The 144179-nt window shown below is 40.4% G+C and overlaps 1 protein-coding gene across 1 annotated transcript; it reads right to left on the bottom strand.

The window, feature by feature from the left end:
- Nucleotides 1-41569: 41569 nt before the first annotated feature.
- LOC115629319 (optomotor-blind protein) lies at nt 41570-130962 on the bottom strand. The gene is made up of 9 exons (XM_030525768.1): nt 130643-130962; nt 130367-130462; nt 129729-130159; nt 93114-93227; nt 92822-92984; nt 49421-49567; nt 49241-49317; nt 43070-43317; nt 41570-42588 (listed from the first exon to the last, which is right to left on the bottom strand). Exons 1-9 carry the CDS (start codon nt 130910-130912, stop codon nt 41570-41572), a joined length of 2565 nt encoding a protein of 854 aa, XP_030381628.1. The 5' UTR covers nt 130913-130962.
- Between the last annotated feature and the right edge of the window lie 13217 nt (nt 130963-144179).

Below are 144179 nucleotides of genomic sequence, written 5' to 3'. Positions count from 1 at the left end.
AGCGACGACGTCGGCGGCCGGGAAACTCACCACACGAAGGCAGCGCCGCTCAGTTCGGTTCAGAGAGTGTGTTTGTTGTGTGTGTGCGTATGTGTGTGTGTGGTAAGAGACACCACTTTGTCTTCATCGTTGTCTTCCATGGCAAAACAACCCTCAACGTATAATTTTCAGCAAGTGGTGTGCGTGTTTCTGTTCTGTGTCTGTGTGTGTGTGTGTGTGTGTGTGTCTATATGTGTGTATGTGTATAAGTTATAAGCTGCTGCTGCTGCTCTTCTTCCTGGTGATGTTGTTGTTGTTGCGTGTCATTGTCTTAGCCACCACTTGGCCAATTGCTGACACATGGTCACATGCTCAACGCTTTAGTCAGCATCATACTAAGCTGTATATTTGCTTAATACTTATGCATGCTGGCCTCCTAGGGTGGCTCGCCGGATGCTTCCCTTAAAAACATTATCAATAAATTGGAGTGGAAGTTGCAAATAACAACGCACAAATCCTGGTAAGTGGCGAGTTCTGAGAGAGATTAGGCTCGTTATTGGAAATTTGCAATTTGAAAACAGAGCACGATCATTATTTATTTATTTATTAATACACATTTATATTAAAAATCTTGTGATTCAGTGTGTCAACCATTAATTATGTTATACCTTAATAGCAAGGTTCTAAATATAGATTGAATTAATTATATTTCAATGAAATTATAAATAAATACTGTTAGCCCACACTTTCGAAATTCAATTAAAAAATCAGCCATTTTAGTCATCTTTAATGAGCTGTGTTCTGATTAAAAAAATGATTATAACAAATTTGTTTATTTAATACAAAAATATGTTTATTTCTATGAATATCCCTTCTAGAAATGTATTGCTTTGCAGATAATACTACTTGTAATAATAATAAAATACTAAAAATAAATAATAATAAAAGTTTATAAAAAAAAATCGATTCGACGAATGCTTTCAGAAAGTTTCGCGTGTCTTTCATTCTTTATTTGGAAAATCAAGACGATCATAAAATCGGTCAGTTCTATGAAGATATTAAATGTGAAATATTTCCTTTTCCACTACTATTTAGCCTACACTTTTCAGAAGTGAAGATCAACTACTATATAAGCCAGATCCTCCCCCTCTTGAACTCTACAGACATATATAGGCAGTTGAGGAGAAATTTGTCGAGCGGCATAACAACCCTGTCTTTGCTCTGTGTAAATAAAACCTCCCCTATAACTGATGCTTTGAAGACAAGGCACAAGAGTCAATTCCTTTCGTTTTAAAAGCATGGCAAAGAAATGTGCGTGGCAAGGCGCGTTGCCGGCCTTCGCCCACAGATGGCGTCTTCAGAATATTATGCTCGTGGATGTGTGTGAGTGAGTGTAGTGCTGGCAGCTAGTGTCGGGGTCTGTGGGTAGATGGCGCCATCGTCTCTTTTAATTTTTTTGTGCATCTTATGGCGCTAATGGCCTAAGAAATCAATTAAGGAGACTTCTTAGCTTATTTCCCAGTTGAATTTGATAAAGCATATGTATGTATATACATATGTACATACATATATATATGAGGTTTCTCTGTGACTCCGATTTAAGGGACAATCTACAATAAACTATCCACTGAAGCTGCAAAAGGGACGAAAAACTAGCCCACGTCTACATGTTGATTTGTTTGGAGAAAAGCGAGCAGGAAAAACCAAATATAAAAACTGTGATACAAATGTGGTTAGCTTTTGTGGGCAGCACTGCTAGTGCATGAATTGTTCGGTCTACATATCTGTGCGGACTGTTAGGAGTACTATACGAGTACAAGTATGTGCGTGTGTTTGTGAGTAATATAGCACAACAAACAGCTGACGTTCATATTTAGTAGTCAGCAAGGCAACAACAAACAAGGCGCGAAGGTAGCCCACACAGATCTCATTCGCCCCAATGCCAACCTCATATTTCACGTGACCGCCCAGCCTTGCTCTCCCCACTGCTGGCTTTTAAGCAGAAATCCACACAACCCATGAAATGCTACACATTCATTTAGTTTCCCACATATCTACACACAAGCCTGTGAATTCTTTAGTCCTTGCTCCATGTAGGTAACTCACACAAGTGTGCCAGTGGACCTGCTGTCCAATAGCAGATGTCGGTTGTTGGCTGTTGGCTTTGAATTCGTTATAATTATAACTATGATCAAAGGCTCGTTTTACTTATTTACTCTACAAATACTATAGCATTCTCATTATGCTATCTAGCAATTATCGCATAATGGAGAACAGGCAAGAAATGAGACAAAATGAAAAATAAAATATACAAACGTCCTAACGACCTATATATTTGTCTATCTGTTAAACATTGATTTATCAAAGTGCTATCAAAATCGAGCACATCAGTATCTATGTATGAAATAAATACATACATATAACATTCATCGAAACGAGCTGTATCTCTTCTCTTAACCATCTATTCATCTTAATGAACTTACTATATGTATTTAAAATAATATTTATACATGACTCATCGAAGTATACATATATACTTATTCATAAAGGCTATCATGGTGTAGTCAATCATTAAATGTATTGTGAAATCAACAAGACATCCAAGACTGTTGCGATTAAGTGTTGAAGTTCGAATAAAATGAAATGAATAGAAAATTGGTTGTTCGATACTTTTAATTGACTTTATCTTTTAGTTCTATTTTGTCAGAGGTATAAACGCTAAAGTGTGCCTATTTAGAAAATGTACGATACGAATTTAGAACTGCTTTGCTTACAGATATGGGTAAAATTTAAGGGTATGCCAATGTCATTGTAAAGGCAACCTAAACAAAAGCGGAAGGATTGAAAAACAACACCATCTTGCCCAATTTTCAGTTTTAATATGTACTTGTATGTGGAAATCTACAAATATTTCGCAAAAAGAGATTTTCATTGAAATATTAGTATCTAATAGTTTCCCTTAAATGATAGATTTCTACCACAATACTCAAAGCCCAAAGCACCACATTCTGAACACTAGAACTCGCTAGTTCGAACACTATTTCAACTGGCAATCCAGAAAGGCCTGTAAAAGGTAAAGAGACGATAAAGAGCAGAAGTAACCATTTCGAAATACGCCTGCAGTCTACAAAAAATTATACACAGATTCTCTGAACCTCAATCCAATCCCCATTCCATGCCACGCAGCCATGATCTGTGTTTCGAAATAGGGGGGTTCTTTAACTCTCACTTCCCAAGACTGTGGAGTTATTTTAATGTAAAATGAGTTTTTCTAAGCTGCGAATTGTCTGCCAATCGAATGAAAAATTCATTTGTTAGAGTGTGTGTGAGAACAATATCACAGAAGAGTAAAGTTCCAATCATTTACGCCATGCAGTTGGTCAATCAGTCTGAATACTGTTCAGCTCGTTAATATATAGATGTTTCCAATTGCGTCTTTGTTCATTAATGTGCTCATTACCATATTTGTCGGCTTAGATATGATACCATGTCGGTGGAAGCTCCATGCTTTGCTTTTTCCTGCTTCTTCCATACATTTCTGAATATGCTTGCCGAATATGCCTGTGGGCGGTGGAGGAAAGGGACGCAGTCACACACAATTTTTGCAGGCGGCACACAAACATAAATGCTATACATATATATACGTATGTATGTATGTGTGTATGTGTGTGTGCAGTGATATTATAGGGGATGTGGTTGTGTGCGCTCAGTTCATAGCCAAAAGTTATGGATTCAACTTTTGGCCAATTTAATTTTCTCGCCTGAAACGGCTACAGAACAGCAGCCGCAAACGTTGACCAACCCCCAAAGCCCCCCTCCCGTTAATGCATGTGTGTGGATGAATATGTGTGTGTGTGTGTGTGTGTGCATTATGGGAATGTGAATGTGAACTACGATGCTGACACATACACACATATGCATGCATGTATGTATGTGTGTGTGTATCCACGCACACACATCGGGTGGCCATGAGCCCGCATTTACAAATGATTGAGCTCATGTTTAAGGCTCCATCCAGCCAGGTCCTGGGACCTGGCACATGGGCAAGGGCATGAGCCAGGGCCAGAGCCAGGGCCAGGGCCAGAGCTGTGTGGTGTTGTGTTGTGTTGTGTTATGCTGTGCTATGCGACGGTATATTGCGTGCGTCCTGCCTGCGCCATTGTGGACACATTTTGCTCCATTAGTTTCTACGCCAGGAGCAGAAGCCGAAGCCGAAGCTGAAACTGAGGCTGCAAAAGGAGCAGGAGCAGGAGCTGGAGCAGAAACCAACGCAAAATTTGCATGATTTTGCATGGGGATGTTGTGTACAGCTGTTGTTGTTGTTGTAATAAGCAATGTTTGATGCACGCACTCGGAAGGACGACAACCACACCCACCCCCATCCCCATCCCCATAGCTTCCCCTCCTCTAACTACCATCATAGCACTTTGCTGACCAAACTGAATGAAGGCATTGGCAGTACGTGGCGTGGCCAGACGAGGCGTGGCGTGGCGTGGCGTGGCGAGGCGAGACGTGACGAGACGCTGCCAGTGACCAGTTTTCCAGTCCATTTAATTTTTGGCCAAAGCCCGCAGCCTTTTTTTCTGCACTTCACTCTTTTGGGTTTTGGGTTTTCTTGTTGATGGCCCTAAATGGGGGATGGCTGCTTAATCTTCAAACAAAGTCGACGACACACTCGTGTACAGATATCTCAATCATATAGCCGTGCATATGTAAATATCTCATGTTGCAGGAAAGCTGGTAAAATGGTTAGCTCTGATCGATCAATACCTGTGGCAGCAGTCTTAAATATTTTCATCTAATCTGGAATTTGCAATTTACAGTTATGTGTTCGAAGACAGCAAAGAGGGAGAAATTAAAAACTGAGCCACTTCACATGCAATTGCCAAAAATATAATTGAAAACGAATTCGATTCCGAATTTTGTGAATTTAGACAAGATGTGATTTCGCAAATGTGTTGCAGTTTTAGCAAGAATTAGGCTTTATTGCACATTTTAGCATAGTTAGATCTAGTTGCTATATAACTTTTAATTTTATCCATTAAGGCTGATGCACAGAGTAGATGTGGATTGTTGCTTACATTTTGGAACTAAATTCGTATACTTAGTTTAGCCACACACAGTTCAATAGTTCAAGTAATTAAATGTAACGCTAGTCCAAAAGAATTCTTCGAAGAAGAATTGATTTTTACAACCTTATACTTGTAAAATCTAAAAAATCGTAGCATTAAATGCATTCAGTTTTATAAAAAAATAACAAATTTAGTTCAAAACTAATTACATTTTGTTTATTTCACAAATATACAAAAATTCATTGCTAGGTAAAATTATTCTTGAATATGTTTTCTTTAATTTGCTAAAGTAGAATGAATTAAAGTTGAAATTGGATTTTAAATTAAATATATATAAAAACATAAAAATATATTATACATAAGCGTATAACTACATTTTAAAACTTCCTGTTGGTTTTCCCTTAAAAATCAATTTTTGAATAAATGCATTCCGTTCAGAAGTGTAGTTGGCTATAACTTATGTCTGCTATCACCATGGTAGGAAAAGTTGACCTAAATATTGATCACTAACTATTGTACATTATTAACAAAAATATACATTTTCCTTTACAATCTTTCCTGAGCTAAATAACTACACATTCAGTTATTTTTTTTGCTATATTTGTCTGAGCACTACTTTTATTTTGATAGCGCAAAAATAAGCATAATTGTTAAATAATAAAAAAAAAACACAGCAATAGGTGCACAAAAAGTGGAAGGCTTAGACAATTTTATTGTCCCCTCGTTGTAGATTTCATGCGTGGACAAAAAAATTATAAAAATAAAAGCAATGTGAATCATATGGATGATCAAACTTAGTGAAAAGTATCGTTTCAATTATTTTGCATTTAAAACGGTTATTAAGAGGAGTGCTCTAATAAAAAAGTGTCCATTAGCAGATTTTTTACTATATATGTATATATAAATATATATGTATTGGTGGCAAAAGTGTCATCGCTAAGGTACTTTGCAGGAGAAGCGCGGAGGAGAGCTATTTTGTCATGTTTTCGCTTAAATTAGTTATAATAATTAACATGAAATCAGGGCTTTCGTTAATTAACTTGTATGTGAGAAGCGCGGAGGAGGGCGTCTTCTTTGTTCAATCCGAAGAGTTGAAACTAAATATATTAAATCAGCTAACGGTGCTTCGATCAGTCTCGGCTTATGTAGCATGATTTTCTGCTAAAATGTTCCTGATGTATTGGCACATACACACATATGTACATTCGTTATTTATGAACAAAAAAATCTAAAAAGTTGTCTACTATATCAACTCGTAGTTATTCCGCTTGGTGTTTAAAATCTTGACATTACTTGCATGTAAATAGCAATTGAAGCTATCTAATAGCGAACAGGAGCAGCAACAGCAACAGTGACAACACAGAAACAGGACAACAAGAGCAACAACAACAACAACAACAATAACAAGAAGAGCAGCAGCAACATGTAAAGCTTATGGCACTCAAGTGCCCTCTCAACTCTCTCGTATATGGCATAATGTTTCACACCTGCGGGCTCCCGAGAACTACCTGCCCGAGCAAAGAAGTGGCTCTCGGCAAATGCGTTGAAGCACCAGCTAGCAGATTACCACAAAAAGGCGCAAGGCAGGAAAAAGCATCCTTAAGGAAATTATATAAATGCCATTTGCCTTCCCTACTCCAACCTATAGTAAACGAGTATAAGCCAGCACTCCACGCCACCACCTCTGCATCCTTGCATCCCAGCATCCCAGCATTCAGTCGTCAAACAGTCCGTCTGCCAAGCAGCCGACACATCAAAGCAAGTGCACAAATTAAGCTAAACAAAACAACAACAACAACAACAACAACAGCAACAAAAACAAAAACAGCACACATACACATACAAGTACAAGTATATTCTCGTATTTGTGTTTGTGAAGAAAGAGAGAGAGGTTTGCCTTCGCATTTGATATTTCCACTTTTTGTTTTTTGTTTGTTGTTGTTTTCATTTTTTTCCATCAAGTTGGGACAGTGTTGCGGGCATCGTCGCCAACATCGTTGTCGGCATTCTTTCAAAGCTTTCTACTTGGCTTTCTTTTGCTTTGGAAGTTTGTGCTTCAAGTTGCAGCGGCAGATGAAGTTGCCCCACTTGAGCGCACATACTTGGGGCATGCTTGGTTACACATGTGTGGGTGTGCTACATACTCGTATATGCGTATGCGTATGTGTATGTGTGTGTGTGTGTGAGTGTGTGTGTGTGTGTGTGTGTGTGTGCTGCATGTGGCATCTAAAAGTTCAACTTAAAAGTAGCTATGCTCTTTTTGCTTCTTTAACTTTGCCGCCCCTGTCTTGTATGTCTTATGTTTGTAGTTGCTGTTTTTGTTGTTGTTGTTGTTGCTTAGATAGACAGGCACAGACACAGAAACAGAAACAGACACCGACACCGACATGGCATAACGAAGGGACATTCATTGGCGAAAAAGGGTTAAGAAAATTAAACATGATGCTACAAATACACACGCACACACAAATAGATACTATATATAGTGTGTGGGCTGTTTTCAGTTTACCAGCTAGGACGAGGCGAAGGACGAAGTTCAATACACACATACACACGAAAAAGCAACTGCGGGTCCTTGTAAACAGTCTATTTACAATGAACTTGTGAGAAACCCAACCTAAGCCCAACAACAAATACATACATCATCCGAAGACTAAACCAAAATCACTTTATAAAACGGTAAAATATCTATAATACTTATAATAAGAAACAAAATTTTAATTTTAGAACGCTCTTAACTCAAGTGTAGGAAACACAAGTATATGCAAATATTTTTGAGAATCAATATTCATTCTGTCATCCTAAAACTAGGGAACTCCTCTCTATAAGCCAGCATTAAATGATCAATAATTTGTAAATTTTTTCTGCTTACTCACAAGCTCTCAAATAATAATTAAAAACAAGAAATTCTGTATTTAAAATCACAATCTCAAAAAATAATTAAAAAAAAGAAATTCTGTATTTAAAATATTTCAAATTCTTGAAATATCTATCCTTGAAGCAATGAAACGTTCTTTTGTTTTTAGCATTACATACCTCTTAATTGCTATCTAAGGAAGTAAATAACAATTTATCTTCAAATCAGTACTACATTTTAAAACTTTACTGTTTATTTAGAAAGTCTCAGATAATACTACCATACTAGACAGGTCTTACACAAAATCCTTTCCTCACAATCCATCATGTGTAGAACGTTCGTGTTATATCGTTTAACATTTTATTTCCTATTTAGAAACACGCAAAATTTTTGAGAATATAAGGGGATATTCAATTATATTCAGTCTCCAATATTACTTTCATCATAGATCTGCTTTATAAAAGAGTCTTGTACTACCTGAAAGCATACCTATAGTATATGGAATGAAAGAATAACAATCCTTTATCTTCCATTCATTAGGAATGGAAAAGAAAACGTTGCTCATTTCTTCTTTAATTAAATCAGAAATGTATTTAGCTAACATTAGAAATTATGTATTGTTTAGGAATGTTAATATCGATCTAAATACTTAATGACTAGCGTACTAATTTGAAAGTCCGGTAATACTTGTAACTTTAGGATAGAGATTATAAAATAAATATATAAAATATTATATCTAGTATGTACATAGAGAGATAGATGTATATATAGATGGATATATTTATGTTATTATGTTATTATACAATTACATATGTATAATGCCCAAAACCAATTGTCTAGAAACTTATGAATGTGTCTCGAACGCACAGCTGATTGTTCAGAATTCATTTCCTTTTGGAGTGTCGCGCCGTCTCGTGTGGTTGGATTTCTCGGAATTGTAACGGTGCACAACTTTTACCCAAACTAGGCGCGTTCGTTGAGGCCAATTACACTTGTTGTCACGATCTCGACGGATCACTTGGCGTCGCGACACGACACGACGCGACGCGACGCGACACGGCGCGACTCGTCGGAGTGCGCATGTGCGCGTGTCAGCTTTGGGGCCTGGTCGATCGGGGTCTGATGTCGAAGGTGTAATGCGGTCTACGTGTGACGTGAAAGCAACAACAATAATGTGCCGAAGCAGCAGCATTATCACTGATGATAACATCTCCTGCTCGCTCACATTGTTAGCCATCCAGTAATGGTCCCCCCTTCCCTGCCCTTCACTTCCCTTCCCAACCCATTCTCAATCAGAGTTATTAGGAAGTAGCACGGGGCGCAGTCGCTGCGATGATTTCATTCACAAAATAAAACTTCTGTGTGACTGACTGACAGACTGGCTGACTGGCTGACTGACAGACTGGCTGACTGACAGACTAGCTGTTTAACATGCAACCTTTGTCGTCATTGTCGTTGACGATGTCGCGCTTCTCTTTTGGTTTTTTTGGGCTCTTCTTCCAATTTTTCAGTCGCACTTGAAATGCAATTTTGTAATTTTCTTTGCTGCTAAATTGCCAGGCTACCGAAAACTGTCCACTTTGTCTGCCACAGCAGCAGCAGAAACAGCACGCCAGGCTCCACTTTATGAAGTGTCACATGAAATTTTGTAATTTTCTTATCCGAATTTTATTGCAGTCGCGCATGTCTGCCATCATTGTGTCACATGGGCCCCTGACAAGCGTTTAAAGTGTCAAGAGCTGCTTTGCTTTGTGGCTCTGCTCAGCAGCAGAAGCAGGGCTTGATGGCCAGTGGACAAACGGTCTAAGCTTATTGGAAATTTGTCAGTTGGCTTGGCATTTGGTAATTGGTGGGCGAGTGAAAGGATCAGGGCTGAAGGGGAGGGGGAGACGGCGTTGGCCTCTGCTACCATTATGGAAATTGCAGTACTGCCAGCTGGATTTCTCTGTCATTTTATTCGAATGCATAAAATATGGCATAACTGTTCAATAAGGCAAACCAATAATCGTTGTTACACTCAGAGAAAAAACAAGCAAAGCTTCCTTCCTTTCCAAATACGAATGTTGTCAAGAGTACGTTTGAGTAGAATTTTTAAATAAGCAATTACTTAATAAAATACCCATTTTTAGTAAATTACTAATTATAAAGGTATATTTTACACTATGTACTATACATAGTCCTCCTCCTTTTATTTATATTGTTTTTGTTGTCTTATTTTGCAACACTCAGTTGAAATAATGGGAGGCCATCGGTTTGTTTGCTTCAATCACTACTCCACCTGCAGTTTTCGACTTATCGCATTCTTTTTGGTATCAGATATCATATACCTGATATAGTAAAAATATAATATCATAGAAATATATAATGGTTTCTCTATTAAAAATGTGTGTATTTCTAAAAAATGGGAACTATATTGTACAAGTATATTGAGAATATGCCAAGCTTCCAGTAATATTGCCTTAAAAAGGTCTTTTTGGATAAATCCTTCTATCAGCTTGAGTTACGTTTAAAAATGTATCGCCTTGAATATAATTATACTTTTTTTAATACTATTTATCGGAATTGTAAATATTTATTTTTTGAAACAGATAATATATTTATTTCTATACTAGAAATGTTAAATTTATGAAAGGCGATTTGTATTATTATTAATCAGATCAACTATTTGTTACTTTTGCAAGTAAATTTTGGCATAAATTCAACAGAGTTATAGTTGGAACTGATTTAATGGTTTATGCTAATACTTAGCTCTAGTCTTATGCTCCTTATAGTTGGTTGTTTCGCATAAATCTGTTAGTGTCTAACAAACTACTCTTTTATAAATACATATAAGTGTATCGATTCGTTAAGCTAATAATTAATAGTCAACAATTCTTTTGAACCAGCACAGTTTGAAGATAGTAAGGTGCGCCAAATAATTTTGGACTTTTTTTCTACAAATATTTGTAACCATCATCTCTCTTGCTTATAGAAACAATTTGCCCAAAAGTAGAGGGGAAAAAAGCTGGGACTAATAACAAAAAATATATTTTTTTTATTAATCTAAATATTCTTAAATAAAAAACCGGTTATATATAGTTCATATAATCGAGCGGTCATTATTATTTATAAGATTAATTATACGGGACTATATTGGAACTATTTTGGTCCCAGAGACGCGATATGGAACACGGTTCAGACAACCAAGAACATACATGTCTCTATACTTGTATTATATTTTATTTATTTATTTATTTAATCGACAATAATGAAATTACAAAAATATCTAATAGCGAATCCAACTAGGCGAAGGAATTTTATTTATCCCTAGCAGTTTGTCTGCAGGATGTCCCATAGTCGCATGAGCTCGACTTCAGCTCCTTCTTGATCTTCTTCTTCCTGCTAGTTACTGTTACGAATATTATTGTCGGCTGCTGGCAATGTCGAAACAATTTATGCAGCCACACACTTGAGGTCCAGCTTATGGTGTATAAATTTTGGAGGGCTTGTGAACATGATTAATTTCAATTGACTTAACTATACAATGGCTGCGGCAGCGGCAGTGGCGGTGGCAGTTGGAGTAGCAACAACAACAATAACAAAAACCGCATATGCAAAACTTGGCCAGATTTGTGCCTTGTTATTTCGACAATATGTTTGATAAAACTTTGCACAGATATACAGACATTCAAACATACATACATACATATGTATATAACTATATTTATGTACAAGTTCAAGCGAGAACTTTAAATATCTGTCCGGAGAATGCAAAGCGGCGCATCCAAAACTTTATGGCTGCTGTTGTTATTGTTGTGGATGTGGGCATAAGCTCTTAGAAGTATGTGTGTGTGTGTGTGGGTAGATGAGGGGGTGGGGCAGTGGGTCGTTACGTTAGCTGTAACTGACCCGCCAACATTGTGTAAAACGAAGATTTATGAGAGTTTGCCCCAAAAACTTGCGACTGTTGCAGCATACACACACACATACATGTACATACGAGTATGTGTGCATATCTGAGCGTGTCTGTGCGAGTCTATGTGTGTGCACGACTGTACTTCCATAGCGCGCGATGGCGATGGTGATGGCGTTAACAAAACCGTACCTTTTGGTCCGTTTTGGTCTCGCTCTGGCTGCGCGGCCTCCAACAGAATGCGGGTGTGGATCCATTTCTATGCGCCCGTGTGTGTCTGTATGTGTGCATGTTTCGGGCCGTTGAAATTTGCATAAAAAGTGTCGTCGCAACAACATGCACGCATACACACACACATGAACTATAACGTGGCCATATGGTCCACATACTGGTATCCGTATATGACATGGGCGTTGCAGCTTAGTTGATGGTCCAACCTTTTCTTAATTTGCTGTGAAACTATTGTCAACTAAGCGTGGCAGCAGCAGCCACAACAACAACAACATGAACTATAAACTACTCCTACCACAATAACAATAACAACAGCAACAGCAACACCACTGCCATTGCCATGAAGCGTTAAAAAGCTTGAAAATTGTTCAACTTCCGGGCGCTGCACAAAAGTTTCTGGACTCTGCCCATAGACGTTGTTAGACAAGGAGTGTTGCATTAATTATAGCAGCAGCTTCAGGTTTAATTGCCAGTAGGAGTAGTATAATGAAAGAAAATACACAAAGAAATGTTCAGGGCTAAAAGAATCCTAAGTGCAAAAAAGTAGCAGAAAGGATTACAAGCAAAGCAGGCACTAAAGAAAAATTGAACAGGTATTTATTTTAACAACTTGCTTAATTCTCTTAGCTGTAACGGTATACTGCCGACATATAAATTGGAATTTTGGAATTATAATATGTAGATTAGAAACAACTATGTTGACAACCAAAAATGCTTTACTACTAAAGAATAAGCTGTAATAATATCCAGATGGTTTGAAAACGTTAATGGATAAGGGATTATCAAGAGGATTTCTGTATTTTAGGCAAATAAGATTAATTAGATATTCTTAGGCTTTTCTAGCTTTTAAGAGGTTTTTTAATATTTTTATAAATTTTCCTCCTATTTCGACAGTCAATGTTTCATCATAATTAATTCCTAATACATATACTAAAGTAATTTTATACCAAAGTTTTTCCATAATCGATATTCCATGTGCGTGGTCTGGCTAAGTAGTTATAGTATTCAGTTGAAGCTGGTGTGCTATCTGTTATTTGTACAAATTATCCAGGTCTTAATTCTTTGACTTTTACTTGCATCAACTTATGGAAAGACTGAATGCCCTTCTTCCTGTACATATACTAGTACAACAGATCAAGCGATATGGGGCGATGTCCTCACTCAGGCGGCTTTAAATTAAGCAAAATGCTTATCTGTTTATTCAAGTAACAGTCTGTGTATAAAAGCTATCATTCTGTAATTTGCTAGGCCGCCATTTTGTCAATAACATAACCTCAAAAAGAAGAAGCAGAGAACAAAAAAAAAAAGGAAATATAAAGCCGCTCAAGCCTTTCGTGCTGCCTGGCAAAAAGAAACTTAAACTTAAACACTTAATCTTTTCATTTAATGTTAATTTGTTTGTTTTTATCGACGTATTTTGCTTCACCGCCCCTATCCTGACCCCTCCCACAACCACAACCACATCCCCATCCACACCCTCCCCCGCACCCGCACCCGCACCCACACCCATTGGCGCCCTCAGTTTTAGTCAAACTGGCAAAATGTCGTTAAACGCGCCGCTCTTGTTACGACAACAAACTCATTTCACGTTATGACAAATTGCTGGCAATCAACATAATTTTCCGTCAGCCTGCCAAAGAAAGTGGTAAGCAGTGCGGTAAACTTGTATAAGCCCTGCTAAAAGAAATAATAACAACAACAAGAAAAGAAAAACCAAAAAAAAAAAAGAATTGTGAATATATAGAGAAGTTTAGCTTGCGCCCCCGCTGTCTGATTAAAACTCAACGAAAAAGTTGCATAGTTAGGCGCCGGTAACTGAAAGACAGCAGCTACTTACTTGCCAGGAGAACAGTGTGGGGGATGAGATGGGGGGGGGAGGGGGGAAAGAAACGGGCAGGAAGGACATATTGTGGGTGGCACAGACTTTGACAAATGTCATGCCTCGCTGCCGCTGCTCACTTTAACGCTTATTGCCATTGCCACGCCCATCCATCAGTGTTTGGCTAAATAAGCGCAGCTTTTTGAGCGCCCCCCACCGCCACTCCTGCCTCTGTTTCTGTTTCTGCCATTGCTTCTGCCACTGATGTTGTTGGCATCGTTGCCGTTGCCGCCATAACAAATTGTTAGGGTATGACCTCGAAAACTTTTGCAGTTGTCTTGTCGACGAGGACGTCACGTGTCATCGTTGTTAGCGGTGCCTGGCCTGGCACCACATCCTTTCCCCCCTCCATCCTCCACCCTCCTCACTGCTCATTGCTCAGAGCTCGCTGCTCGTTGGTCGCTGCCCCTCTGTTGGCCATATTGCCAACTTCAACTTCAAACTTCAAGCCCGCTTCGTCATAACTTTTAGCCAATTCCTGTCGCTTTTTCTCTTCTCCTTTTCTCCTTTTTTTTGGCCTTTCATGTGATAATTGCGGCACATGAATTACAATTAATTCGTGACAATTCGTGCAAGAGCCTTTCCAACTGCAGCCTTTCTACGGGCACGGACCCGGACCCGAACCCGTCTGCGCGCCGCGTGTCGTTAGCAGCGCCTGTTTATTATTCCGTTAATTTTCTGAAGCCCCAACCATAATCGCATAAACGAAGAAACTCTAAGAACTTCGTGACGATGCACGGCGATGTCACCAGCCAACAAAATCCAAACACGCATACCTAGTTCTGATTTTTTTTGTTTTTCACAAATCGGGTGGGGGGTAACGCTCTTAGTTGTAAACACTGTGCCTGGCAAGTGATCAAAATTGAATATGCCAGCGCCAGAGTGAAGTGCTCTCCCCTCTTATTGGGGTTATCCACTAAAATGCCTCTAAACTATGAAACTAACTTTGTGATGGAGGTGGAGAAAATCATAAAATGATGTGGCAGACATTTTTTTTATGTGTACGTAATATATATGATGCTATAGTCGGTATTATAGTGAGGATATGTTATTTCTTTTCAATTTGATTTCAATAAATTAAGAAACTGTGCTGTGGCTAAAGTAATATATTATATTACAATACAGATAATATTATGTTATAATTTCAACTTAAAAATTAAGAAAGCCTTAAAAATAACTATACAATAATGTCTTTCACTGACTCCGACATTTTATTTTATTTGCCATTTGGCCAGCTATGCCCTGATTCACATCCATATGTGATCATATATATAGCCATTTGGCTTTTCTAAGACTCTTCTGACGACATCTATGCCATTAATATTGGAGTCCACTTTAAAAGTTCATTTAAAGCTTTGTCTGGAAACACAAGAGTTTCAGATATGTAAAAAACTCTCCCTGTCATATCTGGCTAATCCGGAACCTGGTTAACTTTTTATTTGATCGATATAAGGACAGATAAGATAATCATATCAATCGAGGATTTAAAGCCAAAAGAGTAAAGAGTTTACATTCAAAAATGTTTCTTTGCTTACTAGTGTATTTATTTATTTATAAATTCTTTGATAGATATAACCATTATATATACATCATAATAATAAAGAAGTTAAAATTATTAAATGTTCTCAACGCTGCTTTGGAATTTGGAAAAATGCAAAGATTATATAGAAGATAGATATATTGTAGCTCCAACAAGATTTTAGCTCTACTTAAGGGAAGGGAACTTAAACACAGAGTCTTGAAGATGAAGTTTATATTTTGAAGATCATATTTTTAATAATGTCTTCTGATCATTGATGTGGAAGATTATCTTTTCCTGAATGTTGCTGAAGTTCGTAGATTTGGTTTTCATAAACAAAAGTTTTTCAGCTTTCTCTAATAATTATTCTTAATTTGTAAGTCTACTTCCAAAGGCACTTTAGAAGAATCACATTCAAGATTGCTTTAATAAAAACAATATGGTTAGTCATATACAAATGATTATTGATGATATATGATATACCTTTAATTGGATTCCTATCTTTTGTGTCTACGCATATAGATCAAAATCAACATTTAAAACAAATAAAAAAGTGTTAACCGAAAGAATAATTTACCCTTCGTAAACTCAATTATTTTACAATGTATGAGCGAAATTTGAAAGTTTCTATTTGATGTAGTTCTACACATTATATTTGAAGGGTATTTGATTTGGTTACACTGAAATAAGCTAGTGTATTTAAATTATGATCACTTTTGGCGGCAATTTTGTGATTTGTGGGATGCAAGCCAATTAGAGGATCTGTATTCAGTTTTTTCAATATATAAAGTACAAATAAAACTAATATACATTTCGTATACAAAATTTCAAAAAACCGATAAACACGTATATTTTTGTTGTGCACTTTCTAATCTAATAGAAAAAACCGCATTGAAATCGGACAAAATGCCATGCTAATGGTTAAAAAATTAAAAAAAGATAAAAATAAAACAAATTGATGGAAATAAAGAAATAGTAGGAAGGCTGAAATTTCTTCAGTATTAGCACTTTTGGTGTTGCTGCTCCTGCTCCCATCAAGTCCCATTCCATGCAACTGGGTGTGCTCCGAATTTTTATTGCTGTTGTCATTGCGCCGGAGTATTTGTTCGTTCGGTTCGGCTTGGCTTGGCTTGGTTTGGCTTGGTTTGGTTTGATCGCGCCAGACGCCAACCCGCTGTGATTTTATGAGCCGCAATTGCACAAAATATTTCTATTGAGTCAGCGTAAAAAACAAGAAGCTGCTGAAGCAGTCGGTGGGGTGCTGACTGCCCGAATTGCTGGCCTGAAATTTAGGCAGACAGGCAAGAAGGCAAGCAGGCGGGCAGGCGGACAGGCAGGCAGGCAGGCAGCAGGCTTCATAAGCAACCCTCGCGGGTTTGCTGTGGCTGCTGGCTTATGATTACTGTGATTATGCCACCGCTCACTGACAGCATCGAAGTGCGTGTGGACGGACGCACAGACACACAGACGGACGGATGGACGTCACCCGGAACGGACGCTGGGACGGACGTTTGTATCGTTTACGCTTAACAATAATAACAACTGATTTTCGGATGTATTATTACATTTCCCGTGGTGACTGCCACGGCGCAGTGCACCCAAATTATCACAGCCACCCCACACAGTCGGGGCTCGTCTCGCATCGCATCGCATCGTATCGCATCGTGTATTGGATGAAGGGCTTGGGCTTGGGCTTGGGCTTGGGAAGGGGGTAGCGATTGCGGTTGAGACGCAAAAACCGCAGGGTTTTTATTTTAACAGCTTCCTTAGCATCGTTCGCTTCATGCGGCTCTGTCAAGACGCCAAGACGCCGATGTCATCATTGGCATCGGCATTGGATAATGAAGTTAAACCCAAGTCAAGGCAGCTAGGACAAAAGACATTGATTGTATGAGGCTATGGCTGTGTGATGGGTCGCTTACAACAATTACCGTTGCGTTTTGTCACCCACAGACTAAAGAGCGGGGCACGAATTGTGAGATGATGGAGCACCTGCTGTGCTTAATGTGATGAAGCATTGCTCTTTTTCCTATGAAAAGAGACGCGTTGTGTATGTGGTATGGAAAAGAATTGATCAAATGGAAAAAATTGAATAGTTTAGAATGGGAAATATATAGATAATAGTGAAGGACTTAGGAAGCACAAGCGAAGCATGCAGAAAATGTTCGTGTCATTCAAGAAGCATTATAAAACATCAGTGCCTATTTATGGAAGTGGAAAATAGAAAGGGCGAGAAACAACAAAAAGCACGGTGTCGGTTTTTTTTTTAAATTTTATTATGTTGCGAATCAGTCTGCAGATTTGGTCAGACCACTCTTATAGAATTTTAAGACTGTAAGTCATTTTTAAAATCATGTTCTATACGATAATGGTAGCGCCGTGATTGTGGGATTCCTTCAAGCTCATTAAGCTATGCCAGACCCCGGGGTCGGTTTGGTGAAGAAAGATTCCAGAAATGATGTTTACTGAAGAGATGTGGAAATAAAAATAAAAGCGAGGACTATGACAAACATAAAAATACAAGCTGAGAAAAATTCTTATGAAAAGGGTAAATACTAGAAAGATATACATATGATAAATGGAGTACGTAAAAGTAAAAGGTATTTAGAAAGAAAACTGTAGAAGGAACAACATTTCAAATAAAAACAGGAAAAAACAGGAATAAAATTACAGTTCTTACACAACTATTTAAAAATGTTGACAAGAGAATATAATGATTGGATTAAAACACTAAGAACACAAAAAAAGAATTAGAAGAGATCATAATGATAAGCTACAAATCAAAATAATACATAAATTTTGACGAAACAATAGGTACAAAGATAAATGTGAGAAAACCACCGAAGTTTTTAAATAGATTTAGAACTTTGTAAATTAAAAATAATAATCAGAGAAGGTTTATAAAGGAAAAACTTTTAAAAGTTGACATTTATAGGGAGCCTAATAAGAACCGAATATTAAGTAAAGATAAAATGCAGATGGATATGTTGTTGAGAGTTAATAAGTTGCTAAAATAGAATAAAGTTCTAAAGCGCAGAATACAAACTAGGATGCTTAGATAAAACGATCATCTGATCCGATCAACTGATTCAATTCTTTCAGATACAAATGCTCTTAAATAGAACGACATACTCGGCTATCCTTCAATGCAGATGCCTAAAATTTGCATGACACCCACACACACTCACGCATTGGTTAGTGGCTTCGTGCCTGGCGCTCAATGCGTTAGTTAAGGAGCACGTAAACCATTTGTTGTTTGCATGCCCCAGCAGCCCTAGCTAGCCCTTTCAATTTCCCCCGGGCCCCTCTCTGCCTCTTCTGCATCTCATGCATGGGGCACAACACAATTGCCCCAATTGGGGGTGTGTGTGTGTGTGCTGTGTGTGTCCTGCTCTCGGCCCCTTAGCCAACATTGTTGCCACATTTCACATAGCTGCGTTGTTAATGATGACCGGCCACGAAAAAGTTAACTTCAATGTTGCCAAATTTTGTATGTGTGTGTGTGTGTGCGTGTGGAACTGTGTGTGTGTTTGTGTGTGTATTTGTGTGCAACTGACGCACATGTTAGAGGCTTTTGGCACATGATATGATGCTGGCAGCAACATCAACAACAACAGCAACAACAACAATGATGCTGCTGCTGCTGTTGCTTCTGCTGTTGGCGATGTTCTGGGTGTGGGTGTGTGTGTGCGAGAGAGACTGTGCCTTGTAGGAGTGGCTGACCACATTTCCGTTGCAATTGCCCACGAGGTTGTCGACGACGACGACGACGACGATGGCGATGGCGATGACGACGATGACGAGATATTTGAGAACGGCTTGCAATTTCAGCGCTCGCATGGCATATTAATGGGGTTGGCTGACCAACTGGCTAGGATGCCTGACTGCCGGTTTGCCTGCCACGGCGACTGCCACTGCCAGCCAAGCAGCCGGACCGATGGAAGCGGACAAGACGAGCGAGGCAGACATCATTCGCATGCGTGCGGGCAACTGAACTGAGCCTGGAACTGGACTCGACTGGACTTGACTGTTGCCACTGCCACTGCCATCGTCACCGCCTTCATAGCCATTTAGTTCATTAGAGCAAAAATTTTGCGCTGCTGCACGTAGCAGGCCAAAAGGCTCAACATTTGTATCTACGGACCGTGGCTGACTACTCTACGCAATTTACGTGATTAATCAGCTGCCCACGTGTGAGTGTGACTGTGACTGTGTGTGTGTGTGTTTCTGTGTCTGTGTGTGTGTGGCCATATGCTTTTAAGTCATGCAAAACGAACGTTTTAATTGCTCAGTGGCAAGTGGTTAGCATTGATGCATCCAACCATTTGCGTGACATCTTAAGTGAGTGCCACATATGGAATGATCACAAATAGAAAATATACTTATAATAGATATAGTATATGATATGATGACAATAAAGTGTCATAACGATTTCAATTGGGAATGATCCCAAGTAGAAAATATACTTATAATAGATATAGTATATGATATGATGACAATAAAGTCTCATATAGATGATTTCAATTGAAGAATTGGAAATGATCCCAAATAGAAAATATACTTATAATACATACTTGTATAGTATGTGATGATATGATGACAATAAAGTATCATATCGAAGATTTCAATTGAAGAATTGGAAATGATCCCAAATAGAAAATATACTTATAATAGGTATAGTATGATTTGATGACAATAAAGTGTCATATCGAATATTTTAATTGGAGATAGTATAAATAGTTACCTTTATAGATACACCTATAATATATATGATATGATGACAATAAAGTGCCATATCGGAGATTTCAATTGGAGACATTTAGTATGAAGAGTGTTCCTCGGAAGATATACAATATAGTGAGATATGGGGAATGATAAATTAATAAATATCTGTATAGTATAAATAAAAATACAATAACATATGTTAAAGATATGTATATACTTTTGAAAATAAGGGCCCATATACAAACCTATGTAGATTCATTCACAACCAGTCTATAAACTACTGGCTGATACTTTTTACTGAGTTTAATAAAAATGCAGAAAAGCTTCTAAAAATTAATAAGACCATAAAAAAGCAATTTATGCTAATCAAACAAAAATTAGAGAAAGGCATCAACAATGGGATTGCAAAAGAATTGGCAGATTTCAACTAACAGAAAAAGGATTCCAAGTGCCAAATTTTATATTTCTAACTTCAATATTATATAATTATTACAATAATTAATTATATATATTATGTTTCAAAACAAATAGAAAATCCTGCTCAACTGGTGTTGCAGAAACATAGTTTTCTACTTAAAAAAGTAGGACTGATTTGCCTAAACACTACGCTTGTCTGTTTGTCATTGACACAAGGATAATTACAAAAGGTACTCCCAGTACTCCAAAAGTAAATCAGCAAATAATGCAAGCAAGTCCAAAAAATATAATTGCAGACTGAATATACATACATGCCGACTCTATTATTAAAGGAAATATTTATGACTCTGAAAAAACGAAGACGATCCTTTAAGCACAACAATTGTATTCCTTTAACGCAATTTTCGAAAATTAAAAATATTGGTTGGTGCGAAAGTTGTTAACGTGTTTAATGTCATTATTGTGCAAACATGAAGTATTCCTATACATATATCGCAAATGCTTAAAATCAATTAAAGCATTTCTTCAGAGAGGCCTCTACAAAAATGTACACGCTCGCAGCTTTGTTCGTTTAATCAACTGGTTAAATATTTAAACAAGATTTTCATCATGTATAGGCGAAGATAAACCAATTTGCTCGATCCAGATTCTTGTTTGAATAATTATATTCAGGGCCAACAAAGCCTCAGCAGCTAACTGAAATTCTATTTAACAATAATATTCGTTATTTTCACTTTTCGGACTCAATTTATAGTTAACTTACTGTGTTACTTCGATTCGCTTCTGATATATGTATGTATGTATGTATATATTTTATGTACTTGGACTATTAGCCGGCAGTCACAAGAAGTTTCGGGCTCTGAGCCGACGACGACATTGGAACGCATTGTTCTGGCCCAAAAATATTTTGTCGCTGGCTGGCGGCAAACCAACTTATCAAACTGACACCAAACAACTGCAAGAAATTCCAAGCAATTCCAATTCAATTTCAATGCCACCAGCAACAACAAAAACAATAACAACAACAACAACAACAACAAGAACAAACAGACAGTTGGTGCTGCAGTTGCTGGGAATTTGGTTGGCGGTACGTGCGACTGGCCGCTGGCCGATCTGTTCTTGTTCTTGTTGTTGCTATTGCAGTTGTTGTTGTTTTCGTTGTTGTTGGATGCCTGACTGGCCAACAACTTGGCCTTGTTATTTGCTGATTAAAACGCCCAAAATTCAAAGACTTTGACAGTTGAATACAAACGCTGCCTGACTTTGCCGCATTTTGCAAAAAGAAATAATAATAAAAACAAAGCAATATATGTAGAAAGAATAAAAATAAAATGAAATGAAAAATTCGTGCTAAAAATTATAGGCAGGCCAACTGACATAACCGCAAGACGACAAAGGCGACTGGGCTGCTGTCGGGCAGCGTGTGAAAGGGCCGTCAGGTGCGGCGACCAAGATAAGGCCCGATAGTTGCGAGTATTCGTATATGAACTCTGACACGACCAGCGATTGTGGAGAGCCAGAGCCAGTGCCAGAGCCAGAGCCATCGAAGCATTTAACCAAAGTAATTTTCCCATTACGTCCAACACTTTCGCATGTGCGTTGAAGCGATCGACACAGAAGCGAACTTGTGATCGGCCCATAAAAAACACGTCAATGAATACCGCAAATGCCAGGTCCAGACACAGACCCAGACCCAGACCTAGATCCATACCCGGTAGCAGTAGATCGAGACCCAGACTATGTGGTAGTCGAAGTCGCAGTCCCAGTCCCATTCCCATTCCCAGTCATAAAACGCAACGATCGAGTGCAACATTTGCCTAGGCAGTTAGTTGTTGTTGCCTGCTCCTCGGCTACGAGCAACCCCAGCAGCATACTATATTGGTTGGCGTTGTTGTTGTTGTTGCTGTTGCTGTTATTGTTGCATTAAGCTAATTGATCGGTTCCAAATGGTCGATCGTACGTAACGGCCGCATGTTAGTCCGCGCGAAATAGAGACGACATTCGGCTATGCGATCGTATCACGCGATAAGCCTGTCCAAAAGGCATTTCAACTAACCCCGGCAAGGGTTCGCATTTGGATCATTCAAGCGGCACATGTTCAACGTTCATACTAGCTGGTGTGCACTTTAATGTGTGAGTGTGTGTGTGTGTGTGTGTGTGTGCGATTGTGCGATCAATTGATCAAAGCGCGAACGATGATGCCTATGAATTAGTGATCATTTCAGTAGTTCCGAGCAGAAGAGTGATTTAATGACTGTGGCTGCAAAAAATTAGCAACACATCGAGTACAGATCGATCGAGTTTAAATTTAAAATTGATGGAAAGGCGTCTCATTTCAAGCCTATTATCATAGCCCTAAATAAATTAAGAATGCTCCATCTTTTTTGTGTTTTTCAAATTTTTCGATTTGATTTGATTACTGATTGCCATATATATTTAATACCTTGCAATATGGTTGCTTATTTGCGCAATGTTATTTATTTCAATTCCGATTTCTAAGACATATTTTATATTCAGTTTAACTTCCTACACTCAATCTAATAAAAAGGCTCTTTACTTTTCCCTAAAATGAAAAGTTAATAATTTAATAGAAGCAAATTACTCATATTTGTGTTATAATTAAATTCTGTGGTCTATTTACCTCAAAGGGACTGTGCAGCCATATATAGTATTTTTCAGTATCATAAGACAAGTCGAATTAACAATGCCCATCCAAGGAGGTCTGAGAGCTAAAATGAACAAACTGGATGCCACGATCTCCAAAGTAGGAGCAAGTTTAAGTTTAGTGTTGTTTAAAAAACGTTCAGCTAATTATTGCTTATTTTTTTTTTGTCTGCATCATGATATGTGATTGTTGAAAAGCCATGGGAGGCACAATTTAGCAAACCATTAAGGGAATACAAAGGATGGATGACAAATAAAATTGATACAACTACTATAGTTCGCGGCATTATTAGATATTAATGTAAACTTGTAAAGTAATTTTGTGAAAGGAATTCGCTCTACATGAAAATCTGGTCAATTGGTATAATGCGAAATTAATCGAAATAAATAATGTTCATATTATCAATTGGTATATTGTTGTACATATGTAAAATTGTAACTTTGTTGGATTATTTTGTATTATAACTTGCTTCTTATTTTTACTTACAGGCAATACATAAAGCTGGGCTAATTACAAAAGTGAATGGTAAGCAGTTTTTTAAAAAATCTTTTCCCTTCATTGTTACCCACATGCGGGTCAAATTTACCATTAATTGAGTGCTCGCATTAATCAGTTAAGCAAAAATTTGCTATGCATTCGTTTTAGGTATTGCCTTAATAGAGAAATAAGTGTATTGGTCAGATTTTCTGCTTGCTCTAAAGCATGTAGAAATTATTAATTGGATCAAGTGTTTTACTTTCAAATGTAAAAGGTTAGCATCTCTTCGGCTTGTTGTTGTTTTTTTTTTCTGGCTTCTTGACTGAATATAGATAGATTATCCCACTCACTCCCAGTTGGTGTGGGGACTGCTCTCAGTGCCCAGTTCATTAGAAAATTGCTTTGCGAATATTGAAAACGCATTAGTCTGATGGCTTAATAGCACGAGACGAGAGCGGGCAGCAACCCTCGAGCGGTCCCACGGCCCACAACCCACAACCCGCAACCCTCAATGCGATACTGCGATTAATAAGACACGACGTTAAACAAATGCTGAAATGCTGAAATTTGGAAATGCTGTCTGGTATGGTCGGCAATTGTCCAGCGTCTTGTGCCTTTGGTAAGTCGTTGTAATTTACGAAATTGACACTCAAAAGAGTCGCTGCCAGGCGCAACCCTGACAATTAAACTCGCAGACACATATGTATATATCTCTGTGGCAATCGGCATCGCCATCGCCTTCGCCCACGCACAAGTTGAAGCGGGAGGCAGCAGATGCCGTGGCCATGGCCTAGTGCTGTGGGCGGAAGGGGGAAGGGGGGAAGAGAGAGGCGGGGCAGATCAATTTGTCACACGAAAAACATAAAAAGTGCCAATTGCAGTGAATGCACAACTGGTGAGCTGGTCAGCGGGGTCAGCGGGGTCGGAATGGTCACTGCTGCTGTTGGTGCTGTCGTGCAAATTAAATAAAGTCTAATGACTTTAATTTGTTTGAGTTGTTGACTCTGTGGAGCGCGCAATTGTATCTTGAATCTATTCCTATTCCAAACGCACTAGACAAATTCCTAGTGCCGACCTCCTCCCCCCCGCTGTCGGCATTGTTGCTGGCCAATGAAGTGTGCAGCAAAGTCAAGGCAAAGTCGCTGATGCCTTCTCAGTCAGTCAGTCAGTCAGTCAGTGAGTAAGTCAGTCATTCAGTCCCATGTCGTCGCTGACCCTGGCCATAAATTTCGTATTAAATTGAGTGTTAAATACTGGACGCGGCCCTCTGTTGAACGGCCGCTCGGTCTCTGTTTCGCGTCCCCTGATCCAACAAATGCGCCCAGACCCAGAACCAGAACCAGACCCAAGCCCAAATGTGCAATCGTGCGAGCAGTTCTCTTTCTGGCTGCTGCTGCTTCTTCTTCTTCTTGCCACAATTCGTCAGTTGTAGCCAATTTATTATTCCCAATTCTTCGTCGATGTGTCGTTCGCTTTATTGCTTGCGCTTTTCGGTGAAGTCGTTACAGTTGTTATTATTATTTTTTCTCTTCTGTCTGTGCGAGCCGCGCCAAATCAATAGTTCATATATATATATATATATATATATATATATATATATATATATATATATATATATATATATATATATATATATATATATATATATATATATATATATATATATATATCTATATCTATAAGTATACATTTATGTATAGGAATTTTGCAAAAAAAATAAATTTAAATTTAAATTGATTAACGAAGTGAATTTGTTTTTGATATCGATTAATTCTTAACTTACCATAGTCTTTGATTTACAAAATCTGACTTTTCTGAAGCACAAACTCACTATTGGTAAATAAATTCTTTTCTAAATTTCGAAAAAATTATTTAACAAATTTAATGATTGTCTACGATGGACAGTTTTACATAAAAACACTCTGCTAATACAAAAAAAAAATTATTTTCTACTTTCAAAATCTTACATAATTCTTAATAAGAGTTATTATAATATGTTGGTTATTATCTCTCTTTTTTAGCATTCCAATGGATCCAATCGGCGTAATGGAACCTTTATAAATAATAATAGTGATTCTAATTAATTTGCATGTTAGTGAGGTATAGGTCTCATGCTTTCTTACCGTCTAGGTGTGTCATGCAGATGGGACAAGGTCCTTTTCCAAATAGGTAACGAGCCATTGAAAATGTCCTTTCACTGCTACTTATCTCTCTTAATATTTGCACATCTATACGTTATTATTATTTATTTATAAATCATATTAATCGTATATACACCTAAGCAGGTCGGAATAATATTTCTTTGGTATGCAAAATACAACAATTTCGACATAGTTATGTATTATTGGCATAAAGACTACACTTTGTATTTATTTAGAATATATTAAATATTTCATTGAATATATTTGTATAATCGTAAGCTACTTGCAAATATTTTCTATAGCTGACGTGTGCTTAAAATAAATTTTTGGCTTAAGTCTTAAATGGCGGAAAACCAGTTACACTCCGTGGTCCAATAGGTTTACCAAATTAAAGAAAATATTTTCAACCTCTTGCTGGTAAACAAAAATCTACACTTGATGTTAAAGCTGTATTTACTCGTAACTCAAAAGTGGAACAGAACTTCTTTGAAATGTTATAAAGTAAACAAATATCCAACAATAGTTCAACGCTATGTTGACCTTTTCGGACCGAAAAGTCTCGTTGGTTTTGTTTGAAAGGTTCAATTTTGAAGTGAAAAATTGAAAAATTGCTCCAAAAATTATTTACCTCTTACCACCCATGGCCTCCTCGCCCATCACAGTTCCAAGCTCCTCTGGCATGACTCACAGGCAAATGCGCCCAAGTGACGCCACAATTGTATAAAGACATCTTATTGCCGATGCTGATGCTGATGCTGATGGCGATGCACTATTCCTCCAATTGCGCTGTAACAAGCCATCACTGTCCAACTGGCTGGCCTCTGTCGCCTCTGTAGCCAACTGCGACTTTGTTGCGGCCTTTTGGTGACGACACCCAATAAACACTAGCCAATTATATAGTTATATAGTTAAGCTCTGACGAAATACCGCAGACGTGGGCCACGCGGACGTTCATTCAGAGACGGAGCGCAAACCTCAGCGAGGACGACCATGACAATGACGATGACAACGACGATGACGACAACGACGACGACGACGACAACAGCGACAACGATGTTGGCTATGGGCAGAGATCGCGTAATTTCCCACAAAAGTATTTGAATGTCGTGTAAAGTGTTAAATTGTTTTAAATTTTTTCGCTGTTGTTGTGGCTACTGTTTTGGGTCGCTTGGGTCATACCTGCACATAAATCGCAGCCAGTCGCGAACACGTCGTTGGGGTAATTTGAATAAAATATGCACGAATTCAGCAGCCGGCCGATCGGACAAGGCGCTCATCTCAGCACACAATCGCCTTCAAAAGCAGCCGCCCTGGTGTCGATTGGAATTTTAAACGGAGCACCAGATAAAGTTCTCCACTGATTTTTCCCAGTTGTTCGCAGTCCCCAGTCCCCATTCCTCAGTTCCCAGTTCGCAGTTCGCGGTTCGTTGTAGCGATTGTATTTGTTCTTGTCGCGCTGCTTTTAAAGTGCAATTTCTTTTGTTCAATGTGTTGGCAGGTAGCATCAAATTTAAGGTCTTATCTCATACTCGTATTTGTAAAATCATCTGCTGCTCGACGGACCAGTAAAGACCGTGAACCAAGCCCTCGTTCGTACCCATGCCCAATTGACACCCAAATCGCTGTGAAAAGAGCAAATCAATCAAACTGACGATGACGCTGACGCTGACGGTGTCGGTGACGACGATATCTCGGCGACAATATAGACGTCGTTCGCGAAATTGCTGTGGATCGGCAGGAGGTATGGACTGTCTAAAATCAGCCGCAAAATGTCCCCATCAAATGCCTTTGCATATGAAAATTGGATAATGGCCGTACCGTGCGTCCAAGCACAACAATTTGTGCTAACTAGTGAATACAAATTGCATACTATGGCTATCATTTACATGGGTTAACTTCCATCGAGCGCTTAAATATGACGTGGATATAAGTGTTAATCAGCTTTTAATTCAAAATTTAAAGAAAAGCGATGCACAATCAGGGAAGCAGTGCACCTTTATTCAGTGAAAACCATTTCATTGCTTGATAAGGCGTTTATACTCAGAAATAATAGCATTTTAAGCCACTAGTTACAATTTTGAATTAATTCAATTATTAATTTTTTAACAAATTTTTTTTGAACAAAAGAAAAGTTTACTAAAATGATCAGCAATAAATTAAATAAGCAGTGATGCTCATCATGAACAAAAACTAATTCAAATAAACAAATACTAGTACTTAGTACTAGATTTAAGGCCATAGATGTAGACATTAATTTTAATCTTGTCTGAAATAAATAATAATGCTTTTGATAAATGAAAAATGGAAACTTTTGGAAACCTGTCAAACTCTTGTGTTTTTCCCCTCTTTTTTCTTGTAATTTAATTTTTAATACATATTTAGTTTCTTTTTAGTTTTAAGCATTGTTAATTGTAAATTTTTAAATACTTTTGATAAATGAAAAATGTGTGTTGAATTAATTAACTCTTTTCAGCTTCTACTCTTGGATAAAAGGGCTGTTTGCTGGTCTGGTTCTCAAACTGTTGTGTTTTTTTTTGGCCTGTAATTTAATTTGATGTACGCATTTCCGTTCTATTTATTTTTAAGTATTCTAAATTGTATATTTTCAAAAACAAATTGAAATTGAAACAAAAATGCTAGCTGCGAAATATTTGTTGTCTCATCATTTGATTTGGCCGTTTGGACAAGAAATAAATGATAAAGGCTACCGATTTTTTTTAGAATAAATTTAAGAATATTTAAAAATATATATACAATGAAGGCCGATTCTGGACTCTACATTTCTTTAATGACAGTTGAGTAAAGATTGCGGCAAGCGCTAGACTTGACTATAAAAACATATCATACCAGTTCCATTGCGTCTCTCTTATCTCTCTAATCCATATAACAATACTACTTATAGTATATACATAATAAATATACTACAAATAAATGTTCAAATTCACAATTATCATAGAGATATAAGTATTTCCTATCTATCCTAATAATGTTAAATATGCAGACAGTGGCCTTTCGAAATGAAACTTCAAGCTGTACTCCAGGGATAGAGATATTATGCTGTTCGTATCCATTTAGCTGTACAGCACTGTGATGGCTGAGGACGGCTTAGTTGCTTTTATCGGAACAATTCTGTTGGCCAGTTAGTGACTGTTCGTCAGCAGCAGCAGCAGTAGCAGCGTTGTCGTTGGCCAGCTGCCGTTGACGATAATGTGTCGTGGTCCAAGTTTTAATAAGTAAATGGCAAAGCGAGTTGTTGTTGTGCCCCCTAATGTCCACGGGCCGATGCCTAGCATCCAATGGATGCATTCACACACACACACACACACACACACACACACACATATGAACACACACATGGAAATTGTGCACAATGCCACACCATGAACACCACATTATTTTGGTTTTTTGTAGCAAGCCACTAAATTGACCGCTAACTGATTTTCAAATTTGCGCCCAACGCAAACAAAAATCGACGCTTTACATCCGTATATATAACAGATATGTAGTATACATATACGAGTATAGTGGAGTGGAATCGGCGCACCTATGGAGGGCAGGCAGTGCGTTACAGCTCAATGCATTGTCGTTGTTGTTAGTACTGTTGTTGTTGTTGTTGTTGCTCTTGTTGGGTCTCTGCATGCTCTTTTGGTTAACTTAACTTCCGGCAAAGCTACAACAACATTTGCGGCGACTGCAAAACAAAAGCAATTTAATCGAGCATGACTTTTGGTTAAACTTGTAGAGCGGCCAGGCAACGCCTACGCCTACGCAGCAGCAGTGGCAGTGGCAGCAGTGGCAGTGGCAGCATAGGCAGTGGCAGCATAGGCAGTGGCAGCAGCAGCAGCATTCGATGTTAGCAGCGATGCCGCCGGATGTAGGGAATTTTAATTTGTCGCTTCGTCTAAACGAGCACAGTCAGCAATTGAGGCTGACGATGTTGACAGCGGCAAGCCGCAACCCTTTAACGCACTGCCGTTGGCTGTTAAGCAACAACAACAACAACAACTACTACAACAACGCCAATGCTGACAATGTTGCCACCAACAACGCCACTCTTGCTGCATCCATTGAAGCGTTGCGTTTCGCGTTCGATTTTGGCCGCGCGCGTTTTAAATCGCTGGGTGGTTTTTATTAGGCCTTTCGCTCGCTGGCTGTCTGCGACTCACATTATTTATGGCCGCGCATTTGCATTTTGATGGTTGCACAACCCTCGGTATGGCCTTACCTCGCCTTTGCTCCTCCAACCACCCCACACACGCAGAGACACGAACACACAGCGAATACCCAACTGTTAACCCTTTTAGACCTGGGCGCGCGCTTTTACAGGTGTGCGTGCGCGCACTGTCGTTTTTATGACCATTGTAACCAAAAATTGAAAACAAATTTCCACGTATTGATGTGGTTGTTGGTGTTGTTGTTGTTGTTGGCTATTTGGTTCGATTCGGTTTGGCTTGGTTTGGTTGCGCATGAGAAGATAATCGTAAAAAGGAAATTGCGCTTATAAAATGATCAAAGCGCACACGGTCCCATGCAGAGTTACGGGAAGCGGGCAATAAGGAGGGAATTGAGGAGTGGGATAAGGCATGGAAACTTGGTTGGTCCTGCCGCTTAGCTTGATTAGCTTACAATTAGTTTTAGGTGCTGATTGGCAGCGCAGCTTGATTTGTTTTTCATGCTCTTCAATTTTTATGACGCCACAACTTTGTAAAATTGTCATAAAAAGAACGTTGGCAAATCAAATTTCAGCAGCCGATATCATAAAGAGATTTTATTCTGGATTCATTCAGATGATAACCGGGCCCTTTGCCAAAATGTGTTTGTAATGTGGGATGATAAAAGTACAAGTAAGAAAGAAATAAGTAAAGCATAGAAGGCAGATGGGTGGAAAGCTTTGTATATTTCCTGATCTTGGCATAATTAACTAACGTTTAATTTGCATATTGATCTTTTCATTTACAAAACCTTGCAAGTTTTTGAGCTAAAGACTTCAATAATTGCTACTCCTCGCTTGTTTTTTTCATTTACGGACTCTTTGTTTGAGAGCATTTCGTCATTTATCGTAAAACCGTCATTCTAGATTACTTTTTTTTAATATTTAATATTTTGAGCTAAAGAGTTCAATAATTCCTACTCTTCGCTTGTTTGTTTCATTGCAGTCAGCTGGTTTCGAAGCAGCTCATAGTTTTCACGTTTCACCGTCATTCTAGACTACTTTGTTTTTAATATTTAATATTTTGAGCCAAAGAGTTCAATAACTCCTACTCTTCGCTTATTTGATTTCATTTACGTTCCGAAGCCGTTTATAGTTTTCATGTTTCGTCATTTATCGTAGAACCGTCATTCTAGACTAGTTAGTTCTTTTGACTCTGAATTTAATTTCTGTTAGAACTTATGGGAATGTTAGGTCTGAACATGTCCTGTGCGTCCTAAGTTTTTTTGCCCGATTGCAAACAATTTGCAATTCTACTCTTTTTTTGGTGACCTGGCTAGAAACAGCTAATAAATAGGTATATAGAAGTATCAACATGAAGGCAGAAAATTTTACAAAATAATAAACAATTGTTACTTGAAAAATGAGTTGAAAAGTGACTTAAATACTTATAGATACAATATATTTCTTTCTGGTCACCCCGAGCTAGCACCAAGCCTACACATTCATGCGAAATGTGTAGGGTTGGACCTTATATTGGTTTAAAAGCAATTAATGTATTGAAAATCAACACCACAAATACGTTCATATGTACTTGTATATCAAACTGTGAGTACACCACATAATGCGGTAAGTAGGTAAAAGCATATGACAAATACTGTACGAGTATTTCTTGCAAGACATTTGGCAATGCCAGTCAAATGATCTCATAATTCTACAGCTCCCCCCTAACCGCATTTATGGGGCCAAATGTGTCTTCACGCTACCTGTATACGAGTATACGGGTATGTAAGTAAGTACGAGTATATATGTATATATTTGTCGCCCCTGCGTGTCGCTTACCATGTTCCTTTTATGGATGATGCTCTCATCCAAAAGTTCTGTGCATACCCATATTATAAAGCCCAACGCAATTCATTAGCATTATTAGCATTCAGAAGTATTTGACAGTATTCATGCATAATCATCTCACACACACATATATCATATACTCGTACATATGTTTGTCTGTATGTAAATACCATTTGTTCATTGTATATAAATCCTCATTTTGGTTGCTTGTTGTTCACAAATCAAAGTTGCCACTGTCACGCGCGTGTCGATGTCGCCAGGAGGGGTGGTGGAGTGGGAATTGGTGTGGGTGTGGGAGTGGTTGTGGTTGTGAGTTGTGCGTTGTACGTTGACAACTTGAGCATTTTAATTGTCGTCGTTCAGGCGCTTACGATAAATGTCAACAACAACAACAACAACAACAACAGTAACTGCAACAACAAAATAAACAGCTATGACAGAGCTCTTCAACCCTTTCGGGCCACGTTGCACGCAAAAAGTCAACTTCCTGTGCGTATCCACAAAATGCGCTAATAAAATATGCATAACAAACTTCAGCACCCGCAACTGAAAGGAAAGGCACCCCCTGCACCGCCCTGCACCCCCCTGCAATCCTTGCTCCTCCTTCCACTTCCAGAACTGGTGAGCACGCAATGCGCTACGCACCACAGAAGGGGTTAAAAATCGAAAGTATGAAAACAATTTCGTCTATTTAACCCAAAGTTGTTTCGCTAAATTACAGTTAGTAGTCGTTTGTTGTCGTTCTGTCGCTCTGACTGTGACTTCTCTAACCCATGCACCTATTATTATGATCATTACAACTATGATTGGTCGGGGGTCCTTCGCCTCGTCCTCGTTCTCTTCCTCCTACCCTTCGTCTTGCAGAGCCCGCCACTCGGTGTCTTTTGCTACACATACACGTACTATATCGGATTGATGGTCGGCATAAACATAAGAACTTTCAACACGCACTTTTTATAATGTTTTGCCAATAAAAAGCTAGTTGGTGGGAATACTATACTATACACATATACGGCGGATAGAGTTCATATTTTAACGTGTTTGAAAGCTATGTTTAGACTCGCTCGATGACAGGCGGGAGTTGCAATTGAAGTGTGTGGTATTTGCTTTATTTACATTCACACATACAAGTACACTCACACATGCTCGTATGTGATTATAGTTTTCTTTCACTAGTTTTCTCGCTGATTTGTAATCCCCGCCAATCAGTTTGCTCTTTTTGTTGTTTTATATAAAAAATATTTCGTATAATTGTCAATGAGTTACACGTTTTCAGCACTTTTCAGTCGAATAATTATTTGCTTTTTACCATTTTTTATGATTAATGGAAGCGCTGACATTAATAAAGAAATTAGTCATTAGATAAGTGTTAAACTGATATATATATATATATTTCATTTATTATACGTTGTAAGTCTAAGCACCAAATATCTGCAGGACGAGTCGAATCCATGAATCCATGTCTGTCTGTATGAACGCCGAGCACCGTTGATTCATAACAGCTAGAAACACTAAACTTACTATATAGACATTTCCTAACCATACGCAGAGTAAGTTTATTACAAACTATGTAAAGTTTCATTATTTTATATAGCTGCCATAGGCACTGATTGGTGCTAAGTATCTTATCATATCTTGTTTATAAAGATATCCTAACTTAATGGGGTATTCATTAAGTCTGTAAAGTGCTTTATCATATTCTGATGTCTTATTAAAAAGGGCTCAGTATACCGCATAGTTGCCGTAGAAATGATCGGCGTAGATATTAATATTATAGCCGGTTTGGTATTTATTAATTTTTTATAGTGCCTCAGAACCGCTATCGGAATGGTTGGTATAACAAGGTTTATTTCAGTTGAAAGCCAGTTTGCCGTAGCAGATAAAAGGTTGGGCACAGTGTCTTCTATAGATTTTGATATTATCTCACAAACACATATTAACTTAACAGAAACGTCCTTTAACTTTATATTTTGTGTCTTTCTGATTAACAAATTTTTCCTGTAAGATTGTTATGCTCGCTACTGAATGCTTTCATATTTATATTCACTATAAATTATGTAAGAGACGGAATATAGGAATGGTTGGTACAACAGATTTTCTTAGTTGAATTGCAGTTCTCGAATTTGAAAAAAAATTGGGCCCAGGATATTCAATAGTTTTTATTAGTATTTATTGTTTGACAGATTTTCGCTCAATTCTCTCAGATTTATATATGTTGTAAATTCTGTACAAGACGGTCCCTTTGCGTGATGTAAAATTATACAAGGTAAGGATTTAGAAATGTTGGATAAGGTGTTAAGACTTTTTATTTGTTATTTCAATTTCTACTACTCGTCAGAATTTTAGAAAAAATCTCCTTATTCACATAGCTGTTGGTATATAAGTATAGTATAGGTTATATACTATAAATATTATCCTTGTATTTTCTATAATATATTTGCATTGCCGTTCTTTTCGCTTACTCTTACTCGTTACTCGGGCATCTTACTCGTTACTTAACTAAATTTGAGATTCATTTAAGAGTATTGCGATATTTGTGCTCATTACTTATACCATTAGATAATGTGAAATTTTAAGCATTCAGCTGTGGGTAATAGACTCAACTTCTGTACTCTTTCTTTTCTATAATGCGTCAGTTTATTGACGGCTTTACTCACAACTACTTATTAATGCAGTTTGTATGCATTTCATATGAAGCGCGACCAACTACAAATGACGCCCACATTAAATGCCATTAAAGGTTAGGGTGGGGCGTCACCGTCGCCGTCACCGTCACTGCCACTACTGCCACTGGCACTGTCATCGAGACCCAAACCATTGATACATGGTCGTCATCAGAACCCCTTTCATTGTTATTTACGCTGCCACAGTTGCTGGCCTGGCGGTGGCACAGCCTGTGGCACTGGCGGCAATTAATTATACGTAATTTATGTTCCACATTTTATTTGACTTTTGATTCCATTTCTATGAAAAAGGCCAAAACACTCAGACTTATTGACAGCTTTTCACGGCCGCAAACGCTGCGTGTGGGTCATTGAAAGGGTTAGAGAGCAGTTCCCGTTGCCTTCACTGTCTGTCTCTACGGCCGTACTTAGTCTTTATACGCTTCGCTATTGAAGCGTTCAAATTTATAACCAAAGGGCAGTCATGTGTGACCAACTAAATATTTGCCTTTTTTTGTATTTATTTTGTTAATGTTTGTTGAGAGAGAGGGGAGGGGGTCGGGTATTCGTTTCAATGCGGGCCAGCAGTCGCCACTTTCAATTACTCGGCTGAAAATGAAGTCGCGATTTTAATCGCCTAGTTGGCAGTTTAGCCGTTCACTAATCCTCCATAGCTTTCATGCATTCGTGCCGAATTCTATTAAGTCGATAGTCGACCAAACATTACAAAGGGTTTAACACCCGCGATAATCGCAGAGCTGCTCAGCGGTTCTGGAACGACTGTTAATCCCGAGTGCGTTGAAGCAGCACTCCACTGCCCGAGAAATGGCGAACTCATACTCGTAATTTGATTAAAATATTTACCCCTTTACATCATGTAGATTTCAAACTTTAAAGTTATTAAATTAAAAGTTACACCCAGCTGGGTAATGAAGAAAGGATTAGACTTGTTGGCCACACTTTTGCTTTCTCGCCAAATTTAGTTATCAATGATATACAAGGGCCAGTCTTGCATGTGAATGTGAGCTGTAAATATTTGTTGAGCTGATATGGATAAGCTTTTCTTAATACTTGAGGCAAAGGTCAGACTAAACAGCAATTACTCCGATTCTAAAAGTACGCCAAATATATATTTGTTGTAGAAGGTACTTGTGAATGGAGGTTGCTTTAGGAGAAAAAGGTTTCGTTCAGGCTATAATCAATGAGACATATATATGTGTAAATACTGAAGCATTGCCCAACGCCAGATTAACAGTCCCCATAGATATTTTCTTTTTTTGGTTGTGAATAAAGATATGTTCAAGTATTCTGAGGAACAAACACTTTGCAATTATACATAAACTTTGGTTGATCTTTGGTTTTAAAAGATTTTAACAAACTCTTCAGATATCTTTCTTCACTTAGTGCCCATCTCTATTGAATTACATGGAAACTGTAAAATTGCATAATTTTTTGTGTAAAACAAAAATAATTCTGTAATAATCATCTTGCATATCCTTTTAAGGCCTGTTATTTTTACGAATTTGGAACAAATCTTGCAAGCTGTTTATAGACAGTTCAAATAGTTCGAAGAAGTGCGAAAACCTTTATCGCTAAATAACAATTTTCATATGAAAAGCCTCTTCACAAATCTGAAAACCTAAAATGTTTTATGATTGGTACAATTAAGTTGATTTTAGTTGAAAAGCTATAGCGGAGAAAGGCAGATTACTTATTTTTATCGACATAAAACAAAATGTTTCTCATTTTTCTTCACGTAACTGAAATATATCAGAGATCTAGAATATTTAATGGAGAATTTTTGTAGCCCTGTAAACTTTCAATAACTCGAGTATTATAAGCCCCAATTGTGGATAGCGCGAGGAATTCAACTTTGGCACGTGGTTTGGGGCGCCTGCATGTTGCAATGGTCGATTGGTTTATTCGTTGTTGGTTTGTTGTTATTTATTTTATCAATTGTTAATTCTCTTTTTTCCTGTTTTTGTACGATTTGTATTTCTTTTCAACGGCTTTGATGCGTCTGACAACGTCATACTCGTACAAGTACTCGCATGCCCATAGGTGGTTGAGCATTTGTATTTATTTGCATATTCGTATTTGTGCCTGTATATATTTGTATATATGTATCTTTATATCTCTGTCTATATTTGCACGCGGCGACTTAATTATTACACTTGTTATTTGCTCGGCTTTATTCATGCATTTTATTTGTGTTCATATTATGTTGATGTTGTTTATTGTGCGGCTTTGCCATTGATACAAAATTATGTCTTTTATTAAAAACCTTGCTCATTTGTATAAATAAATGCTCGCATCAACAAATGCATGCACAGATATCCTTATACATATACTTATGCACAAACAAATATACGAGTATGTCGATAAATGCACATGGCTTTATATGTATTTTAATGTTTTTTATTTTATTTTATTTTTTCAATATTTTCAGCTCATTTGCAGCCTGCCAGCAAAATAACAAACATAGCACTGCATGAAAAATTTACTGAAGCTTGAATGCTCTTTTTCATCAGAATATCTTGAAATGAATATTTATCTTAAAGCAAACAACAGTTGCTGTTATCAGTTTTTAATATGAAAACTTTTAAAGTGTGCCATTTATTTATTATTATTTTATCAACAAAATATAGGCATTATAGTACTACGGATTAAAATTTACAATACGTTACAGTTTCAGCTTAAAAGATAAGAAAGTTTTAAAAATAATCTGTATACCACTACAAAGGAGAATTACCATTTTGTTCTGGGACGTTGAAGGGCTTTTTAATCGATTACTGGGACTGTACTGCACGACGTACAGAGTCCTTTCATTTGCACTATTTGGAAAGGTTTTTAGATAGGCTTTTTAATGACTGAAAGGTTCATATACCTATTGTTTTGCTTTAGCTTGCTATAGCGAGTTATCGACCTCCAGGATCAAATTAGTCGATGGACGTTTTATTTAAATTTCAATATTGTGTAGCCTAGAGTTTTACTTCGATTTTTTTTCAACGCTTTGACCATACTTCTACGAAAAATAATCAAAATTTGCAATTACGTGCAAAGTAAATTCGCAATAATCTCTGCACATTGAAAATAAAATACCATCTGACTGTTATATTCCTTGTAAGTCATAAATCCTTTCGACATAAAATTGATAACAGATATTTAATGAGCAGTAGTGTTGTTTATCTTTTGGTGCAAATGGATATTAGAAATGTCTTACTTTACACCTTTAAGATTTTTACCACTCTAGGAATTTTATATTAACAGTAATATTTATTGCATTTCTCAATAGGAAATGCAAGTAGAGTCAATCTCTTTTATTCAGAATTTAAATTCAATAAGTATTTAAAATAATGCAAATAATTTGATTCACATTTAAGAATACTGCTATTTATTTCGATGTAAAAAAGAAAAAAAATAAAGCAATAGAGAACTTAAGCTAAATAAAACTAAATCATAATAATCCTATAGAAATTTAAAAAATATAGGAATAACAATTTTGTTTATTTTTGATTTGGAGTGCTTATCTTATCGACATAAGTTTTTTAGAAAACGCTAACTAGTTAGCTGAATAGTAGCAATAGCCTGGTTTGCTACTTGAACTATGCTTGCTTGTATGTTGCCTTTTCAACAATTTTAAATATGTACTTTGATCTAGAAATAATAACTATTAAGAGCAAGGGAATTCTTCAAAGCCGTTCCAGAACTGCAGGCAGAAATAAATACCTGCTCAGCAATCTTATTATTAATTTAATTAAACATAAACGGATGCTTTTCATGATTACTGAAATATAGATTTACTAGCTTTAAGTAAGTCTAACCATTTGTACCTCTAGTAGTGGAATATTGTGGCACATATGAGATAAATCCAATTAAAATTGACTGCAACTTTGACGAATATTTACTCGCCAAAAATTTAAAAAACAAAGTGTGTTAGGCTCAACCACAAATACTAGATGGTTGCTTACTTTATAGCTTTCTCGGTATATATACAAAACTCGAGAAATTATCGGCAATCGCGAAGCTTCAGTGTAGTGCTGCGGTATTTATTTGAGAGGTTTAGGAAACGAATCAAGCTATATAAAATGTTATTGCCAGCATAAATGAAAAGACAAAAATTGTTTGCATGTTTTTTTAGTAATAATTTTTATTTAATTTCTTTTGTTTTTGTTGTTTAATTAATTGTAATATAATTGCAGTGACATGAGGTGTTGTTGCTTCATCATTAATTTTATATTTATATATATAATATATATATATATATCTTTTATATATATTTATATATTTTTGTTGTTTTTATTTTTGTTGTTTTTTTGTTGTATTTTTGCTTGCATTTCTTTAAATTTAATTAACTATAATTAATATTGCTTTTGCGTATATAATTCATTCAAAAAACAGCTAAACAAACAAAAAAAAGTTGATACAAGAAAAACATACGAGTACGGCTACAACTTGATGATGATGCTCTTCATATCATTTTTCATTTCATTTGCGTATTTTTTAAAATATTTTTCTGTTCGTTTTTTGTTTCACGGGACATTGTGTCTCTCTATGTACGTATCTGTATCTGTGTCTGTATCTTTATGTGTCTCTGTGTGTGTGTGTGTGTGTGTTTGTGTGAGTGTGCGTGTTGTGGCTCTTAAACAGGAAAGGGGGGCGGCTAGACACCTCAAAAAACATAAAGCAGTTGCTATCTGCGTCTTTGTCGCTCTAAACTTATGCGAGGAACATGCGTTGAATTCAACATGAATGCTTTTTCACTTACATAAAAAAGTTTAACTACTAAAAAAAAATATTAATGTTATTGTTAAGAAATAACTCGCACCCAGCAAGCATTTAAGTAATTCGTATTTTGTTTTTAGCATGCTTGGGGCTTGAGAGACACTATTCGGTCGAGTTCGAGTTATCGTCTTCGTCTGGAGCTGAATAACATTTGGGTCTTAAAAAAAAGCTCATGAAAATATTTATAATTATACAAAAAAAAGTGTCTTGTTCTTTGGTTTAGAACTTAAATATAAGCACAAAAAAAATAAAAATAAAAATAAAATAAAGGTTGCATTAAGTTTTGTGGTTGTTGTTCTTGTTGTTGTTGCTATGATTATTGTTGTAGTGTGTGTGTACCAAACGTGCGCCTAGCTCGTAAGTCTAAAATTACTGGGGATTATTGTGTCTGAGGGGTGAATGTGTGGGTGAGTGTGTGTGTGGGTGTGTGGGTGTGTGGGTGAGTGTGTATATTGAAGTGAGTTGCATACATATATAGCTGCTACTAATCGTCTAAAATACCAGCATACAATAGAGTCCAGTTAAGGTGGATAAGTGAGCTGGACCGGAGGCATTTTGAATCGATCAATAGATCGACTCTACGAGAGGTCTGGTATTGTGACTGTTTCTGAGAGACGTTGACTGAAATGCTTTAAAGTTCCAGATTCATATTCCAAATGCCCTTCCAGTCTTGCCTCCTTCCCCTCCGATTTGTTATAGCCCAGTTGCCAATATCCAATCCAATTACTACAGTTGCGCTCATGCTACTATATGTATATATACGTGTATATAACTGGTTTGCATTTAGTACAAGGAAACCCACAACTTACATATCTTATGTATGTTATACTTGTATAGCTACCGATCTGTGTCTGATTTGCATTATCCAAAGAGACAAAAATGATCATAAATTATATTCATATACTGTGGGGTGGATAGGGAAAACGGTATTGTAACGGTACTGTACTTAAAAACTACATAAATTATTTGTTAAATATAGGTAATGCTCCCGCTGCTTTTGCTCTCGGCATCTCTCTCTTTAAGATTATTTTAAAAAAAATGTCTCACTATGACTAAGAAAAAAAATTTGCTTTTGCTTTTGTTTTGCTTTTGTTTTTTTTAGGTTTAAGGTTACATCATACAATATATATGTATATATATATATAATTATTCATATATTTATATATATATATATAGATATAGGCGCCATCTTTGATGTTGCTATTTGTTTCAATCGTACAGTATTAATATATATATACTATATATAAATTTATTTGTTATGCCTTTTGCTTGGGCTGTCTGTCAACCTGATCCACTACTCTGCTCTCTTTTCCGCCATGTCTCTAATCTGTTTCATATACATATACATATAAATGTCGTGAATTTATATAGAAGTTTGAGTGTGTGTGTGTTATATTTATATATGTATATATAAATCTTTATATATCGGTCCGTTGTTGGCCACTTATGTGCTAAATTTGCGGCTGCAATTGAAAAGTTACATTTTATTTATTTTCTTTCAATTGCAGCTCGTGAAAAAGGAAACTAATTTCAAGCACTGGGGGTACAGTTGCGCACAAAACATCTGCAGGCAATGCAATGGCCACGCTCGCACTATCGCTCTCTCTCTCTCTCTCTCTCTCTCTTTCTCATCGTTTTCTGTCTGCTTTTGAATTGCTTCGATTACACTAGGGTTTTGTTTTAAAAGCTGACGGAGCGCGCGCCAAGCGACAATATCACAAGAACTACGATCTAGGCGTTGCTTATAAAAACAAAAAAAAAAAAAAAACTCCTTGGTGACAGTGTGCAGGACGCGCGCCCCACTTCGTCTAGGTTATATAGGTTACATACATACATACATGCATATACATACATACATACGGATAAGTATATATGTATATACAACAATATCTATACAATATACTTTATAGATCGCTTCCACTATGTACAATCGAGCGTGGCCATTGATTTCTTATCTCCGGGGTTCGTCTAAATTCGAAACAATTCTCTAACCCATAATCGACAGCCCGCACCATCAGCTGCCCGTCGCAGTCGCAGTCGTCGTGATCGTCGGGGTCGTCGTCGCCGTTATCATCGTGGTCGGCAGCAGAGTGAGGCTTAGGCTGCTGCCCCAGCTGGGTTGGGGCGCAGGCTAAAGCTGCTGCAGCTCAACCGTTTGCGGTCAGACATCGACATCCAGATCGATGACAGAGGAGCGATCGTGTTCATCATCATCATCGCCGCCCCCATCATCGTCATCGCAGTCCGACCGACCATCCATTAATTGTCACTGATCCGTTGCGGCTGTTGCATGGTGATGCTGTTGTTGTTGTCCGGCCGCGGCCGCTGCCGCTGCGGCCGCAGCCAATGCGTGCGGATGGGCGTGCGGATGATGCGCCGCCGCATGATGCAGTTGCTCCTCCGTGAGGAGAGCGGCGCTCCCATTGTGCTGCACCTCCAACCCATTCACCATTTTCTCCATGCTCTTTAGCTCCGATGGCGAGTGCTGCGGCTGACGCTTCAGCAGTGACGGTGGCGTTGTGGGCGACATTGATATGGGTCTGGTCGGTGGTGAGTGCGAGGTGGCACGTGGACGCGGACTGGAGCTCAGGCTGCGCGGTCCGTTCTCCAGTAGGCCGCCACCACCGCCACTAGCTTGGCCGCTAAGCAGTCCGGGTGGTGGACCGTCGGCACTGCCATTACCACTATTCCGATTCGCATTCGAGCCAGGCGTTACGGCATCGAAGGCAGAGCCCAGGCTGCCGGGTAAGCTATACGGCGAGAAGCGATGACTTTTTAGACCCTGCAGTGGAGACACGGGCGTGTGACCAGCGGCGGCATAGGCATGTCCAAATAACGCCGGATGTTGGGCGGCCAACGCCAGCTGTGCATTGAACAGCAGGCCCGGATTGAGGCCGGCAGGATTCATGGCAGCTGCGGCGGCCGGATTGTGCAACAGCCCCAAATGCGGTGGCGGATAGAGTCCGTGCGGATAGAGGTAAGGCAACAGATGCGGCGACGGGTGTATCGGTGGTCCCACAGAGATGTTTGGCGAGGGGTAGCTGCCCGAGGCATTCAGACCGGCGGCAGCCGCAGCGCCTGCACCGACACCCTCCTTGGGACTGCCCGTTGAGGTGGGACGAAAGGCACCGCCAGTGCTGCCACCGACGCTTTCCGAGCAACTCGAATCGCTGCCGTCCCGCTCCACATCATCTGCCTGCAGGCGACGCCGTAACGCATCCTCCGCATTAGCGGCCGCTGCATGCTCCCCAGCGCCAGCCAGATGATTGAACCAGGCGGCAAGTGCTGCAAACGAAAGGAACAAAAAGGGGAGAACATACGATATAGATGAGTAAAGAGCCTGCACAGTTAAGGATAGACTAATTCTAAATAAAACGTTTAACTAAAGAACATCAGGAATGAAAGGATATATTTATAAGTACATCGAAAATCTTGAAGAACTTTGAACTCATTTGATCACAAGTGGGTTCCAAAAAGAAACGAAGTAAGTTATATGAAAATTTATAGATGAATGTATGTATATTTTTATGAAAAATCTTGAAGAACTTTAAACTCAATTTATCACAAGTGGGTTTAATAAAGAAACAAAGTTAAGCCACATTATTTTCAATGCCAGAGCTCGTGAATCTAATCTTTCATCGTTTTAATCTTTCCAAAGAATTGTGAATACGTGATAAGATTGGGAACAAGATTGAGTTCAGATGAGTTCAGCAACGCTATTAATTTAGGGATCACAAAAAAATAAATGAGTGTTTCAATTACTTACCCGAATGCTGGTGCGCATGCATTTGCTGCAGCGAGTGACTCAAAGGCAATAAGGGACTTTGTGGCGGACCAACCACATCCAGCAGCTTATCCTCGTCGTCCTGCTGATTGTCCAACAGTGCCGCCGCATGCGGATGCAGATGCGGTGGTCGTCCAGCATGGCCCAAATGCAGGGGCGCTCGTGAGCTGCTCACATGCGTAGGATTCAATTTGTCCGAATCGGACCCTCGGTTCGACATCAGCGCCTGCCTGTAACAACAGTTGTACGAGAGACAAGGACACAAATTAGAACATCCCATGATCAGATGGTTAGCGGTTGCTATAAAACCTCTTTCAATCGAATCTAAAGTATGCAATTCTTAGAGATACTCAACAAAGTCTTTTTTCTATGAACTTGAAAACAGATAATCGTTATCATGGCCGTCTAATAATAATTATAATAATAATATTTTTACTGCCTGCGAGTCGTGCTATTTTACCGGCATAAATCTAAAATTCCTGTCAACGCTCTCATGGAATTTTGAAGGCCTGTGATGGGCGGATGACACTTTTGTATATCTTTGAGATTTTATTTGCGCGTGGCGCGTAAATATTTTCGCACAGCATTTTCGGTGTTATAGCGATGAGATAATATTTTTGTCGCAAATGCCGTCGCTTAAATGATAAAAATACGCTTGGGGCGCACTGAAGTAAACAACGGCGTACAGCGCCTAAAATTATGCAGTCGAAATTGCTGCGCTGTGGCGTACGGCGAGGCCGGAACCCTAATTGAAATGTAACAAACGCCAGCCGGAAACGGCCTGCCAGCATGTGTATGTGTGTGTATATATATGTGTGTGTATATATATGTGTGTGTATATATGTGTGTGTGTATATATATGTGTGTGTGCGTGTGTGTGTGTTTCGTGCCCGACAATGAAATTGAAAAATAATTCAAAACACGTTAGTGTAATTTAGTGTCTGTCGAGCCACTGAACCACCCAACCACCCAAACGCCCATCAAATGCCTGTCTCTGGCATTATATTTTTTGTTGTTTCTTTCTTCTTTTTTTTTGTTCCAGCTCTGTTCTGTTGTTCACACATCAAAGCAACGGCGTGCTCGAAATTGGGCAATTTAGTTGCCCGCCACATACGCGTATATGTATGTACGTGTATGTGGGTGTATCATTATCACAGCACCACCCATCCCCCTCCCTGCCCATCCGCCACATGTCTCCTGCCTAACAAAGGCCACTGCCATTTCTGGTATTGTGCCACAGGCGTCTTCTTTTACACTTAACTGTTTTTCCATGTACGTGTATTTTTGGGTTCACAGTGCCGGCCATGCACCTGGCCATATGGCCCATATGGGCGCCCGGGTGAGTGTGTGTGAGTGCGCCTAATTTAATAGCAAATCAATTTGTGTTAATCCAGGCAGCGCATCTGACCCACCCACTTAACAACAAAAGACAACAACAGCAGTAACAGCAACAGCAACAGCAACATCAACTGCCAACAAGCAGGCAGCAAATCAAACACGACACGACACGCACGCCAGGCCACGCCAGCCATGCCAGCACTCACTAGTATGAGTATTGTGGTTTTGGCTATTTAGGTAATGCTCCAACAGGGTCGTAACTAAACGCGCCCAAAATGGGGCGCACGTAATATTTGTAATCGGCCTATGCGAGTGTGCATTACGCAAAAATTGTGGCAGAACCTGAAATCGACTGGTATTTGATTTTTTCAAAGCTTGAATGGGTAGAGGCATATTTGATGGAATGGTGCCCAACGTGGGGCCCACCATACTCCTACGTCTAAGCAGCCAATGTGACTTCGAAAGCAAGCTCAAAGTGTTTAAATATTTGTCAGTTAGGGTCATATTTCAAGAGATATAAATATATAGCTATGCATTTTCATTGCTCCAAATAAACGGGTCCAAGCTTGAGCGCAGAAATGAATTCAATTTATCCATAAGAATTGGAGGAGGCCATTTAGTTAGAATCTGGAGAGTAGCGCCCAAAATGGGGCACATTTGATGTAACGCCACCTAAATGCGTTACATGCAAGTCAACCATAAACTTCAGCAATACTAAACGAAGACGTTTATCTCGCCCATTGCTGTATATTGTTGCTGTTGTTGTTGCTGTTATTGTTGTTGTTGGGTGAACGCCCCATGCAGCTATTTTTCAAGGTGCGCACTTGCCGAGGGCCGAGGCCTAAGCCCAAGCCCAAGCCCAAAATTGTCTTATCCAACTTGTGAGAACTGACGTGCTTTGCTCTGTAATTTTTGAATTACGTCTAAATTTTAGGCTTAAACAGCCAATACACGCCCATTCGAACACCCAACACAGACGGGCAGACAGACACAGACACAAACACATAGAGAGAGCGAGCTCTAAATGCAAGGCCTGAAGACCCAGCCCTTGCCAATTTGCGAAAAGAATGGAAAGCGTCTGCTAGCTGGCAAATTAACAGTTCAAAAAGCGCGCCTATTGTCAACTAACGCCTGCAGCTATTTGGCTAAGGGGTCGCTTCTATGTTTCTGGTGAGTGTGTTTGAGGTGCAGAATCAGGGTGCGATGCTGCCGAGCTGCCCGGCTGAGCAGCATGAGCGGGGGGTTGGACGCATTTCAATTGCTCTTTGTGCGTTGCGGTGGCTGCTGCTGATGCTGTTGCTAAAACGTTTTCACTTTAGATTTCCGTTTCGGTTTCGCATGCCAGGGGCTATGCTCTTTGGCAGGCAGGCAGGCCCCCAACCCCTTCCTTGCCCAGCCCAGTCAAGCTAACGACTACTAAGCAAGCAAGCAGTTAGAGTTTTGTTATATAAATATAATTCCGGCGGATGTTGCGCACTGGCATAGTTGCCACCAATTAGCGGCGCTTGCCAGCTGTGAAAGGGTTTTTCAATTGACACCCAACGCCCAGGCAACGAAAACGCAAAACGAAAAACGATGCTTTGACATTTTGTTGCTATCGTTGTTGTTATTATTCCGATTGCTGCTAATGAAGCGCAAGGGTTGATAATTTTGCAACCGCAAACATATACAAATACAAATATAAATGAAAATGGAAATTCAAATAGAAATAAATATACAAATGTACAAACGTCACAAAACATTCAACTCACTTCATTTTATTTCATTTGAACACTGAAAAGTCCGGGGCAAGTTGGGAAACACTTTTTTTTTCGGACTACTTAAATGTTTTGTCAGTTGGAATTGTGGCCAGAAATTAATTTGCAAGCGACAGAAAAAGAGTTGACTAAGTCACACTAATTGCCAAGGATTTGTTGGCTTCAAGCTGTTGTCCAATTGAGTTGTTGCCTTTGGCTTAGTCTGCTTAAGCGGCTTAGCGGTTTACGACAGGACTCGATTATGTTTGTACGAGTGCGAGTACGAGCACGGGTACGGGTATGTAGCATACCTTTCAGCGTTTGCATTGGCAATTCCATTAATAATGAGAGAAGTTTGCCAGTTTAGTTTCCTAGTTGACTTTTTGGGGGCGTCATCCGCTAAGTGACGCACTCCTGTCACATCAATGACAATGCGTTTTGTGATTTCGATTTTGATTTGGATTTCTAGGCAAATTGCGTGCCAGTTCAAAGAAATAAAAGGAAAATATTATTGTGGGGTTGCTTGCGACTGACTGCACCCTGTATAACCATTTTGTGGTTTAGTTTTGTGGCACGCTGCCGCTGACAGATGGATAGACAGGGGGGCGGATGGGTGTCGGACGAACAGACAGACAGACAGACAGACAGTCAGACAGGCAGGCACACACGCTAATGCCAATCAATGCAGTAATCAGTTTTACAACGACGATTCGGCTTGAGTGAATTGTTTGTGTCAGTATAGGACGACGCGCAGTTCAATCAAACAAAATGCCAATGCAGGACAACATGACTTTCCAGCTTTGTTGATGGACTTGTTTCCTTCACATTGTCGTTGAAGTCCTTCAAGCTCATCATCGTGCTCATCATCATGGACTTGTCGTCGTTGTCAGTTGCCAGTTACCAGTTGCCAGTTGTAGAGCGAAAATTGATTTGTAACGTTTAACGTGCGTTCATTTGTTGTACACCCCGCCCCCAACCCCCAGCCTCTAGCCTGTAGCCTGCGCCCCAGCCCCAACCCCAGCTCTAGCTCCGGGTCAGAGTCAGAATCCATGATGCCACGAGTCCGACCAACTATTAAATGTCATTCATCATTATGCTAAGTCATGGCGCGCCCCCGGGCTTCGGGTTGCCCCAGCTTCCAAAACAGCCTGAACTGTGGCCGGAAACCGGAACCACTCCAAGCACTGGGCCAAACGACTCGATGGACTCGATGCCAAACGATGTTGATGTTGATGGTGATGTCGATGTGGATGTCGATGATTCGGCCCCCTGTTGTTTGTCTGTTTGCCACTGTGTTTACTTTTGGTTATCCTTCAAAAAACAATTACAAAATCCCAGCTAAAAAGTCAATCCAAAGCCATTTGACCAAAGAGCTTGTGTTCTTGTGTTTGTTGTTCTCCTGCTTCTCCTGCTATGTTTATTGTTGTTGTAACGGACTGGCTGGCTGGCTGTCTGGCTGGCTGGCTGGCTGGCTGACTCGATTCGTTGGTTGGGCCTGGGGGTCCGGAATACGTGCGCATCATTGTCAAGGCAGTCAGCACAGGAAATTGAAATCAATCCATCAATATGGATTACATGCTGACATTGCGGGGACCGTTGTCCATGCTGAGGTGCCAGTCATCATCAGCATCAGCATCATCATCTTCAACCTCATGCTCATCCCCATCCTCATCCCCATCCCCATCCTCATCCCCATCCCTAGCCACATCATTATCATCATCTGCACTCTCTTGTTGACTTTTGCTCCACTGGCGCTTTGTGTGACTTGCAATTTGACAAGCTGCAAGCTAATTAGTTCCGCAATAGATTTGACAAAAATTAATGTCTGTACTAATCATCAGACAGCTATAGATACAGATCAAGAGATAGACAAATGATTTCTGTCCGCCACCCTCCCACCCACAATCTCTGCAAAATGTGGCGCGACCACAAAGGCTGTGATTTCGTATCGAGCTCTCTTGGTTCAAGTGCTGATTAGTTTGCCTTTGTGAGGTTGCGTTTGCGTTTGAGTTTGAGTTTCAGTTTCAAACACATAATAGCTTGTTCATGAGTAGTCATGTGCATGCCATTATGATATGAGCCCGGTTTGTGCAGCTCTATTTAGAGCTGTACATAATACGCCAGCAATTGTTCAGTTAAGTCCTATAATTAGCTACGAAATGGTTATATTTGAAGAAGAACTCACAGAAGGTATATTTAGAACTCATAGAAGACAATTGGAATGTGCCTCTCAGCTTAGAACTTTCGTTTCAAACTTTTCTTTCTATATTCATAAAAATGTAATTTTGAAATATTTTATGTATGCTCTGGATTGCTTTTATCCTTTCTTTTCGGACTATAACACCCTAAGAATCGTCTTAAATCATTATAAACCATAAATTCAACTTATGAAAGTATTAGTGAATTAAGATTGTTGGCTTATAAGTTACTGATTCCATTTCTATTTTAAACGGTTAAACGGTTGCCCAACAATTCTATAACTGTTCACATAGCTTATAAGACAACTTGTCTAAGATAAATAATGTTTTATTATTTGCAAGAAATTTCAAAACAATCAATTAAATTATAAGCCTAGCACGCAGCTATTTAGTGCCGCACATTATGCGCCAACAATTGTTCAGTTAAGTCATATATGACTGGAGGTATATTCATTATGTTAAGAAGACTATTTTAATGTGCTTTATAAGACTCTCTTCTGTTCAACTCTATGCTCCTAAAAATGTATTTTGCAATTATTTTATTATCCCTTCATTTCGGACTATTGCGTTAATCGTCTTAAGTCAGTCGTACAGTGAAGTATAATTTTGGCTTATAACTAACTGACTAATGCATTATATTCCTCCTAGTTTTTAAGTAAACGGCTTATAAGATAACTTGTCTAAGATAAATAAACGCTTTATTAGTTGCCAGAAATGGCAAAACAATCAATTGAACTGCGTCTTTAGTGCTCACACTTTTTCAAAGAGGCCGGATTAAGACTAATAATAGTAGCTTAATTATTCATTGAAAATAGTCATACATATGTATGGGGAGGCATTCATTTATTTAAATTCGTAAAGGAAACTTTTAAGATACTCACTTCTTTTCCCGTTTGCCAGCACCAGTATCACGAAATCCCTTTGCAAAAGGATTATTATCAATTTTTAATTGAGTAATCTGCAAGGAAGGCAAGATGTTAAATATGTATTGTTAAAGCAATCTTATGTATATATGTACGAGCTACATTTTGTGATTACTCATGACAATTTATGGCACTTACCTTCTCATTTTGATATGCAGTTACGGCTATGAACTCCGTCTCCTTGAACACGTACGTGCGAAACGTTGAATATGGTAGCTTCAAGATATCGTTGGCGCGCACCAAATGAAAGCGCGGCTGATATTTATGCATTGAGTTCAGTATGGTCTATAGCCCAAAAGAGAGAGAGGGGGAGAGATAGAAAGAGACGCAAAGAATTTGATTAGTTATTGGTTCGAGCAGCACACAAAAACGAGGCAAAGTATTCCAACTGGCGGGCAGTAACTTGACAAAGCTTGACACGGCAACAACAAAGACGAGAAAACAAAAAAAAAAACAGGAGAGAAAAGTCGAAACCACAACCGAAACCAAACCCAAACCCAAACCCAAGCCAAAACTAAAAGTACAAGATACGAACAATAAACAAAGCTAAGCCCAAACGTAACGAAAAACGGCGACATTGTTGACGCTTGTAGTCGCCGCTCACTTACACGACGACAAGTTGCCGAGTGTGGATAGTGTGGGGGGAGGGGGGATGGAGCATGGGGGGAGCAGTGGCAAGTGTCTTGGTGGCGACCATAGCTATGGGTAATGGGCGATATGACCACCCACCAAAATGCACGAGACGCGAAAGCGAATGCGCCAAGTTTTGTCATAAAATATGAATTTGTCTGTCGGACCTCCCAGGCGACAGGCAGCAGCAAGAGCAGCAGCAGCAACAACAACAACAACAACAACAACAACAGTAACAGCAACAACGATGGCGATGACGACGGCAACTGTTGCAAAAGGAACACCTTTTTAATTACAATAACTTGCCGCCATCGTGGTCGTCGATTCGAGCGACAGGCGACGACTCCGAACTATCAGTATGTATGTACGAGCATGTACGACTAAGACTTGGCCTAGACCAGACTATTTTCTTGTTGTTGCGCTTGTTGTTGTTGTTGCTGTTGCTGGCTGCGCCTGCGTGTGGACCTCACAAGCTGCCTGCTGCCGCTGTCGCCGCCGCCATTTTGTTCGTGTAATTTTGAGCTGCAACAGCAACAAGAATAACAAAAACTTGTTGGGCGTTTTACCAGCCACAGACATTGCTTGGCTTTTTCCTTCTTTTTTCCCCTCTTCTTTTTCTCTTGTTGTTGTTGTTGTTGTTGCTGTTGATGGCGTTGCTCTTGACGGCTTCAATGACGATGACGACGACGTTGCCTGCTTAACCCTATAGTTTTTTAACTGGAGAATGTGTGTGGTTGTTGTTGCTGTTGTTGCTGTGGTGTTTAGGCAACGACATAGCTTTAGCTTTAGCATCGACTTCGCCTTGACTTACACGCCTCTTTGTCTCTCGGCGCATCGGACCACCAATGGCGTGGCAAGGTGTGACTAATAAGCTGAGCATGCGTTCAATGGCCCAAATGATTCAATGAATGCGAAATTTAAATAATTATGCCTTGCTTAAGACAAAGTATGTAGCAGATGAAGTTAAAGAAACTGACTAAATGAGTAGCAGTTGCAGCAAAAAATCCATTTGTGAACATTTCCAAAACATTTCAAAAATATAAACTGTTTACTCCTTAATGCAGTCGCCGATTCATTCAATCAATATCTATGAAAGCTATTACTACTTGGCTACTTCGTTTTAGATTAATGTAAGCCGTTCCACAAATTGCAAATTCTTTCCTCAAACTTGATCTAATAAATTTTTATAGTTTTAGGCTAAATTATGAGACCAATTGATATTATTTTTCAATCTATTTTTGGATATAAAAATAATGATGCTGTTTGATATTTAAAATGTCTGTAAAATCTGATCAGCTGTTATTAGCCTCTTTGTAGGTTTATTGCAATCTTAAGGAATATACTTGCAACTCTACAGATTTGTATTGGATATACTCGTAGCATATATCGGAGTAAAATTTAAAATGATTAAAAGGCTATTATTTATCGATATGTTTATGGATGCTAAAATGTTGACGCTGTTTTACATTAAAATCTATCATCTGATGGCATTTTTGTAGATTTCTTGCAGTGTTAAGGGATATACTCGTAGTATATATCCGATTAATATTTGAAATGAATACGCAGCGAATGATTGAGTGTTTGAGTGAGTTAATGAACGAGTATGTGACAAGATTTCAAAATAAATTCACTACGAATTGCTAATTATATGCCTTCAAGATGCTCTAAGTCTTAATGCCTGATGACAAACGTGCAAGTGTTGAAGTGAGTTAATGATTTGCTTTGCCATCCATCATTGCATAAACTTGCAAATGCATTCAAAGTCACTTTGTATTGCTAACTTGTATTAGGAATTGAATTGGTTTAAGAGGCACTCAGCTGTTTCGTCACCATAAAATGCTTTGCTTAAGAGTTGAGCTTCAAATATGATTAATAGATCCGCCATTTTCTACTTAGCCAGCGCTAAATGGCGCTGAGCGTCTCCGCTGAGCTGTTTCGAGTGCTTAGCTGCCTTTAAAGGCAACACTTCATTACCGAACAGATTTTACGCCGCTGTTGCGCCCATCAATCAACCACAGGCAACAGGCTAACTAGCCACAGCAACGAACCAACTAACCAACCAGTCTGTCAGTCTGTCAGTCTTTCAGTCTGTCTGTCTGTCTGTCAGTTGGTCAGTTAGTCAGTTAGTCCAGTCCAGTCCCGTCCAGTCAGAGTCTCGGTCTGTCAGTGCCAGCATTGCGTTAGTCCATAAATCGCCAGTAAAACGCGTCTCTGTCGTCGTCGTCATCTACTTAAAACGTCATTTGCTAATTTGCTTTAAATTTATTGACACATAAATTCATTTGCTCGTAACAGCAACAACTACAGCAACAACAACAACAACAACAACAACAAATGCAACAACAGCAACACGCAAATAATCATCATAATTACGTTGCTCGATGCGTTTGCATGTGTCTAGAATTTATTGATAAAACAATTTGCATTATTACGTTAATTTTTCAACGACGATGACGACGACGACGACAACAAAACATTTTTTCATGCACCCGAGCAGTCTTACTGGGGGAGCTGGATGGGTGGGTAGTAGAGGGGGGAGGGGAGAGTGGGCTTTTGACTAATAGGGAGGCGGTACAGAGGCACTGGGTTTGTCAGCAGCACGCACAAAATGAATTGCAAAAGGCGCAAAATTGTCATTTAAAATGTCATTCAGTTGTCGTTTGTCGACGACAACGTTTGCCGAGTTTGAATTGCGATTTAAATGAAAATAACCGTGAAGATAGCCATAAAAAAAACATTGTACATACATGCACAATAATGTGGTTGTTGTTATTGTTGTTGTTGTGGTTGCTACTGCTGCTGTAGCTTTTCATTTTTCCAAATGGGCATAAACAAGTCTAATTAGACATGAAGTGCGATTACACGGCCGCCACGCAATCGTCACTCAGACAACCAGCAACAAATCAGTAGTGGAAGCAGCAGCGGCAACTAGCACAGTGGTTGCACTAGTTGTTGTTGCTGTTGCTGTGCTTTTTAAGACACGCAGTCAGTCAGCAAGACAAAAGGCATGCCACAGTTTGTTGCTGTCCATTGCAGCAACATGTGGCTGCTGCTGCTGCTGCCGCTGCATTCGTCTTGTTATTGCAGTGACTTGTTTGTTTGTTGTTGTGATTTTATTGATTGAAAAGATAATGCAATTATGCGACATATATGGCGCTCGTTCCCTCTCTCCCTACACTGGCATGCACAAATATGCGCGTTTTGCACGCGTTTTTCTAGCGTTTTTGTTTCAAGCCTATTTTTCCGTTGCATGTATTCCCAAAATTGTGGCAACGTGTGCGGTCTTTGTCTCCCATTCTAACTAGCTATATACAAGTAGTTTGCCAAAGTCTGGTCAGTATACTATAGCTGCGCCCAACAAACTCGCATTCCAAGCGCGTCTTAACAAAATCAGCAACAACAACGACAACAACAACAGCAACGGTAAGAACAACACCCTGATGCTGAATCTATGCATTGTTGCACGTTTATAGGTTGTTGCGCCTGCGCAAATGAAACTTTTTGATTGCTGCTGCTGTTGTTGCTGATTCTGTGCGACACTTAATCACTCTATATCGCTTGGAGTTTTGTTTCGGACTGTATGTGTGCTGTTGGCGACTGATTGAGCGGCACGACCGCAGACCAAAAAAGGTGCGTCAATTTTCGTTGACGACAACTTTGGTGCTGTTGCTGTTGTTGCTGCTGTTGTTGCTGCTGCTTCTGTTGGTGTTGCTGCTACGTGCAACTACTTAAACGATCTTACACGCCTCTTCCTCCTGCTGCCCTCACGCCCACCGCTAGCAACAACTACAACAGCAATAACAACAGCAACACCACAATAGCAACAATCATCGACACGTTTGTGTGGACTTTTGCGTGTTGATTGCTGCGGCTCTTGTTGTTGTTGCTGTTGTTGCGATTGTTGTCGCTTGTTCTTGCACATTCATTGCTGGCATATTATCACATAATTTAACTGATGGAACTGCAGTTTGCTCCCTGCTACTGCTACTGCTACTGCTGATGTTCACTACCGATGTCTGTCGCACTTAGTTGACGCTTGTCTGCCCAGTTTTGTGATTATTGTCGCTTGTTGTTGCTCGATTCGATCGCGCTGTCGCCTTGTTGGCGTGCCTAATTGAATGATCACTCACACTTTGATTTGGCATGCCTGCTGATTTCTGCCCGCTAGTCTTAGTTAACGGTTTGTCTAGTTATACGCTCGCCAGTGGCTGCAAGCTGAACACAAGTTCGATCGGCACTTGCAGCCACTTCGAGCACACGAGTTACTGAACTCTCTGGCCTGATCAATTTGCGGGCAGTGATTATTTATTATGAAGGAAGCAATACAAGTACTTGAAGAAAACTAGCAATATTTTAATGATATTGTTGATCTTCAATAATCTTGGGCTTAACGCAGTTAAGCTGAGTGATCGTAAGTCTTTCAGACATAGAAATCTGATATGCGATTGCTTGTCATATTTAAGTAATGAAAAGCAAGATAAGCACTTAATCAAATGCAAGAAACTATTATTAAATAAATAGTGATTTATTAAAAAAAAAACGAAAAGTTTGAGTTTAGAAGAATTGCAGAATTGAGATTAAGAATAATTATAACTGAACTTTACAGCGATCTTATATTTTAAAATTGTAAAAATATTGCTTGATTGGAGGGTGAAAATATAGATTGAAAAGAATTAAGCAAACAAAAAATAGAAAACATAGAAAAATAATGATATATTGCTTGATTGTCGCTGAATCTTGAAAAAATCAAGCAGCAATCAGAAGTTAAAACATTTTCCAGATAACTGTATGCGACACCAACCAGCTTACATTCTGTGCGATCAGTTCAGCTTAGCCGTCTTAGGCTGCAGCTCAATTAGGCACAGGCACTGGCACTGGCAATCGGACAGCGTGTCCAACGTTTTCGGCTACCTGTTGACCAATTATGGACATAATTGAAGCGCCGTTGCCAACGTTGCAGCATCTGGGCGATCAAAATTAGTGGTCTAGTGTTTCGTCTAGGCGACGGTGGTGGCGGTGGCGATGGCGGCATTGCTGCTGACTAAGCGTTTAGTTTTTATTAAGCTGTATTTTAAGCTGCTTTTGAAAGTTAAATCGATATGCATATTGAGCGTTTCGTACCATAAATATCAACACGAGAAATTCTGAATTGCCGAAGGCAGCGAAACATGTCTTAATTAAGACAGCGAGCGCAGACAGGCTGAGTTAAAGAAACATGCCTCGAACCGGGGGCTACAGCCTCACCTGGGCAGGTAGCACCACACACACACATACACTGACACACATATATAGAGGCCTACCACACAGCGACTTTTATATTAATCTGTAAATTATGCATAATTTTATGCCACAAAGAAACAGAAAAGAAACAAAAGTCAGTTTTTTTTTTTTTTTTTTTTTTTTGGGCAGCTGAGAAAAGATTGTTGCCACCCAGGCGGCTGCCAGTGTTGCCGAGTTGTCGCACGCTTGTGGGCAAAACTCATTGATTTTTGTTTCCTTTCCTTTATTTTTGTTTTGAACATTTTAGTTCTGCTCTCTGCCTTGAGTGTTTGCCGTCGGCCCAGACACGAAGCCTGGCGCAATGTCCAAAAATCTCACGCTGACCCAAAAGCAACAACAGCAACAACGACAACAACAACAACGAAAACAACAGCAATGAGCACTTGCCCATTGGCCAGCTCTAGCAACATTTAAATACTGTCAAAATTTATATACAATTTATAGCAATTCTCTGGCCTCTTATCTTTTGAGGTGGTCGTATTCAGTAACTGGCAAACAAATGTTGGAAAAATGTTAATTAAATGGATTTACATTTTAATGACAACACGAAGCTAAAACAGCAGCAGCAGCGGCAGCGGCAGCGGCTGCAAAGCACAGATTGAGATACAGGCCAAAACAAAGTTGTAGCTGCGCTTGTTGTGCGGCTAAAAGGTACAACAAAATAAATACAAAAAAAAAAAAACACAACAACAAAAAAATACAATCACGGCTCTGGCTGGCCGGTTGGTTGCTCGACTCTGTTGGCGACTCAGAGTCGGCCAACTCAACCAATTGCAAATTTGCTCAACAAAATGGGCGGCGTTTTGGCAGCCCCCCCAACTGTATAGCTAATGATGAGGAGTCTGAGTCTGAGACTGAGACTGAGCCTGAGCTCGAAATCGAAATCGAGCTGGAGTCCGGGTCCAGTCCGGTCCAGTACGGTCCTGGCCCCAGCTACTGTCCATGTCCATATCTGTGACTGTACATACTTGGCTGTGGCCAGCGCCTGCGCCTGCGCAACTTTTGCAGCACAACTCTGTGTGTTCTGTATGCAAATTGCTTGCCGTTTGCTCAAGTCACAGTCGCAGTCACAGTCGATTGGCCAAGGCACAGGGGAAAATAAATGAAATAACTAACAAACAAAAATTGGGCGCCCAGCTTTGAACATGATTTTTTGCACTCGCCAGTTGTGGCTGCATTTTGTAGACGTATTGTGTGTTGCGGTTCGCTGAAGCGTGCAGCAAATGAGGCAAGTAATAAAATCGACAGATCAATACTTGTAGAACACAGCAGCGATCAGCTGTTATCGATGATTGTCAAGCATGATTGGCATTTGGAGAGCAACATTTTAAAAGCCATATTCAACAAGCAATAAATACAAGTATTTTCAAGTTTTCCCAAGAAACAATTGTTGGTCTAAAATGTAACTGATATTAATTGTATGGACAATTTTTCGATAATGTTTGAATTATTTCAGAGCCTAAAAAAAAAATGGATTCTTCCAAAAAGAGACAAAATTTTGTAAATTGTATTTCTTTGAAATCTGTTTCAGGTTTGAGTTCTGGTAAACTATCAGTGCGGCGATGTATAAAATTTTGTTAATGAATTACGCATATAGAAAAATGATTTCCAAATCAAAAGCAAAGAGTCTGGTTATTCATTTCATGCTGAACTAATTGCAGGCAGTTGAATAGAGAGAGCTTCATTAAAAAATTGAAAGTAATTTGCGTGACATTCAAAAGCTTTTTGGGCGAACAAGTGACACATTTTCAGCACATCACATGCCTATCTGTCAGAGATCTGCTTAACTTCAACAACCAGTTGTAAATATCACTTAAGAATCCATCCATTTTTCTAAAATATTTTGCCAGGCTTTACTTAATATTGAATACATTTAAACAGAGCCTCGGTGGAACTGCAGGTGCTATTTGGCATGGTACACCTGCATGATATATATATACATTTATACCGATTTATATGTTATTTGATTGCAATGTTTATGTGTCAACTCTCACCCACAAATTCACTCTTTTCCTTTATTTTACACCGCTTTATAACTTATCGGATTTAAATCCAGAAATTTTTAGGAACTATCTACATACACGTACATATATGCCATACCCGATAGAAATTAGATAGATAGATAGATTTTCGAGCGATACAGATTTCATCGGGTTTCGAAGAACCCTTATAGTAAGTTCTCCTAACTAATATACTTTCTAATCTGCAAATCCAGAGGAAACAATAAAAGAGGCACAATAACAAGCCAGAGTTCAGATAAATAACAAACTGAAGTTAATTAAGGAATTAGACATCTTTCGTTTGATATCCAATGGAGACCCAAAATGTGCATACATTTATGAACATCAAAATACTATTCATTTATACGAGTGGTATTATGCTTAGATGACATTAATTTTGAGAAAATCTAAATTTATTAATTACAAAAGAGAGGTAAATACTTGACGAGATCAGCAAGACTCAATAGAATTTTTGTGCTTTCAGCATGTCCAGTAAATTCGAGCAGTTTCTCTAGAGAAAGATATACTTCTTACAGCAGTCTGTTTGCTTGTCTTGGCGAAAATATCCCAGCTCGATTGTTCTGTAGAAAGTGCTGGACTTAAAGAGCTCCATATACATTAACTTTCATCGGTATTTCAAGTTACGAGTATTTCTCAAATAGCGCGTTATTTCAAAAAAATATTCGCTGTCCATATTGTGGTATCTACGAGTATTTATCACTTTTGCTGGCGAGCCTTTGGCATTAGATAGCTCATCGTTTAGTTCAGCAAAAGTGGCAACAAGGAGTGTCCACTTAGAATGTCCCATGCAGACTGCAGCCAGCCACGGGTATAGATAGAGGAGGGGCTCCTCCGAATGCCAACCATTAGCGCGGTTGCCGCCTATCAACAAATGACAAATATTTCAAATAATTTCAACACTTTGCCGCTTGGTGGCAACAAGTTGGTGGCAAATGGACAGATGAAGGGACCAGAAGACCAGGTAACCAGGGGACGAGGGGACGGGGGATGTGGGGAGGTGGGCATCGGCCATGCCAATGATTTGCGTTTTATTGCAGGTAATAAATTGAATGGCGACCCACCACCATGCGAACGGGCGGCTCAACTATGTATGTACGAGTATGTATGTATGTTTGTATGCATGTATGTATGTATGTATGTATGTATATTTTTTGCGCTGGACTGCCTGGCTATGCATGCCTAGTAATACGTTTTCATGTTGTTTTTCTCTTTTTATATTTTTTTTTTGCTTTTGTTCTTGGTGGTGTTTTTGTTGTTGTTTTTGTTTTGCGATAAGCACGATGAGTAGCTGCGGACCCGTTTGGTTGTCGCATGCAACATGCAACTTGGCGGCGCGCATGCGTGTGTGCATTTCAATGCAACACTGATAAAGGTGTTCAACGCTCGATGACATTAGCACCATCAAAATGCCGCAATCGAGCGACCAACTACTTGGCTCTGTCGATGCTCCGTTTGGCTCTGGCTCTGGCTTTGGCTTTGGCATCGACTGTGACTCTGTGGCTCTGGCTGTGGCTGTAGCTGTGGCTATGGCTTTGGCTTACCTTTTGTCGTTTTGCCATATTTGTCGGCGTCTTTTGTTCTTCTTTATTAAAAAGGCGAATAATCATAATAAAGAACCAACAACAACAACAACAGTAGTGGTGGTAGCAGTTGCTGCTTTTGTTGTTGTTGTTGTTGTCGTCCATTTAGCCACTGAGTTTTGGATGAGCAGCAGCAACCGCCAAGTAAGCCGACGGGCTTGTTTTTGTTGCTGTTGCTGTTCGACTTGGAATTGGACTTGGCTGTGGCTTGGAATTGGACTTGGCTGGGCTTGGGGTGAGCCGCTCGTTCGGTAGCTGCTAGACTTGGACATTAATCGATAACACTTGAGTATTTTTTCATGTTTTGTAGGGGAGCCATTAAGCGATTGTCCACCAAAGTTGTCGTTGTAGTTGTTGTTGCTTTTTTCGAATGTATGTATATTTAGGCAAATAACGTGTGTTTGCTGCCGTTGTTTTAGTTGCTGCTCTTCTTCTTCTTCATCATCTTCTTGCTCTTCTTCTTCTTCTTGACGTTATTTGTATTTTTCTTGTACCTGAGCCGTCTTTTATTAACCAGCAATACGCTACAGACACAAAGCCTAGGTGTAAGAGTCCACACTTTCCAACCTAATGTTATTTATGAAGCCGAAAGCGTAAAAAGAGAAAAGGTGAAGCAAAGATGCACTATATAAGAATATATATATAGGCTAGGAATGACAAATCTGATTCTTTAAAGACTGCTCCACTGAATGCGCTCTAAAAACGAATACTCGTAGTTACTACAAAAAGATGATGATGGCTAACGAGTCTACAGATAAGACTTCAATTGAATTAGAATTGATAGCAAGTTCCACTTTTTATTTGCAAAGAGGCGACTAGGCTTTAATCTGAGCAAATAAAATTGTAGTTTGTACCATAATTTTGCTAAATTGCTGTTGGAATTACTTTAAAATATACTCTTCCAATTTGACATTGAAGAACAAAACACAAGCTGTATATGTGAAGCAAAGATGACCTATATATAGGGTTAGATGATCTATATATATTCGTTAGAGACTGCTCTACTGAATGCGCTCTAACAAGGAGTAGTTATGACAAAGAGGTTATGATGGTTAAAGCTACAAGCAAATTAGAATTGGCAGCAGGTTCCACTTTTTATTTGCAAAGAGGAGACTAGGCTTTAATCTGAGCAAATCAAACTGTTTGTTCAATAATGTTGTTAAATTCCTATTGGCATTACTTCAAAATCAACTCTTCCAATTGGACATTGAAAACCAACAACAATACACGTGTGGCTCTTAAAAGATTTGGCTTAAATGTAAATGCTATGCTATTTGCTTAACCTTCCAAAGCTTAGTAGTGGTTAAGGATTCGGTAACAACTCAGCTGCACTTAGGCAGATAAACGAGGGGGGAGATCAAAGAAAAAAATTTCGCAATCTGAAGTCAACCACGCATTCAATATTATGTGGCATAATTTTTCCTTAAAATGGAACTAAGTTCGGATTTCTTGAAGTTCTGTTTCTGTTGATCGTATGCATAAATTATTATTTTAACGCACCGTGCATTATTTAACCAAAAAAAAATTTTGTTTCCCCCTAACCAATTTAATTTGGGCTTAAATCAGAATTTATAGATTGCATTCGATTCATGACCGATTAATTCCTTTCCAAATTGTACAATTTGTTGAAAATTGTTTTGAGCTGTCTGCTGATGGATCGTTGTACTTAGCAGCGCACCCATTGCTCCTGCCTGGCCGATCCCCAATAGCTTGCTCGTGCGCTTTTGGCAAGTCGGAGCGGAGCTTTGGCGGTGAGTGTCGGCGTTGTCACATTTGAACGCTGAGCGTCTTTTATATAAATTTGCTGTTGGATTTAAGTCGTGTTTTGCAGCCGTCTGCCTGCTCGACTGCTCGACTGGTCAAAAGCCTGACTGCCTGTTTGTCTGCCCGCTGCCTGGCTGCCTGCCTGCCTGCTTAATGAAATTCAACTTAAAACGTTAATGATGATACCAACGGCGACTGTGTTGGCCACTTCGCCAGCTCGACTGCCTGTTTATAGTCAACACTCAGCAATTACTAAAAGACAAATTTATTTGCACGCATGCATATGATGCGGGTTCAAAGAGGCGACTCGGACGTGCCCGGGCTACTGTGCGCTGTTCTCGAACTGTTCTCCAACGACATGGACAAGTGTTAAGCATAATGCAGACACACACACACACACACTCATACACACACACGCACTCATACACACACACGCACATAAGCGCATATACACGCGCTATGACTGCGACAATTGGCAGGCTCGGACGTTGAGCGGCAAAGGAGGAAATTTAATTGAAGTGCGGCATCATTGGCATTAAGTGTCGATAAATTAAGCATACGCCGTGTGGGCAGCGCAAACGCATGCGCGAGCAAGCGAGACAGCACTGGCCAGTTCCCATCATCGCCACCACCAACAACAATAACTACAGCTGGTTATGGAAACACTTCCCTACGCGTCTTTTTTTTTTCTTCTCATTTATGAATGGGTGGAAGCATTCGTTGAAAAATGTGAAAGGTTGTTCTTTCTTCTTCTTCTTCACTTCTTTTTCATTTTGTACCGCATAAATTGCTGATAATTTACTGTAAATAAAAATCAACACAAAACATTTTATGTAAATGAAAATAAAAGTGGAGCTTCAGCCCGCCATCGCCATCGCCACCATGTACAGTGAAAGCCGAACGGATGGCCGCCTATGCCGGCCAGTCTACAGTCCACAAGTCGAAAGAAAGACGAAAATACAGTAGCCGCCACTGGAGCAACATCGAAATCAATAAATGAGCATAAAGGCGCAGATACGAGTAGCTAGGCGGGCATGTTGGCTGGCAAGCAGGCACACACACACTCAGTCAGATGGTCAGAAAGTCAGGCTGGCAGGCAATTAATGAGCAGGGCGATGCGGCTAATGAGCGCGGCAGCAGCATTTCATACAGGTTCTGACTTCTACTTCTTGTCTCTGCTTAATTCCAACATTTTTCGTGTTGAGAACCAGCAAAAATTGTTGTTGACCCAAAAAAAAAGAATTGTCAACGGGTTTTTTTTTCATTCTTTCTCAAGATGTGTGGGGTGCTGCACTAAGAAATTGAGTTCGAAAATATGGCCCAAGTTCAAAGTGCCAATAGTTTAAGCTTAAATTTCGGCATACAAGTCGGTTTTGAGCTCAAAAAGTTTGATTAGGAAAGCTCAACAATGACAAACTGATGGAAAGACTATAGGAACAATATTTGAATTTTGATTTAAAAAATATCACAAATTGTTATTTCCATAAAAATTAATAACAATTCCCAATTCATTTTCTAACAATGGACAAATCTCTAAATATATTGGTTTATTATTTAGGGAGAGACTATAGGAAACATATTTGAATTTTGATTTAAAAAATATCTCAATTTGTTATTTCCACAAAAATTAATAACAATTCCCGATTCATTTTCTAACAATGGACAAGTCTTTAAATATTTTGGCTAATATTGATGAAAAGACTACAGGAAACACATTGAGTTTTTGATTTGAAGAATATCACAAATTGTTATCCCCACAAATTTGTAATTTGTACCCCTTTAACCCATTCTCTGCTGCTGTGAACTTTTAAGCATTGCTTGCTCAAGATTTCTTGCATTTTAGGCCGCAGAGATTTTCAATTTATGATGTGCTTATCAAAATAAAAACAAAAAACAAAGAAGAGTCTTTTGAGCAATGCCGACAAAATGTCTTGATCAACTTCATTGATGGCTCTCGTCTAATGATGAGCTTAGCTTTAAGTAGCTGCCGCTATCTTATCAGTCAAGCGTTGTATGATTTGCCTAAGTGGCCCACACCATTACCATTTGCCTTTTTATAACTTAATTTTCGACCATCAGTCAAATATAGAGTTGCAGTCGTCAAATTGTTGACCCGTCCGTCCTACGTTATCTATCCATCCATTTGGCGTTTCCATAAAAATCGTTTGTAATAGCACCGCACGCAGTCACAGACAAAGCGACACAAAACAAATCGACACTTGTTTAATATTTAAATTTTGATTACGCATCTATTTGGATTGTCTTTTGTCTTTCACTCCGCTTCTGTCTCTCCCCCTCTCTCTGTCTCTGTGGCTCTGTCTCGCTCTTGCTGTTTTAATGAATGAAATGTGTGCCGACTGTGTGTGTGGGCACATAAATTGAGAAAATATGTCGGAACACCACACGCTGTGCGGCGACGACGACGACTACCGCTTTTTTATAGCACTAGCACTAAAGGCAAACTAGCTTTACCAGAGAGATCAAAGAACGACAATAACAGCAGCTAACTATTTTAGTTCTTTCCTTAATTAACAAACAGAACTAATTCGGAGGGAAGAGGAGAAGGGGACCTTAATTAGCAGCCTCCCAAAGATTTGCTCTAGACAATGACAATGTCTAGATTTTGATCCTTGGAATGTAAGACTTAAACCTCAGCATAGATTTAGAAATTGTTCCATTTTAAGCCTAAAGTTTTCTTATTGCTGAAAAGCTTACGTTTTCTATATACTAGTAGTGGACTGACGATTTTGATTCTTGAAATGTAAGACTTATAACCTTTGGCATTTGTCCAAGTTTTAAGCCAAAAGTTATAGATTTCTTATTGCTGAAAAGCTGACGTTTTCTATATAGATATAGAGATTGTTCCAATATTAAGCCAAAAGTTGTAGATTTCTTATTGCTGAAAAGCCCACCCTTTTCTATATACTTAGCTAGTTGAGTTCGTTATTGTGGTGTGGAAAATGTGAATTCGAATTCGTAGGAAATGCATAATGCGGCGCCCAACGCGTCGGGCCCACTCTAATCAATCCCTACTATGTAAGCGGCTTTGTAATTAAATTATGTAGCGCTTGTCGTTTCTTATGCTGCTTATAATTAAGTGTAAAATTATGTAAATATCGATACGAGCCGGTTGTGTCTCAGCCCCCACCCTTTATCTTACACTCATTCATGGACTACCTGCTTTGAAAATTTTTGGTCTGTTGATTGCTTTTCGTTGATTGAGGAAATTGTCGTCGTATTTGGTCTAAATTGGCAGCTAATCAGTGGGCTAAATGCAACGGAAATCCCAAATGTGTGCCAGCTAGCCAGCTTACATATATAGAGAGCCAGAAGAAGCCCGGATTTCGTGCCACCAACACCAAGACCAGCATGAGCTGAGCTGACCTGAGCTGAGCTGCCTACAATTTCCGTGATCCCACAGTCAACGACATTGAACTATGTATGCTAATGCTAATGACAACGATCGCTGGTCAGTGATTTTTTTCAGCTTCTAATTTTTTGTTTTTGTTTTGTTTTTGTTGGTTTTTGATTTTTGGTGCTGGCTGGAAAGAAAGTCAATGCGCGTTTGAAAAATTAAAACTACGAGCATTAATTTATAACGCAGCAGCGACGATGGCGGCAACATTGGTAACGACAATGACGATGACGATGGCGTTGACTACGGTGGCGATTGTGTGGCGACTGAGCAGCAGCCTCATCAAAAGCTGCTGAAGCGCCATAAAAATGTGCGTTAATAACTTTGCCGCCAAAGTGAAGTTGGCAATAAAATGGCAGATTCATGTGACGATGTTTGCGTTGATCGCGCTACGGCGACGGCAACAGCAACAGCAACGGCAATGATGATGATGCCAATGACGATGGACGGCGGCCGCGGCGGCGCTGCTGTCGACGCGTTTGGTGGGAAATATCAGCAACTACTGCCGCTGCAAGTTGCAAGGCATAAAAATTTACGTGCCATAAATTTTCGCACAAGGCTGCTGTTGCTGCTGCTGTTGCTCTTGACTGTCGACTGCTTCGACTGTTGCAGCGGCGTTTGTAGATTCGCATTTATGCGTTTAATGATAAAAAAGAACGAGAGCTGTGACTGGCGAGGACGACGACCGGAATGAGAACGAAACCAAACTCGACTGCGTAGCGTGCTGCAAGCGGTAGCCAAGTGGCCAGCTTAAGTGCTACATTGCGTTTTTGCGTGCGCACTGTCGTTTTCGTCATCATAGCTTGGGGTGAGTGTGTGAGTGTGTGTGTGTGTGGCGCTACCCTTGCCACTGTTGACCACACAGGCATTACAGACCTCAACGGTGGTCCAAAATAAATGAAGCTGATAAAATTGCTCTGATAGCGCGCACCTATACGAAAACCTACTCGTAGTTACTTAAAGAAGCCAGCTTGGCGCCCAACGTGGGGCACACTTAGGGTAGGTAAGCAATTTGTAAGCCAAAATAAGTAGCAGTCTTTCAATAAAGTAGGTCCAGCAATAAGCGCATAAAGTAAAGGAAACCTACTCGTAGCTGCTTTACGAGGCCAACTTGGCGCCCAACGTGGGGCACACTTAAGGTAGGTAAGCAATTTGTAAGCTGAAATGTTGTAGGTCCAGCAAGGGGCGCATAAAGCTATCGAACAATCAGCACAGCTTTATTAATTAAATAACCTTAAGTAATCAATCAATGGTAGGCGGTTGGTTATCCTAACCACAGTAATGGTCACAAATAAGGCTTCCAGCAGAGGTCAGATAGCATGCCGAAAATACGTAAAAGTCACACTCTTCCCACGCATTCAACTGCACGGCCTTGTCGTGGCCTCTTGTCGCTGCCCTTGTGCACCTAATTAAAAAGATCTCGGGGTACTATGCAAAATGCGTCAAGAGCGCACGCGCAACAGCAACGGAAACAATTGCAACAAGATCTGGAACAATAACAACAACAGCAACAACAACAAGAGAAGACGTGCTTGCTGCCACACAATTGGCGTCGATTTGGTCGCAAGATGCCATGTAAGCGGCAACACACACAGAGAGTGGCGCTTGTGGCGGCTACAAGCGGTGGCGATGGTGCCGATGGTGGCGACGGTCGCCTTGGTGATGACTGTGGTGCAGCACGCACTTCATGCAAAGCAGCCCAGCTCTACAAACTTTAAATGGCGCTTAAAAAGCTTGTTACAGCCGGTACAGGGGCAGGGCGGCAGGACGCTCGTTTGTTTGCGACTAAGCCGGCGCCTATATCGTCGTCGTCGCCGTCGTCGTCGTTGTCGTCGAGGAGCCGAAATTGTCAGCACAGCGCGCGGCTCTGTTTAAGATGAATGTGTGTCGTCGTCCCCGTCTTTCGACCAACATTACCAATGTAGCCGCCGCCGCCGTCATCGTTGTTGTTCTTTTTGTTGTTGCTGTTGTTGTTGTTGTTGTTGTTGGCGCACTCGTTGCTTGTCAGCCCCTTGTATTTTGTATGTAATTGGCTTGGCTTAAATAGATGAGAGCGCTCTAGTAGCTGCCGCCTCTGCAAGAAGCGACGCATCACCTGTCGAGCAAACTGGCAACTCGCAACTGGCAACTGGCAACTGGCAACTGGGCGGCAGTGGCACTGCCCACTGAAGTCATAGTGTCCAAGGCATTGGCATAGTTTAGTTGGCAGTTTTGGGTGTCCTCTGGCGTTGGGCGCCCAAGTGACGACGACAATAAGAAAAAGAAGTGGTAGTAGTAGTAGTCAAAGAAAAAGAGGAAGAGCAACTACAGGAATAACAAGAAAACAATCAGCTTGTTGCCTGAGCGGCGGCAGCTTCGTCGGCTTGTTGTCCAAAAAGCTAAAGACATTTGCAAATCTTTTGTTTCTCATGTCTGATCATTTCTCATATACGCGAGCGAGCATGCGACGACAAGAAGACGACTACGGCGACGACGGCGGCGACGACGACGATGGCGACGACAAAGGCATACCGCAGGCGCCAGCCCCAAAAACAAAAAGCCAGGCTAAGCAGACGACTAAATGGATGACGACTACGACGACGATGCCGACGATGCCGACGACGACGACGGCGACGAGGCAGGCCACCGAAAACGAGCTTAAAAACGAGCTCCAAGTTGGACAACCGGACCGACTACTGTCCAGCCGAACGATTTAAAGCGCACGAGTAGTGTGGCTGTGCGCCACAATGCAGGACAACGGCGCAGACGGCAACGGCGAAGGCGAAGGCAGCGGCGACTACGTCGTGGCATTGTCTTGGACCGGCATTCAAATCTTAACTTGAAATCAACTCGGCGGCAGAAGAGACTCGACGCCAGCGCCAAACAAATTCGAGCTGCCAAAATAATAAGCGGCAGCTACGAGACGTCGCCGTCTTCGACCAGGGTACTGAATTTTTATGGCAAGCAGACGCAGACCCTCCAGTGGGCAGCCTAAGACAAATGCGAATGCGAATGCGAATGCGTCGCCTTCGTCGTCGTCGTCGTCGTCGTCGCTGAGGTTGAGGTTGTCGTCGTCTTTGTCGTCTTCTTACTCGTGAAGGTCGCCAGCTAACGCCAGTCGGTGGTCGCGTTGGTTGCCTCTTCGCCAGCCTGCCATAAAATTTTTGAAACAAACGACGACTGCGACGGCGACGGCGGCGGCGACGACGACGACGACGACGACGAGGCTGTAGATAAGAAATTTTTGCTGAAAACTCGTGCGCGCGCAAAAAGGAAGCGACGACCATGCAACCGACCGGTTTCATATAGTATTGATGACGATGGCAAAAGACAACTGCGACGATTTTGGAGCCGGCGACAAGCAAGCGACCGCCTGCTTGCATAAAATTTGTTTGCCAAGCGAGAAGGGTAGAAGGCCCAGACCAAGACCCAGACCCAGACCCAGAGCCAGAGCCATACCCGGGCCCAGAGCACAAGACTCAGACCCATTGCATACAAAGACCCGTTCTGTCCCGGCCGGCATACAAATTGGCTTAGGCAATGGCCCAGTCGTCAGCAGCAGCAGCAGCAGCTTGGCAGTTCGGCAGCAGCGGTAGCCGGGCATTTTAGATGGCTATCAGTAAATAGAACACAAATGAAATTCATCGATAGAAATCGAAATCGCATCGACAAAGGCAACAGTAACAGTAACAACAGCAACGGGGGCGGTTTGCCAAATCAAAGGGTATCGGTTAGAGGATGGGACAGACAGGCAGACAGACAGACAGACAGACAGACAGAGTTGTTGTCTTTGTCGTTGTTGCTGTCGCAGTCGCTGTTACTGTTGCAGTTGTGGTTGTTGTTGTTGTTGCTGGCAACCATGTGATGGAGTACATATGTCGCCGTGCACTTCTTGCAAGCGACACAACAACAGCAACAATAACAGCCAAGAGCCCACAGCCAACAGCCAACAGCAACGACACGCTTGCACGACAGCAACAGCAACAGCAGCAGCAGCAGCTCTGGAGTAATACGAAAAATTATTTGTAACAAACATCACAGCGGGTTGGCGTCAGTGGGCGGCCCAGCTTCATAACAACGGGCTGACCTTTTTGGCCAAATCGGCGGTTAGGCGACTGCAAACTGCCAACCGCTAATCGCCAGAGACAGCAACAGCAGCAGCAGCCGTAGCAGCAAAATGGCTCGAAAGTACAAGCAATGCAACACTTAGGAGGCTACAGCACAGTAGTAAAAAGTCTCCACCTACCCAGAGGCTAGCTCGATGTCCCCTGTCCGATGTCTGCGTCCACGCTGTCGTGCACGCTGGAAGCTTGAAATGTTGCAGCTATGAGCAGCGGGTGGTGCAATGGCCGCCGAGTGGTTAGTAATTCGCAAATCGCAATTCGATCAAATGTTTGGATTTTAAGGGGGTAGCCGGATTGTGGAGAACTCCAGAGAAGCGTTGAGCAGCTCGCATGCTATCGAAGAGGCGGATATTTGGAACTGTTTTAATAATTCTTAGTTCATCTCACTTAATTATCTATTGATTTTCTAAACGTTTTGCGAACATCTTCAGATAACATACGTAGAAGGCTGACTCACCTGACCTTTCAAAGACCTCATTGTAGTGTTCTTCTATAGCACTAAGTGTTTTGTACCAGTAGCTGGCGTTAGCGGGGCTTTCCCCTTAACATAGAAAAATACAAAAAACAAAAAAAAAAAAAAAACACAGAACCATAGAAGAAGATACAAGGCACGATTTTGTTGCCGTCTGTGCGAGCCAATTAATCAATAAGAAATCTCAGCCGATGGCGACAATCGTACAAAACAACAACGGGGGCATATAATCTTTCTAATGATGATGATGATGACAAAAAGGCCAACAATATACGAGCGAGTATGTATGCCAACAGCAGCCTAAAGTGGCATACTGGCGGTCTGCGGGCGCTTCACCTAATACAGAGGTACAGGCAAGTGAGAGAGACAGGCTCACAGGCACCCTACTGTCGACAACTCTTGAACAAAAAAATAAAAGGTCAAGTTGAGTTGAGGTTGAAACTGGTGGTGGTGCTGCTGCTGCTGCTGCTGCTGCTGTCCACAGCTCATTCTCACATCATTAATTACAAAATTATTGGCTCTGTGCGCTCTGAGCGGGAGCGCAGGAGGGGCGAGCAGGTGCAGGTGCGCTGGGATGTCCATATAGCCGCAGGAATTGTAACAAGGCACAAGAGATGCGCGATGATGCGAGAGGTGTAGCCAAAAACCTGAAGCTGACAAACGGCGAACGCTGACCGCGCAGCAAAGCCCAACAAAAAAAAAAACAAAACAAAACACAAATGTTAATTTTCAAATCTTCGTGGGAACTGAAATTAGTAGTTAATATACAAATACACGCACACCACACACACACACACACAAACAATTATATAGCATAACGTCGTCTCAGCTGATTGTGTTGATCGTTCGTTGAGCTGCTTGGCCTGCGGGCGGCCTACACATATTAGCATTGTTGATTTTTCGTGCCAGAGCCTTAAGTAGTTATTGATATACGAAAATTGCGCACAGCACGCTCATGGCTAACATGGCTATAATGTCTGTCTATACTACAAGTATACTCGTATACTCGTATGCTTCCTGAGGTCCGTTCTAGCTACGCAGCTCTTCGATAATTGACCCTAAGTGAGTCACTCTGATGATTGACTTCAAATGGCATTAGTATTGTAAGGCTACACTGAGAAAAAGCAGGTTGCCAAAGCAAGCCTAAAAAACTGAAATTATATTTTTATCAAAAATTAAAATCTACCTCTGTTCAATTCTCAATTTGTGGAGGAGACGATTTTGAAGACTTTGAAATATTTGCAATACTTTTATAACTACTTTGTTAGATTGCACATAATTTTTTCCGAGTGTACTTGTGTGAATGTTTGCTTGCGTGTGCGCCTTAACTAAGCGAACAACAGTCAAGTGCTGATGATCGGATCGGATGGGATCGGTTCGCCAACGCCACTGCCACTGCCACCGACATTCGGACCTTCGCTGCTTTGCTCAGGCAATTAAACGATTTGGTTTTGTGCCTTGTCCAGCTCGACGATGCCATGATTAATATGTTTTTGAGTAGTTCATAGCTGCAGGCCCAACAGGTCAGCCAAGTCAGTCCGTCAGTTGGCCGGCCCATCAGTGAGCTAACAAGCCAGGCTCTTGGGCTTCGTTTCGTTTCGTTTCGCTTTAGCTTGTTTTGGTTGGCGGGGCGCATCAAGTTGACAAATTGTCGGTAAATAGCTGCCAGACAAAAGTGGAACACACGCACTGGCATTCAAATCGATGGCAGGCCGTATTGTGGGAATTGGCAGCTAATGATATATATATGTATACTTATGAATGATATTAAGGCATTTCAAATCTGGAGCATAGCTTCCACAATTATTGCTGGGGCGCTAAGTCTTGGCTGAGTGAACAGATCTGCCTCTGGCACCTTTTTAAGCTGGTTTCAAAAAGGCTTAAAAATTTTCACTTAACTCGCTTGTCAAAATCAATTGGATTGCATCTGGACAGACTTCGTTGACAACATAAAGAGCGCCAGCATTTAATGTCATATCATGTCTTATCATAACAATAGTCAAGGTGGGTTTTTACAAAAATTTTAAGTATAGCATAAACCTCTAGGCCAAAATGTCTTCATTAGCATTGGAAAGAGGTCGAATATGTACTAAAATAGAAAAAAAGGTAAATTGAAAGTTCTAACAGCATTTATAGAGAAAGAAACACAAATTTAAAAAATAATTAAAAATTTTCAAAATGGAATATTATTATAAATTGAATATTTGTTTAAAGCAAAATGTTTCTCTATAAGCCAGTCTCTCCCTAGAGAGAATTGTATGAATAAGTCTTTGAAGAAATGGTCCCCTTTCATGTTGTTAATTAAGGGTTTGAGAGACTTTAACTTAAGCACTACTTTCCACATATCTATGCACAAATATGTACATGTGTGTACAAGTATGTGTGCAGCGCAACACCTGCCCCATGCACTTGACAAACCAAATCAATTAACAATGTATGCGAGCTGCATAAACAAAACTCAAAACTGAGTTCACAATCGCATTCGAGCAAATGGCAATCCTATTAAGTCAAGGCGCTGCTTTAAATGCAAGCCGCCGCATTAAGAAATCCAATTAATGGCGCGCGCTTTTTCAAAAATGTTTTTTGAGAGGCGACAAGCAAAAAAAAAAAAAAAATGAAAAAATGAAGAAGAAGAAGGAGAATAGGCAGCTGAGACTGGAGCTTCAAACTGGCACGACAATAAGCATATAATGGATGACGATGGCGATGTCGCTGACGTTGACGCTCATTGAATGTCTGAATAATAATAATAATACGCTAATAATAATGACTGAATGACTGGCTGAGTGAACGACTGAGTGAGTGAAGAGTGCGAAACACTCCAAAGACATTAGCGCACTTGAAAATGGTCCGGGGATCGGATTCAGGCATCAGGAATAGGCATGGGATAAGCGGAAATGCGAATGCCACTCATTAAACGGAAGTGTTTTATTTTACCAAAATGTGCAGAGGCTAATGAGCAGGCAAAAGCTAGAAAGCAAGAGAGCCAGCAAGCAAGAGAGGGAGAGAGATAAGGAGATGAAGTGAAGCTTCATTGGGGTTGGCTGCCTATTGATTGCCTGCCAATTGTTGACATTATTGTTGTTGTTGCTTTGGCTGCGACTACGGCTGCGACTTCTGCAAATGCAGCAAAAGCTTTTGGGTGTTTGTCAAGAGGCTGGCATGGAAGTGTGAAGTGGGGCGGCCACGGATGACGTCGCTGTCCTAGGTAGGTGGGAAGGCGGGCAAGGCAGGGAAGGTAGATGGGTAGGCCTACCCAAAAGTGGTGTCAAGTTGCCAGTCAGTGTGCGAGGGAGATAGCGCCAGAGACGACAATTTGCATGCAATGTGCAACGACCCAAGGCGAAAGCAAATGAGCAGAATAAATTAAGCCAAAGACACTTACACACACACACACACATACACGCACTCGCACACACACACACACAAGGCCAAGGAGCCGAAGAAACTGCAGAAGCAGAAGCAGCAGAAGGCGTTGAAAATGAGCTGAAGCTGCAGCAAATGCTGATGAGGATGGCGACGACGATGATGATGATGATGATGGGAGCAGAGACTTGGTGAAGTGGAGAGAAGCGCAGGATAAGGTGTGTGGAGCATTGGCATGGCTGCCGATGCCAATGCCAATGCCGATGACGATGACGATGATGATCATTATACTTAATAATGACGCTGACGACAGTTGACAAAAGACACTTGAAAGACCAACAAAAAGTTAAACATAAATAAAGATGACGAAGCACTGAAGAGTGTGAAAGAGTGCGACACAGCGAGAGGAGGGCCAGAGAGTGTGACTGACTGAGTGAGTGTGAGAGAGAGAGACAAGTGAGTAAAGTGGAGTGAGTGAGTTAACGTTAACAAGGCGCGTCTGCTTGCAGTCATGGCTGTGCACAATGGCGGAAATGTGCGAATGAGGGCAGCAACAGCAGCAACAACAACAACAAGCTGCACAGCATATGTGTATTTGTATGTGTGCGTGTGTGTGTGCGTATAATTAGCATCGGCTAGCCATGTTGAAGCAGTCGCACGCGTTTTAAAACGCGCGCGAAACGCGCCGCCGGCTATTGGCGCATCCGTCACGACCAGACAACTTCCGTGCCCAACAACAGCAACAGCAACAACAACAATAATTACAATTACAGCCACAGCAACATCAAGACGCAGCAGAAGCAACAAAACATTGGTTTGTCCAAACGTCTTAAAATTTTGCCACCATGTGGTTGTTGCATACTTCAGGGCGCAAACTGCAACTCTTTACACCGCAATTTGTCATCATCATGGTCATCATCATCACAATAATAATGCCCGCAACCATTAGTATCTTCGTCACCGTCATAGACTTGGTCGCCAATGTCATTGTTGTTGTTATTGTTGTTATCGTCGTCTTGAATTGCATTTTAATTGCTTCGCAATTTAGGTAAATCAAAATATGCATATACAATATGTATAATGCCCTGCATAGACGATAGATCGTTACTGCTAGACCGCTAGACCGCCCACTGGAAAGAGCGAGGGTTAATTGCCCCCAGCCTGTTGTGCTGTTGCTAACCCATTTTCTATTCTATTCTCTATTCGATCGCTCGATGAAGCTTTAATTGCTAGAACAGCTTCGGCTTCACAGTGGGTCAACAATTATTGACATGCACAAATTGCTTTATAATCATCATCAATAAATTAAACCTGTCATTAAACCGTTAGTTGCACTCGAACACTTACAGGTAGCAAAGGGTAGCTAGCACCCCCCATCCCCCCACTATTTATCAGTTTTGCGATGCCACGACAATAGAAAATTTGTTGACCAAATAAAGTTATTATTATTAGTTAGTTCATTCGTTTGTTTTTGTGTCCACCAAAGATTGCGTAAACAAAATAAAACAAAACAACTATTGGTTTTTGGCACCTGGGGGTTTGACCCAACACCAACAACAACAAGACAGTTTGTTTAATAGCAGCGCAATTGAAATGAAAGCTAGTCTTGGTTACATAACAATTTGGCCTTAATGCGCACAACTATGTGTTAAAGAAATAAAACTCTGCAATATAATTATCCATTCAGGAGAAGATCTCACATTTTAAAGTATCGGAAGCTCTCATGCAAAAGTTTATGATGTTTATTAATGTTTGAAACGCAAGAAGGTCGATCAGACATGTCGCTCATATTAATTATACAAAGTACCAGTATACGTTTAACAACAATAACTGCTTGTCATTAATATAGAAAAATATATTTATGTTTTTGATTTGGAACACCGTGTTCGCATATAAAAATAATTTAGCAAACCTAATTACAATGTTACATTTCATAAACGGTTTTACGATCGAAATATGAATGTTTAAATGCCGGCCGGATATTGGTCGTAAATGCCATGCATGTAGAAATTCATTCACGAAAACAAATGAATGAATAATATACGAGTATTCGATATTGGGAGCAAGCAGAATAATAAATAGGTCTACACTTATTTCCTACTACATACTACTACTCGTAAATCGTTACCAAATGTCAATAACTTAAAACAAAATTATTATGCACAGTTGAAACCTATTGAAATACAATTGATAGTGTTTATAGATGTTTATATTTTTCATATGTGCTGCAAAAGCGATAGTTATGTTTAAGGTAAAGTCACAATTCAATTGAGTCATATAACAAAATATTTGCGATTATATCACAAAAATGCTTTAATAAAGATTTGGGCCTTACTGTGAGTTTAAGGTACATTTAAAACAGGATCTATATTGTGCAAATAAATACAAAATTATTAATATTTTCTGCTGCAACTAGTTTGTTTATTGAAAAAAGACATATTCTATTCTGTTAGTTGATAGCAGAGGAGTAAAAAATATTTAGAATAAGCTTTAATTTCATGGTAACAAAAAATGTCTAGCTGGCAAAACTTGAATAACTTTCCGGTTATGTGGCAAGGAACTTGTTTCCGTTTCCATAAATATGCTCAAGTAAAATACATATATGGCTTCTATGTACGAATAATTGAAATGCTTCTATCTTCAGTTCAACTGCACTTTCCAGCAATTTAATCATAATGCTAGCATTTAATCAATTTTATGTGTTTTCTCGAACATAAACGCTAACGCCGGCGCCCAAAAACTGGCGCCGACATTGACGCCTCGTTTCAGTGTCATGTTCAAAAAATATATGTACTTGTGTATAAATGCATATACGAGTATATTTGTATATAAGTGTGTGTGTGGATAATTTCAGTGGAAATCAGGTTGTTGTGTGTTTGTACGTACGTGTCGCAAATTATTAATAATCCATAATAAAAAGTATAATTTTATTTGATAATGAGACGCGTGTAAAAATGTGCTGGCAAAGGGTTAGTGGAGAAGGCAGGGGTTGTATGGTATCCTGCAGGCAGACAGACTTTAACACAACAACAAGAACAACAACAACAATAATAATTTGAATTCATTTTCATTTAATAAATCATCGAAAAATGAAGTTGCAGACAGAGATGCATACTAATTTGTAGCACGTTGCTGAGTTGCGCCCATTTAAGCCCGTCTTTCCTCCACACTCGCCCGCCCTCATGAGCTAACTAAGTGTATGCATGTCTGTGTGTGTAGCGTGTGTGTGTGTGTGTGTGTGTGTGTGTGTGTGTGTGTGAGACTGGCGCCAGGCGTAGCCGCAAATGTAGCGCCAGTTGCATGCACTCGGTAGTTAAATTTTTGTTGGTTTTCCAACGTGACGCCCTGTCAGCTGCCGGACTCTGGACAATGGGACCACGGTCTGACTGACTGGCTATGGCTATAGCCATGACTCTGGCTATATGTACATGTAGCATGCATGGGACCAGAGCATGAGCGTCAGCGTCAACGTCAACGTCATCGTCATCGTGGTGTGCGCGCGCGCCCGCGAGACAATTAAATGCCTAATTTTGTATGCCCCGTTTCGTGGCGTTTGTTTTTCCAAATAATTCATTAATATTTTGGTAATTATGACGAGCGCTTGCCGCGCTGCATGTGCAATGTATGCCACAACCAGTGGCCGAGGCAGTGGCAGTGGCAATGGATGGGTCCGAGTGTCGAGTTATAATGACAGGGAGTGGAGGGAGAGAGAGGCTCATTGCTCTCTCTCCTTTTAATTGTATGTGTGCATTGCGGCATGAAATCGACGTCTAAACGCATTTTAAGCAAATACAACAACAACAACAACGATTGCTACTACTATTGGGCTACTTATGGCTTGCATGAAAAATGTATAACATTTTGTGTAGCTTTCAACACAGCAAGCACATGCCGAGTGACTGATGAAAAGCTAAATGAATTCTTTGTTAGCATTTTCCTTATACCTATTTGTGTTTTTTTTTTTGTGTTTTTCTTGGCTATTTGGTGTGTGCTGTATGGTCGGTTGGGCAGTCTATGCCCGACACTGAAAAGTGAAGGCGCGAGTGTTACAATAATTGCTCAAGCAAGCACTTGATTGTTGTTGTTTCTGTTGTTGTTGTTGTGGGTACGCCTTGAAACAACCGTTATTGCAATTGTCCACTTTACACTGCATGGAAATTTTCCATTTGCATACGACACATAGAGCGAGTAGAGAGCTCATTTAAATGTAATTACAGTAAATGCTTGTTATAAGCGCTATTAATAATTAAAACATTGGAAATGAATGAATAATTGATCGATGCCTTAAGGCCAACCTGTCATTTTCTCATTGCAGATAGTAGTTTTGAAATATTGCCACTTAGGCAGAAAAAAGGAATATACAGTAATTGTTTTGGATTTGCTTTGAAAACTTCTGCTAAAGTCATTAGCACCATCATTTTAAATAGAAAAACTTTAATGAAATATTAAATGAACATCCTATCTTTTTTTAAAAAAAACTATAAGCCTAGCATTATTGCCCGAAAAATTGAAGCAAACGATTTGCTTTGAAAACTTATGCTCAAGTCTTTAGCACCATCATTTTAAGTAGAAAAACTTTAATGAAATATTAAATGAGCATCCTATTGTTATAAACACAATTAGAAGCCTAGCACTATTTGAGAATTTTCCAATAGCTGAGAAAAGCTTGAAAAATTGGAGCTGATATAATTGAAACGATTTGCTTTGCACACTTTTCCTTAAGTTTTTAGCAACATATTAGACAATCTTTAAGTTAAGAAATTATAAATGAACATTTTATTGTTATAGTGTTACTAGTAGGCCTAACAATATTTGAGAACTTTCCAAGAGCTGAGAAAAGCCCAAAAATTGAAGCTGATTGCACGCTGGAAATCATAAGGCAGTTTCTTTGCTGAAATATATATAAATTTAATTCGTAAAAATTTGATTTGCAAGTGAAATAATATCTGAACTAAGTTTTCACCTGAATTATAATAAGTCGAGAAATAATTTGACTCATAACAAGTGGGACACATTTTGGATTAAGGCACACATCTTACATAAAACAAGAGAGAACGCTACAGGCGAGCAAGCCCGACAGTGTAATACCCTGTACCCAGGTAAACTTCCGCCACTGAGTTATATGCGCCCAAAGCAGCAAAAAGAGGAAGAAGAAGAGCGAACTTGTTGCTGCAGTTTGGGGGGGTTGTACTGGCGAGAATTTGTTTCGCTAATAACTTTTCTTAGAATTGACCGAATTGAATAAACAACAATAGACAATTATATATAAATTATGTGTGCAAAGTTTGGTTTAGGTAGCATTTGAAATGTGGACGCTATTGACGAAATTCTGTAGCGGGGGAAGGGGGGGAAAATTCAAAAAAATAAAATAAACTCGTCCTTTCTCGGACCTAGGAGAATCTGGATGCCAACTTTGGTTATTCTAGCTTTTATAGTTTCTGAGATCCTCGCGTTCATCCAGACGGACAGACGGACAGACGGACGGACATGTCTAGATCGATTTCTCTCGTCATGCTGATTCAGAATATATATACTTTATGGGGTGGGAGATGCTTCCTTCTGTATGTTACATACTTTGCACAAACCTAATATACCCTTTTTACCCTAAGGGTACAGGGTATAAAAAAACCGTTCAAATTATGATATATAGAATAGAAAGCATATGTTAGATTTCTGTTTCAATTTATTTTAACCCATTAACAGCCTTTCTTATGACAGCTTGCTTTGGAAGTATTATCGCATTATCGCCCTTTAAAAGTATTGGCCATTTATATTGTTAGTGTTGTAACTATTTTATAACAACTACTATGTAAGTAATAAGTATATAGTGTAGTTATATTACAACTTTTTGTCTTTGTACATGTACATACATGTGTACTATATAGTGTGATCTATTCTCCGATTTCATTTGGCGTCAGGTTGTTGCGCTTTTTGTCTCAACACGCGAAATTCATGTCATTTATGGGCGCATAGCGTATGCACTCTCATTAGCACACTGGGGAACAATGAATAACAACAACAACAACAACAACAACAACAACAACAGGAACAACAAAAAAATAATAGCTACAGGAATAACAAAAATAATAACAACAACAGGAACGACAACAACAACTATAGCAACGCGCTTCGCGAACATTTCCTAATGAATTGACACACAATTTGCGTGCTGGCAGCCAACTAACTAACTAACTAACTAACTAACTAACTAACTAGCTACTAACTAACGCATTGTTGTTGTAGTATGCTCACCAATGCCTCTGGCAATAATAAATAGCAATGCATTTGACATTTGTCAGTCAATAAAAGTGTCAGCAGGCATTACCGGCGAAATGTGCGTTGAATATGAAAGATAGTCGTAGTGTGTGTATGTGTGTGTGTGGACGAAGGAAGGAAAGTCGTTGAAGAAGGTGGGAGGGAGGTGGGGGGTGGTGGTTAGGGTCGACAAGAGCTATGTAGATTGAATGCGTGCTATTAGTTAATGTGCATTGTAATATGAATGAAAACAACTTTCACTTGCCAGCAGCATACTAGCTTGTCATTTCTATTTACTTGAAGCTTAGCGCACAGCGACAGAGACAGACACAAAGACAAACAACGAAGAGAGATGTGGACGGGGGGGAGGGGGGTAGAGATCGACAAAAAGCAGCCGCAGATAAGAGAACCGAAATCTTTAGATGCCACTGACTAAACAAATTTCCGTTCTGACTTCTTCTTCTACTTCTTTGTCGTTTTTTCTCCTCTTGAATGGTGAAATGTTTGTGTGTGTTGAACAAAAACAAAGAAAAGAAGAAGTATGCAGTCTTAAATTATAAAGAAATTAAGTCATTTAGAGTTGCCAAAGAATGGCGCTAAATGGAGCGGCAATGGAGGGGCAGGAAAAAGATGCCACACAATTTCTGGGGCTGGAGTAAGCAAATATGCAAGCAGAGTGGCGCCAAAGTGGAATGTTGAACGCACACACACACACACACACACACACACACACACAGACAAAGTTGAGAGGTGGGAGGTTGTACTTGGGTCATGGGCTGGTGTTACAGTCATAGGTAAAGTGCAGCTTCTGAACACACATAAATCCATCTTCTTCTTAAAAATTATATGTGCTCTATAATGCTAGAAATACTTATATTGAAGAGTGAAAATTAGGTTTTCTTTCATATTAATTTATTCTTTATAATAATAATTTAATTTCTTAATTAGATCATCTTTAAGAATTTCAAGCTTTGCTATTACTTCACAATTTGGAACTTTCGCATATCTCATTCGCATTTCGAGATTTGACATTGAAAAGTTATTTGTATAATTCTTTTAAATTGTATTTAAAATATACTTGTACTCTCCTTATATCTCTCGACATCTTAATTTCTCTATTAGGTTACTGGTTTTCTTTAGCTATTTTCTTTGTCACTCTTCTTTTCATTTCCTCACTTTTTTCCTGCTGGCTTCAACAAGTTCCTTTATTCAAGAACTCATCCAAGATATGATTAATTCAAAAATTCATTTGATCCTTTAAATTAAATGTTCGAAAAAGTGCTTAGGCATGCCTTTAAAATTGTATACTCTTTTCTGGATGAGGAGATTTTTTAACTTCAATATCGTGCCAAGAAACTAAGTTTAATGAGTAGCGAGAAAATTGTATTGCAGCAGGAATTTGTAGAACTTCCGTCTGGCTAAGCGCTGGCTTATCACGTGTGTGTGTGTGTGTGTGTGTGCTTAGACAAACTCAATAGCTGTACAAAAACAGCTGTCGCGCTCCACACACACACACACACATACACGTACAGTGGCATGCAAACAAAAGTCATTCAAGTGTTGCAAGCTGGCATGAATGGAAAGCACATTACAAAGAGGCGGAGGCAGACTGAAGGGTGGGTCGAATGGGGCGTCGGGGCAGCAGGGCGGCCAGGCTTATATACATCCAAGGAAGTTACTACGACGGCCTCCCTGGTCCATTGCTGCAGTGCATCGCATGACAAAGCGACGCGTTGGCGCAGTTGGGCCACAAGTCAAGCAAACAGACAGAAAGACAAGCAGACAGAGGGAGTGACGGACGGACGAATGGACAAATAAACAAACAAACAAACAGACACATAGACAAAGAGGCAGGAAAAAATCTCAAGTTCAAATAGAAACAAAAGCAAACACAAACAGAAGCAAAAGCAGATACAGACGCGACGATGGCGTACGGCGTATAGTATGGAGAGAGAATTATGAGCTAGCCATACACTTTTGCTCTTCATTAAGTAAAAGTAATCAAAATTCAAATTCGAAAAAGCAGTCCGCTTACGGACTCAAACAAGAAGACAATTCGGGGACCAGACAATTAGCCAGACTCGGTCGACAACGACGACAACGGCGGAGAAGCAAAATGTGGTAGCATATTTGAGGTGTTTAACTGTCACCTAAGACTTAAGTAGTCAGCGATAACGTCGGCCAACGAAGACAAGTGGCGCTTGGCATATTTGCACAAAGCAGCAACAACAACAAGAACAAGAACAACAACAACAACAGCAGCAGCAACAGTAAACAGCTAAAAAAATTTTGTGTAGGCAAATAAGTAACGCATGCTGCTAAAAATAAAAGCTGGAAAAACAACAAAGACGACCAAAATTTAAAAAAAAAAAAAATAAAACAACAACCAAATACATGAAAGTTGAAAAGAGTCGCTTTGGGGGCACAGCGTTTAGAAACTTATTTGCATTTGTTGTGATTGCTGCTGTTGTTGTTGTTCTTTTTGTTGCTGCTACTGCTGCTGTGGTTTTTGACTGTCGGCGTCAATGCCGTTTACTGACAGCAAATATTGCACTTCCGTTTCAATGCAATGCACCAAACGCTGCCACTCCACTCAACTCTGACTAGAGGGTGCTCGGCTGAGGGTCTGCGGGTCTGAGGGGCACATTGCCCGCAGCTAGTGACGAAATGCAAGTCAAGCCTGTCTATTTGCTTTGTGCTAATGGAAATGGAAATGCGTTTAAGTGAGAGTGAGAATGGGGCCGATCAGATTAATGTGCCTATATGGCTTATGTGTAGCACACAAATACTATAGTCTGAGGCAAAAGTATGACGATTAAGTCGAGTGTTCAGCATTTAATAAAGGTGCTGTGACCATAATAAGTTTTTTATTGAATATTAAAAAAGATTAATCGGTTGTATTCTTATGTTACTGCTCATGCTAAGCTAATTCTTTGAATGTCTAGTCTAATAATAATTTGATGCCTTATTTAAAATAATTCGAGTCAACACTGTTGGAAATGTAAATAAAATTCTTTGTTGAAGTTATTGTAAAAATAACAGTAAAATTAATATACAGAAGAATAAAATATTTTATGCAACCCCTGAAAAAAATATAACTATGCTTGATTTCATCATTTTCTGATCTGAACACTCCAAAACTTTGTTGCCTACGAATTTAGGCAACTTGAAGGAATAACATGGGCTTTTTCTATGAAAATAAATAGCTTAATGATTAAGATTCCTCGCTAATTTCTTTCAGGCAGTAAGTTGTTAACATTTTCATCCCACTCATCACAAATTCTAATCAACATTTTTATGCAACAAAAATCGGCTTAAAATACATTTGAAATATATAGATTGTGATGTGCTACAGAAATCTGCTTAAAATACATTTGTCTTCCTTTTAAAACAATATATAGATTAGGGCGCAGCAATGTGTGTGTTTTCTTTCTTTCTTTCTATGATATTAAAATATTTGCCTTGCTTTAAAGTACTGTTAATAATTCTTCACTAAACTAGCACGTAGGACGGTTTGGCTTGTCTAAATACTTTTGCTGTTCACTGTGCGGATTGAAGCAGTTTCCTTCTGCTTTTTTTTTTGCAGCCTAGATACAAAAGTTTGCCTGCCAACAACAACAAAAATGCTTACAGCGATTGCACGGCAGCGGCAGCAACAATAACCACAACAACAAAAGCAACAACAACTACAACAATGTCAATAACAAAGGCCGCCCGCTTAAAAGTGGGCGCATGTTGCTCTTTCTAAGCAGCAATATTTGGCCCCACTCCGCTCTGATCCGCTCCCCCGCAAAAAACATACACAAAAAACCAAACACACACACACACACACACACACACACACACACACACATGATTGACAGTCTTTTCTTGGGCGCAGCTGCTGCTCACTTGGATCCTGTTGTTGTTGTTGTTGTTGTTATTGTTGCTGTTTTTGTTGTGTATGTAATACGACTTAATCGTTAGATTTTCTTCCTTCTTTTTATATTTTTTGGTTACACGCACACTTGAGCAACAAAAGGCGCTCGTCTCTCTGTGTTTGTGTGTGTGTGTGTGTGTGTGTGTATCTCTGAGACGCTTTTTTCTTCGGTCGCTTTTCAATGGGCACAGCATGTGTGCCTTGACGCATTGTCCTGCTGTGACCGCCGCTTAACGGAAACGGCGCTATAATAAATTTGTCTTCAGCTGTCGTCGTCATCAGCCGCAGCCGCAGCCACCGCCACAGCCTCTCTTAATTTCTAAGCATTTGTTTGGACATGCACATGCTAAAGAGCAGTAGAGGGGGGCGCGCGAGGTAGAAAAAAGGCGGTCGTCGTATTTAGTTGTGTGTGTGTGTGTGTGTGTGTGTGTGTGTGTGTGTGCGCGGCGCACCACAGGAGGCACCCGCAGCATTCTCAACTGAATTCAACTCAACTGTCTGTCAAACGCTGCGTATGCGCAATATTTGCGCCTTTTGTTTGGCCACAATTCTCTGCTCCTCTATTTTTGTGTTTCTTCCTCTTCTAGCTTTTGATTACACATCAAAGGCGTGTCCCATAGACATTGCCTGCTTGTTAATTATCTTGTTAGCTGAAGTCTGGTAATTTGCTTTTGTATGTGTGTGTGTGTGGCAAAAAAAAAAAAGAATAGAGAAAACTATTTTCTTGGGCAACCTAGATATTTCTATAGATTTTTATAGACGCGCGTCTTTTCAGCGCTCCAGTTTCAGACAAAAGTCATTTGCCAATTCAAGCGGCAACCTAAAAACATTAGACAAGGGAGCGCTCAGCTAAGCTAAGCCTCAAAACCGTCAACTTAGCCCTAGTCTGATCCTTTTCTCTAATCATCATCATCATCATATCCGCACACTCACGCACTCTCACGCACACGCTGCGAAGGATCGTTGCGGCGCAACCAAAAAGGGCGTTTAATCTTGTTTTTGCGACACTAATCGGCACTCTTAGCCGCTCAAAACGAGCCGAGCACAACAGCGAGCCTGAGCTGTAACTTCAGGTAGCGCCCAGCTCGAGTCAATTGTGGCTGCACTCTAGTCAAAGGGAAAACAACGGCAGGGATATCCTCCTCTTCATATTATCATTATCATCAGCAATGTCTTTAAGAAACGAATGTTCAAGGCTCATGCTACTTTTTTTGAACAAAAAAGGAGACTACAGGGCAGACTTTTGTTTGTATTATTAATCGGACAAGATGCCTTTTCTAACAGAACTCATAATATCACTTTCAACAGTTTCTCAATGACCTTTTTGAGAAAGTTTTTGAAACAAATTATATTTTCAAACGTTAAACTGTTTAATGAGTAGTTGAAATGAAATTTGAAGGATATTAAAGCACGCCTTCTACATTATCTGATGCACAGCTCGAGCCAATTTTGGCTGCAGTCTTGTTAATGGGAAAACAACTGCAGGAATATCCTCCTCTTCATTATCATTATCATCAGCAATGTGTGCCAGAAACGAAAACGATGCTGGTGGATGTTGATTTTCAAAGCTAATGGAAAGTTTTGAATACTACATAAGAGACTTACAGGCCAGACTTTTGTTGGTACCTTTGCTAACAGGACACATAATATCACTTCCAACAGTTTCTTAGTTACAAATTTTTATGATACAAATTATATTGCCAAAAGGGTGGGCTTGCATTAAGCCGTTTAATAATTATTATCTTTTTCACAGCACACTCAGTGCAATATGTAAGGCAACTTAAAGCCTTCTGTGCACTTGAATTTTCCTGCCTTGCCTTGCTCTGCTTGTTCTACTTCAACTTGAACTTCACTTCAAGCCACTTTTTCCTGGCGACTTTGCCAACAGCTGTCCTCTCGCCCAGTTCTGGGCTCTGGAAAGAAATACCAAGGCTGTGTTACGAAACTTCTCTTTATTTATATATATATATTTTTTTTCGTTGCGTTGTTGGCCACGCAATTTTTTTTTGTTCATGTATTTCATTTCATTTCCTACGTTCGTCAACTTCATTTGAATATTAAAAAATTCCAAAACATAAAAGGTATTTTTATTCGTGATATTTTGTCGCACCTTTGCGACAACGTACTTGCCACCTCGTTTGCGTTTCGGGCAACAACAATGGTGACTGCGACCGAGGGAAGAGGATGAGAACGAGAACGAGAACGGGAATGAGAACGTGGAAGTGGACGTGGACGCATACGAACACCAAATTAAGTCAAAAATGTTGCTTACTTCAAGTGCCACCCCGTACCTCGGCCCGGTTTAATTTAACATAAAAGCGCGTTCTCCATTAGGCGTGCTGCCTCCCTAACTGGTCGAGTGCCCCTGCTTAGCAGCTACCCTTACCCTTTTGCCCTTGCCCCGTTGCCCCGTTGTCCTGTTGCCCTGTTGCCTTGTCCCTGGGTTGTTTTAGCGTTGAAATTTATGAGGCATGCTCAGGTTTTTATTAGATTTTAACTAGCCTAATATATAGCAGGACGCAAATGCGACCGCGGCCCACTTGAAGCTGACGGGCTGACGGGCTGGGCCGAGCGAGGACTAGGCAACGAGGAACGTGCCAAAAACATTAAATATGTTAATTAGTTTCAACGCCCCAACTGAATGGGTGCGCAACCAAAACAGCCCCCTCCTCCCCAACAACCCCACCACCCAGCCAACCACTCCGCCACTCTGCCACTCAAAATCAAGCGCAAAAACTAAATGTTCAAGTTTTAGCACCAAACAAATTTTTTGGGCTTTATATTTATTTTATTTTTTTTTTAGTTTTTTTTTTTCTATTTCGGCTGTGGTTGAGGTTGACGTTGACACATTTAGCCAAAGCGAATAACAAAACACGTCAAGTGGGCAGGCCCAGGCAGGACTCGCTAAGTGCCAGTGGTCACGAGAACTCAGCCAGAGCCAGCGCCATAGCCAGAGCTAGCTCAGCAATATGCTAATGCTTCCCCAGATCTCCAGCTACGGTTTTGATAGATGACTAGCCTGCTTTTGGGCGCAGTCGCCAAACTCTGGCGTCTTATCTAGTTGTATGCAATTGTGGATTACATGGAATGGGCAAGAGATGATATGGCCGCAAGGACATCAAGGGCCAACACATGTACGAGTAGTATATGTAGATAGGCGGTTCCGGTTCCGAATGGGGAAACCATAGAGAAGGCCTATCTAAAACGTGATGGAAGCAAAAACGACAAGGAAATGAACACTGACAGCATATACTATATTTAAGAGAAGGTTTTAAAGTACGTTAGAGAGAAAGAAGAAGAGATGGGCTCAAGAATAAACAAGAAAAGCAAAGCAAAGCTCTCTAGAGAGAGAAACATGTGAGTGAAGAACTATTAAGAAAAGGGGTAAGAAAAATAAAATGGCCGGGGATAGAAAACCAAAGAAACAAATAAAGCTCAAATTATGGCACGAAAGCAAATGAGAAAACTTAAAAAAGAATATATTATAGTATAAGGTGTTGTATAAATAAATATAGATTTAAGAAATTCAATTGGAGAAGCAAGTAAAATTGTTTCAACTAACCTACATACTATATACAAGTATGAAAAAACTCTCGCATAAGTTTTCAGTATAAAGTACAAATAATGAAATATAATGGGATTTAATTTGAAATCTCTTTAGAAGTCAAAAAAGAGATAATAAACATTAACTAAGCTTAAGTCTTGTAAAAATAAATATAAAGATAAAGAAAAGATAGTGCTAAGATAATGGCAGAGCCAGAGTCAGAAATTCAATCGGAGAAGCAATCAGTTTTCAGTAAAAAATACAAATAATCCACTGGGCTTAGGGTGAAGAAAACTGCACCAATTTAAAATCTCTTCAGAAGTCAGAAAAGAGAAACTATATACGAACTAAACTTGAGTTGCTGCCCGCCCTCCCCTCTCTCTTTTCTTCGTTGCAAGTCAATAGTTAGTTGCAGACCTTGGCCGTGGCGTGTTCCGTCTTCGGTTTGGGGTCGTGGGCCACGCAAAATTTGCCGCTCAAGTGGGCCTGCATGATTGATGGATGTGTTGTGAGTCCTGGAGGACGCAGCTAGCCCCCCAAAATATGAAGCCAATTAGGGGCGAAGCATGGCAACAGCTGCCACAATTACAACAACAACAGCAACGGCAACAATATAACCCGCTCGCTTTGATGGACAAAACATGCGGCTTTTAGGCGTTGCCCAAGGATGCGCACAGGACGATGAGGTCGAGGCCGCAGCCACAGCCATAGCCGCAGCCGAAGCCGCAGCAGCCGGTTGCCAACGCTCATGGGCCGCCTAATCTGCTCAGACAGAAAGTTGATCGCAACTGATAGGTAACCAATAGGTTGGTCTCTTGTTCAGTCGCTTGTTTATTTATTATAGCCCGATACCCTTTGCACTCGACTCAATGCTGATGACAAGATGTATGTCTGTGTGCCTGCCTGTGTGTGTATATATATATATGTGTGAGTGTGTATGTGTGGAAAGTAAAGGAAACCGCGCGCATTTCGCTACCCTGCGCGGCTCTTCGGCTCGCTCGCGCTCATGATATCGTCAGCGATAGTGTGCGCCGCAATTGATGGCATTAGGCATTAGATAAGAAATCAGACATTTATGGGTGCACAGGCAACAGGAAGGACGGATGGACGGACGGCTGGACGCGCTAAGAGGCTAGCAGCACAGCCAGTTCAACATTTGTGGCATAAGCATAATCAGCAGCAGCAGCAGCAGCCGCTCTTGTCATTAATATAGTCTAGGGGTAGCTCCTGAGGGTTGTATTGTTTTTTTTTTCATTATATAAGTATATATATTTTTTTATATCGCTATAACGAAATGTGCAAGTTGCCAAATGCATCATCAAACTGATCAGCAAATTGAAGGCATGGAAAAAATTGGAACAACAAATTCGATGTCGATTGGACTTCAATTAACAAACTATTTCAATTAAATTATTTTGTGTTCATAGTAAGAAATATCCATTATAATAAATAATGACAACAGTTTCTGGGATTCAGCTTGAAATAATCAGAAATGCCGCGTTTACGGAAGAGTAAACTTTTCTATTTTGGAATCAAAATTGTGCAAATAAAGCTAAAGAAAGGATAATCATTGCGCTTTTATTACAATTATTATTTATAATACAAAATAACATCTAGCTTGAAATATACAGAAATGTACGTCATAAACGTACTATACTTGAAAATTCATTCTTCTTGAGTATTTCAAGACTTTAAAAATTACTTGCCATTAGAATTTAGTTTAATTTTCAAAACACTATGAACATAGATCGTTATTAGTTTTGTTCTTCAAGACGAACTTGTTTCGCAGAGTTGCGCTTTCAACGTGCATTTGAAATTTTTGCTTGTCTCTTGCCTGAAAACCTTTAAAAAGGCCTCTTAACCTCCAGTGTTTAAGCTGGAACAAAAACTATAAAGTGGTTTTGTTAGGTAATAGACTAACCCTTCGACCTACAGCAGCAGCCGCATTTTGTTGAAACATCAAAAAAGGCTTTCAAGTTCTTTGAGCAACACCTACACAGAGTGCCAAGGTAGAGAATTGCCTGCCCGCCTGCCCGTCTGTCCGCCTGTCCGCCTGCCTGCACGACTATGATAAATAAATTGGCTAGATACATTCATATAAGTGTCCTGTACACACACGCAGACACACTAACAGGAGAGGCACGCACGCCTTTGATTTTCTAAGCGAATTGTTTCAAGAAACCCACAAGAGAACGCTGCAGAGACGAGCCGGACATGGGGACCCAAAAATGCCAGCCAGGACATGTGAGCTTCAATTAATTTGATTTGCGTTTAAAGGCTCGGCGCAGCATCCGGAAATGGAACTTCACTTCACTTTATTTCATTTTATTTTGGAGTACGAGCGAGCATTTTGTCAACCCGTGTGCGCTGTGACAAATTTTTTGCGCTTCGTCTGCTACACAAGCGGCAGGTCGAGCAGAGAGCTCGGGGGCATTCGTCCACTTAGTTAAGGCGCGCGCACACACGCTTCAATGGCCAAAGCGAGACAAGAGATGGCCAGAATTGAGTTGAGTTGAGATGACTATGAGCAGGCGGATGAGGGAAGTGGAGAGCTATGGAGAGGAGAGAAGTGGAGAGGATTGAAGTGGAGTGGAGTGTGCTGAAGTGTGGGACAGCAGACGACGACGACGACGACAACGACATACACATCGAGGACGATGGGAACGGACGATGAACAGGACGCTGATGGGTCAGCCATCAATGCTTTGAACTATGATACAAAACTAATGGCGTCAGACGTTGCGTTGCCCAGCTCGCTACCTCGACACTTGACAATGCACGGGCCACTGCCTTGAATTGCGCCTGACTGAGGCCACCTCGTCTCTCCACTGCCCACTGCCTACTGCCCACTCCACAATCCCTTCACTCCCCACTCTTTTCACTGCCTTTACTCTAGAGCTAGCTAGAAACCTGCTGTAGCATTTAAAGTGCGTTGTCCATTGGCATTGGCAGCTAATTGGCAAAGCTTTTTGTGCTTCCAGCTTCCACAATTAAACGCATTAGGCGCATTATTAAGGATAAATGCCGTCTGTCTCGCTTGCACCCAGGACGAGGCCCCGAACGAGCATTCCCACCCCTGTCCGTATGTATGGCAAGAAATCCGCCTGGCACTTTACTTGGACAGAGTCGCTTTTTAGGGTTGCGTCAGCAACATGGCCGACCAACACGCACACACTCATGTCAGGACACTGTCACACACACACACACACACACACACAAAGACAAACATACACTATCACACGTATGGCGTTTAAAAAAAGCGCGCGTTTTTAGTCGCCCGATAATTTGCTAAGTGCATTTCAATGTTCAAAGGGCTTCGGTTTTTTTTTATATACTTGTATACTTGTATATACATAGTATATATTTTTATTGCAATTGTAAAAACCTTCTACAGGGCATGTCCATTTGATAATGAGGTTTGTAGTAAGTCTTTGCAGAAACTGGAAAACAGCGAGAAGCTGCAATCAATCAAACGAACGAAAATTAATTCTATTAGAAGACGACTTCTTAAGTTTTTGTCACAGGACTTAATACACATTATCCCAATTTATTTGGTGACCCCTCTAGTAAGAAGTCTGCAGGGAAACTGCAGCAGGATCGCAACATTTTTTTGTCAGATTTGTGTTTCTTTGAGCTGAAATGTTTTCTAATATGACTCGTCTATACTTCTATGCCATCTTTACTTTGCGCTCTGGTTTTCAAAAAATGTTTTTTAGGTGTTCTCTGCTATTTCTCCTTATCTATCTGCTTATTTAAGGTCTTTTGCTATAAGTGCTTTTGCTATTATTAAGGGACTACATTGGAGATTTCAGTTGATGAACAAATCTTCAAAATGCCCGAAGAGCTCCAGAATCTGTAAGTCGAATGAGAAACCAAAGAGCAAATAGGGAATCCCAACAACGAATGCCAGACTTGAATACCATCTTCTGTGCTATATGATATATCGATTAAATAAACTGTAGAAATAATTCTTTTTTACCATATTTGTTGGTTCTATACGCCTCAAAATGTAAACTTACAGGGTGTATAATTTTCGGCACGCCGATTGTAACGCTTTCCCTCCATCCTCCATCCTCCAACTCTTTGTTATTAGTTACTGTTTGGTCATGGGGCAGGCGTTGAACGCATGCATGCCAAATGAACCTGAACCTGGCATGAGACCAGGATCCTTATATTCAAACACATACGAGTATGGACTGCAATTATGGGTTACAACGGGCCTTACAAAGGTAACTGAGGACACACGACTTTCTGTTGTTTTGACACGCAGCCAACAGGCCTGACGATGCCGAAGCCGCTGCCACTGCCGCTGCCGACGCCCAAACCGCAAAAAGTGTTAAATTATAGATTCCGAGCAATGTCACAGGTATCTGGTGAATGCTGAACGCCGATGTCGAGCCGATGTCGGGCCGGGTCGGGTCGCTCCGGGTCGAGCTATAATCACGCGCGCCACACACACAAAGGGTGCTGAGAGCCACAACAGCTGGTAAAAAATTTATGGGCGTTACTTAGTTATACTTTTCATTTTATTATTATTTTTTTTTTTTTTTGTTGTATTTTTGCTTTTCTTTTCATGATTATTATTGGTATTTGTGGTTGCGCGTTAAGGAATTGTTGAGCAAAGTTCATGACTCAAGGACAAGCCATGGGCATGTCCTTTTAGGCAATGTGGGGCGTTGTGTTTTTGCTGGCAAAACTTTACAACAACAAAAACAATATATACAAGTATATATGTATCTATATATGTACTTATAGAAGTAGAAGAACACACGCAGCGTTTTGTGGGCAAATGGGCGATGTACGATGGCGTTGTCATTATTTTATGTGGCGGCATTCGGCGTTTGAACTAAAGCGAAATTAATGGCCAACACAGGCTACTTAGTGCAGGCCCACGCACACACACAAACATATATATATATATATATATATATATATATAGTATATGTAGAGAGCTCTGGGATACATGCCTATATAGCAGCGCCCTAATAGAAGCGCCGACTTTTGTTGCGTCCCTTGTTCGGTGCGCGATTTATGACTTGGCATGCAAAATAAGCAGAGAAAGAGACGACATGACAAAACTGCATGGCGCCCGCCAGCGACGACGATGACGATGACGACGATGTCGATGACGATGGTGTGGGCAACGTTATGGAAGGAAGAGGGGAATGGGAGCCGACTTATGGGCACAACGGGTGGCAGAAAACGCGCCGGCGGTGATCAATAAAATGAAAATTTGTGCAGCAGTTGATGAAATTTACGCGATCGCAGGCGGCAAAGTTCAAAGCGATCGGCCTTGGTCACAGCACAAATTAAAGATCTTAAACCGCCCGTTCTCCATTCCAGCTTGCCACTGCGCCACCGCACCACCGCACCACCGCACCACCGCGCCACCTCACCACTGATGTCCGTCTGTTGCCAAAGTTGCCAATTTGCAGTCAGCGCCCACTCTTCCAGATTCTGCAGACGCTCCATTTGAATATCATTGAAGAAACAACATTGAGCAACAGAGAAAGGGAGAGAGGGAGAGCGAGTGAGAGAGCAGGAGCGATATATATATATATATATATATATACATATAGTAGAGAGTGTGGTGAAAAGTTGTCGTGCCGCCGGCTTGTCGTTGCCGCCTTATCCGTGGCAGCTTCCACTACTTCTTCACTCTGTGCGTGTGAGAAGTTTTAGATAAAAGCGCCGGCCACCTCCTACTCCTCCACAACCAACTGCCACTCCTCTTCCTCGCGCCCTCAGCGCCTTCAAATATTACTTCAAAGTGCAAGCGGCCGCGGATGTAACGCAAATTTGCGTTGATAAGAAACACCGCCGAAGCCACCATAACCACCATAGCCACCGTAGCAGTATCTCAGTAGCCGCCACACCGACAGTTGCAAATCGCCACAGCAATGCGTGCGCCATAGCCTCCAAGTGTTAAAGCGCGGCACAGCGCCTTCCTTTGATATATCGCCTTGTAGATGGTGGTTTAGCTTTGAAGTTGCGAGCGGTTCTTGCCGCCACCAACACCACCAGCACCAGCACCACCGACAAAGACAAACAGTGTGACTAGCGTCGATAAGATGAATGGAGATGGAGAGGAGCAACTGCTGGTTGTGGCTTCCAGCCACGCAAAAAACTTGTTCACTTCCAATTCCCTATTGATTGCCCGTTGGCTCAACAGATTCTAATGTCTTCTCATTAATAGGTATACCCCATAAATAAAAGAAAAGCAAAGACAAGGCGAACAATTGAAGAAATTGCAAACAAAATAGTCAGATTCTAAATTTTAATGCTGTTGATCAATCGTTACATTGATCGTTGAATTATACAAGTAAGCGAAATTATTGGAACTACATCTATTTGAGGAATTTCTCGAGCAACACAATTTGCAGAATAAACGTATACAAGAATTGCTATCGAATAAGATTGTATGTACAATAAAGAGAAAAACAAACGCGTTAATATTGTTGATCAATCGTTACATTGATCGTTGAATTATAATTGAATAATAACTAGAGCTTTATCTATTTGAAGAATTTCACGAGCAACAAAATCTGCAGATAAACTTATACAAGAATTCCTATCAAAAAAGATTAAGATAGAATGAAGACAAAAAGATATGCTTTAATATTGTTGATCAATCAGCAACTGCCACAATAGATGTATGGAATGATAATCGAAATTAATGGAACTTCATCTTATTGAAGAATTTCACGAGCGTCACAATTTGCGTAATGCACTTCTATAAGAATTGAAATGTTTTATAAACTTCCATCAACAATGTTGTCGGCCTTATGCCAGGAATATCTCTAAATTGCAAAGCTGAACCCATAATACGCGTTAATATTGTTGATAGATGTATGGAATGACAATAAAAATTAATGGAACTTCATCTCACTGAAGAACTTCACGAGCAACACAATCTCCAAAATAAACTTAAACAATAATTGAAATATTTTCAAGAACTTCCATCAACAATGTTGACGGAATATCTCTAAATTGTCAAGTTGAAACCATAATTGTCTAGCATGTTGGGTTACATTTCGCCATTATCGTCTGTTGATATACTCGTACCCAGCGATGGTCAAGTCGGTGGAAATAATGAACGAAAAAAGGTGAAATAATAATAAATCCAATGCACTTTCGATACCTGCGGTATCTGTCTTAAATAACTAATGCGGTAAACAAAGAAGACGTACAGTACTTACAAATCCATGTTTATCACTAATATTGTTGGTCAATTTTAATTTGTGAAATGAAACAACTTTTTGCATCCATTGCTCACCCGTTGTGGGCGAATCTGGATGTATGTACATGCGTTTTGGCATTTCGGGATCCGCTTTGCCAGCGACCATCCAACGACTGCAAAAGAGAGATGAGATTTTTCCACTCAATATTTCATTTCGGATCATCCAATAATTTCGTAGCTTTATGCATTTTGAAATCACGCTTGCACACATCCATTTCATTTTGGGCATAACATTTACTTACCTATTATGAAATTTATAACGATAATCATCCGCCGCCACAATGTCCAGTAGCAATATGTATTTAGCCTTGGCGTCCAGACCCGATACACGAAATTTCATTTGCGGAAACATTTGTCTGCAATAAAAAAGATTGAAAGAGCGAGAGAGAGAGAGAGTGAGTGAGCAGTTAAGGTATACATATGGCTGGGTAATCAAATAAAACATTAATCAGCGCCTAAACGTTAAACGAACGGTTCATTCGGTTCATTCGTTTCGGTTCTCAGGCCACCAGGCTGGGGCGCCATGCCGCACAATCATCATCATCATCATTATCAGTGCCAGGCGCAGAAAACAAACAAACAAACCAAATGGCCAAACAACAAGCGAACAACAACAGCAACAACAGCAACAACTAGCAAGTCAAACCGTCGACTGGCCGTCCAGTCAGTTGGTTATCAAGTGGCGCCAAGCCGCAAATTGTTTCGAGTCGTTCGCGCAGCTAAATTCAAATTGGCCAAGCAAGATGTGCCTGCCAGCCAGCCAGCCAGCCAGCCAGCCAGCCCGCCTGCCAGAAGAGCCTGCATGTGCATGTTGCTGTGGATGTGGATGTGGCCAGTACGCTCCACGTCCCGCTTCGTTCCATTGTTGATTAGCCTTAGCCATCCATGTTGGTGGCAATGTGCAAACTCGAAAATTACATGGCCCAGCTAAGAAGGCAGCAGCCACACAGGCTTTTTGGTTTTGGCTCCAAGCTGCTGCACGTTGGTGGCGATTGCCACAAGCAAAGACACACACACACACACACACACACATATGCACTGAGTTAAAGAAAGGGCCACTGCAGCATAACTGCACTCTCACACGAACCAACCTGTACCGTCTAACATCGCTACAAGGAACTTGGCAAATTGTGCTGAATTGTCATCCTTGTGGCAGGACCTCCCTCCCAGCCAGTAGATCTACCTGCCTAGAGAAGTTGTGCATTGAGGCCAACTATCCTAATCTTTAAGGCGTCCCCTAATTGAAAAATTGTGCAGAAATATATATGGAAAAAAGAACTTGGCAAGTAATTTATTTAGAGCTGATTCCTTAGTCCGATTACCAAATATTCTTTACCAATTTCAGAGAAAGTGATCCATACATTTAAAAAAAAAAATATTAACAATATATAAAACAAAGCTTCAGTACAATCTTTTGTGAATGATCATTGAAATCTTTCGACCCGAATTTCCCCTTTTTTTAAAAAAAAAATGTTTTTTAAGAGAGTGCGGAAAGACTATAGTATATTTAAGAATAGTTTCTTGCTCATTCTTTAAATATATTTAAGATTTAAGACAATAAATTAAGTAGAAGCTTCCTCTGTTGGAATAACAAGGTTAAACTTTTTTAAAGTCATATATATTGGAGACGTTTAAATAGAGAAATTTGCAAGCTCTTGCGGGAGTGGTTTCTAATAAGCAACTTATTTATAAATAAGTTCATTTAAGAAAAGTGAATTTTTTCAAAAATAAAATTTAGTTTTGGGAAAAATGCATTCCTGTTTTTAAAAAGATTTGCTTATTGCATTGTTTTTTGAAGGAGTGGCTTCTTATAAGCAACTTATTTATTAAGAAGTTCATTTAAGAAAAGTGACTTTTTTGAAAAGTAAAATATAGTTTTGGGGAAAATGTGACTGCATTGAAAAATCCCTTTTATCCCTGTTTTTAATTAGATTTGCTTTTAGAATTATTTTTTTTATTATCATGTGAATTTTTTTTTTTTGATCGGTAGGTATTAATCTTTAATTTATTTTGTTGCTAAATTTTGGTTAATTGCATCAGTTTGTTGCTTTGCAAAAAACATCAAGGAACTACCTCATGAGGTGATCTCCAATTTAAGGAGTTCCCTTTCAATGGGTTCGACTGTAAATGGACACACAAATATGAAAATAATAACTTTAAGTAGCAATCACTCAATCGCTGCTCTGAAGAGCAACTGCGACTGCGACTGTGACTGAGACTGGGACTGCGACTGCGCCTCATGAATCAAATTTAACGAACGTCTTGTTCATGTTCACAGATCATCATTATCATTATTATCATCGTCATTATCATCATCGTGAGCGTTGGTAGCGGCAGCGTCTGCGCCTGCGCCTGCATTTTGATAAAAACAAAAAAAGAAGAAGAATAAAAAAACCAGCAACAACAAGAACAACAACTAACAAGCTGACTGATGTCTGCCAAGCGGCTGCCTGACTGACTAACTGACTCACTAACTGGCTGACTGACTGACTGACTGACTGGATGACTGGATGACTGAATGACTGAATGACGTCGGGATGTTTCTATTTAGCTACAGCCTCAGAGTTCAGTCTGAGTCTTCAGTCCCCAGTCTTCAGTCCCCACAGTCTTCGATGAGGTGCGCTGAATCGCCCGCAGCAAGTGGCAGAACCGATGCTAATGTTGCTGTTGTTGTTGTTGTTGTTGCTTTAGCTGCTACACATTCACAGTCTCTGCAGCCTCTTCCTTTTGGACTGCAAATTATTTTTTATTTCCAGGCAAGCAAGGCAGGCAACCCCAGTCTGTTCTTTGGGTCTTCTACTCGCTTTTTCTGTGGTTGTTGCTGTTGTTTGTTTGTTTTTTTTTTTTTTTTTTTTTGGGCTCCATATAGGTGTGTGTGTGCGTTTGTGAGTGTGTGTATATGTACATATATATGTATATATTTTTTTTGTTTTAACTGAATAGCTCGTTAACATTATTGAGCACTTGGCGCCAGTTGTTGGCAGCTTGTTATGGCCAAGCAGTCGCGCCATGGCCCCAAGCCACAGTCGGCCAAGGCAGCCAAATCGGCCGAGCTAAGTGAGGAGGCCAAGGAGCCAAACGCCAACTGATGGAGCCAACAGAGTTGGTCAACAAATCGGCCCACCACACGCGCACAAAATCAACCTTGTTGCTGTTGTTGTTGTTACTGCTGCTCGTGCAGATGTAGACGCAAGAGCCCTGGATATAAGTATAAAAGGAAGATGGGGATGTGGATGTGGATGAGGATGAGGATGTGGGAAGGCTGCAAGGTGGCAAGGTGGGCTGCGCTGGCGCGTTCCTTGCTCGACAACAAAACGATTTGCTCTCGTTTGTGTTGTTGGTTATTGTTGTTGTTACTGTTGTTGCTGTTGTTGCTGCGCCTTGCCTCGAAATCATTTGCAGCCTCATCATCATCATCTGCTGTGTGTGGTTCGCTTTAAAGCTGTGTGGTTGTTGCCCGCGCAGAATGAGAGAGACAGAGCGACAGAGAAAGGGAGAGAGGGAGAGAGAGAGAGAGGGCTGTGGTGGCTCCATAGTTCGTGCAAATCGTTACGTGTAAAAGTTGCACCTTTTGACCAACATCGTTGTTTGTTTTAGCCACACACACACACACACACACACACACATGCACGCACATATGGGCCACACATTATTTTTGGGTGAGTTAATTTAATTTCCTTCTCTCTCACACACTCACTTACTAACTGAGGAGTTTTTATTGCATTTCCTGAAATTCCACAGCCTGTGCTGTGCGTACAACAACAACAACAACAACATCAATGGCAACAACGACAACAACAAACAATGAGCTGTTAATGTGGCTTGAAAGTGTTTTGCAGGCTACTTGTCGTTTGTTGGCCATCGTTTGGCCCTGGCCCATAATTAAGCCTAATTAAGCCTGGCGCAGGGTACATGTACGTCTACGTCTTTCTTTCTCTCCGCCTGAGTGTGTGTGTGTGTGTGTGTGTGGGCTATTATGACATTTTCAACGCACACGAAAAATACGGGAAAAAATAAAACAACAACAACAGCGAAATACATGAATAAAAGGTGTCGCTGTGTAGCTCTCAGGCCTTGCAGCCAAACAGCCAGCCAGGCAGTCAGGCAGTCAGGAAATTGTCCTCCGTTCGCCGTCTTGCGCTTATTGGGGTTAATGGCTAATCAATTAGCCGGCCCAGGTACGATTGAGTTGTAACTGGGTGGGTAACAAAATTGAGCTGTCGCCGACTCTCGGTCATGGGGTGGGCAGCTCACAAGGATTGTGGCCAACTGATGAACAAAAAGTGGCTACGAACGGCTGAAAATCTTTAGCAAAGAAAAACCAAAAGAGATTGCAGAACAGAGATGAGTTGGTAGGAGATCAGCATTTTAAGATGCATAGAACAGGATTAGAAGCAATTAAATATGAGCTCTAATGGCTAGAGGGTTCATCCACATAGATGGCTGGCATTGGCATACAAAGATTTGCTAAGTGGGTTAAAGGTTCTGAGGTTAGAGAATAATTATACTACATTTAATTATATATTAGACAAAGATGTCTATCTGCAACAAAAAACTATAAGATGATAAGTTACTGAGATTCTTTTGGATTTAAAAAATGTTGTATTTATTTAAAATCAGAGAAACGAAACGAAACCATATTATAGAAAAGAAAACACTATAAGAGTATGAGTTACTGAGATTCTATTGGATTTAAAAAATTTAATTTATTTTAAATCAAAGAAAAACAGATTCTAACGAAAGCAGGAAAATGTGTGTAAGAAACAACTATAGAAGTATGAGTTACTGAAATTCTATTGGATTTAAAAAATGTTGAATTTATTTAAAATTAAAGAGAAACAGATTCTAACGAAAGCAGGAAGATGTCTATCTGTAAGAAAACACTATAAGAGTATGAGTTACTGAGATTCTTTTGGACTTAAGATATGTTGAATATGCCTTAAATCGAGCAGAAAGCATTGAACATTTTATATTATAATGAAGAGCTTATGAGCTTAGTAGACTTTATTAGCAGAATAGTTATTCCTTAGTGCTTAGGACAGTGTTAGCTACAGGGTGTTTTTTTTTTAATACATTTGATTTGTATATTATCTGGCTACATTTTTATAAATAAAGCCTATGTGGTATGTTAAATCCATCCGAACAAAATATCCACCTATGTGTTTAGGAAAGGAATACTTTAATTACAATTCAATTTTCTGAAAATATTCACTTTTTAATACTTCTTTGTGGAAATGATTTTCGCGTTTAAATCAATAACACAAATATGATATTGTGGTATCAGGTTTTTGTCAGGCAGCTGGCCGACAAACACACACACGATATGTAGTCTGGCCGTTAGAGAAGTCTAAACGCGTACGCACACACATACATAGTTGGGACTCATTGACAAACCACTCGAGAGTTTGTCAACGCAGCGGCATCTTGGGACGACGAGGCAGCTTTGTACTCGTATCTCCAAATGCTAAGCGGCGTCTATTAACGCACCTGTGCTTGCCACTTGCTGCCTGCCATAGACGCGTCAATGCATTATCTGATAGTCAATCAAATGGCAGTAGCCCGAAAAAGATCTGTGGCAAGGGACAGAGCGAGAGGCAGGGGCAGAGGCAACGTCAACAGCTGATGATGGGCACAAAACAAAGGCAAATACAAAGTACAACAACTGGAGGTAAGGAGAGGGGCAGGGGCAGAGGCAAGGGCCAAGTGGCTTGCAAAATGCAGTTGGACAGTCCCCTATGGTTGTTGTTGTTTAGTTGTTGTTTTTGTTGTCGTTTTGTCAACATGCGCGGGGATTAAAATAGCACCTGCAGTGCCGATGTGGCCGCTGCTGTTGACAGTTCTTTTTTGTGACAACAAAATTGTTGTCGAGTTTCTCGAGCCCCGTTCCCTGATGTTTTTCAATATTTCGTTCATCTACAAGTATACTAAGTATGTTGTTTTTGTTGTTTTTTCTCGTTGTGTCGCATTCGCTTTGCCGCACATTAATCTTCGACGAAGTTTGTCAACACATTGCACGGGCATTGCATTTCGATAAATATCGATAAGGATGTCTGTCGTCCTTCTTGTTGCTTAATGTTGGGGGTGCATATTTAGCATTACATCATTGCGCTTATCCCCAGGAATCGCTCAGCCAGCTGTCTGTTTTAATTTGAATTTTATTGAATAACAATTGCATGCAAATGTAAACAGCGAATCCAAATTGTTACGCACACATCCCATATGCAAAAGGTTCACGTTGAAATTTATTTGACAAATTTTTGCAAGTTGCCATCATGATGATGGTGATGAGGACGACGGCGACCAACCGCAGGCGCCAGTTTGCAGGCGGACGAGGACAAGAAGCAGGAGTAGGAGCTGGACAAGGAGCAGCAGCAGCAGCAGCAGCAGCTGCATCATAAACGCTAATTACCACAGCAGTCGAGCGAAAGAAATACGGACATAGGCACAGACCGACAGACAGACAGACAGACAGACAGGCGGACAGACAGACTGACTGACACAGAGGCCAGTTAGTAATGCCCACAAAAGGCCGCAGCCAAATTAGTTAAACCAATAAACTGACAGGCAGCAGCAGGGTGTAGGGAGCACGAGGGTTGGGATGATGCCATGTAGCGCCGCGTATATATTTCAACTCTATATAATAATAAAACAATTTATGAAGGCATAACAACTGCCCCAAAACAAGCCACGTTCTCCCTCGCGCATCCTTCGTCCCTCCGAGGCAACACACAACACAACAAGACAAGACGAGCTCAGACGCGACGCAACGCAACGCGACGCGACGCGACGTTTCACGTTTGTCTGCCGTCGTCTGTCAGTTAGCGGTAACGCCCACAAGCTCGAGTTGTGGCTCAAAATGAATGGCCAGGCCATTAAACAGGCAGCAAGGTAGGCAGGCAAGCAGGCAGACGATCAGACAATCAGACAGATGGACATGGACACAGGCTCTGACTCTGGCTCGGGCACGGGCTCGGGATAAACCTGAGGCAGAGGCATCAACTATGTGTGGCGCTTAAGCCTCGCCAGAATTGAGTGCTCAACCATAGTGTGGGAATTTCTTGCCACTATATACACATATACATACTATATACGAGTATGTATGTATGTGCAAGAAAGCGAGACCCAAGGCCCAAAGAAGATTTCAGTCACTATTCCAAAAATATGAGGCGCATCCATAAATAATTTTCAATAAATAAATCAAGCAACTGAAATTTTCCAAACATTTTATAGTTCGTTTTATGAATTAGAGCGTTTAATTGGGGGAAAATGCGTTGCATAGAAAAAGATAAATGGGCAGGAGTGTGAAATCTGACAACGAACCTCATATACTCTCTATTTACTTATAGTTGAAGTGCCACAATTTATAAAGACATTACATGTATGCATAAGTATGCAGGTATTTAACATTTTTAGATAGAAGAATGATTTTTTGAATTAATTCCGAAATTATTGTTAAATACATATTCAATTCGTTATTGCTTTTCTCGATAGTTAGCCGTCTCTAGTCAAGGAATTTTCCTCACCCCTTATAGCCCTACGAATACTCTATTACTTTGTAATCAAAAAAGTATTCTGTCCATAAAAAAATAAATATTTTTAAAGCATTTAAGCATTTATCCCAGCAAAAGGATGAAATGGTATAATTAAAAAGATCTCTACATTTGTAACCCCACCGGGAATGGAAATGTTCTTGAATGTTCGAAAACCATTTAAAGAATTTAAAAGTGGCAATTGCTTATACAAAGTTAGTTTTAATTAAAAAGTTCGCTTTAAATTAATATATGCTTAAGTCAGGGCATAGCCATAGCTACTCCACATAGAGCATCAAAATTCCGATAGCCAGGACAGAGATTCTTTTAATCACATTTTGGGCTGCACAGATAAAATTGCAGCTGTCAACAGTGGCAAGTGGCACACTCAGAGGCAGAGAGAGAGAGAGAGAGAGAGAGAGAGGAAGGAAATCAGTGATGGGGGTGAGGGAGTGAGAGGGGAGTGTAGATTTGTGGCAAGTTCAAACGACATAACTCACAAGTCGTCAGCAGCTCGTTGCGTGATAAGGCGAGCGATTTGAAAAAAAAAAAAAGTTGATGTTGACCTCTGCTCGCACTTGTTCTTTGGCTGCTATTCTTGGAATTTTGAATCTGGATCTAGGCTCTGTGGTCTGTCTGTAAGCCGGTCGTTGCTTTGTCTGTTATTCGACTTAATTGTTATGAATTGAAAGGCACTTGTGCCACAGATAACGCACGCGAACTGTAGGGGTTGCTGTTGGGGTTAAGTTTAAACTTAGATTCTCGTTTTGGCATTTTGTGTGTGTCTCTGGGTGTTGATTTATGTGGCATTTGTTGTGTTAGTTTTGTAGCTATTGCTGGCATCTGTAATCGTCTTTTTGTTCTTCGTATATATATGTAGAATATGATGATTCTGCATAATAGCTTGTTCAGATAGTCTCGTACATACTAAGCTAGCTAAGCGACCTTATTCAGTCTGATCATTATTACGAGGAATTGGATTTCTGAAAATGCAACCACAAAGCTATTATTCGAATACTTTATTTCAAAGCAATACGTTTTTTGCCTATTTTTTATGCAATTTGTGCATTTTAAAATAATTGTTATTTAAAACTTGGTTTTTTGGAATAAAACACCTTAGGTATTTGTGGATCATTTTGCCCCAAAAGTTGATATGTGCCCAGAAAAAAATCATCAGTAAGAGTCTAAATATCTTTTCATGCATATGTAATTGCCTATTTTATGTTCCTTAAGTCTATATATTCAATTAAAAAATGTCTTGAAAAATGCGCATTATAATGCAAAATATTGAAATTAACAAAACGCTACAAGTGTTGTACTTCTTGAAACATCGTAGAAGCGATATAGAAAAGTTGCTCATGAACTAAGCGAATAAATATGTGCAGATATATACAAGTATATGTACATATGTATGTAGGCATTTCGGCGATTAAAAAAATGAAATGTGAGCAACAGTTGATTGTTAGAATGCGAGTTTCATTGTCGCAATCGATGTGCAATTCAGTTCATACTCGTACTATACATACACATCAGTAACTGAATCATAATTTAATACTGAAAATTGCATTCCAATTAATATTTTGGACTGTCAAAGATGTACAATTGGATATACATATGTATATACCTATGAGGGGGCAATAAAATCACTCAAGAGTTCAGCACTATTGGCTTGTGTAGGTCCAGAAAAACGTTTTTATTGCTGTACTTATTACATGTGAAACGTTACTTCTTTTACGATGTATATAAATAAACTTTATGTCGTGCTTAACACAAATAATAGAAATAATTATACAAGTATATGCGTACATATATCTGTTTTTGTTCCACAAACTACAAACAAGTAAGTTGCCTATTCTAATTGTAATAACTAGAAACCGCAGCATACCTTTACATAAGTACTTATGTGTATATATGTATGTACATACATAGATATGTACATACTCGTACATTTGTGTGCGCACATTTATGTGCATGTGTATGTGTGTGTGCGCTGCCATGCATTACAAACTTTTGGACAAACAATAAAATCAAAATGCAAAGCGCTTCAAATGGCGGCTGTATTTGTTTTATTGGCGCTGCATGTAGTTCTCCTTTTTTCCCTTCATAATTGCTCATAATTGTGCCTGCTGCCAAATACACACATGTGCACGCAAACGTACACCCACGCACATACATATATATGTATATGCTTTTATGTAAATACATACAAACACACACACACACACACACACACACTTGCATTGCAAACACACGTATGCGCCATTTTTGCTGAAAATTTCTCGACGCGTCGACTTTGCCGCCGCCAGAGAACGCCCGCCATCATTTTCGGTCAATTGACACAGACAAACAAAGCGCAGATGTATATACATACATACACATGCTTGCATACCAACGTATTTATGTACACACACACACGCATTCATATGCAAACGTAGAATATGTAGGAGGGAAGGAGGCAACGGCAGCGGTAGCGGCAGCGGCAGGGACAGGCGTTTGGCAAATTGCGCACCCCACCGCAGCAGTTGTTGTTTTTGCTTAGCCATCCCTTTCGCACGCCGTCCATTTGCTGTCATTAGTTGGCCAAATGTGTGAGCAGGATAGCGTACACCCCCACATTAAAATTTTTTGCTCGCATGCGGTCGAGTGTTGTGTGTGTGAGTGTGCTGGCATTTCGTCGTTGTTGTTGTTGTTGTTGCTCGCTTGTTTCGTTGTTTGCTTTCAGCTTTGCTTAATTTTTATGTCCCCTTTTATTTTGTGATTTTTTTGATTTGTGTTTGGCTTTATTTTTTTCTGTTTTGTTCTGTTTTTTTTTGTTTTGTTTTTCTTCTTGCTGGTCAGTTTGTAGGCACTTTGTCGCCGTGCTCGACTGCCACCCATGTGTGGTTGTTGTTGTTGCTGTTGCCGCTCATTTCATTACACTTGTCACGCCGTTGCCAACGTCGCTTCGTGGCAGACACGGCCAACGACGTCTGTTGAGCGGGAGAGCGCCCTAAAGCGATCGTTGTTGTTGCTGCTTACTTCAATTTGCATGCAAAGCGACGCGTTCAGCATTTTTACTGTTGTTGTTGTTGTTGTTGTTAACAACAATGTTGCTCTAGCTGTTGTTGTTGGTGCTCAATTTTGATTTTGTTGTTGCTGTTGCTCTTTTGGCGGCATTTTGCGTGCAATTGCTGCCGTCGCCGTTTTATGCTACTTGTCGCTTATTTGCAGCAATCTATTAATAATCATATATACATATTAAATATTTTTTGTCTGTTTTCGCTCCTCCTCCCCCGCCACTTCACAACTCCCAGCGACTCCGCACTCCGCACACTCAAACCAGTCGCTATGTCACGCATTTGTTTCTTTATGCCTTGTGTGTGATTTTTCGCACAATAATCAGTAATGATTTTTATTTCATTTGCAAGTTTTTAGCTCGCTTTGTTGTTGTTGCCATTGTGTGTTGTTGTTGGTTAGCCTTTTTGATTGCCATTGTTACTGCAATTGCTATTTCTATTGTTGTTGCTATTGTTTATAGAAATATTTGATTGTTTTCAATTTGATACACGCGCAAAATTAAATTAAATTGGCAAATTGTCAAATGTACTTTTTATTCTATCTGTCTGATTTGTTTTTTTGTAAGCACATTCCATATCTACACTTACATACATACATTCATATCTACATTTTTAGCAAATAGATTAAATGAAATGTTTAAGTTGAAAGGGAAAAGGTCATTTGTATTTGCCCAGTAATAGAAGAGCTGCCATATTTGAACAAGAATTCTATCCAAAGCAAACGAATCCAGCAGCCGATGTTTAAATGCATTCAAGGGTTATTTTTTGAAACAATTCATTCACTTAAATAAAATATATTTCTTTTCACTTGCTTTACAAGTTATATTTTTTACCTAATCGGCCAATCGTGGTCCAAAACTTGCAAAACTGTTGCCAAAAAGTCTAGATATGCCGAAAAGTGAATAAATCCAATCAAGTTCCAAGTATTTCCTTTCATTTCCAAAAAGAAAACTGTTTGTCAGACAATATCAGGATTAAGTATTATGGTATAAATATGGATTTGTAGATATGCATGAATTTGTAGTTAAGTGCAGTTAAATATGCAATTCCGTTGCAATTTATAACAAGATTGATGCTCTTAGGAAAATTTAGTTGGCATAATAGAGGAGGAAGAGTTCCTTAAGCTGGAGCATAAGTAGCGTCTAACAACAACGGCCACTGTTCTTATGCATCGACCTTGTGGTACCAGAGTGGACAGAGAAGAGCGGCCAAAACAAAGTTAGAGATCAGGCCAAGCATACCCTACCTTTTTTGGAATTTCCCCCTTTTTATCTCGCAAGCATGATGGATCCGTCTTTAAAAGTCTTCCTCGTTACATTAAATTTCAACTCCAAGAAAAAGTATACGTTGTTCTCCAAGAGATATTATGTGGAGTCGTCTATACATAAAAGGCGTGCCCGTATCCCTAACATAACCCCAATATTTTTGGCCAATTTTTCAATTTCTAAGATCCTTCCAAATTAAATTGTGACAATAGGGCCAAAAAAATAAAGATGTTAAGAAATTGTTTATCGCTTATGCCCAAACTAACAAGGCCTTGAAGTACACTGAAGATAGAGAACTTGATAATAATAATTTAATTTTAAATAAACATAATCATAGGAACGATACATATGTGCATCGAATAGTCGTTAAACAGAAAACATATTGTGGAGATTAATTGAAATTATAAGTTTAGTGAAGACACAACTTTTCGAAGCTACGGAACGTGCGGTCAATATTTTGGAAGAAGTACTTCGAATAGGGTTGGAGTCGGGACTGTAAAGTAATTGCTTAACTAGGCACGGCCTCTTCTAACCGAAAATATTTGAAGGTATTGTCAGAGTTAGTAAGAAATATGAACTAGGAGAAGTTCTAAGAGCATATCCAATTTGTAAAACAAAGCCAAAGCTTGTGTACTTATGTACGTGTGGACTTGAACTTGTGTACAACGCTATAGGTATATAAGTAGTATGCACATACTATATGTATGTATACTTATGTACGAGTATATAGGTTCTATCTACGGTATGCGGTTCAGTCAAGTTGTCAACTTGTCTGCTCTTTTGCCTTTTTTCTTTGTGCGCTTTTTATCATTATTTTAACTTTTTTTATATACTTGTATTTTTTTGGCAAGTGCTTGTGCGCATGCCAAGGCAGCAGCCAACAACAGCAGCCAAAAAAGCTGAAAGAAGAAGAAAAGAGGCAGCGAAAAAAGTATCTATTAGATACATAAAGCGCAATAGCTGAGTGTATATAGCAAGAGGACAGATACACAACGGCCCGGTGTTTAATTATTTATATAGCCAAGGCGAAAAGCGTTTTCAATATTTCTCTTTGCGTTTTTGCTTGGTGAGCGGCGGGCGGAGGGCGGAGGGCGAGGAGTTCTTGGGAGCCGTTTTTGGGGTGGCAAGTGGGCGGTCGTTTGCTTGCTTCTTATTTTTAATTAAATCGTGCGTCAAATGTTTGCAGCTCGTTGGTTTGCGGCTGTGCAATGGTTAGAGGGGGCGGCAAAGCGGTAAAGCGGCAACTTAAACTGAGAGTGGAACTGGGTAGGGCAGTGGGCATGACTTAGCTGCTTCGTGTTGGCCTGTCAATGTTTGCTTGCCTAAGTGTAAGTAATTTATGCGCATTTAGCGCTTAAGTGAGCTTAAAGAAAAAGATAAGGATGCGAACAGGCAGCAGGGCAGCAGGGCGGGAGGCGAGAGGCGGTAGGTAGACCGACTCAAGAGGTCGCCGGGCTAGAAATTTGGTATTGAGTTGCTATTTCGGTGCCGCTCAAGTGAGCGAACAGAGCAGAGCGTACAAGTATCTATAATTAAAATCATTTTCGAGTTTCGTCTTCTACATAATGAACGAACGAAGAATAACTATTTTCGTCAAACCTTTTTGATTAACCCTTCAAGCTAACGTTTTTAACGCAACATTTAGTGTTGAACGCAAACTCTTCTTCTCTCAATTAATTGCATTAGATCATTAATTATATTTATTCCCAGAAAGTGATACTTAGGTGTTTAATCTTAAATATATTGGCAATGCTCTGATGAGTTCTTTATGCTCGTAAATCATTGTATTAAAGATGTTTCATTTGAATATATTTAGTGGTGCAATGTCAGAGCGTTTTGTAAATGGGATATCAGAGCGCATAGCTGTCCTACAAATAATATGACTTAAAAACAGTTTTGATATGAAAAACATTTTTAATGTTTAAACTGATATTGGATATATTGAATTATTCATCATTCTTCGGTCGCGACCATGGAAAACCAAATACAGGAATGGCGAAAACGCTTTCTCATCAACAAGAGATATAGTGGACATGGTACGATTTATTTTTGCTATTCGCGACCTATTACGATGGATGTATAATGCATTTTTTGTAAAGCACTGGAAAGGGCAGACAAGCATACCTTCAATACAAACAAAGATAAACCTTTTAATTGATTGCTGATGAAACCGTTGACAGGTTTGGAAATTCTGCTGAGTATACAGCAGAATCAACAAACCATATACACTCTCTAATAAAAATACAAAATAAATACATAGACCGATTTTATATATAACACTTATTTTTGTAATCATTTTAGTAGAAGTAGAAACTGCAACACATTATTTACTTCGCACAAGCAACAAATATAAATATTGCGCAGGTTGATCCAAATACTTATGGCGAACAGTGTTTGTGGCTTGTCCAATTTCTGCCAGCAGGCCCTGCCAAGTCACCCACCAAGAGAGAGCGCCCACGTTTAATGTCTAAATTATGGGCCAGCGTAGCGCACATTGCGCCATTAACGCGCCTTTTGTTTGCTTACCAAGAGCTGCGATCACGATCGTGAGCGTTGGCAGCCAGAGCTTTCATCATCATCGCCATCATCGTCGTCAGCACGATCGTCATTATGATGAAGAGCGGCGTTGACTGCAGCGGCGCATTGATGGCGATGTTGATACACACATCCGCACACATCCGCATACATCCGTTTAAAGCGATCAGCGTTCGCTGGACGATGAAGACGATCGTTGATCGTATGCGGAAAGAGGGAAGATGTACGAGGACGACGATGACGATGACGATGACGAAGAAGAAGACGACGAGGAAGACGACGACGATGTGGCCGCAGCTAATAACAGTCATCACACACGTCAGACATTCATAAATCCTCAAAGTCAACAAGGCAAATAACGAGGCTAGGCCAGTTGAAGAGACAAACAATCAGATTCTAAACGAGCTGCGTTTAAATGTTGTTAACATGGCTGACTTGGCGAACCTGAAACAACAACAGCAACAACAAGAGCCATGCCATGTAGTCGACAATGTGGCTTCTCAGGATGTGAGGCCACAGATTTTCTAATGTCCCACACACAGCGCACTGAGGCCATGCCAATGGCATTGGCAATCGCAATTCCATGCTCATCAACGGGTCGGAGTCGCAACAAAACAACAACAACCACAAGCTTGTTGCACCTCAAAGTAACAACAGCTCGGCATTTTGTGTGCGGACCAGACCTACCTGGGCCTGGGCCTGGGCCTATAGCCGCAGTCTTAAGCCCAGAGTCAGAGACGGAGACGGAGTCGGAGTCAGAATCAGACCTAGCGACCACATGCAGCATCAGCCTGAGCATCAGCATCAGCAGCAGCAACAACAATTACAACAACAGAGTACCGATTTCATTCATGGGTGGTGCAAGCGACCAACGCATGTTTATATAATTTTTATTTATGATCGAACAACGATAAATCTGCGTATTGCCTGACCAGACCAGACCAGGCCTCATAGCTGCAAGTCTCTTGTTGTTTTCCACTTCTCTCCCCATCACTATCTCTCTCTCCCTCTCTCTCGCACTGTCTTTCTTTTTGTCGTCGTTGTTGTTGTTGCTGTTTAAATAAATCAAATCAACACGATTCTCAGTAACTCTGACGCTGATAAGGATGCAAACAACAGTCTCCCAACTTCGAAGTTGCAGTACCAGTCCCCGTCCCAGACCCAGACCCCGCCATAGTCCCCATCCCAATACCACAGCCTCTGTCCAGAGTCAGCGCCTCGTTTTGGAATTTTGTTGTTCAGACAAAGCTGGCAACAGGTGCGGCTGTAGAAGTAATGTTTGCCGCTCATGCCGAATTATGATTTGGCAGCAACAAAAGATCCTTGAAAACGAACACTTTGCGCAATCTTTTCTTATATATTGCTCGTACTTTTGACAAAGCCATGTTTATATTATATTTATAATTTATATTCCTTGTAAGTCATTTAAGTACGCTTCCTTAACCTGACTCCTAAAATGGAAAATGTCTGTGACTGGTGGCTCTATAGTTCTTACTTATAATACATTTTATTCTTATAATAAAATGTGCATCCAATTGGCTGTTCATTCAAATATTTGCTTGGAGATAAAGTTCCATAATAAACCAATAATGGATTAAAGGATAGCAATTGTCTCTGCTGGACTTTATAGAATAAGATCCTTAATAGACAAATAATTGCACGCCATTCTAAAAGAAATAGTAGCTGCGATGGTGGCGTTCTAACCGTCTTTTGGCCCTCTTGGTCGATTGACCGCCAAGCATTGCGTGTTTGCTTCGATGGCAACAGTTGTGCTCAAGGACTTGTCTGGGCGCTCAAGCGACAACATCAACGAAGACGCCTGTCATAAGGCAAAGGACGATCCTAAGCAAGAGTATGAGAGAATGCCTGTAGTCGAGCTCAGGCGCTGGCGCAGGCGCACACGCATATTTTTGTGGTTGCGACTGAAACGCACATGGAACTGCCAACAAGAACAGCAACAACAACAATAACAACGGTGGCAACAATGGACTGCAAAAAAGCAACAACAGCAAGAAAGGAGTAAAAACTTACAACTGCTGCCGTTTTTGTGCCTTTGGTGGGACTTTCTTGCCCAAAGCCAATGTCTACAAAAGGTGTTGACCAAACACCAACAACAGCAGCAACAACAATAACCAGGGCCACAAGGTACACGCGTTTTAACAAGAACAACAACAGCAACAACAACAACAACAACAGCAGTGGCAGCAAGTTGTTGTTGTTGCGAAGCAGTCTTCCAGCGCGCTGAAGCGCCCGAAAAGGTGTCTGGCCAAGTGCCTCAGCCTCGGCGTTGGCCTCGGACTGGCATAAAAAACGTTATAAATAACACGCTCGAGCATTTAACGCGCCAAACATGTGTTCCACTGTCCAATTTGTGGTATGTTTACTTTTCATCAACATCGTTGGAGGAGCAGAGGGAACCGCAAAGCGATGCCTCATGATCGAATGGAGCGTCGAGATCGTCAAGAGCTGATCGTCAAGTCGACTGACAACAGGTAGACAAGAATGTTTGAGCTTTCAACTAAGTGTAGGCGTTCAGGATACAGAATTTTAACAACAAACTTCTTTTTTTTTAAAAACAAAAATATTAAATAGTTCGTCAAGCTCGTTGCGATCCTCCGAAGAGAGACTGGAAATTGATAATGAGTCTAGCAAATTGTTCGAGCTCTCATTTGCTGGGAATGTAGATTTGTAATATATGTACTAGGCTATGTTTATAATGATCAAGGAGAGATCATGCCGATCTAAATGAAATCCCAGACTGATACAGAATTCCAATAAGGTAGTTGGTAACTATTGATATCGTAACGATCTTCTGAAACGAACTAAGCATCTACTTTGCGTTTCCATCTGTTAAGAGTTTGAAGAGCTCGATATCAGAAGAATGTAGAAATAACTAGATGAAGAAGAAATAATTAGATCAGAAACACCGAAGAAAGGACCAATTGGTGAAGCCAAGCATACTACTTAAGTCTACAACTGCCTTGAAGTAAAGAACGATCAAACGAATCAGGGGAAAGGAACCAAGGCTTTTAAGCTTTCCTAGTAGATGAAAAAATCTGAAATACTTAGGAATATAACAAAGCAGATCGCTTGAGCTTTCAGATTTCGTCAAAAAAGTCTACCTATAATATTGCCAAGATCGTGTGAATTATTAAAACCAACAACAAGCTTAACAGAGAACCTCCACCTTTTTTTTTTTCTTGAACTGAATGTAGGCGTAGTCTTGGTCAGATCTCGGCCAAAAAGTTTATTCCAGCTCAGAGTGGGAAGCAGCTGATCAGTTCAAAACTGATAATGAGAGCGAGAATAAGAAAATGAGAAGGAGGAGGCGGATGAGGAAGAAGGCGCAACGCTGACGACAGGCAAACAAGCTGAAAGCCCAGCGGCTCATGATAATGAAATGCAGATACGAAAGACAGGCGAACAAACGGCCTGTGGAGACATTGGCAAGTGCTGATGATGGTGATGATGGTGATGATGGTGCTGGTGATGATGGGGTGGACCAAACAAAGCAGGGGGAGAGGAGGATAAGGGCATTGATCATGTGAGTGCAACTGATGGATGCTTGGAACACGCTTGGACGCTTGAATGGACAAATGTCTGGCACAAAACAAACAGGCAAACAGGCAGAGAGAGAGAGGCAGATGGAAAAGGCTGCAGCGGCATCAGTAGGAGAAGACAAGAAGATGTGGCTTACCTGGCGCTCCAGGCCCATTATTGAACGATCACCGGCAGAAGCGGCAGCGGCAGCGGTCGAAGCAAAAACAAACAAACAAACAAACAGACACGCGGACAGGCGGAGAGGCGGACAGACAGGCAAGGAGACAGAGAGACAGACAGACGGAAAGACAGTGCACAATGCAGGGCAGGGTTGTATGCGCACATGAGGGTTGCTGCGGCCCCGACCAAGGCAGGAGAAGAAGAAACAAGCGGGCCATAGAATCAACTGATCGAGCAAACGATCCATAGGGACAGCTGACCGGCTTAAAAACCAACAAAGCGTACGTCTTTGGCTGTTGTTGTTGTTGTTGTTATTATTATAGTTGTTGTAGTTTGTTTTTTTGGCAAATGCAGCGAAGAGAACAAAGCGCTGAGCATATTCAGGACATAGAGGACGAACGGACATGGAGACAGGCACAAGGAAAAAGAGCGGCTCGTTTTTGTGCGCTTATTTTGGACTTACTTTGTTGTATCTATGGATGTGTCTGTGTGTGTGTGTGTGTGTATATATGCGAGTGTTTGTGTGTGTGTGCATTGAGTTGGATTTGTTGTCCGTCTGTGAACATTTAGGCGCCGCAGGACAGAACAGGTTGGTCCAAAGGGCGAGTGTGACAGACAGAGAGAGAAAAAGGGGGGGAGAGTGAAAAGCAAAAAGGTAGCACGGCTTAGGCAATTTCTCAATTGTGCTAAATCCTTTGACCATGTTATGTATGTTTGCTAATTTCCTGTGTACGCATATCAAGTATTTAATTAGCAAGCCCAAAAGTGACGAATGACGAGAGAGACAGACAGAGAGACACACAATGAGCGGCGATTAGGGTATGACATGACAGCGCACAAAGGCACAAAGCATACTATAATATACTTGTAGTGCGTTTGGGTAATACCAAGGCTAAGTAGTCAAAGGGCCGGTAAGTGATGAATGGCTTAGTGACATATAATAGAGGAGTAACGAGCGCTGATAGCCGAGTAGCTAATTGGCCATATATGCACAAGTACCTCAAAATCATAAAAGAAGAGTGCAACAGTATTTGAAAACTAACGACAGCTTTTTATAGTGACCTAGTAGGTGCTCTATTGGTTAATAAAACTAGGGAGTGACCAGTGCCAGCAGAGAGTTGCAATACTAAGGAGCAGCAGTAAGCAGCAATTACTGAGAAGTCAACATAAAGTAGGGATATAAGTCGAAGGGAAAACATCGATGTTGACGTCCATCGATGTCTCTTTATAAAAAATGGATGCATCGATGTTTTAAAAACTGCGCTTTCCATAGAAAAAGGGACTCATATTAAAGAGAAAATCAACATAGATGTTCAAAAGAAGCATCATAATATTTTACTTAATGTTGTTAACCAATAAAGTAATCGTAAATATATATAAAAACATACACATATGAAAACGTCAAAAACATTCAAATACAAATCTACCTTCTTCACTAAACCACCCAAGAAAACATGAAAAATGTTCGATGTTTGGGCAAACGATGCATCGCCAGCAAAAAACCATCGGAAAACATCGATGGTTTTTTGCTGGTGGTGTTGAAAACCTCGCCAAGGCTCGATACATCGATGTTTTTTTTACATCCCCAACACTAAGTAACTACCGGCGAACAGAAGCTAATATTTTAAGCCTAATTGTGTAAACTAACGAGCTAACGAGATTAGCAATGAGCATTATCTGCTGATCTGGCAACAAACAAGTTCTGATTTCAAATTGATTTGCGTAAACCAAGCGGTTAACGCTGAAATTTGCCATAAACCTATAATTTGATGAGTTGAAATAAACCAACTAGTTTGGATGGCCAAGCATCGAATGACGATTGCTTATGATTGTTCCTGCTCTTCCAGGTCACTTCCAGGTACCTGGCACTGGCCATAGAGCCATAGCTAGACTCCCTTCTCCACTGATTGCGGTGCACACTTCCGCTGTGTCTCCATCTCTCTGCACCTCACCGTATACTATACATATGTATATCGTTGTGCGTTGTCGCTTGCTCGTGTCACGTTGCTTCCTCAACGCTGCAGGCCAGACAACAAAATACCTATTGACAAATTATGGCCAACTAAAAGTAATTACACGCAAGCGCAATAACGAGTTCTCGCTGACTTTGCTGAAAGCGCGTTAATAGTACAAATAATCAACGAGTGCGATTGCCAGCAGTTGGCAGTCAGCAAGTGGTGGCAACACCAACAACAGCAACTACAATAACAACAGCAACTACAATAACAACAGCAACAGCAAGAGCAACATCACCGTCAACACTAAACATACACTTTATATTAATTGTTTTTTATTAACACGCTCGGCGTCGCTGTTCGCTGCTCGCTGCTGTTGTCAGCACACTTGCTTTTTATTGTACTATACTATAGCTGCTGAGATTCATTAATAATTCAGAAATTGCAGTTGGTTGCCGGCGGTGCAGCAGCAGCAACAGCCACAGCAACAACAACAACAACAACAGCAGCAGCAACAGCAATGGGCAGTAGCATGTAATCGAGTTGTTAACTCAAAGTGACAACGAACGACCCGCTCGCTTGGTCGGTCCATCCGTCTGTACGTCCCCTCGGTCCGTTGCTCGACTTGGTTGTTGGTGTTTTTGCTGTTGCTGTTGCTGTTGATGTTTCAGTTGCCCGGCCGCGCTTGACGCGCACAACAATTAAATGCAGCCGCCACACGATCACACCAAAAACAAACCAAATTGCAAAACAAGCAATGCCATCCACTAACTAGCGAGCTACTGCGGGAGAGAGCGATGGGTGCGGGGAGGGGGCGGAGGAGGGGACGAGTTAATGGAAGGAGACAATATAGTGCCAATGAGTAAGCAAGGCAGGCAGTAGCTAAGTTACAGATATGTTTCACATACACTGAGAGAACGAACTTTGTGCACTCTGAAGAAGCCAAATATTATTCCTAAAATATTATTGAAAATACTTATCAAACGTACATATGTATGCATGTATTTATTTGTTTCGATTCATTTATTTTCAATAAAATTTTGAATATTTTTAGAGCATTTTATATCCGCAATAACAGAATATTTTTAAATTTTAATTAATAATTAATTTTTCTTGCAATGTGTAAATAAATTTAAAAAATAAATTAATTCGACTTTTGAGAAAAAAAAGTTTCAGCTAAGAGCAAATTATAAATCTCTTTTGATTCTGACTGCGTTTTCATTTTTTCGTTTGTTCGTATTTTGTATTAGAAATTTCCTTGAACTGCAACTGAAATAAAATGAATGTACTTTTTTATGGAGAAGTTGTTATTGTTGTTTATTATTAGTTTTTAATCAGCTTCATAATTTGACAAAAATATCACCATCATCAATACTTCAATTGATTACTGTTCTACCATTCTACCACAAGGTAGTTTTTCTCAGTGTATGAAAGGGGGCAAGTGCCTATGTTATTGTTGCTGTGGACGTTTGTTGCCATTCTCCGTCCGATGACTGACTCTGAGACTGACTTTGACTTTGTTGTTATCGCTGCTCGCGTTTGTTTATTGTCTTGTTGCTGTTGTTGTTATTGCTGCTGTTGCAATTGCTTTTAATGCAATCAACACTTTCGGCCTTTGCACGCAACCTAAAGCGAGTGTTAAACAGCTGCTGTTGTTGTTGTTGTCGTTGCTGTTGTGGTTGTTGCTTTAACGCTTACCGCTAAGCTTTTGGCGCTTAATTAAAAAGCCAAAAATGGTGCACAAGTTTGCGGCAAGTAAAACATATTTCGCGCCTTGCCCCGTTACCTGGCTTAACAATTAATAGCAACAACAGAAACAGCAGCAACAGCAACAACAACAACAAAAGCTCTACTTCACACTCAATTAACACGACGCAGACAAACATACACACACACTCATACATACATATATACACAAACAAACATATGCAGCAAAAAACAAAAAAAAAACACGAAAAGCAGCAAAAATACTTTCGAGACTGCATTTTGCAGCATATGTTGTTGTTGCCCTTTTCGCTTGCCTCCTTGTTGTTGGTGTTGGTGTTGTTGCCGTTACCACCAACCACCCACACTAATACATATGCACACTGCTTTTGTTTGCTGTTAATTGAGTGCACACACACATATCCACATCTACAGCCAAGAGCAAGCCTTCCATATGTAAATGAAAAACAAAAAAACAGCAAGAGAGCATGTTAATGTCGAGCAAATCCGACAGGGAAATACCCTATACTTCAAAAACGGAAACGGATCACTTGAGTATGATTGTTTCGCTTAAAATTTCTCTTGGATATAACCGAATGGAATGAAACTTGAAGTAGAGTATTACATACATACACATGAATCGAACATTATTTTCGAACAACTATAAAAATTTACATATGTATGTATGTATGGTATGTACAAGTATGTATAAAATAATAACGCAAGTGGAAGATTATCAACTATGGCTAACCAACGTTTTTGCTGACAATGCCGAGTTGCTTTCTTCGGCCTGTTACATGCATTCCCACGCACCTAATGTACTCTTTTTTTGTCTTCGTAGTACAGGGTATAAAAATGCGCTGAAAAAAGAAATGAATAAAACGCAGGGCAAAGTTTTTGCACAGTTGAAGCCAAAGTGGTTGGCAAAGAGAGAAGAACGGTTGGGTGAGAGTGGAGGCTTGGCAGTGCTAAGTAAGTAGTTCGCACTATACGAGTAGCGCCCTAAGTAGTTGGCACCCAAAAGGTAGCCAGTGGTGGAGGAGGCAGCAGAGGCAGCAGGAGGTGGCAGGGTGGCCTGTGCATGAATGAAAACTGATAGCGCACGTCATTGACACCTACCTACACAACAGGCCGGCCAGACCATGCCGGCCGGCTACAAGCCGAGCGCTACACGAGGCCCCAAATGCCGACGACAGAGTCGCGAGAGAATGCGCTTGTAGGTGGCAGCCTCTCTCTCTCTCTCTCTCACTCACTCACTCCTCTGGCACTTTATTTTACGCGCTCTCTTGCTCTTGCATTTGCCGCGTGCGTGCGTAATTACTTTAATTGTTTTTTGTTCCTCGCTGTTCTTCTGTTGTTTGTTTTGTTCTTTGCTTTTCGTGTTAATTTCAATCGGAGAGCAACAACAACAGCAAGAACTTTTGTTCGAGGTGCTACATAAATTTGATTTTTATTTCCCAGAAAAATTAATTTTAATAATAATAAAATAATCCGACAAACATAAATTTGTTACAAAACACGTAACGATGCATGGTCTCGGGTGTGTGTGTGCCTTTGTATGTGTGTTTGTGTATATGTTTTGATGTTGTTGTTGTTGTTTGTTTGTGCCATATACGTTTAATCAGGCAAACAAAACACGCAGCGCAGTTAAAACGCAACAAAACACTCATATATACACAATTTTATACAATAATATAATTTTGAGTGTCTGCAGGGTGAGAGCGAAATAAAATATTAAATAAGTACACACAAGCGACAATAAAAAACAAAAGCAAAGCAATACCAAGAACAACAACAACAATACCAGCAACAACATCGGATTGCTCGTCAATTTTCGCCACTTAAAATTCATAAAACGTTTTCGGTGCGACAACAACGACAACGGCCACAACGAAGAGCAACAAAGGCAGTGAAGAAGAAGAACAAGCTATAAGTAGGAGAAGGAGGAGGAGAGAATCAGGCACCACAGCATTGACAGAAAAGCGCAAGAGTTGCAATCAAAAAATTATTAACTCGCACCATTTGTAAACAAGTCGTTATTTACTCATACATATGTATATACATGTATATACTTATATACATATAAGGTATATCCATTTGTCGAAACGTATCATATGTATAAGTCGATCATGAAGAAACGCTATCTTGAGAAGTGACTCAAGTCTGAGTATAGACTTGATCGCTGGTTTTTACTTATTTAAATTCAGTAATTTTTATAAAGTTTGGGATTTGTTTATTCATACTTTGTTAATTTCTTATTTATTATTATTTTCGGTGGATGAATTGTAATAAAAATAAATGGTGTTGGTAATTTTTGGTTATAATTGGACCGATCGCTTTTTCAATGGCTAGACTCTGGAATGTGGTGTTTCTAAATTGTCTGACTTAGATGGTAAAGAACTGGAATATACATATTAAAATATTGATCTACAGAACTTTAAGACATTGAACTTCTCCTTTAAAAATGATACAAATTAAATAAATTTATAATTAATCGAACGCGGTGTGAACTGGACTTCAAAAATTTGATACATTGCCTCACCATCTCTAGATCTTAAATTGCTGCCAGAAGTTAAAAGCGAGACATGCGCATCCATCAGCCAGTTAGGGCTAGGGTTGGAGAACAAATCCCAGAACTACTATTCAGCGCTAAATTGGGGCACACTTGGCTAACATATTTGGCTTCGGCATTTCCACGAAAATTTCCCAGCTCAATGAATAACAGGAAGATGCAACCACAAGAACGAGACGAGAAAAGATAGCGACAGGGACATCCTTTTGAGCCAATTAGCGTTCTAATCAAGTGTAAACTAATGCTAAAAGCTAAGCCGAAGTTTGCGCTCAACGCGTGAATATGCCACGAGACAAAAGGCGCAGGCGCAGGCACAAGCACCAGCGCAGGCACAGAGGCAGACAGACAGGCCAAAAAAAAAAAAAAAAAAAAGCCCGAGGATCAACGACAGAGAAGGGCAAGGGTGAGAGCAAGACAGAGTATGTGGTGTGCGTGTGAGAGAGCGTGCTAATTTGACTAATTTGAGCGTGCGAGCGAGTGCGAAAGCTTTTTTCGTACACACGGAAAGGCAGGCGGCAGGCAGCAGACGCGGCTGCCGAAGTGCCGGGCAGATGAGAGTGGAGGAGAGGAGAGCGGACAGACAGAGCAGATAGTCGCAGTCGCTGTCTTTTGATCTGCCAGCGCACATCTAGGAAATGTTTGTCAAACTCACTGGACCGTTCTCATCGTTTTTGACATTTCTTTTAGTGGAGCGTTGTCGTTGTTGTTGTTGGCATTGTTTTTGCTGCTGCTGCTGCTGCCTCTGCTGCTCCAGTGACTGCCGTTGCCGGCTGATGCTGCTCTGCGCTTCTCATTCCTACTCTCTGTCACACACACACACACACATACACGCACAGACACCACCACGCTCGCTCACTTTCTCTGGCTTATTGGGAGTTTTTTGTCAAAGCGTCTTTGAGCGCCACAAGCTGCAAAGTTTGTCGGAATATTTTTATTTGTGGCTCCTTGCAACAACGCCACCACCAACAACACGCGCACCATTCAACGCATTCATCAGGCATTGTCGTTATTTTTCTGGCGCCAAAAGGACGCAGCACCACAGAACCGCCACCACCACCGCATCTTTTTGTTGCCCCATCTTGCTGCGTTCGATCGTTTGGATTTTCTGCGCACACTACACACAAAGTTTTTGCTTTTGTATTTTCGGGTTCTGGCGAACCGGACTCTCATGTTCTTTATTATGAGCAATGGAAGAAGCTGAAGCTGACGCTGAAGAAGAAGCAGAAACGTCGTCGTTCATGTCGACGCCGCCGTCATCATCGTCATAATTTTATTTTATTTTATTTTTTTCGACCTCCACTTCATGCATTTCATACATTCAACATGCTTCAAAAATTTTTACAATATGCGTTTAATATTCAATTCTTGTGCTGCTTCTCTTCGGCATGTTCTTCTGCTAGTTCTTGCTCCTCTTCTTCTTCTTCATGCGCTTTGGGACACGATTCAAAAGCGAAAGTTTGGCACAGCCTGTACCAGGGATGGCAAACAAAATATAGAAGGGGCACGCCACTTAATATTAGAAATACAAAAATTTTGCACAGAATTGAGAAAACTTCGGAAAGATCTTTAAAAAATGCACTCGGACGATTCAATAAATAGTCAGTAAAACCCAAACTTTGTCAATTTGTTCATGTAAATAAAAGTTTGTGAATATTTGTTAACAAAAGCAATAAACACATAAAAGAAAATTATAGATTTCTACAAAAGAAAACCTTTTTCGGATTAACTAGTTAGTTCGAAGAGAACAATTATGTTGAATGGAATAAGGTATTGTTCATAAAAATATTAGAAATACACTGGGTGGGTTGTGGCTAAATTTACCGATATTTAAATAAAAACTGCAAGTACTTTCTTCTAGGTAAGTCTAAAGCTGAAACAATAATTTTAATGATCTTAATGCCCAACACATCTTGTAAGACTCTTAAAATTGCTTCGATAGTACGAATAGCAGTCAGTATCAAAATGATTTTGATTAAAAGGGATCGGTGGAATATACGTAGCTACATGATAGGCCTGGTATTTTTGATTTATCTTCGATCGAGTCTGTCCACAATTTGCTTTGGTACAGTCAGTTGCTTCTGCATACTGGGGCTTATCTAAAACCCATGGGCAGCTACTTGCAACTTCCAACTTGCCACCTGCCCAAATGCTCAGCACCTCGAACAATAATTGGTTGCCACAAACAAAGTGGCCGCTTAAACGTGCCGGCTGCTTATCAAATGAAGAATTGGAATTAGAATTAGACGCAGAAGCAGAAGCAGCATTAAACGTTGACCTGATAAGCTAACGCTTGCTAACTGTAAAGCGGCTAGCGGTGTAGGCTCGAAGCGCTCATTAGGCAAGCGAAGCGTGTAAACAGTGACCGCTCGCTTCTCTCTGTGCCCCGTCCCCGTCCCCTGCCCCAACAAGGGGTAAAATGGAAAACAAAAATTCACGATTAGCCGCATCGTCGGCCACTTAGCGACGTTTTGTTACCATTTTTAGAGGCAGTTAATTTCATTTTCAGCTTGTTGGACGCATTTAAAACGCCTGCCCAAATTTAGATGCCATTAAGCATTAAGCATAGCGCTTAAGCTCAACTTCCGCTGCCAACTACAAGCTGTCGCCGAAGTCGGCGGCTGCGTGGGTGCGTCGCTGTGTTGGCGCGTCGGCGGAAGCGGCAAATGTGTTGGCCACTTAATTAGCTGGCAGTGCAGCGCCAAACTTTTCGTCAAATTAATTTTCATTTAATTTAAGTGGGCGTAAATGCAATTTAAATTAACAGCAAAAGCAACAACCACGCGCGCTTGACTGCCCCCCTCTCCCTCTCTCTATACACTCATTTGTTAATATTTATTATTATTTGTATTTTTTGCTTTTTAAATTAATTTGTGTAAAATTTTTACGACAGTTTTATTATAATTTCATGGCTGCGGTTCCTGCGGAAGCGTGTCTAAAAAAATCGCCTAAGCCCGTCTCTCAGCGGCCAGGGCGCTGATTTTAGTTTGACGAGCCACACCGGATTAACTGAACGATCCCCGACACCAGAGTCACGAAGCGCCATTTTGCATACCAACGAGTCGGACGGCCTTTTGATTTTTATCGTCTGTTCCCAAAGCTGTCAACAGTTTATGACTTAGTACACAGTATGAAGAAAAAGTATAGTCAGTCCGCATACAGTTGAGTCAGGATTGCAATACTTGTGGGTTCCTGAGAGGATTCCATTTACCTACTTTCTATTCTACAAATGTGATTCCTAATTAAATAGTTTGTTACGTACAAGAATTGCTGGAAACTACTAGCTTAAAGATAATCCAAAGCTCCTATTTTTGAAAAAATCTTACAACCAATACCCTCAAAAACTGAAGTTGTTAGACTAACTAGATCTGTTTTAGCCAGAGTTCATCCAAGGCATTCGAGAAATATGCCAGAAATTTAATGGAAATAAATGTCTGTATTTCTCACATAACTATTATCGTAGCCTCTTCCTTCCTGACTGTCGCGTTCTTTTCTTCAACGACCACTTAAGGCATTAATCTTTAGCTTAAATTATGCATAAATAACTAAGGCGTATGTTTTGTAGAATAAATAGTACGTTTAATCAATGACGAAAATCGAATAGCAATAATGGCCGACTTTAAATAAGGCGCCCAACTGGGGGCCCAATTGCTGTCATGGATGAGTCCTTGTCGTGTTGGCTATTTTAAAATGTCAACTATCGCTTGTCCAGTTGCGTCCATGCCAGCACACTTATAACAACATTTTCAACAATTATTATACATTTTTCATGGGGAAAAATTAGCGAGCGAGTCTGCAAAAATGCCGGCAAATTACGTATAATTTTCAGGGCTGTATTGCCCATAACCCACCGCCCATAGTCCCCAGCCATATGGGCCTACAGCTGGCTTAGGTTGCCCAACGCATTTGTCAACTTAGCACATCGATAATGTTGGGCCTAGCGTTGGGGTTGCTTGGGGGCTCTCGTTTGTGGTCTGGTAGCATTTGTCGAAGACGACAATTTTAACACAATTATGAAAAACGTTTCCCCCCATCTCTCTCCCTCAAGGGCTGTAGAAAAAAAGTTCTGCTTTCTGTTGCCTTCAAGTCTAATGACTTTGGCGTGTAGAAAAAAAAATACATACATATATGTATATATGTATGTATATATATTTATGTATATGGAAACGAAATGAGAAGCAGTATGTATATAGCGATAGCCATAGGTAAAAACTACACGCCTATTTAATTGGGCGTGGGAGGCAGGTCATTTATAAGTATATATGTACATGTGTGGGGTTGAATCTGGGGTTGGGGACAGCCTGCAAGCGTCAGCTGAAACTTTACCCAAAACGCCAAGCCGTTCAGTTGAAAGTTTTGCTTACATGTTGTTGCCTTCTTTGTTGTTTTCCATTATAATTTTTTTGTTTTCTGTTTTTTTCTTCTTGCTGTTGTTGTTGTTGTTGTTGTATATTTATGAAAATTAAACAAGTGAACTTTGACAGCAAGTTGCTGGTGGTTGTCGACAGTTTTCGCCCTGCCATGGCTCTGTCATTAAATATTTTCACCACTATGCAGTACAAGAATGGAGGAACAGAACGGAAGAGGAGAGGAGAGAAGGAAACACCTCCTCCACCAGCTTACCACCCAAAACCTAAACCTCTAACCCGCTACATAGCTATGGCCTTTTGACAAATTAACGCATGTGCCTGCTTTTTGGGGCGGGACGGAAGCAGCAAAAGCTGGCATCAATTAAAGGGGCAGGGGTTCCATAACTCGATTGGCGTAGTGGGAGTGGACAGTGGGAGTGGGGAGCGGCAGGTGTAGGGTATGTGCAACGATTTGAATTCAGGGGGAGCTCAGAATCAGAAGAGGGGGCTTGACCATTTCAATTAGCATCAAAACGCACAACGTTTGTCGAAAACGCAAATCACATAACACGCTCGGCGACGATGGCAATGATGATGATGATGCTGATGATGATGCTGATGATGGCGGTGGTTCGAGACCCCCAGACTGTAAAAATCGTGCATATGCTAGAGTACGTTCGTTTTTATTGGTGGCATTTTTATGTGTTTTTGCACTTTCACGCGCCAAAGTGTCGTCAAGTGGAGAGTCCGTTCATCCGTCCGTCTGCCCGTCCGTTCGTTCGTCCAAGCGTCCCATTTCCCTAGACCGTAGACCGCCGTCGACTGTTGCTTTATTTATTTGCGCTTAGACAGCAATTTCAATTAATTGATAAGTCACAACAACAAGAGCAGCACCAGCACCACCAGCAGCCGCAATAACAACAACAACAACATTTCACGCAATTTGCTTTGGCAATTTAATTGTCAGCGACATTTTGACGTTGGCTTTCTAATGCGTAGCACAGACTGAATAAAAATCGGAGGCAGCAGACCCCAGACCTCAGGTCCCAAGCATCCCAGGTCCCATGGCAGGCCCGGTTCGGCCCGCGTGCAATGAAAATGAAGCGGAAAGTGGGAAAGTTGGGAATAGCGTCTGGGGCGCAAGGACGTGCACAGTTGATTCAAATGCGCGATACTAATTGAATTTATGGACAAATCTTTAATAGTTTTGAAAGCAAAGCGAACGCAATTCAAAATACATGTACTTGTATGTTTGTACATTCAAAGTGTGCTTTGGGGGGGCAACGAAGGGGCATCTGGTGTGAGTGCTGTTCGTACACACTCGTACTGGTATAGTATGTTAAAGAAGCTGTCACAAATGAGTGCCAAATGGATTGTGAGTAGTGCAGGAAATGACTGGCGGCGTTTGCAGACAAACAGGGCCGATCGAATGCTAGTCGTACAAGGAAGTTGAAACAGAGTTGGAAAGACGTGTGCAAAACTGAGTGCTTGATATGCAGTTGGAATGAGCGGAAATCGCTTCAAATACATCTGGGAGTGCTAACACGAGACACGTTAATTTATAGCACTTGTCTAAGAAGAAAAAACAAAATTCCTTCTCGTATAAATCTACGTTTACGGGTGTGAATCAATAATACAAGCCTTTTATGGCTTTAGAGACGGGAAGGAAGGTCTTTGTCTTAAAGAAATTGAATCATTTGAATCAGTGTTTAGAAGCCAGTGAATACCTTCAACACTCAAAGGCTTAAGGGCGTTCAAAAATGTTCACTTCCCATCAAGCACTTTATAAAATTCCATCGCTTCAAATACATTTGTGAGTGCTAACACGATGCAATTAAATTAAAAGTACTTGTCTAAGTAGAAAAAGACCAAATTCGTGCTCGTATATTTCTACGTTTACGAGTCTGAATCAATAATACAAGCCTTTTATGGCTTTAGAGGCGGGACGAAAGGTCTTTGTCTTAAAGAAATTGAATCATTTGAATCAATGTTTAGAAGCCAGTGAATACCTTCAACACTCAAAGGCTTAAAGGCGTTAAATGCCATTCAGATGTGCAAAGATGAACAAAGCCCTAATAACAGCAATGATTCCTATGATTCGATAGGCAAACAGCACAACTGAATGAATGCAGAAATAATTAACGGCCCAACAACTGTAATATCAATTAATTTTATAAACTTACAAATTATCTATTCAATGCTAGCATTGGGGCTAATGGCAACTGAAATGAATTCAAAACGAGTGTTTGTCTACAAACAAAGCACCACTCAGCATTCAACATGAATAGCTGATAAGTGCGAAAAAAAGAAAAATCTGTTTAGTGGAGATTATCAACAGTTTAGCATAAAGTTAGTGAGGAATTTAGACAGCTGTTGTGTGAGTGTGCGTGGAAACGTGTGGGACATGTGAATCAATTCACAATGGGTGGAGGGAATAGAAGAAATGAAAGATTCACGAGTGCTGCTGGTGTGGCATTCAACTTGTGGCAGCATTTAGCATGCCTAGGCATGACAACTTACAACTTGGTCTGGGATTATATCGCTATAACAAAACAATCATTTTGACATTGATGATGAAAGCACAGCAATAACAACAACAACAACAACAACAAAAGCAACAACAACAGCAAGTTGTACCGGTACCCGATACCGGCACACTTGTCGGCTTGATGACGACACTGCTCCGTCTCTGGCTGAAAGCATGGGGCATGCACGCCGGCTGTGGCAGCCATCGCCATCATGTGGCATGCAAAAAGTTCGACTGACATACACACATAAATACTATATATATACTTACATATGTGTATACATATGTGAACAATAATAACAACAACAGGCAGGCAGGCAGGCAGCGAGGCAGGCAGGCGGCCTAGCCAAGTACTTAAAACTTTTACAAGCCACTCAATGGCGGGCGAACAATTCTAGGGAGCGAGCAGACAGCCAGTAGGTGGCATGGCAAAATAGTACTAGTAGCTGTTCGTGTTGTTGTTGTTGTTGCTGTTGTTGCTGTTGTGTTTACAACAACTTTGTTACAACAATTGCATGCCAGGCGCAACACTTTCGCATCATTCAGGCAGCGCCTCGGCATCGGCGTCGGCCCAAAGCTGCTATATAAGTGTTATACTAAACTCATTTGCACGCGCGCTTTGCATTGCCTCCAACACCCCCTTCCCCTCCCTCTCCTTCCCTTCCCCATCGCCACCTACAACACAATCTTAATGCATGTAGGTGGCCGCATACTTCAAAATTTGTTGGCCCCGAAAAATTGCAACGCGTGAATAAAATAATGAGAAAAATAAACCAAAACCCGTACACAGTTTACGTCGAAGCCTTTATACCCTTCTGAAGTCGACCGAGCACTAATACATATTAGTGGCAAGATTGATTGGGATTGCTAAAATGGAATCTTCAGTTTGTTTATTAAGTCCGCTATTGGTTGCTGATACGAGTAACTATATAGGCTTTAATTCGTCCGATTTGGTTCTGCGGATATAACTTGATAGAGCACAAAACTAATGCAGTTCCTGCACAAAATCAGCCCTATAGCTCCACACCCTATATCCACTATTCATACATACTTGTTGTATGTCGAGTCAAATATTTCGTAAACCAAACAATGACTTCGCCTTGCGATCGAGTTCCAAAATCTTTGCAAACAAAACATACATACATATGTTCAAATAGAGGCCGCTTTTTCAAATGATTCGTTTTGATGATAGTTTTATATTGGACCGATTCTTGCTTTGCAAGAATTTCGCTGCCATTAGTGAAAGACTAGATAGCTCTCAAAATATAAGCTTGTAACAACAATCAGTTTATGGACTAAGCTTGTCACGCCCATCAAGAATATATATGTATACATATATAATATATAATATACATATATATTTATATTATATATATTTTGTTACAAACGCCATCCGACCTTAGGGTTTAAAGAGAGCCTGCCTGTGGTGTGGGAAAAGTCGAGTGCGTTTTGTGCGCGATTTTTTGAAGCGTTTTATACAGAAAACTGAGAACTTGTAATGCATATATAGTATATGACGTATATAATATGTGTATATATACTGCTGAGTGGAAACCCTATTTGCCACAAATTAGCTTAAGAAAGGCAGTTTTGAAATTAAATTTAAACTTTTTTAATATAAACATGTACTTCATGATTTAAAAATAATAAAAATTGTTTTATATAATTTATCGATAAGTTGTTGGATTGTAGGAAGGTCTGAGGATTATTACAATAAATAAGTAAAAAAAAAACACGGACAGTGTAGGAAGCCATTTTATAAATTAGATTTATTTCTGTTAAGAGGCCTCTTCATTGCAAATCAAATATGCTTTAAAGCCACAGTGAAGAATTTCAAAAGTCAAATTGTAAACGGGTCATGATTTTTAAAAATATTGGTCTAAAGTACCTAAACTTTAAGTCGACTATTTATTGGGCAGAATTGTTTCTAAACAGCTTAATTAATTTTGTATTATCTTCCACATTTCTAATTTTTTGGACGAAACAAAGACAGTGAAAGACAGTAGTATAAGTAAGTCCAATTGAATAAGGAATACCGGAGCGCTATTTAAAAAAAAAAAAAATGCTAAAAACTAGTCCATTGCAGTTTCAATAGACAATTAAGAATAGGAAGAGGAACAATCTGTTGGCCTATTTTACAAATATTCACAAATTCTTTTAATGTTTTTTAAATTCAATTGTCATCTACAACATACTATCTAGATCTAGATTGATTTCAAATACACGGAACGGCACAGAATGGGCAAAATTAGTATAAGAAGTAGAGCTTAAGGTCAATTACTTGCAATTCTACCGATAGGCAATCGATCCGTTTCGGTAATATAGATAATTATGATTTACAATACTTGGTTTTTGAATTTGTCCGAAGAGAACAGCTAATGGATCGGGAGGAGTTTTTGGAAATATAGATAATTATGATTTTCAATACTTGGCTTTTGAACTTGTCCGAAGAGAACAGCTAATGGGTCGGGAGGAGTTTTCAGAAATATAGATAATTATGATTTACAATACTTGGCTTTTGAATTTGTCCGAAGAGAACAGCTAATGGGTCGGGAGGAGTTTTCGGAAATATAGATAATTATGATTTACAATACTTGGCTTTTGAATTTGTCCGAAGAGAACAGCTAATGGGCTATGCGAGTGGAAATGTCGGGAGGAGTTTTGGTGCAATGTTTATGTTAAATTTGGAAAATGCATTGGTGCTGTTGTTGTTGTTGTTGGGGTTGTTGTTGTTGTTGTAAATGCTGCACTTTTGAGTGTGGAAAGTGCGAACAGAAATATGTACACATTATGCAAGCCTGAAATTGCTAAGCGTTCTTTGTTTTGTGTTGCTGTTTGTTGCTGGCATTGGTTGTGTTGTTGTTGTTGCTGTTCTTATTGTTGTTGTTGTTGCTGTTGCTGGGCCAGACGTGCAACAGACGGCAACGTAGAGAGCGCGCGCCTTCACAAAAAAAAGTTACGCGTTTATTTTAGTTTTGCGCAAAACTATTCGCAAATATTTGTTTACCTTTTTGCTTTTTCTTTTGTTGCCCTCTTGTTGCTGCTGCTGTTGTTTTATTGTTGTTCTTGTTTTTGTTGTTGGCCAAAATCAAATGCAACCGAAATGGGCTCAAAAATGTGGGGCGTGAAGCGGGAGGCGCAAGTCCAGGCGTGAAATAAAGTTTGTTGCACAAATTTTTAAATGCTCGAGAATAAGCTGAATGAGGCGGACTGAATGTTTGAGCGCAAAAGCGACGACGACGACGACAAGCCCTCAAATTGTTTATTTAATAATTTAAACAACAAATATGAGTATACGAGTGTATGTATGTTCACATTAAATTCAAGCTAACTGGAGAGTGTTGTTTATGTTTGAGTTGAAATACTAAATGCAAATGATGAGGGCAAGTGCATTGATTTATGAATGGTAGGTGCCTTGTGAGTACACGAATGCACCCATGAAGCAAATGAGTGCATATTGAGAGGTATTGTCTAACTATATATTGAAATAAAACTATCGTGCTTCTCAGACTCGCACATTTGATGTGAACTTTTAGTCGAATTTTGTCTGCCACAAATGCATTCAATGTATTCAATGTAGTAGTAACCACTCTTTACTCTACAATTTAACTGCCTCCGTTTGTATCTCTCATTTGGGATCATTTTTCAAGTATGTACATGAATGCACAAATGAAAAAATATGAAAATATATGAAAAAATATGAGGTGGAGAGTCAAATTAAAACCCCATTTGTGTGACTTTGTACGAAACGAATCAAGTGAGTAGAAATGTGATGGATAAATGAAATAAATGAATCCGTGCACCACGAACACTTTTTAATTTTGCGAATATGTTCCATTTGTCTTATGTTTGGTAAAATTATTTTTATTTATTTTATTTGTAAAAACTTTATTTTCACGTAATACTATCGTGCTTCTCAGACTCGCACATTTGAAGTGAACTTTTAGTCGAATTATGTCTTCCACAAATGCATTCAATGTATTCAAACGGTGTCCATGTGGAGACTAGAAACCACTCTATACTCTACAATTTAACTGCCTCTGATTGTATCTCTCATTTGGGATAATTTTTCAAGTAGGTGTGAAGCTTAAAACGCATTTTCACGCGCCAACGCAACTTGAATGTCAACCCACCAGCCAGCCAGCCAGTCAGCCAGCCAGCCAAGTCGCTGGCGACAACATCGTCATCGTCGTCATCGTCGTCAACATCGTTGAGAGGGTGATGACACGCCTTGGTTGTGCATGGGGGCGATTGTTGCTTGGCTATTGCTATAGTCTGGGTCTTGGTTCTGGGCTGGGTGTGGGTCTGGGTCTGGGTCTGGCCGAACGCTAAATGCGTTTTTCACCTACTTTTCAAGGCGGGCGACAGACGTCGCTCCAGTTTGTCACATTAGCCAACAACAGTGGCAGAGACAATGGCCGAGGGAGGGGCAGGGGGAGGGGGCCCATGATATTTTGTCCATGCTTACGGCTTGAGACGACACACGTGCTCAAGTATCTGGCGCAAGAATTCGTTGTCAGGGCAGGGCCTTGAGGGAGGGAGGCACGGTGGAACGGAGGAACGTAGGAACATAGGAACATAGGCACAGGGGTTTGACCTTCGCCGTGCGACCACGCACAAAAATTGTTTTGCACTCTGGCATTTTTTCGAGGCATTGCAGCCATGAAATGAAAAAGTTTTCCATTGTAAGGTCGGCTTCATTGGGGAACTCTCTGGGTTGGGGAGGCGGGCATGCTGCAACCCTGCAAGGAACAGACGACAGCTTTCACTTTCACATCCTTGGGAAATAACACAACTAAGACATCCTCTTTACCGTTGAATACCTCATAGGCTTGATATACGAAATTTTCCTCAACGAATTTTATTTGAAATTCTTTCCTAAGCTGGAGATTGGGGAATTCAGGGTTCATTTGGCTCAAGGCTCACAATTCAAGTACGAAACTCGGAATTTGAAATGGAAAATGATTCCAATAATATAATTCGATTTTGTTTTTGAAACCCAGAGCGAATCAAAAAGCTACGAAAGATATATTTTTTAAAATACTATAAAGATAAAGTGGGATATCCAGAAACCTAGAGAGTAACTCAAAGCTACGGATTAATTCGTAATAAGTATGAGTTGAAGCATTCTATTTTTTGAAAACATAAAGAATATAACGGGATAACTAGACCTGTTCCTAACTAAGCGCCATTTTCTGAATTATAATGGTCAAATGGAATGGAATGGGAGTTTTAAAAAAATATTTCACACTATTTCTAAACAAATTGCAACACACAAGTTACATTTCCTAAAGAAATATAATAATATAAAATATCCAAATCAATGGATTTTCTCTCCTCAATTATGCTGAATCTTATCTTTACAAATAACTACAAGTATATCTTTAATTGGCGTGATCTATTGAGTCTAGAAGAAGCATCCTCAGCAGGTTTCATAGAATTGGAAAACTTGTGAACCACATAATTAAATAGAATCATTAATTTCAGTATTTTATTCGAAAATATTTTGGAAACACCCGATCTGAACATCTATCAAAGGCAAAAATCGTATTTGCAAATATTTTGGAGCGAAGAGTTCGAAAAATGCAACCATTCTTTCAGCTGAGGGGACTCTCTCTGTGCTGAGAGTTCTCCGTTTTTGAACTCACCTGCCACTTTTGGTGATGACCATTTCGGTGCCGAGCTTGTGGAACTTCTCCCACAAATCCTTTCCCTCGAGCGTCACCTTCGGATCATCGACGACTCCATCGTCTTCGGGTTGGAGCGCGCGTAACGGTCGCATTGCCGGATGCAATTGGTGTGCCACAGCCGATGCGAGCACCACGTCCTCGGCGGTGGTGTAGGGCGTGCCCAACGGATGGTGGGCGTGCGGATGGGCCGGATGTGGGGGAAATCGGAGGCCGCCGGGATAGAGACCGGGATGCGGGCCCGCTGGACTACCGGCCAGAGCGGCGAGCGCAGCGGCGGGAAAATACGGCGGTGGTTGCTGTGGTGGCAAATGCGGCGGCGGTGGGGGCAGACCAGCAGAGGGTGGTGGTGGCGGTGCACCACCGGCACCACCTCCAGGTGGTGCTTGCTGCTGTTGTTGTTGCTGTGGTGGTGGTGGCGGTGGCACACCCTGCGGTATGCTGGGCGAATGATGCGCGGGATGTGGCACAGTCGATGGCGGCAGCGGTGGCGGTGGTGCTGATGGTGGCGCTGCTGCACCCGATGAGGACGATGATGATGACGACAGTGGCGGCGGTGTTGGTGACGTTGTTGTTGTTGCGGCTGCGTTTAATTCGGTGGTTAGATGTGACTTGCTATTGTTGTTGTTGCTCCTGCTGCTGTTGTTGTTGTTGTTGTTGTTATTTAGCTGGCTATGATTATTGTTGTTGCTTGTGGTTGTTGGCGATAATTGCGGCGGCGGTTGTTGTCCACCCAACGGCGACCCTTGGCCGCTCAACTGTTGCTGCTGGTGCTGCTGTTGTTGTTGTTGCTGATGCTGATGAAATGTGGCGTAGTCGGCGGCTCCCGATGGTGATCCGAGGGCCGCCGCTGCTGCTGCTGCTGCCGCCGCCGCCGCTGCTGCGGCTTGTGCAACGCTCGCTGCTGTTGTTGCAATGCTGCCGCTGCCGCTAACGTTGTTGTTATTGTTGCTGTTGTTGTTGTTGGTGTTGTTGGTGTTGCTGTTGCTGTTGTTGCTACCCGCCGTCAACAGCGACGAGACGCTGAAGTCAGTGGGTCTTTGCGAGAGTTGCAGAAATGGATGATATGCCATCCCATTTGCGAACCTGGCGAATGGATCCTCAGCAGACTGATGAAGTAGCAGCTCCTGGACGTCGTATCTCATTACATTACAATTTGCTTAACACTTGCGCCACGCAGGAAATCAGGAAATTCAAAATGGCCAAGTAAATGCCAACAAAAAGTGTGTGTTTGTTTGTTCGTTTGTTTGTTTGCCTGTTTGGTTTTCTATGTTCGGCTCTTCTTTATAACGTTTCCTCTTATCCCTGGAAGAGTTCCTTCTCAATTATCGTTTCTACGCGCGCACTTAGACACACACAAGCAGCAGCGATCTGTATATATTATACAGAGCGATATATACGCACATATCTCTATGCACACTATATGTACATATATGTATTTGGAGGATATATCTATATAGTATGTTACTGGTTGTATTGGTGTGTATGTGTGTGGTATATATATATGTGTGTGAGTGTGTGTGTGTGTCAGTTTTGTGCAGCTTTGGGCGGCACACAGGTACTTGAATTTCTTGATCTAATAAATTAATTTCAATTTCTTTTGTATTTGTCGTTATTTTTGTTGTTGTTGTTGTTTAGCACATACACACAAATTTTATTTTGAAATTTTTGTTTTTATATTTTGTTGCACTTTGTTGTTGTTGTTTTCTTGTTTTGTTGTTGTTGTTGTTGTTGCACTGTCACACGCTCAATTTGTTGTTGTTAACTTTTTGGCTTGCTTCTAAAAAAAATATTCTTGCTAAAAAAATTGACTTAATTTAGGTTAAGCTATTTTTTTAATTTGTAATGATTTTTCTTTTCTTCAAAACTCATTTTCATGTTGTTGCTTCTGTTGTTATTGTTGGTTTATGCTTTGCGCTTTTATTTTCGATTCCGCATTTTGTTGTTTTTGCGGCGGCAAATCAACGCAAGCGACGGCTACGCAACACGCGGCCAAGCACGGTCGTAATTTGTTGTTGTTGCTATATGGCTGTTGCGGCTTTTATAAACGTGGCTTGAACAGAAAAAAAAACAGCCAACTCGGAAACAAGATCTAACAAAAAAATTCTAGAATTCGAAATGCCTTTAAAATACGAGGAACGCCTGCAATTTGAGCTTTTTGTCAGCCTGCCTGCCTCTGTTGCTGTTGTTGCTGCGCTGCTGCAGTTCTGTTTTAGAAAACGGACGACACACAACGACGACGACGCCGATACGAACTACACGCCGGTCGCTTTCAAACTGGAAAATACACATACGCAAGCTGGCTGTGCAACCCCCAAAAACACACAACACAGCGAACAAGCAACACATACACAAGCCAGCGCGTGCACACACACACACACACACACTCATAAACACAGAGCCGAGCCACACACATACAATTGCTGGCAAGTGAGAGCGAGCGAGCGAGCGAGAGAGAGCGTGTGCGCCTCTGCCTCTGCCTCGGCCTGTGTTGAGTTCTTGTTTTGTGTTGCCCTCTGTTGGACGCTTTGAGGCGTGCGAGTGAGTCGGTTGGTTGCTGCCCTTTTGCAATGGTGTTGGTGTTGGATTGGTGTTGGTATTCGTGTGTGCTTGTTGGTGGTGGGAGTGAGAGCAGAGAACCGGTCGCTCGACGGTTCCAATAAGAAAACTAAGAACAGAAAAATGCCAGCAGCCGCCTTTGCTTTGCGGCAGCGTCGCGTCACAGCCGGCAGCGTCGCCACCGTCACCGCCACCGCCACAGCCGATGCCACTGCCACGGTTTACAGTGACAACATCGCGATGTTCAAAAGTGTTGAGTTGACGCTTTGCCCATGTGTGGTGTATCTTTCTGTGTATGTGTGAGTGTGCGTGTTTGTGTGTGTGTGTGTGTAGGCAAACAACAACTACCATCACAATAGATGCGCACTGGGTGTAAGAAAAAAAGCAAACCAACCAGTGGTGGCAGCGACGGTGGCGGTGACGGCGGCAGTAGCAGTGGCTGCGGCAGCGGCAGCAGCGTCCAAGGAGAGTGTGACAAGCAGCGTTGAGCGTGTTAGAAGTAACAAGGCAGCTGACACCAAAAGTGCAGCGCGGCAGAAAAATGGCTCGAAATGTGAACGGCAGCGCAAAAAAAAAAACAGAAAACGAAAAAAACACTGTGTAGTAAAAGAAATAAAATAGTGTAGTAAATCACAGTGCGCAGCAGCGCGGCGGTGGCAGCTTCAGCAGTAGCAGCTGAAATTGTCAACTCTAGGTGGTCTACTGAGGGGGTGCAGAGTAAGGGGCCGCGCTGGCTCTGTGCCAAAAAAAACGAAAGCTTAACGGCCAAGTTGACAAATGACGCGCAAACGAAAAGTGCGCTTCAATGGTCAAATGTTTTGATAGTCGGCAGCAGCAAGCGATGGCCGTGGGGGCACATAGTGCATGTGTGTGTGTGTGTGTGGGGTGGTTGGGGGGATGGGGGGAGGGTCACAAATGACTCGCTTGCCTGATGGATTAATGTGGAAGCTGCGGCGCGTATGTGGCAGCGCCACTTTGTTTTGGGGCGGTCTTGATAAATGCGCCGGAATCGGTCGCAAATACGAAACATAAACGAGATAACGGTCCGAAAGCTGCTGAGCCGTAAAGGCATTAAGAGAGCGACAACGGCGCAAATAAACTCCTAGAGAGGAGAGAAAACAGTCCCTATCCACCACTCACAACAGTTACGGACAAAAGCGGATTTTTGTATCGAGATCGAAGCGGCTTTGTAAGAGAAGGCGATTAAAATGTTTGCCAAAAAGAATAAATACTTTTTGAAATTGAAATACAAATGTTGCAATTGATATGGAATGTAGTAAATAATTTAAATACTCTCTCTCTTATGAGAATGTTTGCAACAATTTCCAAATGATCAGTGTTTTCCTTATTGGATTGTTGGGAGTTCTTAATAAAACATTTGACGAAATAAAATAAAAGCGAATAATATAAAATCAAAATGAGCTAATAATATAGTTTAACTTAAATCTATTTTAGATAAATCTTGTCTGCCTTGCTTGCTTTGTGATAGTTGGGTTACTTTTATTTAATAACTTGAAATTAAATAATAAATTAAAAGAAAGTGTCAAAAAGGGGGAGGAATATGTATTGATACTTAAACTTTTTAAAGTTTGAAAAATATGTATGCTCTAGTTCCAGGTTCTCGCGTAACAGCTGTAAGAGTAAGGCAACATTTCGCTCTTTCTCCATACGCGGCTCCGTTCGCTTCGAATTTTTTTCTGATCCCATTCATCTTAGAGCCCCCTAAGGCTCCGGACTATGAACTGCAGTCGAAAGCCTGTGTGGCGTCAAAGCTTTAACAGCTTTTATGCGTCAAAATGCAAATAAGCAAAAGATACGAAGCATTTGTGCCATAGATAGTGCTGGTTGGTGCAGAGTGCTGGGGGGAGGGGGAGCACTCGGGCGCTAAATTGTCTTGGACAAGTTGGAGATTTATGCTTAGACCACACACACACACGTAAAATACAAAAAAAGATAGAGGAAGAGTGAAGAGCGGGGGAGCGAACAGCGACGGCAACGGCGACGGCGACGTCTAAGCAACACCCGATTCGTAAGTGCGAAAAAGCAGAAGAGCAGCAGCTCCACAACAACAGTAACAGCAACAGCAGCAACAACAACAAAAAGTGGCTGTAGGTGCCACTGTACGCGAGCGTGTGACAAACTTGACGCTAAGTTTGCACAAACACGACCAAAGCTTTTACATCTATAAGTGCGAACGAGATGGCGCGCTGCTGACGATGGTGAGGCCTGCAAATGAAGCTCGCACACAACAGAACACCAGCTCAAGCAAAAGTCAAACACATACATACACATATATATACACACACACACACACACACAAACGCACACATACACCAAAGTAGAGACAAAGAAGCTGGCAGCGTCGGCGGCGGTGCCAAAAAGCAAAAACGGCAACGAAAATATATTTTGTCACACGTTTACCAATACACACATACAGTTGTGTTCTGTTGAGTGTGTGAGTGCGTGTGTGTGTATGAGTGAGAGCTGACTGTATTGGGCGCTGCCTGTGCGCAAGAAAAAGACGACAAGCACAACGACTACGACGACGACGCTCTTGATGACGACACCAGCAAATTTCTATAAGTTTATATGTGTGTGTTCTGTGTGTGTGCGTGTGTGTGTTTAAGCTGTCTAATACAAGTGTCAAGTGTGCGCGACGCCAAAACCCAAGTAAAGCTTAAAAACAAACACACACAAGCACACACACGCATACCCCATACATACGTGTGAAGAAACACACCAAGAAATTTGTATGGGTGGGTGGGTGTTTGGTTGGCTGGCTGGTTGGCTGGATGCTTGGATGTAGTGGGTGGGCTGGGAGGCGGGTGTCCTTTAGAGAAGACGACGACGACGACGACACAAACACGTTTGACCACACGGCAACGGCAACGGCAACGACGACGACGACCAACTCACGAGCCTTACGAGTCTCACTTGTAAGTGTGAAAGAGCAAGAGCCCAAGAGAGAGAGAGAGAGCGAGCGAGAGAGAAAGAGAGTCAGCAGAGGCAACGACACTGACTTGTCGTTCAGTTGTTGGTTTTTGTTGTTGCTGCAGCTCAGTTCAGCTTGTGTGACAAGTTTAACCACAAATACACACACACACACACAAACACATACACAACAATAGCAACAGCAACAGCAACAACAAGCATTTGATGGCAGAGAGGCAGGGCGCAGATAGACGCGCCAGCTAGTTAACACCACACCTCACAATGGCGGCGACCAACTGCTCACCAAATGAGTGTGTGCGTGCGTGTGTGTATGAGTGTGAGTGAAATGGCGCACATAAGAGGTGACAACATTCGCATGTGTTTGTGTCTGTGACTGAGTCTGTCGTGTGTGTGTGTGTGTGTGTGTGTGTGTGGTGTGGTGTGAAAAATTACAGCAGTTGCGTCGCCGCTACCGTCACCGTTACCATCAACAGAGTGCGACAGCGTCGTCAGCGTCCTCAGTCGGTGTGGTGAAGAAAAGACAATGGGATGCTGCGCAGCGCAGTCGAGAGCACAGACAAGGGAGTGAGTGTGTGTGTTTCTGTGTGTGAGTGTGTGTGTGTGTGTGCGGCGTTGTAAAGTGAAAGGTATTTGGTAAGCATTAGTTGGTAAATAGAAACAGCAAGAACGAGGTGTATGCCCAAAAAGAAGGAAGCGAATCAGCAGCTCCGAATTTCCAGGGCAGTAGGACCATGTGGCTTGAAATACTCCTAGACTCTGCCAAACATTTTCCAGCTATGCCAGAAGGAGGCTTTTTTTTTGCAAATATTTCAGCAGCCCCGAAATATTATTAATTTTCTTTCTCTGTCTAAGTCACTTCTTTAAATATTAAGTGCAAACATGCCTCTAAATTATCGGATCAGTATTACCAAAATTGGCTGTGAATTACAAGTATGCTTAGAACTAAACATAAATGTAAATCGCAATACTTTCGAGCATCACAAATATGGCTTAAGGATTAATTTAGTAGCACACTATTTTGAATCTCACTATCTGATACGCTTTTTAAATCTTTATGTACTTACAATAACAAAACGATTATCTACAAAGTTTTGAAAAAACTTTATTTTTGTACTAGAAACGAATATTGTAAAAATCTTAGCCCAGCTACGGTTTTTTTTTTCAACTGACTGCAAGCACGGATTGCAACGAAAAGCGATTTTGAAAACTCTGTTTCTTACTTTCTTTCATGAAGAAAGATTTTAATTTGAAATCAAAATTTAAAATTTTACAGTTCCTAACTCTTTTGACTCACGATTGACTAAAATAATTTAGTATCTCTATGACTAATGTGAAATTCATCTCAGAATCTAAAAAACAGAAACATATCTCTGAGCTGTCTTGGATGCTTTCCCGAGCAAATGAATCCAACTGGCGGCCAAGGAAAAATGGCAACGAGAAGGCGAGATGCTACGACGTTTCCGGCCGGCGAAGTTGGCGCCTCAAGCTTACCAATGTGTGTATATATGCATATACATATATATTTATATTGATTTAGTGTGGGTGTGTGTGTGACTTCGCTCTGCCGTGGTGTGTTTGGACTTACACTTGGAGTCGCTGTTTACACCACACGATAATGTCGCTGTCGTTTTTGTTGCTATCATTGTTGTTGTTGTTGCTGGCTCCGCTCCTCCGCTCAGCATCATCGCTCAGCATCATCGCTCAGCACGAAGAGCGTTGAGAGTGCAGCGCGTTTTCGTTCTCTTTCCTTTGGCGAGGCGCACAGATATTTTAACTGATTTTGTGTTGGCGCTTTGAAGCTAATTAAAAGTTTATGTGCGCGCACACACACTCACACACACGCGCACATAAACAGTAACACACAGACATACTCACGCACACATGCACAGCGTGGAGTTTATTGCCATGTTGGACGCTGCCGGTGGCTGCCTCATAATTATCAAGCCAGCCAAAAGAAAAACTGTTTTCCTCTTTTTTTTTTTGCCGGCATTTATTTGACTGGCTGCTGTGCGTCGTCGTCTCTGCCTGTATGTGTGTGTGTGGGAATGGCGGCATGTTTATTTGCTTAACATGGTTTAGTTGCTTGCCTGTGTTGGTGTCTGCCTGTCTGTCTATGTCTCTCTCTGTGCGTGTGTGTGTGTGTGTGTGTGAAGCTTGTGAAAATTTACTAGCAACGCGTTAAATTATCTAAATATGTGTGTTTGGCAAAAAGGTGACGGCGAATGGCTTAACACTTGCCATGCTGCTTTCAAACACACATACACACACACACTCACGCACACGTACATATCCAAACGAATTGAGCCCAGGCAGTGCGTGTGCGCTGATTGGTTGAAATATTTTGAGAGCTCCTAACTCTTGTAACTCAGCTTTTGCTCCAACAACTAACTTGCAAAGTAGATAGTTATGAATCCTAAGAGACTCAGAATATTTATTGATTGATTTAATAACTTAAGGAGGCAAGATTGAGAACAAACTAAGTAAGTATATAAGACATGTAGGTACAACAGAATTTAGATGCTGGCACGAAATTGTAAGTCACTTTAACATGTGTTTTAATGCTTTCCATAATGCTGGCATTCCATGCCTGCTTGCTAGTCTTTTTCCACTACTTAGTTTTATTATTTGCAATTGAGAAAGCCATTACAGTTAGTTCGTTTTGCAAACAGTCGCCCAATAATATATGCTAATTAGTTTAAGTATTTTTTCCAATTTTTATTTTTCTGCATTCTTCGCTAAAATAATTCCCAGCAATGGTCTTTTGGGCTCTGCAGGGAGTATTTTACTGAATGTTCCCAAGTCGATAAAAATAATTCATTTTACATCCCTAAGAATGACCTCCATACCTTTTACAGTCAAATGCACATCTTCTGCCATCTTTGGAGGTAATTGAACTTTATTTCAAATCGCCATTCAAGCAAGATGGTTTCTCTGATTTGCGAGCTTCCATTAAACCGCTTCTACACTTCCAAAAGTCTTTATGATTTTTCAGACTATAAAATATATTATATTTATCTCAACTAAGTGTGTAAGCTTTGAATAGAATCAGAGGATATCTATAAAACATATGACATATAAAATCTGTCTAGAAACTTATACATACATACGGGTCGTGAGTAAATTAAATTCTCCATATATTGCTAACAAAAAAGGAGCCTATATTCAGATTGAAAAGCATTAACTTATATACACAGTATATAAATATATAGATATGTATGTTTGCAAAATCGATAGTCTTGCTATTTCCATTCAGTTGTTTAGCGCTGGTAACAAGCTTTCATCAATTTAATGGCCCATAAGGCAAATATGTGTATAGAAATATATACTATATTTATACATACATATGTATATATGTATATGTTTGTATTGCATGGGTATTTGGCTTTGGGGCGTTCATGGAAAATTCACGAGTGGCAATCAATAAAATTAGCATAACATTAAATTTTGGCAGCGCAAAAACACAATAAGAACCGTTTAAACAAACACGCTCACATACATACTTGCATTTATTTAACAGTATATGTATATCTTTATGTACATACATACATATGTACAAAGGTGTGTGTGTGTGAGAGTGTGTGTGAGTGTGGCACACAAACATGTGCAACAAATCAGCGCTGGCAAAACTTGAGCTGTCACATGCTCGAGCGGCTCCTGAAGTGACTTAAAGTGGTTGTGGCTGTGGCTGTGGCTGTGTGGTTGGGGCTGTAGATATAGATATAGATATATGTAGATATGGATGTGGATGTGGATGTGCATGTGGTTGTGGATGTAGATGAAAGGTGGATGAGGCTGAGCATTTTCCCTTTGTACTCGCATACATGTACACATACATACAAATACAAGTAGAAGCGAGACTGACATGCAAATATAGAATATATATGTATGCTCCACAATGGACGAGACAGAGCGCTTTAGCGTTTGTTGCTCGTGTGTGTATATACATAATGTATATACTCTCTATAGGTATGTACTTATATTTATGAAGCTTATATACACTGCCAAAACGCTCTTTAAAATCGCAGCTATAGTTCGCTACAGTTGCCCGTTGCCCGAAACAGACTCAGACTCAGACTCTTGTGTGCAGTTTTTCTTGGGCTTTTGCCTTGCGCTTTAATCCAATTAGATTTGGTTGCACAACCGACCCGGCGCTGGCCATCACAATTTCACATTTGCTGGCCAGCAGCGGCGACAACGACGCCATTTTGTGTCGGTCAGCTGCTCAGAACATGTCTCTTTATTATCCCTTTTTAATATGGAATTATATATTTAGTTGGGATCGGATAGAAGGCTCTGTTTAACTATTGTGCCATATTTTCGTTAAAACTACTTTTTCCAGCTTTTGTGGGAAAATCAAACGCGCGAAAGAAAATAGTGTTCAAATGTAATTTAAACATTTTCGGAAGCTTTTCTACTCTACTTTTTCATTTCTATCTTGTTATTCTTGCCAGCACTTTAGTTAAATCGATATGTCAAAACAAATTCAAATCTACTATATTTTAATGATAGATTAGACAAACTGGCTATATATCCATCATTCTCTCTTCCTGCGGATTAGGAATATACATATACGTAGATACTTTATGGGAAGATTAAGATGCTTCCTTCTTCCTGCTTATACAAATAGCGTGGTCTACACAATTTATCGAAAAATAAGATAACTGTAAGAAGGGCGAACATCATATAATTTTAAACAAGAATAATTAAGCAATAAATTCAACTTTTGTGGAACGGAAAATAGTATACAAGTATAATAAATAAACGTATAGTTGTAAGCAAATATACTTTGCCCAACAACGACGAGCAAGAACTGTTAGCATTAAATACGTTAATACAAAATTATACCCATATAACAAGGCTGATACGGAATACTTCCAATGAACTGTTTCAGTCGAATTATAATACAAACATTTTGCACTCATGGCCTCCAGAGGTTACACGAAGCACAACAGAATACGAATCTTTTGTTTTAATAATGGACAGATTAGCCGTATTTTCTGACAATTTCTGCCATCGTATATGAGGATTCTGGGTAATTCTATCTATAGAACTAAATAATTAGCTGTAATTTCATGTTCGGGCTTGTGCGTGCAAGTGGAATTTTCGTTCTCTTTAACAATTATAAGGGAAATTGTTCATTAACTTCTCATATTCTTATTGATCGGTTTTCTGTTTATTGAATATTTTCTCTTGCAATTTTCATTAGTGTTGGTAGTTAATTACCAATTTATTACAATTGTAATAAGAATGCACACACACAGACAGACACACACACACACACACACACCTGAGGCACTTGCAGGCAGACAAACGTTGCATACTTTCGAGCGCAGCTCGCTGGGACTTGGTGCAGCAATTGCTCAATTACAGCCAATTACAGACAACAACGGCAATAAACACACACACTCTCACACAAAAGCACTAGAACTTCACGTGTGTGTGTGTGTGTGTGTGTTGAATTTCACGCCATTGTTGCTGCTGCTGTTGTTGACGTTTTTGTAGTTGTTCGCCATTTTTAACGCGCATACATGTAACACACAGCGCGCAAATGTCTGTGCTTGTGTGTGTGTGCGCACACATGCATATACATATTTATTGTTTAATTAACTTTACGCCTGTCTATCCACACACCACACACACAGCCACACGGCCGCACAACCGCACACAGGCACAGACACAGGCTCTGGCGCTGGCATCGTCGCCTTCGTTATTTACACTCGCTGTCTGCGTTTGTGTACATCGGTTGAATATCTTTATATACACATGTGTGTGTGTGAGAGTGTTCGTTTGTTTGCATAGCTTTCGTTGCCGCTGCTGCTACTGTTGTTGTTGTTTTCCTCTTTTATTTTGGACAGATGTGAAAAAGTTAATCAGTTAGGGCAATGTGTGAAAAACAAAGTGCATTTCATGCATTTTTAGCACTCAAAATAGCAACAGATACGCACACAGCCACACGCATAGATAGAGTTAACTTGTGTGCGCACTCACACTCACACGCACACACACACCCACACCTGCTGCTGTTTGTGTATGCAGCAAAGTATGCTACATTTTGCATGGCATGCGCTCAAAACTTCAAGCTTAACTCTTAATGGAATTGCAAACAGTCAACAGACGAGCGCGTGTGTGTGTGTGTGTGTGTGTCCGTGTGTAGGCGTAGGTGTGTGTAATGCATAAAAAGTTGTAGACTTAGTTCGATTTTATACATATATCCGTACATATATACATATATATATATATACGTATTAGTCACAACTCTCTCAGGCACGTGTCTAATTGCAAAGTTTGTCAAGTGTCAATGGCTTTAAAACTTTGGCAAACAGAGGCTGCAAACAGCAGCAAAAGTAAAAGCAGCAGCACCAACAACAACAACAATAATAATAACTGCAGCAGCAGAGGGAGGGAGTTGGGGGCAGATGTGGCCGGAGAGTACAAGCTTTTGTGGGCTGGCCTGGTCAGCGGGTGCTTTGAAAATGCGAACGCTTTTATTGCGCGTCGAACAATTTGCCGGCGTTTTCTTTTTCTGCTTTATTTATTTTTTATATACATATATATATATATATATATTTTTTTTTTGCCATTGAAAAGAACTTCACAAGCAATTAAACACACAAAAGCGTTTTGCGCCGTGCCTCAAGCGAAACTGCAGCGAACAACAACAACAACAATGTGGCAAGATAAATGGCGAGTGGGCCTGAATCTGAGTCTGACTCTCAGTCCGAGTCTGAGTCTGATGCTTGGGCGACGATGCGCGGCAGAAACAAAACGAAGCGAAAGCAAAATGAAAAAGGGTATTTAAGAAAATTAATTTCACAAACGAACAGCGAATATTGAATGCCCTTTCTCTACTATTGTTCAACTAGGTAGTTAGGTCGAAATATAGTAAATCTCCAAAAACTGCAATGCTCTGAAATCAGTTTGCAATTGTTTCTTTTAATGTCAACCAGCTACGAATTAAAATTTGTATAAGATGAGAAGTGTTACGGCGCATTAAACTTGTAACCAGAATTATAAAATTGTGTAAAAGTAATAAAATAAAATAAAATTCCATATTCATTACAGTAAGGAAATTGTTTAGCTTCGATTAAATCAAACGCTTTTACATTTACATTTGTTAAGCGAATCAAGCATTTTAAGATTCAAAATGTGTCATATTCAAGTAAAATAGAGAGGTACTGCAAAATATATTTTTTATTTTATTTATTTATATGTATGTCAACAAAAATTGACTGTCGACATAGGAGGACAATGTACAAGAATTACTAAAAGCATCTTATAAGCGAGTAAAGGCCAAGTAGGAGAAACAAAAATTAAAATAACAACGTAAATTGGATTGCAGCCAGAAATCTAGGTAGAAGATTTATGTTGGCTATGGGAATTGTGAATAAATTATTTGTAAATGTAAATTTGGAAATGATAAGAATTTTTGAAAGTGTTTCAGAATATAAACTAACAGTGGTGGTAACTACTTAGAAAGGTATATAGGCTTATAGAAACGTGCCATATAACTATTTTTAATAAATTATAGAAGCAAATGGTAAAAAAAAGAACCATTTAAACTTTTTTCAAATACAAACACTCGTAATTATATTCCCAGCTAGGCATATACATATATATGATATATACATTTAATTCCCAACAACTGGGGAGTACACATTCGAAAGAGCATTCAATAGCTGTACAGACAAGAAGTCAAGATGCCAGGCAGCTGGCCAGCTAGCCAGCCAGCCAGTCGGAGCGGACAACTGCAATATGAATAATGCGGCAATATGAAGATGTTGGGCAAGTCGTCTACGGCTGGGAGATCTTTGGGGGGTCTTTGGGTGGAGGAGTCGCGTAGTCGACACCAGTGCCGACACTTTTTATGTGCATGAAAGGAAAGGAAAAAAGCAACGAACAAACGTGGTGGAGGAAGGCCGAAAAGGCAAAGAAATGCCGTCAGCTGCAAAGTCAAATTGTGCCTCCATGTGTGTGTGTGTGTGTGTGTGTGTGTGTGTGTGGGTGGGTGTTTACACAAGCGATTGGCCAAGACACACATACACATACACATATATATATATATATATATACATACAGACCCCTATATATATAAAGAAATATATATATATATATAGACATACAAGTGTAGCTCGCGAGAGCGAGGAGTCGCCATTGCCAACATTATTGTTGCTGTTGTTGTTGTTGTCTGTGCTTTGGCGTTGTAAAGGAGTGGCCTAAGTACACAAAATTCACACCAACACTTGACAATTTCCACACAGACACACACAGTGGCACACATACATACATGGTTGGAGTACTCCCGACTACTACTGCAAGACTGATGGGGCTTCTTCGCGTAGAGGGGACTTGGAGAATTTGCTGCCAAGTTGCCTGACAAATGTGACTGACTGCCCTGCGCGTTCTCTCTGCCTCTTTGTGAGTTTGTCGTCTGTCATCCAAGCCCTAGCTGAGGGGTATCCTCTAGCCTCCTGCCCCCTATCCCTTCATCCTCTCCCAGCGCTCTCTATCGTGCGCCTTTCCCGCTTCACATGTGGCAGACGCCGACGTTCCGTCGCCTACGCTTGCCAATAGGCAAACGGCAAATGGCTGCTGTCTGCACACACACACACACACACACACACACACACACACACACACACACACACGAATACATTTACATCCATACATTAATAGTCTGTCTGAATGTGCAGTTGACATGTGTGGAGCAGCAGCAGCTGCGACAATCAATGACATGAAGACAACCAAAGAATTGTTGTCGTGCCCGTACTTGTTCCCATATGACCCGCGGCTTATATATGTATATATATACATATATATGTATGTGTGTGTGTGTGTGTGTGTGTGTGAGTTTCTGATGGGGAGGTAGGGGAGTTAAAAAGGTCGCAGCTAATCGCAGCAATA

The sequence above is a fragment of the Scaptodrosophila lebanonensis genome, unplaced genomic scaffold, assembly GCF_003285725.1.
Source record: "Scaptodrosophila lebanonensis strain 11010-0011.00,11010-0021.00 unplaced genomic scaffold, SlebRS2 tig00000142-arrow-arrow-pilon, whole genome shotgun sequence".
Taxonomy (NCBI): Eukaryota; Metazoa; Arthropoda; class Insecta; order Diptera; family Drosophilidae; genus Scaptodrosophila; species Scaptodrosophila lebanonensis.
This window is presented reverse-complemented; position numbering and strand designations above follow the sequence as displayed.

Coding starts and splice junctions, on each gene's coding strand:
- LOC115629319 (XM_030525768.1), bottom strand. CDS start 130,912: ATGAGATACGACGTCCAGGAGCTGCTACTTCATCAGTCTGCTGAGGAT. Junction 130,463..130,642: donor TTGCACAAGCCGCAGCAGCG/GCGGCGGCGGCA, acceptor TCGCCAACAACC/ACAAGCAACAACAATAATCA. Junction 43,318..49,240: donor GCTGGCAAACGGGAAAAGAA/GTGAGTATCTTA, acceptor CTGTTGTTACAG/GCAGGCGCTGATGTCGAACC.